The sequence below is a fragment of the Carettochelys insculpta genome, chromosome 2 (assembly GCF_033958435.1).
Source record: "Carettochelys insculpta isolate YL-2023 chromosome 2, ASM3395843v1, whole genome shotgun sequence".
NCBI classification, from domain to species: Eukaryota; Metazoa; Chordata; order Testudines; family Carettochelyidae; genus Carettochelys; species Carettochelys insculpta.
Genome location: NC_134138.1, coordinates 80,078,772 through 80,218,573, shown reverse-complemented (window position 1 = coordinate 80,218,573; position 139,802 = coordinate 80,078,772). Strand labels below are relative to the sequence as shown.

General features: G+C 42.6%; 1 protein-coding gene across 1 annotated transcript; it reads left to right on the top strand.

Annotated features, from left to right (window-relative positions):
* Window positions 1–20,911: 20,911 nt before the first annotated feature.
* LOC142008573 (chloride channel protein C-like) lies at window positions 20,912–136,466 on the top strand. The gene is made up of 16 exons (XM_074985804.1): window positions 20,912–21,156; window positions 22,988–23,117; window positions 25,130–25,210; window positions 26,096–26,271; window positions 30,469–30,561; window positions 33,036–33,279; window positions 39,883–40,077; window positions 49,373–49,470; window positions 51,472–51,575; window positions 52,100–52,271; window positions 54,895–55,066; window positions 88,648–88,814; window positions 108,899–109,078; window positions 127,849–127,945; window positions 128,496–128,591; window positions 134,896–136,466. Exons 1-16 carry the CDS (start codon window positions 20,912–20,914, stop codon window positions 135,124–135,126), a joined length of 2,481 nt encoding a protein of 826 aa, XP_074841905.1. The 3' UTR covers window positions 135,127–136,466.
* The last annotated feature ends 3,336 nt before the right edge of the window (window positions 136,467–139,802 follow it).

Below are 139,802 nucleotides of genomic sequence, written 5' to 3'. Positions count from 1 at the left end.
CTTTCACACTTCAGTTGTAGTTGGTGACATCCATGGTTTATTTCTCCTATAGGTTTCTGTGAGAATGTTGTTTCAGTTACCTTACTGGAAATGAGACACTCTAATCAGTTGTGTGGAAAACGCAAGATTTGTCCGGTTTACTACAAGAATTGTAACATTAGGAAAAGGTGAACAACTTGTCATTTGAAACTTCCATCAACAGGTATTTTAAGAAAGTGAGTTTAATCCTAAAGCCATCAAAAGCTGGGGAACTTTAAAGTTTCTTATCCTTATTGCCTATTCCCAATATGAAGGAAGGATGGTAAGAAAAGCAATAAACTGAACTTTATTTTTAATAGAATGTTTTACGTATTGACTGTTGTTTTGGGAAGGCTGTATTTGAGAGTCCTTAAACACGTGATACACTATAGGAGTTCACCCAGTGAATTGATAGCTTTCAGTTACTGCCTATCCATGCTACATAACACATTGCAATATATCGTAGAAAAAATTGACTGAGGTGATTTACCAGTGTGTATCCCTATTCCTTAATTTCAAGTTAATTTAAATGTTTTGGTTTCCTTATGCTAGTACTGCTAGACTATATGTAATCAATTTAAAATAGAACCTAACTCTTCTGATCTGTTTGAGAAATAAATGTTAATTTTCAGAAATCTCTCTTTAGCTGAAACAACTGGAAGAGATTAAGATGTGTTGTCAAACTGTCACGTGGTTGGTGACAGGATTGACAGACTACTAGTATGAGTATGGAGCCCTTTGAGAAACTATCTCTTCACTGAGTACAGAAGGATATTTGTTTTCTGTTTGCACCACATGTTGTCAGATTTGACTGTGAAATGTCTGTTTCTCCTCATCTTTTCTTTGGTTATGGATCTCTAGGGAAATCTGTTTGCCAGTTAGAGTTTTTGAGATGAAGATCCATTTTGCATATTGCAAACAAGCTGCACTTGATTTTCAAACAGCCACACTGGTTCTGCAAAGAGGTAGTTACAATGATGATGATAAAATCTAAGCTGGGTAATTTTGAAGCAATATCCCCTTTGTCCCCACAGAAAAAAGCAAGAATTGTAGGAATGCATAGTTTATAATAAAACAAACCCTTAAAATGGCCATAGGTTATTGTAGGTAGGTCAGTGGGTGAGACTCTTAAGGATGATTTCCTGCTGTTAAAGGATTCCAAAACATGACTGCTCATCCTGTCATTATGTCACTTTGTGACTTGGTAAGTGTCCATTTTTTGTCTGGTAATTTATTTCCCGTGCTATTTTGGGGTTATTCTTTAAACTTTTAAAATTCATTTTACTACATTATTATTATGATATACTATGATTTGTTAAGTAACAGAGAGGAAGCTGTGCTAGTCTATACACTATCAAAACAAAAAGCAGTCAAGTAGCACTTTAAAGACTAGCAAAGAAGTTTATTGGGTGAGCTTTCGTGGGACAGACCCACTTCTTCAGACCATTGGTTATTGTTATGATTTTTGTTATGATTTGTAAGCGTGGGTTTCCAGTAGTTAGTTTGTAATTTAAAAAAAAAAGTTCTTTGGAATTAACAATGTTTGTGCTTTTTATAAGCACAATATTAGGGTAACTAGAACACCCCAATTTAAACCAAACCATGTGAAGGAGAAAAATCAGAAGCTCCACGTGTGGCATATTTTCAAAGTATGTTGGAGAATTGATACAATAGATGTGATCTCTAACTGGAATTTAAATTTGCGCTGTGGTCTGATACCTAACAAATGTGCTTATTTTACATTTTTTTGGGTAAATGCAGTATATAAAAACAAATGTACATATGTTGTATGAATTTCATGTATTATTGTGACCTACTGTTTAAAATGTAATTATCGTTATTTTTACTACCTGTGCTATTTCTAATAATGTTTTTTTCTTTTACATTTTGCAAGAATGTGCAAATCATCTTCAGATCAATGGTATTTGAGGATGCGTAGCAGCTTGCAGGGTTGGACCAAGAGTAAAAGTCCTTACACCAATGTAAAATAGGGATATGGATGTTCAGTCAGTCCTTTACATATAGTCGTAGTAATAACGAAACTTTAAATTATGATTAATGGAGTGGGTGCCGTGGCCAACCATTACAATGCAAGTAATGTATTTTGCCCTAAATTCAAATTGTAATCTACAATATAATGAATATTTGAAGGAATTGTATACTTTTACATGTGTGGGTATTTGATTTGTTTGTTTGGAAATATATTTCCCCATAGCAGCCTCTGGGAACATTTAATCAGAACGGTACAGCAGATATGTGGGATCTGATTCCCCACTAAAATATTGATGCAAAGGGAGTATAAAACTTGCCACGTAAGAACTCTACCAGTATAGAGACAGTTGAGAAGTGCAGCACTAGCTCTTTGCAGCTCCTGATGGCAAAATATGGCAAATTTCTGTTGCCAAGATACCACAAAGATTGCTTAACGCTAACAGTGGCATTTCTCCTTCAATTGTTTAGGTCCCACGCAAAGTGCATTCCAGCCAGACCCCAAAGAGCCATAACATTTTGATAATGTATTCATGGGAAATGTGGCCCTAAATAATTTGTTTTCAAAATATTCTAGGAATTTATGAATTGCCATATTAAAAAGTGATGATGGTCCATTTTTGTTCCTTCCAGTAGTAATAGATGCTTCAGAGATGTCCCTCAGTAACCTGAGACAGGCTTTTTTTTTTTTTTTTTTTCTCCTGAACTGCTTTGGTGATGTTTAGGCTCTCGAGACATTAGGCTTGATAACTTGTCTTTTGTATCACAAGATACTCCTTAGCACACCTGTAGAAAAATCTGTTGTACCTTTCAGACTTCCCTTTTGTGATGCAGAATCGAAAGGGTTGGGGTTGAAATGACTTAAGGCATATATAATGTCCAAGTGATGAAAATATAGAAGTGACTTGTTCATGCTTCCAAGTTGGGGGAAAATACAGAAAAGAACCACATATAGCCAAAGAAAGACTATTCATTTTACAGTACACTCTTTCATACCTCCAGGATTCTATCATCTGGAACTCTCAAATAACTGGTATTTTATCATAAGTAAATTTTAGTTATGTTTTCCATAATGAAAGTAAATACAAATAAATTCAGTCTAAATTTACAGTCTACAGTGTTACTGTGTGAATGAAGTACTCTGCATACATTTTGTTTTTTTCTTAATATCCAATCTTGTTTTTCTTTAGCGTTATGCATTGCTAGGTATACCTCTCTATTATCCAGAATATTTGAATATCCGGCAGCCTCTTAGTCCCAAGGCTGCCGGATATGAAAGCGTTTACTGTATACGTCAACCATCCCCTGGAAAAGTGTTTTGCATTTCTATTTTTCTTTTTATTTCACTGACATTACTCATCCTGTATGAATGAATATGGTATGTGTTGAGTGGTTAAAATTAGCAACTCTTTTATTTTGGTGGTGAATTTTGATATCACTTTTTTTTAAAACCAAATACAGTATACTTAACATGTCTGTACCTTTCAAATATAATGCTAAATTGTTACAAATGAACATGCAGTTAATTTCATTCTGAGGATTAACAGCTATACTATACCAGCTCTCTAAGTAGCATTCCCCTTTTGCAGAAGTTGCCTTGATCATTTTTAACTTTTGTTAGCATTTTACAAAATGGTGAAATGTAAAACAAGATCATTTTTATTATTTATGCTGTTGTCAAACTCTATAAACAGATAACCTAATGGATGATGGTGAGATAATGCATGATTAACCGTATTTAGGATTTCCTGATGTTAAGTGCTAATGCATTTTTCTATACTAATTTATGATTTTCCATCATTATTTATGGAAACAACCCAACCTCCTGCTTTTAATATATACAGTATGTATAATATATAAACATAGTTTGTGGTGTGTATATATACTGTATATCTCAGATAAAAATGCATGCTGTATATCATATTTACCCCAAAATAATCTTGTGGGGTTATGCAGATACAACCTAGGAATATGTTTTTATCAGCTGTATTCTGTGTGTATTTTTTTCCTCTCTAGAGTGATCCTCTAGTTATGGATTTATAAATAAGTCAATTAATATGTGGGGTGTTTTCATTATGTGAGAGGGTCATTCAGAGGGTATGTGACATTTTTTTAAAAAAATGCAGCAGTGGAATTAAATAAAAGGTAGACTGGTTCCATCTTGATTCAGCTAGATAAAGGTTCTCTAGGAAGTGAGTCTGATGTCTTTAAAGGCAGCAGTTACTACCTGCATAAGAAGATATTGTATTGTCTCTTGAGTAGACCTGGAAAACTCAAGTTCTGGAAGCAAAGATTAAGAATAACTAAATACTATGTACCCTAGGATGAGCAGCTGAAAAAATAGAATTATTGAATGTTGCAGCTTTTGCCCGCGAAAGAACCCGGTGATACATAGTGACACCCCTTTCTTAGAAGTAAGACACTTATAGACCTCTGTAGGTCTTGGATCCCTGGTGGAAGGCAGAAGATTGATGAGGAAGCAAAACTCCAAGATACACTTGCTAAATTGAGTCTAATGTGTGACTTCCTCACAGAAAAGAACAAAATATCCTGAAAATAACAAAATCCAGGAGACTGGACTTCATGACGTCTTGTGGTCCCTTCCAGTTTGTGTTCTGTGATTCCATGAAAATTATCACACAGGGTAATGTGTGGTTTTATCATAATTATACCACTGGCTTTGACAAGATTTTTTTCTGAAATTGAGTCAACTCTGAGATGGATATTTTTGACAGCAGTTCAGTGTTCAGCCATACTTTAAAGGAATATGCTCATATAATCTAACTGCAGAATTTATAAAAAAGACCCTGTATTTTAAAAAGAAAAACTTTTAAAAACACCCAAATGTAAAAAAAAAAAAAAATTATTTTGCTGGGATGTTTTTACACAAAAACAGAATGAAATTGAATGGTCTTATATGTCTAAATAGAGTGGGGAAAAAAGTAAGCAAACTGGTGAAATTAAATTTAGATTTTGAAAATTCAGTTTTAGTAAACTTGGTTACTATTCATCCAAGTAAGAAAAATTTGTATTTAAAAACAATTTTAAAACTTGATAAGGTCCCTTTAAGAGTGGGTTGTGGAGAGGAAACTGTTTTTTAAGATTCTGAGGACATGGGAATATTAACTGGAGCTCAGAAAAGTTAAAATCTTAGAGGAAGCTAGAAAAGTCCTTGGTTAGAGAGAGGAGAGCCCACACCTCAATGTTGCTGCTTTTCACACTGCATATAGACATCAACAGGTTTGAACAATTGTCCACCTTCAACCTTTTTGTTGTTCATCCTTTAAACCGACACTATCAAACTAAAGTTTGGGGCCATAAATGATAAATCAAAATTATCACTTTTCAGTCTCTCTGTATCTGACATCTGAGCTTTGAACAGTCTGATCTAGTTCACTTTTTCATTATTGTGCCCTGACTGCTGTGTTGGTTAATAGCACAACATTTAACACAAGAAAGTGGTAGAAATGCCAAGTATCATTAAGGTTCATAGTGGGGGCATGGAGGTGGAAATATTCAAGTGTTGAAATGAAATAAAATTTTTTGTTCCAAACTTAATTTTGTTGCCTTCCCATACTGGGCCTAAACGATAATTTTAAAAAGGGACAAAAATTACATGAAGATGAGGTGTGTATTCCTTAAATGTTAATGAAGGTTCTTTTCTGCAAGATATGTATTTCTTGACAGGTTTTTTTGTAGTATGTATAGATACTTCAGTTTTTCACATTTCAGGAAGAGACTGACATTGGGGGCTGCAGGTATCTGGAGAGGAAAGCGGTGGTGTTGGGCAGCCTTTAAGGGGAACCTTGTTGCCTGTGATATAGTCTACTTGGGTGTGTTTGGGAAAAAAAAAAAAAAAGTAACTCTCAGTGTTAGATTAAAGGTCTGCTAAATGGGCTATTCTGTGGATTTAAACTGTGATTAAAATGGGTGTTTGAATTCCCTCATCCTGATGCACTAGAACAGTAGTGCATTCTGTTTGTGGCACCTCATTAAAATAACTCTAATAAGTGTTTTCCCCTGGCATTAGGAGGTTAAATACTTAATATATCATGTTTGTTGCAGATAGGCAAAAATGCATATGTTAAATGAGGCGGAGGAAAAAGTTTTCTCATGCTTGTCCTATTTCTAATTTAATAACTTTAGAGTACTTTGTTCAATACTTTCAAAGATCCCAAAGAGAGATTTTAGCAATAATAAGCAATAGCTATTTAGAGCTTTTGGATGCTCTCTGAGACTGATGACAAAATCCTGTTTACTCAGCAAAAATTGCTAGATTGGGTTTAATAATGTGTGAATTTGTCACAGAAAAGAACTAGTCTCCCTTCAGTGGTAGGAACTGCTGTTAAGTGCTCGAGCTTTTTGTGGCACTTCACTTTTACCAGCAGTATCATATCCATTCATCTTGATGCTAGATTCAGCCTTGGCATTAGCGAGGTGCTCTGTGCACTGTTCTCAGCAAAACATTTAAAAAGTAGCTCTTTGAGGCAGTGTTTGTATAGTACCTAGACCAAGATTCTATTATGCTATGACTGTACAACAATAACACAAATTAATAGCAGTGTTTAGGTATGACATGAAGGAGGTAAAGATCTGGATGTCTTTGGTATGCTCCCAGCACTTCAAATAGTGCTGTCTTCAGAGTCTTCCCATGATGGTGGTAGAAGTAAGCTTCTTCCACTCTTACATCTTGGAGCATAGGCCATTCAGTGCTATGTAGATATTGAATGTCATGGTGGAGGATAGTGAGGCTATGCTTACACTAAGCAAACTGCATAGCTAGACTCAACCTATCTGCATGTGGCTTACTTAGCTGTCCCTACTGAACAAGGTAGATGAGAGTTTTCTCTCCCTTACCTCCTTTACTGCTTGCATCCCATGAAGAATACCGGGGTCCACTGTGACCCCTGAGAGGTTGATTTTGCATGTCCCTACCAGAGGCACCCGTGAGAGAAACAAGTGCTTTCTGCCTCCTAGTCTGAAGACTGAGTGAGAAGAACCTCAAATACTGCCAAAAGATTGGATTTTTGCTAGATTCTTGATTATTTTGCTTTAAAAAAAGAGGCCAGGCCTTTAGTGGTTAGTGAGTGATGGTTTCTTTAGCACTGGTAAGACTTGCATGTTTTTATATAGATGCCAAATTTCTGTAGATAGTGGGGGACAAGTTCTCTGCTCTTCTTTTAAAATCCAGGAAAGGCAAGTGTTGCCTGTGGTGCTTCTGATTAAAATGGGTACTTCTGAAACCTTGAGAGAAGCGTTTTTGGTTCTGTGGCTGGTTTGTTCTTCCAGATGACCCTGAAGCCTTCTTAGACGTGAGAAATCTTCTCTGAAATATGATAGAACCTCTTTCTGGATGGAATTGTTCCCAGTTTAAATGGAGTCTAATTTAAAACAATTTACAGTTACTTTAATTTTCTTTTCTAAACATTGTTTCCTTCCCCTTTGCTTTCTGTATATGTAAAATTATCTTCTTAGCATAACTATCCAATCCGATTACTGTCTACTAGACCAAAAAGTTTGATCTGCCCTCAAGAAATACATACTATTTGCAAAATTTAAATTTCACACTCACACCAAAAGTGTTAATTTATACATCTGTTTATATAAAATTCAGCATCATATGACTCCATAGGATGAGAATTTTATACAAATGCAAAGTTTTTTGTTTGATTTTTCTTCCCACAAAAATATGGTTTGCTATTTTAAAAACTGGAAGAACTTGATTGCAGATTTTTCATGGTCTTTTGATCTTTGTAAATGTTTCTAGATAATGAGATGTTTTTGTTACTATTATTGAAGATATTTACATTTTCTAGTAAACTCATTCAGAATGAGGGCATTAACATGGATTTGTTAATTTTAAATCCCATAATAATATTAACCTGATTGCTAATGTACACATTCGATTTTAGTGACATCTTGAACAGATAGAATGTAAAATTCAAGCTTTCTTACTCTGTTTTACTGTGTCTGTCACAGTAATATATGCTTCCAGCACCACTGATTGATAGTGATTAACATAGTTTCCCAGCAGTTCAACTATATTGTTTTTCCAGAAACATAATGTATTCTCCCCTTAATTTTGATTTGAAATTTCCTTGTATACAAATAACAGTTACATATCCCTTTCCAGTGCTCTGTTGTATTTAGAAATTAATTCCACATTACTTTAGTGATTTATGATCTGTCATGTATGGCTATAATGAGGCAATTACTATTATCTCCATTACAATAATATCCAATAAAGACCAGGCACAATTGTGCTAGACATAAAGGCATTATTCCTGCCTTCCAAATTTTTATAAGCTAAGTGATATATGAAGGGTGAGGGAGATGGATACAATTAAGTACATACAGTTTTTATAGATGCCCTACATGTTTCTTAGAAAATATCTTATCTATGCTTGATTTCAACTACGGTACCAAGCATGTGTCTGTACACCTGCCCATATAGAAAGCTGAAATTCCGCAGGAAAGTCACCGAGATAAAATGGCAGTTGGACACTTCAAATCTACAAAGAGAGCTGTTGGTGTGACATCAAAACTATGAGAGTAATCTAAATCAAAAGTTTGAATAATAGCCTAGGAATCAGGGATTGTGATATGTAATCTTTTTTTTTTTCAATGTTTAGAACCAGTTTTAGTTCTTTATTTTCAAAGTGAAGAGGTGAAACAAGCTCTTAGTGGTGTTAAAGATTCCTGATGGTTAAAGTTGCTTAATTCTTATTTGTCACAGTTCATAATATAGTATTAGTAATAACAGAGCGTAAACTTTCATGGGCAAAGACCTGCTTCCTGGAAAGCTTATGCTCTAAAATATCTGTTAGTCTATAAGGTGCCAAGGACTTTTTGTTGTTTTTGAAGGTACAGACTAACACGTCTACCTCTCTGATAGTAGTATTAATAATGGGACTCTTCATTTACATTATATGCTTGTATGATTTGATTGGCTAAAATGGTTTTACACATTGCTGTTGTGCAGGTTAGATCTGCAAAAGGCAATTATTCACGAGTAGTGGATGATTGGTATCAAAGGCAGGGGAAAACTAAGCCCATGCAGTCTTGCTACTGGGGCCTTGACCCAGTGGTACTGGGGGCAACATACCACAATTTTCCATCCTACCAATGCCTGTTTACTTCCAATAGTTTGTGTTCCTGAGTGTTTCTTTGACAGACAAGCAGATGCACCAGTAAGATGGGGAGAAGTTCCTGCGAGTTTTCCAACAGAAACACTGGCATCTGCACATGAAACTAGACTGTTCTACTTTCAGATGGCACAGACTTACAACTTTTCTATAGAGGAAGAGAAGACACAAGTTTAACCTTTTGCAAGGTTGTTAATAGCACCAAAAAGGCTAAGTTCCCTTCTGGACTGAGCCAGAGCTCCAGGACCTCCTGGGGCTCTGGCATGGTGAGGAGGTCCTCAGGGACACCAGAGGGCACTGGAGGAATGCCCCAGCTTTCACCTGCCTCGCCCAGGGCCTGGCTGCCCGTGGCCACTCCTCCCAGACAGCAGAACAAGTGAGGTGTAAGGTGAAGGAGCTGCGGCAGGGGTACATGCAGGCCCAGGACAGTGCCTGCAGATCTGGCTGTGCCCCTGCCAGCTGCCCCTTCTACTGGGAGCTTTGGGACCTCCTGGCTGCGGATGGTGCCTCTCCACCCCGTGCCACTGTGGAGACAGCCACAACTGAGCCCCCTGCCACACTAGAGGAGGTGGAGGAGGGACCCGCCACTGTGGATGTCCCATCTGATGGGGAGTCCACAGACGGATCCCTCATCGTCATGCTGCCCTCCACTGGCAGCAGAGAGGCCCCCTCCAGTTGGGCATCACCCAACATATACAAGGCCACTTCGGGTAAGTGCACAGTGGCAAAGCACAGTGGCAGGAGGGGGACACCTGGGCCGAGGCCCCAAAGCCCTAAAGCCCATCCTCAGTCAGGGCCCAGGGCACACCCATGCCTGCGGGCAGCACCCAAATCCCTCCCCCATGGAGTGCCCTCTGAGCGTGCTGAGGCCCCCCCACAGGCAGCATAACTGCATCTGGAACCCTTCATGGCCAAGCCCTCTGGAGTCTGCAAGCCCATTGTCAGGGTGGGCTACCATGGACAGTGCCCCAGCCCCAACATCATGCCCCAGGGGCTGCAGCAGTGAGTGCACGCAGGCCTTCAAGGCAGCCCCCAGGCACATGCCCGTCCCAGGGGTCCATGGAGGGGCTAACCAGCCAGGGAGACTGGGGCCATGCCACCCAGTCCCAGATGTGGCACTGACTCCCCCCTCTGACCCCACCCTCTTTCTCATAACAGCGGCACTATCTGAGGGCTGGGGCAGCCAGATGAGCCTGGGGCCTGCCAGCCCCCTCCAGGCCAGAGGACCCAGCAGCCCACCAGCTGGGCTCGCACCAGCCCCCGTGGTGCAGCAGCCACAGGTGCGCTGGACCAGATTTGGCCACTGCGAGAATGAGGTCACAGCCTACACTGCAACCCTCCGCCACCAAAACATCCTCACCAAAAGACGGGTGGCCCTCAATGAGGACGAGGTGCAATGGAGGCGGGACACATAGGGGGAGGTGGTGGGAATGTTCCGCACTGTGTTTGGGGCCGACACCCAGCCCCCCCAGCTGCTCCCCCTGCTGCCCCCCCGAAGCCCCCTTTGCTTTCCCCCCTACACCCCCCTCGGCTCGTCAGCTGCTCCTGTCTTCCCAGACCATGACCCTGAGGCTCTGGCCACCCTATTTCCCCTGGGCCTTCCCGATGCTGCTCTGAGGGACCTCACAGCATGGCTTGTGGCCACAGTGGGCCCCGTGGAGGGTTGCTGAAGCTGTGACCTGCCCCCCTCCTGCCCCTCCACTGAGGCTGGGCCAGGTGCTGACCGGCCCTACCTGCCAGTGCTTCTGGTTCCATCAGTGCCCTGCAGGGGACCTTGCACCCAGGGTGGGAGGGGCACCTGCGGGTGCTGGGGCTCATGTCCTTCCACCCCGTCCCTTGATTAGGGCCCCCCACCATTCCTGCCCCAGTTTCTGTCCAAGTTTAAGTGCCCCTGCCCCCTTACCCCCATGTATATAGTTTGTTCCATATGAGGTTTTAGTCGTTATTTTTATGATTCCCTATTTACATTGGTCACTGTTGTGAAAGGTTGAGGGTTAAATACATGTTTACATTTTGCACCCCCAGTGTCCCTGATTACTGTGGGGGGGGGGTTGGGTGTGTGTGGGGTGTGCGCATGCAGGTGTGTGTATGGGGGGCCTATGGGGAAGGGTGCAGGGGTTAGTAGTCCTCTCGGCTGAATGCTTCCTGAAGTGCCTCCCAGATCCAGAGCCTGTCACAGTCGAGCAGCCTACTGGGGGCTGCAGCATGCTGCTCTTAGCGGGGGGCCAGCTCCGCCATCCAACCCTGGGCCAGGGTCCCCTCACATGCCTCAATGAGGTTGTGGAGCACGCAGCAGGCAGCCACAACCTGTGGGACATTCTCCACGCCCACATTGAGGCGTGGTGTGGTACCCCTTGCAGTTGACTTATTGGCTGCCCCTGTGGTTCAGGGCCCTGATGGGGATATGCAGCCTGTCGATCGCCCCAAAGCACCGGGGAAACCAGAGCATGGTGAAGCCCCTGATGACTGTGTCCAGGTCCCAGATGCACACCAGCTACCACACCAGCACGTGGTTGATGGCTCTCATGACCTGCAGGGGAATGGGAACGGGCACACTCATGGGCGTATGCAGAGGGGTCCCTGTCCCCTTCCCCTTCCACCCCCTCCCTCTCCACCAGACCCCCCGCGGCTGGGGGACCTCTCTGGCAGTGGCCATGTGGTATCCCTTCTGGGCTAGGCCTGTCTTCCCCCTCCCCCCCAGCCCTAACCCCCTCCCAATCAGCGCCTGGGGTTCCCCTGAGCCCACTGGCCCCTCTCTCCCACCAGTGGGGTAGGGTTAGGGGCAGGGCTTACCCCGAGGAAGATGGCCCCAAAGGTGTATGTGCTTACCCTGAAGTGCTGCCCGATGGATTGGTAGCTGTCCGGTGTGGCCAGTTTTCATATGGCGATGGCCATACGCTTCTCTGGGGAGAGGGCTGGCCTCATCCAGGTATCCTGGTGTTGTAGCATGGTGGCGAACCAGCTGCAGATCTCCAGGAAGGTCCCTTTCTTCATTCATAGGTTCTGCAGCCAGTAGTCATTGTCCCACTCCCACATGATGACCCTGTCCCACCAGTCCATGCTGGTGGTGTGGGTCCAGGCATGCTGGACCGGTCGGAGAGGGCCCAGAAGGTGCAGTGGGGGTTCAGGACCCATGGGCCTGGGCCTCTGTCTCCACAGGAGGCTGTGGAAGTTGGCGAGGAGGATGGCTAACCTGTGGGTGAGGGCAAACCTGCTGTCCTGCGGCTGCTGGGGGTCCATGCATGCTGGTCAGCGGGTGCTGGACAGGGACCTGGGTCTGGCTTGCTGTGCACAGACGTGGCTGGCCCCAGCAGCATTTGCAGGAAGGGGCTGTTTGGGTGAGACCCTTTAAGAGGCTGTGTGGCTGGCGGCCCTGGAAGGGCTCCCTGGCTATGCAACCCTGTCCACGTTGTTTCCTGCCCTGTTCTTCTGGAAGAGCGCCAGTGCGTGTGTAGACGCACTCTTCCAGAAGAAGGGGCAGCTCTTTTGGGTGCCTGTTTGATGTGTAGATTCACTCTTCCAGAAGATCTTTTTCTGGAAAAAGTGCCATGTGTAGAAATGGCCTCACAGACTACGTACTGCTAAAGAAATCTTAATTAGGGAAAAGGAAATACAGCCATGAACATGGTAAATCATAACAACAGAGCATATGTGCAATCAAAAGTGAAATACTTGCATCCCCCAGACACATCACACACAGACTAACACTGGCTGGTGAGGCTGTTCTGTAGATGCTTAGCAATATCAACTCGCTCATTCACAACATCCCACTCATAGTTTGAATCAGTGAGCAACAGAAGTCCAAGTGACTCTGCATCTCTGTCTCCTGTCTCAAGGGAGGTGCTTTTACCTGGAGGCACTGCCAGCTGAGTCAGGTTAGAAATTCGGCTTTGTTAAAGTGCTGGGCACAGAGGGTCTCACTGGAACCCATTCAGCTGTCTGTCCTAGCTGTTCCCTGTCAAAGGGGAGTTCTCAGTCTGCAGAATCCCTAGGTGAATGGGAGATAAGAGCACTTAAGATCCTGACTTCTTTGAAATGAGCTCCTTCCTTTCTCTGGCAGCAGAGTAACTCCAAAAATTCATGTCCATATACATTTATGGTGATTCTAAATGTCCCTAAAGAAATAACGGAAAAAAAAAACCTTGTGATGCTACACCCCCATATTTTATGGAAATATGCTTTTGAATATTAATGTGCATAACTTGAATATGCGTTATGCAAAACAGGTCAAGTAACCTATAATTCAAGCGTCTGCGTTCCCCTAGTTGTGAATATTCTATTTGTGTGTATGTATCATTCTTGTAAGTGACATTAGAAATATGAAATGTGAACCTGCTTATTAATCTAGATCAGCGGTGTCCAAAAGAAATTTATTGATTGCTCCCCACCCTCCAACTGCTGGTGACTCACTGGAGCTGCTGTGCACAAGCCACCCCATGGCTGAAGCCAAGCCAAGTGAGTCACCCTGCCCCCCCCCGCCCCTACAGCTAGAGCCAAGTGAGCTGCCCCCATAGCTGGAGCCAAGCCCTCTGTGTGAGTCACCTCTATGGCTGGAGCCACTGCCATGAGCCACAGAGGGGCTGCCAGAGCCCCAGGAGAAGCTGCCTCTACCACTGTCAGCAAGTGCTTGTTCCACCAAGTAGTGGGGTGTATGCACAGAGCTGGCGGAGGGCACTCTGTGTGTGGCTCTAATGAGCTGCTTCACGACATTGTGGTGTGCAGTTAGCCACAAGTGGCTAACAGAATGCATATTGGACATAGCAGATCTAGGCTTTCCAAGGAAAGCCACTACTGGTACTTAATGAACTTAATGGCCCAGTGCTCAAGCAATGATCTGTAAATTATTGTCTTTTCTTGTAAGCCTAAACTGTGATTAATTCTACAAAGATGTGATCATGCCACCTAGGGCTGGAATCCCTCCTGAATTTGATATTTTTACAGGTGGGGAGGAAGAATTGAAGGAATGGGAAGCAATCAAGGATCATCGTGAGCAGGCTTTTCAAACTGCTTCCCCACCCTAAAAAGACACACAGGAAGCTGTTAGATCCAGACAGAGAAAAGATCAGCTCTGACTTGATGGATTTTATCTGAAAGGAGGACTAGGAGGATTGTATCATTTGTAATAATCTCTCCTGTTGTATTAGGGTTAGCTGGGCTATTTTGTTTATTTTAGATTAATGACTTTGATTTGTCTGCTTTCACTTGCAATCACTTAAATTCTACTTTTTATACTTAATTATTTTTTTGTTTACTATCAAACCCAGTGTAAATAATTTCTGTGGGGTGACAGGATGAAAGCTGTGTATATCTTTTACTGAAACAGGGTGGGTATGAACTGTATGAATTTTTTCTCTGTAAAACTTTTATACAGACTGGCAGATGCATTTGGGCTTTTGGTCTCTCTTAAGGGCTGTGCTCCTGGATGCTGTCAAGTCCCTGTAACTGAGCACTCCCAGAGCTTTTGTTATTGTCTGTGTTACTCTGCTGGGGACTATTACCTCAATTCTGCTTTTGCTGGGGGAGATCAGAGCATCTGGCTCAGCAGGACAGGATGGTGGGGAGCTCCAGAGGGCAGTAAGTGGGCTCCGTGGTATGATCGGAAGACTGGGTGACAGTCTCAAGGGACCCTCTGTGATCTAACCTGTCACAAGGCAATGCAAATGAAGCCACGGTGTAAATGAAGCCATCTTTTTTTTTTCCTGAGGCTATTGGCCTTAGGGTTACACAAACAAGTCCTCATTCTTGTATTCTCAGTCTGTTCTCTCCTAGGAGGGATTGCAGCATCTAATATTGTGGAATAATTATGGTACAATTCACCAGTGACCATCTTCTAGAATTCATTGGAGGAGTCACCATTGGAAGAAGGCCTAAAACCAAAGAGAGTTCCCAACAGGATTTTGGAGAAGAGAAAATAGGTCACAGAAAGAAGTAGGGCCTTTCTGCCTCATTCATACTATTCAAGGCTGAGGTGCGTAGCCTAAGAGAACCTTCATTCAATAAAAGGGAAAATTCATGCTCGGTTGTGGTAAAAGAAGCAAGGTGGATGGTTTAATTGTCTAATTATGAGGTTTGAAAAATTGTAACTCTTTACCCGTCAAGTTTGAATTCTGAAATGGATGAAAAGGTCCTCATCCTCCCCGTGGAGATCAGTTTCCTGTGTGAAAGGGTTCACAGAATGCAGTTTAGTGAGATGGCTTTGGGGAAAGCATAGGACAACTATTCTTTTGAAAAGTGGGTCCGATTAGCTCTTTCTCTGAGAGGGAATCTAAATTTCTCCAAACAACAAGGAGGCCTCTGACACCTTAAAGACTAATAACTTCATTTGGGCATAAGATTTCGTGGGCCAGCACCCACTTCATCAGATGCATGAACCCCGCCTGCTATGAACCCCATCAATGACATCGGTCCCAGCATGCAAACCTCACCAAGAGCAACACCAACAATCTGCCACATCTCACCCTCAGCAGCAGTTTTGAGGGTTTGATCAGGAGCCTGAGAGATCTCGTTCCAGCTGCCTCACAGTCTGGTCGTGACCCATTCCACCACTGCCTCTGCCCACTTCTCCATCCCGTCACTGGGCTGCCATTGCTTTGGGCAAGTGGGTCCGAGAACTAGTGGCCCAGTGGTATTCCATCCTGTTTACCTCTAGGCCCCCTAACTGTCCCCACACCCTGACCCTCTTCAGGGACCCTTCTCATGAGAATCTACTTGATCAAGAGGCACAGCACCTCCTCCATCTGGGCACTGTCAAGCCGGTCCCAGCAGAGTTTCAGGGCAGGGGGTTCTACTCCACATACTTTCTATCTCAGAAGAGCAATGGAGGGGTGGAGGCCCTCCTCGGCCTCCGGAGGCTCAACAAATACATCCTGTATTGACATTTTAAAACGGTGACTCCAGTGACCGTGATCCTGGCACTGGGCAAAGAAGACTGGCTCTCAGCTCTCGACCTATGGGATGCCTATATTCATATCATGATCCATATGGTGCACAAGCACAGTCTATGTTTCATGGTGGGGTTCTGCCACTACCAATACCAGGTCCTTTTGGGCTCTTAACTGCATCCAGGGTGTTCTCCAAGACTCTGGTGGTCGTGGCAGCCCACCTATGACATCAGTGGATTATCTTCCCATATCTGGAAGATTACCTCATAAAAGGGCCCTCATTTCTGGAGGCACGTCACATAGTGTGGGTCACCACAAACTTCCTGCTCAACCTCGGCTTCCACATAAACTATGAGAAGTCCACACTTCAGCCCACGTGGTCTCTAGAGTTCATTGGGGCTCAAATAAACACTGCCAGAGCCACTCTTCCTGTTCAAAGATTCCAGGCCCAGCGAGGCCTCATCCTGGTAGTATGACTGTCTCCTACCATCGCTGCGCATGAGTGCCTGATGCTTCTGCATCACAAAGTTATCACCACGTATGTGGTCAAGTTGGCTGACTGCACATGCAGTCTCTCCAGTCCTGGCCGGCCACATGCTATACCCTGGTTAGAGACCTGCTGTCAAAATCAGTAGCTGTTCTGCCCATGTTCTTGCCTCCCTCCAGTGGTGGACATGTCTGGACAGCATTCTAAATAGGGTGCTATTCCACCAACCTCCCCTTTCTATTACCTTACTATGGACGCCTCCCTTATGGAATGGGGACCCCATTTGGATTCCGTTATGGTCCAGGGCAAGTGAGCCTTCACTGACCAAGCTCTCAACGTAAATCTACTGGAAATAAGGGCAGACTGTTATACCTGCCAGCATTTCCTTTGGCAACAGAAAGTGGTATGTGTACTGCTCTAGAGCAGGAGTGGGGAAGCACTCCCTCAGGGATGCTTTCTCCATCAAATGGGATGCACCACTTCTCTTCTCATTTCCTTCCCTTTCCTTGCTTCTCAAGCTTCTGGTCAAGGTCAGACTGGATCAGGCTTGCCTCATCTGGATAGCCTTGGCGTGGCTGAGATAAACTTGGTATCTGTACCTTTACTGGCTTTCAGCAGCAACTGCATATCACTTTCCTTCCTGCCACAACTTTCTGTCCCAGGACTTTGGCCACATGCTTCATCCAGATTCATTCAGGCTTCACCTCCATGCATGGCTCCTTCATGGTTCCGGGATGTCAAAATTGCATGCTCTGAGGTGGTAAAAAGGGTTCCTGTTAATAGCAGGTGGGAGTCCACCCGTAAGTCCTAAGTCTACAAGTGGATGCAATTCATAGTGGTTGGGCAGTAATCACCCTATGCCTCCTCACACTGCACGCCTATCTGTCCTCCTTGACTACCTGCTGCACCTGCATGGGTCAAGCCTAGCCCTCGCTATTGTGAGGGTGCCTGCTGTAGCAATGGTGGTGTTTCACTGTGCGGAGGATAGGAATTTCCTTCCTTTTCCATTCCATCACCAAACACTTTTTGATGGGTCTGCAACACACCTTTCTGTCAGTACATCCTCCAGTCCCTATCTGGGACCTTAACCATGTACTCACCTGCCGAATGAAGCCACCATTTGAATCATTGGTGATGTGTTCATGGCTCCATCTGTTGATGGAAGGTCTTGTTTTCAGTCATCATCACGTTGGTTTGCAGGGTCAGGGAGCTTCCCACTCATGGATGAACCTTCTTATATGATACTTACCAAAGATAGAGTCACTCTTCGCCCTCATCCTAAATTCCTCCCTAAGGTTCCAGCTCCACTTCATATCAGTGAACCTATCCACTTACTTGCATTCTTCCAGAAGCTGCACTTTGTGCATGCAGTATGGCACACTCTGGATGTTCGTCAGGTGTTAGCTTTTTACATCAATCACACAAAGCCCTGGTGCAAGTCTCCTTAGCTCTTCCTCTCTTTTTCAGAATGATCCAGGGGCCATCCTGTTTCCTCTCAACAGTTGTCCAAATGGATCTCCACCTGCATACGCACCTGTTATGCTCATCACTAGAAAGAGCTTCCAGGTGCTGTCACCACCCATTCTACCAGGGCCGTGTCTTTCAGCACCACCTTTCTCAAGAGCATACCTCTTATGGACATAAGCATGGCGACAATGTCATCTTTGAGCAACACATTTGCACAGCACTATGCTCTTTCATCTTCGATTGTTTCCTCCATTCAAGTGGGTCATGCAGTAAAACAATAAGATTGTTGACTGTAATCATTACTGGGCTCCAATCCCACGGGGACACACTTCTCAAAGAACCATCTTTATTGCACAAGGTGAGTAACTTCCCCCTCTTCTTTGAGTAGTGTCCCCATGGATGCACCCCTCTGGGTGACTATAAAATAGCAGTCAGACTTTGGAGGTGGGTTTGGAATCCAGTAACGATTACATTAGAGGGACTACATGCATGCTGACACTTGGAAGTTTGACGCTTCAAAGTTGCCGTGGGGGAGAATTAGCCTAATGAAGGGCTGCATATTCACCGCAAGATTTCATTAGTAATCTCCCATCACCCTGATTAACATGCTGTCTTCAAAGTTGGGGGCAAGTGTGTACAAGCCCTGAGTGTTCTTTTTCTCAGTTTGAGGAAATGTCGCGATCAACGTTCCCTCTAATTTTTTCTATCCATCCACAGAATAAATTTTGTTATGTGTACTGAAGCATGTGTGGATGTTCACCACCAGTAGAAACTCATGCTGCTGGCTGTGGCTGCGTGGGCAGCATTTGAATCTCTCCTGGGCAGCCACCTAAGTGCTCAGTTTATAGCAAACACTGGTCGCAATTCTTTCTTATGATCTGTAAAATGCTTCTGAAAGTCTTGAAAGCAAATGACTAATATAACACTCAGATACTGCACCCATGGACAATAAGAATGTAGGTGTAGAGATAATAAAGGTGCAAAATCCTTACCTAATATAAGATGTATCTCTCTGACTTTTGCGCATTTCTTCCAGATAATCAAGTCATACACAGTGATTCTTCTTATCCCAGCCATTCAACACTCATCACTTGTAGCCTGACCTTGAAGCAGTCATGCCAAATCTGAACAAATCTACTGTAACTTTTCCAAATCATTATATTGCAGCGGAGCCACCAGTATGAAGCAGCTGGACTGTAGCAGATCTATCTGCCTCTGTCCTGTTATGAGTTACCAAAAAACTACACCACAGGAGGCAAGCACACACTATTGTTACTTTAATTTCTGTTTATAGTAAATATTTCTGATCTTAAGTAGATGCAGACCTGTCAGCCTCATGTGACAGTAGACATTCAAAAATACCACTATGAAGTGGTTGTGCTGTCTGATTTCTGGTGGTCTTTTCTTCCTTCTATTAAGTTCATCTCAGACTTGTTTGCCAGAGCAGAAATACCTTTTAGGACTTAATGAGAGCCTCAGATAAGTGTCCTTTTTTAAGGCTGTGTCTACACTACAGCGGTCTGTTGACCGAAATTACTGCAAGAAGATATCTTCCAAGAAAACTTCTGTTGGCATATTATGGCCAGACAGCAAAGTAGATCGAAAAAGCAATCCTGTTTGTCAACAGAGGGCAGTCAAGCTGCCCGGCCTCTCTTGACAGAATGGCCAACAGGAAGCACAACTGACAGGGCATCCCAGCACCCCGTCTGTTGATAGAGGTTCCCCCACCCCCAGAGCATCCACAATGGCTTTCTGTTGACAGATTTGGTCAAGAGAGGTGTTCTGCCTCCTGGGGGAATGGCAGAATGCTGTAGATAAAAGTGCTGCTTTCTGTCAACAGAATGCATTTGTAAGGTGGGCACTGTGTGTGAGTTTTGTCGACGAAACAAGTTTGGCAACAAAACTCTGTAGTATAGGTGCAGCCTAATTGAAAAAGAAGAAAACAAAGAATTAAACATAAATAGAAAACCAAGAGATAATTTTGGTTTGATGGAGCATAATCCATCTCCTATTTACTGTGTATTTACAGGAGCAAAGAATCTTATGTATTTGTCATAGAGTTAATTTGCTCAAGAACAAAAATTTTCCACCCTCTTTATTTGCACCATTCAAATAATTTTTAAAGAAATGCTCCTATAATTCTAAAAAGTTAAAAAAGCAGAAGACATTCCAATTAATTTCAATGCCCATTTTAGGGGCCTCAAGGAGTCCCATTTTGCTCTATTCTCAAAATTGCACATGATTTGTGATTAAGTCTGTAGGCAGGTGTTGGTGACAAATTTAAATGAAATGAGAACTACAGTTCAGTAGTTTACAGTTAATTATAGTTGTACTGCTTTATACTGTGAGCAAGGTGGACAACCCCAGTGTTTTGGAATGTTTGTGCCAGAAGCTGAATTCTGTACCATGGACATGTCCATGCTTATATCAGTAGTAATTTTTTATGGACAAAACACACACAGTACTGAGGATTCAGTGTACTGCTTCAAATGCTTCAGCATTCTAGTTTTGTACTACATACTTGTGTGAGTTATCAAGACTTTTGAACAACTTCACATGTTCAGTTTACATTTTTTTAAAAAAAATCTCCCTTTTTAAGGGATTCTTCTTCACTTGCACATACAGTACATTGAAGAAAAGTTAGAATTATTTCTGTATAACTCACAACTATATCCTCCTACTTCAAGTAAGTTCTTTGACAATTCTAGTTCATTCAAGTTCTCTGTGACACAAACAGGCCAGATCTGTGTACTGCCACAACAAGTCAAACCCATAACATAAGTCAGCCAGTCTTTGCTGGGAAGGTAGAGCACGCCACCCTAGTGTATTTTTCCTCTCTACCCTTCATTAGGAAGCAAAGAGACTAGCATGTACCATCTCCAATAATTCTTATTAGCAGTCCAGCAGTTCTGGGGGTTTTGGAAATGTGGTCCCTTCTTTCCTGCCATAGGTGTGTGGAGAATAGTGAAGAGCAAATTCTGCTGACAGAAGAAGGGCCTGATCTAATTCATTCTCTGGATCCTCGGAGGTGTTGTCGCAGCAAGCGAAAGGGCTCAGCAAACTGTAACCACAGAAAGGAGAGGGAATATCAAGTGTGTCATGAGAGTTTGGATTATTTACCATCACACAGCAGAGTTTACAAGAAGTGGCTACAGGAGAAAACATACAGGTAACAATTCCCCAAATATGTGCTGTCATATTTCCCATAGATCACAGGCAACTTGGTTTAACGCTGATCAGCACCAAACTATAGGCAAACAAAGACACTGAAGTATGTAGCTCTTCCCAGAGAGTAAATTTGTTCACCTGTAGAAAATTATGGGGCAAAAAGTCTGTTTACTGATGTGTGCTCTTCTCCATGGTAGTTTCTGAGAGCCCCACAAAGACTGCTGAATTCATCTTATAACACTGCAGAGAAAGAGAAAAGTATTATTCCCATTTTATTCGCTGTTCTTCACAGATAGCGCATAGAGTAAATTCCTTGTGTAAGGTCACAAAAGGAGTTTTAGCTCTCTCTTGCCTCTTGGGAAAGTTCCCCAGGAGGGTAGGATTCAATATGTTAAGTAGACGCTTGAATGAAATGGAAATTTCTTTTATTTGTGGAGTTGGGGCGGCAGAATGGCATTGTGGTCCATACACTGGACTGGACATCAGAAAACCCAGGTGTATTTTTTTTTTTTTTTTTATTTCTAGCAATATAGGTATATATAGCTCAGTGCTTTGAGCACTGGTCTTGTAAACCCAGGACTGTGAGCTCAATCCTGGGGGAGGCCATTTAGGGGTCTGTGGTAAATAGATTAAAAAAGCCTGTTTGGGCGGTGCTTGGTCCTGCTCCCCTTGAGGTCCCTTCCAGCTCTATGAAATATGTATACCCCATTCCCTTGTCTGTCTCTCCTAGAACAATTTCTGATGCCTCTTTTGCTCACCCAGGTTTGGAACCCTGTTTGAAAGGAGTCACCAAGGCTGGTGCTGAAGCCCAAGCCCCACAGTCTGGAGCCTAGGTGGCAGGGCCCAGCCTTGGACTTCCTGCCGCAGGGTGATGAGGGTGAGGCTTCACTAGGCTCAGGGTCCATCTAGTAATTTTTGTTGTCAGAAAAGGATCATGGTGCAATGAAGTTTGAGAATCCCCAGAGGAGATGGTGGGTGGGAGGGTGGGAGTTACATATCTCTCTCACAGGAGTCTGTGAGGTACAATTAACTGATAACAAGTGGTCAAGTAGCACCTTAGAGACTAACACATTTATTAGGTCATGAGCTTTCATGGGTAAGACCCACTTCTTCAGATTGTTAGTCTCAAGATGCTACATGTCTGCTTCTTATTTGTGCAGCTACTGACTAACATGGCTACCCCTCTGAGGTCAATTAACTGATGTTCAAAAAAGTACACTGAACTAATTAGATGGATGGTGTCACTGTGAACTGCAAAGTCCTGGCTGGGATGATTGTTAGGCTTGGTCCTGCTTGGGGTCTTGATGACCTCCTGAGGTCTCGTCCAGCCCTAGAATTCTACGAGTCTATGATTATTTAAAAAACAGTGAATTTTACAGCTTGTGAAAGATGCTTGCAAAAAGAAAGAATAAGGGAGTGAGTGTCCTATTCATTCATTTTCCTATTTAAGACAATGTTTTCACATAATTAGAGCCGAGAATGGAGGCAGCTGGGTAACTAAACATTTTATCCAGTGTCACTTCCTTGGAAATACTTATACCTTTGATCCTGAGCAGTTTCCTGAGCATGCAAATAGTGCAAATAAAACAGTGCTTAAAGTTGTTCTATGTAGCTCCTTAGCCAAATGGAACAGATTCCCAAAGGAAGATGTCTCTTTGTGAGTATTTGTAGGCTGCTGCTTAATATGCCAGGTTTGTGTGGTTTGGTTTGGTTTTTCTTGCAGTCACAGATAATTAAAACAGCACACAAAGAATCATATCTGTTTGCTTGAGTCGTTTTGACAAACCACCTGAAAGTGCTGCAAAGGGCTAATGCTACTTTTCCATCCCTAGAACTGACTGGGATCGATGGCTATTGATGGGGTTAATTGGAGTAGGAGTGGGAACACTGGGATTCCTGACACATCAGATAATTGACTATCTTATCAAACTGAAATGGGAACTGGTGGAAAATTACCTGCAGGTGAGCATAAGAAAAATAAATTGACTTCTCCTTTTACTTTGTTGTGCTTGGTAGTAAAATTCTACGAACATGAAGTTTTTAGCCAGATACTCTACTGGCATCTTCTGTCAATGATTTTTTTTTTTTAATTTGCCGAAGAATTTCTTCCTAAAGGCTTAAATGAAGCATCTGCTACTTACTGGGAAACACAATAGCTGACATTCAGTACATGATAAGCAGTTGGCATAGCAGGATTTCTGCATACACAGGTAGCTATTTGATATATGCCAGGATAACAAACTCTACTGAACTGATCTGCAGATCTGAAAGGAGGAAGAAGCCAGGTCTGATTTTCTGTAAAGCTGTTCCCATCAACCACTGTTTCAAAAGATGTCTATTTTCTATTTAGAAAATAGATTTCCCCACATATTTTGAAAAAGTAACACTGTTTCTGCCAGTGACTATACACCACTCTACCACTCTAGCTCAATTTTTGTGGCGGTGATGTTGCATTACAGTAGTGCCAGAGACCATGCAAATATTAAGTTCTCTTTGTGGTGGTTACAGACAAACAAGTATGGAGAGGGTTCCTGCAATAAGGACCCTATAACCAAATTCATCCTTCAGCTACAGAGCAGCTGCATTCAGGTCTGTGCATCTCATCTTCCTGGTCTGCTGCTCCCTACAGTAACTAGACAAAAGATCTGATATGAGGTGCAGACAGGAAGACTGAGGTGGCTCCACCACTATGATTTCGGAAGCAAAGGGGACAACTTTGACTTCCATACACAGTGACTCAAAGCACCGAAGCTGGGCACTAAAATGCCATGATGGGTTCTGGAGGGAGCATGACTGCAGCTAATCTACACACAAACAAACCCAAAAAACATGGCAGACTGAAATGTGTTAAGTTGAATAAACTGGGTACAAGAGCTGCTGCTTTATTAATAAATAACTGGGAGCTCTCTAGATGAATTTATAGCTAATATTACTGGATATAATAAAGAGAGATTTTCTACTGTTATAGATTCAGGCCCCAATTTAGGAAAGCATCTCCAGTCAGTGTAGCACTTAAGTGCATATTCGGGTTCCACTGACTTCATTGTTTAAGGTCTGTCTTAATTTGAGTTTTTCAGGGAACACTAAAATAATCTTTACTATGTTGTATGGGCCTGGGAAAATTGGTAATGAGAGCCACTGTCTTATTAGGCTCTTGTCTAATACCTAGAGTCACCCCCATATTTTTGGAGTCTGCATACTTGCTTCTCTTTCCCCCCAGTTTTTATTCTTGTATGCTTTTCGTTTCTTTTTTAAGCAGTCATGTAGCACGTTAAAGACTAACAAAATAATTTATTAGGTGATGAGCTCCTGTGGGACTGACCCACTTCTTCAGATCTGGAAAATTCTGAAGAAGTGGGTCAGGCCCATGGAATCTCATCACCTAATAAGTATCGGAGGGGTGGCCGTGTTAGTCTGGATCTGTAGCAGCAACGAAGGGTCCTGTGGCACCTTATAGACTAACAGAAAAGTTTAGAGCATGAGCTTTCGTGAGTTAACTCACGAAAGCTCATGCTCTAAACTTTTCTGTTAGTCTATAAGGTGCCACAGGACCCTTCGTTGCTATCACCTAATAAATTATTCTGTTAGTCTTTAACGTGCTATAGGACTGCTTTTTTGTTTTGTGAAGATACAGACTAATATGGCTACCTCTCTGGGTCTTTTCTTGTATGCTGTAAATTGTAGGACTTGATACAGTGGGTTATGTAAGAAGATGGACAAATTAATAGAAATATGCTGTAAGTTCCTTGATTTTGTCAGAACCTAGGTTGTGAGTGAGGAAAAAAGTGTAGAGACTAACCATACTGTCATTTTTCTGAGGCTTGGGTGGATGATGCAGTCAGCTCAAACAAAAAGTCTGTGCATCCCTCAATATATATAATTATGTACAGTGTTGACAGAGGAATTAGAGGCATTATGCATGCTTGTATTCTATACCATTGCTGATGCTAATAAATTATTTGTAAAACTGGCAGAACGGCAACTTCTACATGACCTGGATTTGCATACTTGGATTGGGATTGGCCATGATTGTTGTGTCTTCAGGGTTAGTGGTGGTAAGTATTTCTCTTACTCAACTACTATACAACTACTGTATAACAACAGAGTTCAGAGAGATGGAGGCTTGATTACAGGAGAGTAGTTTTAAAACAGATACACTGTGTAGTGCCTATTAGGAAACAAGCTGAGGCCCATTATTTGTTGTGGGGGTGCCTTATAAGTACTGTTGTAGTTAGCATTATCAGCATTTCTCTGTGATTTCTGTTTTACTAGCTATTTTGGGAGTCCTGAGATTGATATCCAGTCTGAGATCCAAATTCTGGCCCTGTGAGCACAAACAATTCTTATGGAAGTCTTGGGCTAATTAAATGGTGGTATAATGGCTGTGTAAGTTATGCTTTAGATGTTTGTTGGTCATAAAACTGATACAAGTGGCAAATTAGTCTGCCTTGCACAGAGTTGGGGCCTGTTCCTAATGTAAACATGCAGAAAGACTTCAAATGAGGTTTAAATTTGACCCCTGTCCAAAATTAGTGTAACTTACATTTTCAGCTCGCTGTTGAGGCTCCAGTGCAAACACAGAAAAACTTTCTGTCATTTGCCATTTTACTGGGTTGGGTTCAGTTCAGTCACAAGAAGGCAGCCAGTAGCTTAATGGGAGTTGGGGGAGGGGCGGCGGGAAATAGAGAAAAATAAATATTTCAGTGAGCTTTCCAAAAAGATAAGGCAGAAGTATATGTATGACACACGCATCTATTCACTTAATACAGAAATCTTGAGCTAAGTAGGAGGAAGAACTGAAGGAATGGATGACTTGATAGAATAAGAATTTGTAAGTTCAGAGAGAATTTATAATGGAGCAGTGTAAGCTGCAGTTAGTAGCTGCAGGTGGATCTGAATTTATGTATCTGGAAATTATCTTTTATTTTTTCTCTTTACAGTTCTTTTGCCCAGCAGGTGCACCATATGGGCTTCCAGAAGTCATTGGGTTTCTGAATGGTGCTTCTATTCGACACATTTTTAATATCAAGACTTTTTTGGGGACGTTTGTTTCTTGTGTGTTGGCTGTGGCTTCTGGGCTCTTCTGTGGACCTGAAGGCCCTATGATTCACTTGGGGTAAGGAACACTATGCCAGGGTTTAATCTGTCAGGGTCTGATGATTAATTGCTTTATATCTTGTGCAATCATCTATGCCAGTGCAAAGTGGAATGTAAAACACTCACATCAGAATTGTTCTATCACCCAAGTGGTGGTGTAACCCACACACTTTCTGGGTGTGACTCCATGTCTGTCCCATGTAGTGGCACCTAGACCATGTAACACGGAGAGGGAGGGAGAGGGAGGGAGAGAGAGAATGAGTTTCCTCCACAGCCTTAGATGAGAAGATGGTGGCTTTTAGCTCAAACTGTGGAGGCTCATGCACTAAGCTGTAGAGGTCCCAGGTTCTAGTGTGCCTGTCGGTGGATACAGTGGATTTTACTCCACTTCGCACAGGGGTAAATGACTGTACAAGTTGCAAAAGGATAAAAAATTGGATAATACTTAATGATCTCTAGATTACAGAAGGGAACCTCCTGTGGTCCTCAGTGAGAATAGAACTGGTCAGAATGGCCTCTCTTCGCAATCCCCCCAGGGTATTAGATTGCAAGTCAAAAAGAAGCCGCAAATTATATATATATCACTGTGGTGTCATTTTTGTGGTTGGGGAAAAGAATATTAGAATATACGCTTGTGGAAAGAAATAGGCAATTTATATGTTTTGCCAGTTAAATAAAAAGAAACAAACAGAAATCCTCCCTGTCCTTCATCTGGGTCTCTGGGAGAGGAATCCTCTATTTTTATTTCCTCACTCCAGAGTCTGCCATGCACAATCCTACTATGCAGTCCTGTGTGTGGAGGTGATAAAATCAGGGTCTTTCTGCTTGTGTAGTACATTTTCTTTTTTTGTCTGACTTATTATTTCTGACTCGTTACCATATCTGAACTTTCAAAAAAGAGGACGCCCCTGAGAGAGGGAGCGTATCTGTATCGGTATCTAACAACTCAGGTTGTGTTAATGCACTATGTGTACTATAACACAATAATACAACATGTGTTGGTAGATACCGATACAGATACGCTCCCTCTCAGGGGTGTCTTCTTTCTGAAAGTTCAAATATGCTAACCCTATTTCTGACTCTCTTTACCTGCCCCTCCCCACTTTTTTCTCTGTCAAGTAGTTATCCTTGAGATTTGCTTTCCTCCTCTCCATCAAATCCCTTTCCTCTGTCCTTATCATTTTACTTGTAGGTAGGTGCAGCAGCTCTCAAGAATGACTCAGGTTTTGAGAAAGAAGACAGCAATGTTTAGTCAGAGGAGACCACAAACATTTTGGACAATGATCACCAAGGCTGAAATCTCCTTTTTAGGCTTATTTTGTTTGCTTGATTTTCAGACTTTTGTCTCCAGGTGCTCAGACACTGCAGCTGTGATTTTCCCCCTTCTATCCTGTGTTTCGTTTTGTAAAAGTGATTCATGATCTCTCCCCACCTCACACTCACTGAAAAATAAAAAAGTAATCACACTTCCACACAGTCATCACAGTATTAACTTAGTGCCTTAAAAGAGTGTTAAGAACTAATTTTATTAATTTTTTTTTAAACTCCAATTTTGTGTATACCAACACACCAAATTTTTGTTAAAAAGAGTCTTACAAAACTGTACAAAGAATATAAATGTTTTCAAGATTTTAGAAACATTTCAATAAAAAATACTGTGCTCTTGGATTTAACTGCAGCCCCAAAGCATTGACTCAGTCATGGTATAAATGAAGGAAATCTCCATGTGTCTTCCATTGGGAGTGAGACTGCAATGATCTCAATGGTGACTGAACCTGAAACGGATGATTGAAATAGATTATATTTAAGGCTAAGATTTTTGTCACGAAGATCATGGAAGTCATGGAATCTGCGACTTACAGAGACCTCAGTGACATTTTCAGCTTCAGCCCAAGGTGTTATTTGTCAAGGGCCCCACAGCTCCAGCCATTGCAGCTAGTGGGGAGACGCTGCAGTGCTGAACCAACAAGGGAGGTGGGGAACCCCCGCTAGTTCCAAGGGATTTACGACAGTGTTGTGTGTGTGTCCCAATGATTTGCCAGGTGTCCAAATTTCAATCAAACCCTCCAAGGCATCCTTCAGTGTGCGTAGACTATGGATTGCGCCCTTCGTAACTCTATTTAAGATCATCACTTGAAGCGTTGACTGTGACTGTGGAGGCCCACACGAGAGTGACAGTCCTTGCTACATCTGCTGTAGATGTAGTGGGTGTCTGGCAGGTCCTTGCTGTCCTTTCTACAGGCTCACTTCTCCTCTTCCAGCTGTCTGATCTTCATCTCACCCTTCTGAAGGCCCGTGTGTAGTTCCTGCTTCCACCTGCTGTGGTTATCTGCCAGCTCTTCCCAACTATCTGGGTCGATGTCTACCTCCTTGAGGTCCCTCTTACAGACGTCTTTGTGGCGCAACTGAGGGCTTCCGGGAGGTCTTTTGCCAGATGCTAGCTTGCCGTACAGGATGTCTTTTGAGATCCTTCCATCATTCATCCTGTGGACGTGGCCAAGCCAGAGGAGCTGCTGCTGCCTGAGGAGGGTATGCGTGGTTGGAATTCCAGCTTGCTCGAGGACAGCATGGTTGGGAACTCTGTCCTTCCATGATATCCTAAGAATGCGCCTGAGGCAGTGCAAGTGGAAGACATTCAGCCTCTTTTCCTGGCGGGTGTACAAGGTCCAAGACTCACTGCCGTAGAGGAGGGTGCCTCTGTAGACTTGCATTTTAGTGTGAGTGTACAGCTTGTTGTTGTTCCACACTCTCTTGCTAAGTCTGAACAGAGTTGTGGCTGCTTTTCCAATCCTTCTGTTTAGCTCAGACTCCAGCAACAGGGTGTCGGTGACGGTGGACCTGAGGTAAGTAAACTCGTGGACGACCTCTAGAGTGTAATTGTCAATGATGATTGATGGAGGTTCAGCAACGTCCTGACTAAGTACGTTTGTCTGGTCGAGGCTGATGGTAAGCCCGAAGTCCTTGCATGCTTTGGAGAACTGATCCAGCAGATTTTGAAGCTGGCCTTCTGTGTGTGTCACTACAACAGCGTCGTCTGTGAACAGTATGTCTCTAATGAGCACTTCCCGCACCTTAGACTTATCCTTCAGCCTTGCAAGATTAAACAGTTTCCCATCAGCTCTTGTGTGCAAAAAGATGCCCTCTGTTGAGGATCCAAAGGCATGCTTCAGGAGGAGTGCGAAGAAGATCCCGAACAATGTTGCAGCAAGGACGCATCCTTGTTTGACGCCACTCCTGATGCTCAAGGCATCTGATGATGTGCCGTTATATTGGATGGTTCCTCTCGTGTCTTCGTGGAAAGACTGGATCATCTTGAGTAACCATGGTGGACAGCCTATCTTGTGAAGCAATTTAAACAGTCCATCCCAACTGACCGAGTCGAAAGCCTTGGTCAGGGTGATGAAGGTGACATAGAGTGGATTCCTCTGCTCCCTGCATTTCTCCTGCAGCTGCCTCAGGGAGAAGATTATGTCAATGGTAGATCTCTCGGCACAGAATTCGCACTGGGATTCAGGATACACCCTTTCAGCAAGCTTCTGGAGTCTGCCGAGGATGACACGAGCGAAAAATTTACCAGTGATACTCAGGACAAAAATTTTAGCCTTAACTATAAGCCTTGGGACAAAAATTTTAGCCTTAACTATAAGCTATTGTTTTATGCAGTGTTGTTATAGCCACATCAGTCCCCAGCTAGTAGACAGACAAGACTGATGAGGTAGCATCTTGTAGTGGAACAAATTCTGTAAGTGAAAGATACACACTCTTGAGCCAGATAGAGCTCTTCTTCAGGTCTGAAGTAACACTTACCCTGAAGAGCTCTGTGTGGCCTGCAAGTGTGTCTTTTCCTCTTCCAGAAGTTGGTCCAGTAAGAGAGATTTACCTCACACACCTTCTCTCTCCCTCTAATCTGTCATGTCAGTACTCTTAGGTATATGTTAACATGCAGCTTATCAAAGGAGCCTTTGGAGTCTTTCTTCACTTGTACATGTTGTGAGGCACTCTTTTATTTTCTGAATGATTAATTTGGAAACTTTCAATAGCCTCCTCTCTGGTGTCAACAGGACTTTGCATACTGAAAAGCAAATGAGTTCTGCTGTCCCACGCTATACTTGTTGAACTGAATTTAGCTGTGTTGCTCTCAAGAGGGCCCCTTTAACTTTTTTGATATATGAATAGCATATTAAAAATAACACTAATTATTACATTGTTATTTTAGGGCAATAATAGGGTGCGGCCTGTCCCAGTTCAAGTTAGACACCCTTGGAATTCGGCTGCCCTTCTTCACCCGGCTTTGGAATTCATCTGATAAGTATGTAATTGATACAATGGGATTGTCCAAAAGTCTTCTGAGAAACGGTTATTATAGGTTGACTCTCAAATAAGATGTATCAAGGGTTAATCAAAAAGCTAGGAACTAAAAGAACCTGGCACAGATTAGGGATGAATGAGCTAATAAGATCATGGTCCTTTCTGATATTTGTGATCTTAGAAGGCAACTACACCTCTGAGTTTGGAGATGTGAATGACACTGGGAGACATTCCTGGCCCTCTCCATCAGAAATTAATATCCTCTGCCCTCTAATTTCCACAGCTAAGTTATATAGGGCTCTGGCAAGTGTAGAGTCATAATTAAAACAACTTACGACAAATAGGTATGTTGTAGGCTTATGAAAACATTGTGGTTAATGCTTGGGACCTAATTTTCAATTGTGTTGCATCTTGTGTTGTCATTCACACCTCTACAAAGTGAGTGTGAAACATTAGACTGTTGAATTTAGATTTTTTAAAAATAATATAGAACTAACATATATAGCAAATCCTCGATTCAATGGACTCATGGGGGGAAGGGGTGTCCGTTAATGCCGGAAGTATGTTATATCAGAATGGTTATGCTGTACGATGGTGCACTGACCTTCCCAGCCCATCACTCATTCCTGTCCTGTGCTTCCTGCTTCCCTTCCTGCCTCCTGCCCCATTCTTCCCCTCAGATCTCCCTCACCCAGTTACCAGGAGAGGAGCTGAATGCCGGCCTGGCTCCTTCCACCTCCTACAGCCCTCGGAGCTGCGGCTCCTCCAGCCCCCGGCTCTGAGCCACTCGCATGAAGGTGGACCATGGCCACTCCCAGCCTGCCAATGGGCAGCAGCCTCTGACACCCTCTGACACCATTTCAGGCAGCGGCAGCCAGGTGCCAACATGCTCCATGTACACAGGGCTCGGGGAGGAGAGGTAATCAGAGAACAGTGTAACAGAGGCAGAAAAACTCTTGGGAGAAACATGTCACCTAGAAATCCTGCTTATACAGAAGGGACTAACTGTGATCAGAAGCTCAGCTTCTCCTCCTGGTTGTTGTATTTTGGAAGTGTGATAAAAGACTTTCTCACTCCCTTCCAATGTGTTTTTGGAGCTGCAAATAGATTTGGTGCCCTTTCTGAAACCTTTTCACGTAAACATTATTTACATCACAGATAAACAACACAGTTTAGTAAGTATTCAAGCATCATGTGCCCCTTACTCCACTAGTTGATATGATGAGGGCACATCTAAATGGTAATAAAATACCTGTGGCACTGAATCTCAGAGCCTGCATCAGCTGACTTGGGCTTGCAGGGCTTGGGCTGTGAGGCTGAAAATTGCTGTCTAGATCTTGGAGGAACAGCAAAGATAAGGCCCACAGGCTGGATCTGGCTCACCAAGCCTTTTAATCCTACGTCTGGCCGGCCCCTATGGCTCTGGAGAGGGGACAGCTTCGGGCGCTACCCTGCCCTGAGCAAAATCTCTCAGATTCCATTGTACAGTTGCTCCCATTTAGGGTTGCCAACCATCAGTAAATTTATAGACAGTCCATAAAAAATTAGCCAAAATTGGAGGTGTCTATAAAGTCTGTTTAAAAAAAAAAAATTAGGCATCCATAAATTTTGTAAAAGTGCAATAAAATTTCAAAAAACAGCAATTATTCTATAGCAATTAAATTTCTTCTGTGCTGCTTCAGCCATTTTGCTGTGGAGCAGCTGAAATTGGACTTTTTAGTTGTTTATTTAGCTCAATGGTTGAGGTGACTGAATATGAATCACATGATCCACGTCATCTTATCATCTACATTATCCTGTTGAGTTAGTGCCAACACATTGGCAACAAGACTAACTAAGTGAAGGTGAATTAAATAGCATATTGTTATTGCAACGTATGAATGACAACGATTACTTTTCACTTTTGGCCATTTATGTCGTTTTAATATAGTATAAAAATTATGTCTGTAAAAAAAATTTGTCTGTCTGTAAGTTTTTCCCATTTTGTCCATAAATGAAATTTCTGTTGGTTGGCAGGGCAGTGCATGAAGCCCTCTCCCCACCCCAGTGCAGAGAGTCAGACAGAACAGCCAGTGGGCTGGGGCTGCTGGCAGGCAGGAAAGCCTGCCTAAGAGTGCTGCAGCCAGGAGCTGCTTAGGTACACGCCTCCTAGCCAGAGCCTCCTTTGGCACTGCACCCCAGCTCCTTCCAAGACCTCACACCTGCTCTTATATCCCTGCCTCAGGTCACAATCCTTTCCTGCACCCATCCCCCCTGCTGGACTCTGCACCCCAATACCCTGCATTAGCTCCCAACCCTCCTTCAGTCAAACTCCTTCTCAGAATCCACAGCCTTTAGCTTTTTAAAATTTATTTAACAATAAATAACAAAGGATTTGTTTTTCTTTACTTTTTTGAGTTGTATAAATATAAGTCTCAAAAGTATGCCTTGTGGTCCTCACTGTTTTCTGATGAAGGATTTTTCTCCATGTTGTAGGAGGAATTTCATTACAGCTGGCGCAGGAGCAGGAATAGCCTCGGTATTCCGGGCTCCAGTGGGCGGACTATTGTTCACATTGGAAGAGATGGCTTCTGTCTGGGACATCAGATTGGCCTGGCAAACTTTCTTCTGCTGCTTGATGGCAGCCTTCACGACAGATTTACTTTCTTCATCTCTTTCCGGGTTTGTTTACAGTGGTCACTTTGGGTTTTTCAAAGCAGAGAAACAAATTTTATTTTGGGTATGTACCAAATGGATTATTCTTGAATAAAAATAGAGCTAATGGATTTATAATTTAGGTAACAAGTATCACTGACTCTTTGGGTCCATGATGGAAGCTGGGAAAAGATAATCTGTGACACTAGTCCAGTTTTCACTTTGTTGTGAAGGATCTTGAGAAGCATAAAAGGGAAATTAGTTAATGATAAGTAAAAATAGCTTTTGGACTATTTAAGTTTTTGGGGCTCTAAGAGCAATTGACATTAATAGGGGGATTCTCTCTTCTACCTGCCATACTCTATACCAGCTAATGGCAAAAGGCTCACAAACATACAGCCTTTGGTAACATCACCATTTCTGATGAAACATTAAGTGAAAGCCTCAGGCCTTGTCTTAGTTCAGAGAAGAGAAGTGTTGTTGCCCAGTATTCATTAACAAGTAGTCAGTAACATGAGGTACATCCTAGTGAAGCTGAGGCAGTTTGTAGTTTTAAATGAAATAGTGATTAGAAATAATCTCAAGGTTCCACCTTAATGCTGCTGCTAGCCAGTGAAATCTCCCAAGTCAGAAGAGGTTAACAGAGGAGGAGGGACCAGATTAGTCAGGAGATGCAGTACATTTCAAGCTGCACTCCCCTCTTGTCACCTTATCTGAAGGGTAAATTTCCCTCCCTGTGCAGCTGTACTTTAAGGTAGGAAGTGGAAGGAATTGCATTTTTCAAATTTCCTCAGTATGAATCTGACTTATTCAGTTATACTTTTTCTCAGGAACATTTTCTGTATGCAGGATTTTTTCTTTGGCAACTTCTTAAAGTCTCTTTCAAATTGTCTAACACAGCCGAATTGTGATATCTGCATAGGTGGAAGCTTAGGTACGTTAGACTCTCTACTTATTTTATCTCTTGACAGTTTTTGCTGAGCTGGCATTAGAGTGAAACAATGCCAAGGGCAATCTTGTTGATTTCTGCATGTGGTTTCTGTTTAATAGCTCAGGGTCAGAGTGGGAACTGCACCCCTGGTAATTAACAGAAAATGTTTAGCTCTTAATATAACAGAACAATTATTTCTAAAGCCCCTTTCCTTCCCAATGGGGATCCTAACACTGAGCTAAGGTTATTAGGTGGCTAACAGCTTGCATTGCTTTGTCTGGCATTGTCAAAGGTGCCTGGAGGTTCAGCTGCCCAGTTTCCACTGAACTGAGAATTGGGCATATAGTTCCTTTTATTAGGTGCCTTTGAAAATCCCAGCCCTGCTGTTAGCAGCGAACAGTATGAGGTGCCCTGGGAAATGCAAGAAACATACCAAAGCAATGTAAGATACTGAGGGCAAAGGTGTCTTTTTTGTATAATATAAATATCCATCATCCTCAACCTGCTGTGGCCAAAATCTGTGACACTTTTTTTTTTTTTCAACTGGATGACACTCAAAACACAAGCTACACTGGCAAAACGGCAGTGTTTAGGGAACAATAGGTAGGGAGACTTGGGTGGTGTCACTTAGCTCACCTAGATCTTGAAAATCTTCATGGGAAGCTCTCTCTTGTTGCTGTTTACCAGTATGTTTCATTCTGTGGCCTGTAAATGGGTACAAATACAAAGAAAAATAACAACAAAGAGGAAGCCGTGCTAGTCTATACACTATCAAAACAAAAAGCAGTCAAGTAGCACTTTAAAGACTAGCAAAATGGTTTATTAGGTGAGCTTTCGTGGGACTGACCCACTTCTTCTGCTACTTGACTGCTTTTTGTTTTGAAAGAAAAATAAGTAATACTTGGCAGTTGCAAATATTTATTTACGTACTGAAATATATTGCTGAACATTCCAGATCATGGCACTGCAAAAAATTTGATCAAACTTCCCACCTACACAAATTGTGTTTGATCTCAGGAAGAACATACAACCACTGACATGAAACACTGCATTTCCTCTGTTTATCAAAAGCAGCATGTATAAAATAGCCATAGGACAGCAGCTGTAAATCTTTGCTCAAGCAGAGTTGCGGACTTGGTCTGTATTCTGCAAAGTGCTGAGTGAGTGCCATGGGTTTCCACTGACTTCAAGAGCACTCAAAACACCATAGCACTGCATGATGTAGGCCAGATGTGAAATCCACTGGACAAGCTGCATGGGAAAATTTGCAAAGAATAGTCTTGCTTGTAATATTCCTGCCTCTGACTGGTGCTTAGCAATATAGTCTTCTTCATCATGGTACCAACAATTGTCTCCACCATAGCAGTAGACAAACTTTTGCAGATACTACTGCAAAATTCCTACTTTTTGTTTCTGAAGTGATATAAATTCACTTCAGTGAAGAATAATGCAATAATTTTTCCTATGAAGGAAGTTAATGAATGGCTAATATAATGAAGCCTGAGGGTTTTGATATGCCTTATGAATTTTTATTCTGTTCAGTGGAGCACTGGATATTCTTATTAGTCACATAAATGTCTCACCTTATTTTGAATTCTACTAAGCTTTTTGCTTCAATAATATTTTTGACAGCTACCCGCTTCAAAGTTAATTACAGTAAATTCTTTCATATCGGGCAGCCCCAGGACCAGAAAGTTGCCAGATATTCAAATATTCTGGATAATAGAGAGGTATATCTAGCCACACACAATGCTAAAGAAAAACAAGATTAACTATTAAGACACAAACAAAAATGCATGCAGAGTACTTTATTTACCAACAGCGGCAGTATTGTCCACTGTAAACTTACACTGTATTTGCTATATTTATTTGTATTTACTTTCACTATTCTGTACTTATGGAGAACATAACTAAAATTTACTTATGGTTAAAATGCTAGTTACTTGAGAGTTCTGGGTAATACAATGCTGATAGGAAAGAGTTTACTGTACATATTGCAGTAATACCAAATCAGATGCTTCTTTTTGTACCATACTATGGAAGAAAGCAACTGCAGGCTATCCACGTAAAATCAATAGTAACAGAGGTATTCGTGTTAGTTTGTATCTTAACAAAACAAAAAAGCAGTCATGTAGCACTTTAACAAAATAACGTATTAGGTGACGAGCTTTTGTGGGGCAGACCCACTTCTTCAGATCTGGAGACAGTGATGTACTGGAAATAGACTATGGAAAGGATTATTTCTAGTACAGCACTGTCTCCAGATCTGAAGAAGTGGGTCTGCCCCACAAAAGCTCATCACCTAATAAATTATTTTGCTAGTCTTTAAAGTGCTACATGTCTGCTTTTTTGTTTCATGTAAAATCAGGTATGGGAGCATACAGTAGTGGAAAAAACTAAAAACCATCTCTCTCTCACTCCATTTAGCCACCAGGAAATCTACATCACTTCCCCTGGGTACACTGTTATGTATACATAGTACCTTGTTTGTGTGGGGACTTCTCAGAATTTCATTGTCAGGAGGATGTTCATGATAGTCTGCCCACACTCTCCCTTTCTTGATTTTTCTTTTCCTGCTATTCTACTATCTTCATGTACCACTGTACCTTTCTTGGGTATGTGAGCATTCATAGATTATTAGCTTGTTTTAACCTATGATAATATTACCTAACTGGTATGTAATGCTTTTCATCTATAGTTCATAAAGCACTTTATACTGGAGGTATCATTATTTTTGCATTACAGATGAGGAAATTTAGGCAGAGAGAGATGAAATAGCTTGTCTGAGGTCACACAACAGGGCAGAAATGGGACTGAAACCTAGCTCCCCTGAGTCCCAGTCTCTTAGTGCATTCCTCATAAGTAGACTTCACTGGCTCAGGATAATTTTTCATTGTTCTTCTCTAGTTCACTCCATTTTCATTGTCTTTCTGGTAGTATAATGCCCAGAACTGAAGAGATACTCCTGACTGTAGAGGTAGGATTTTCTACTGGCACATGCTGATTCTGCGTGTTGTGTGCAACCTTGTAGTGGGCATTATAGCTTCCATATGACATTATGTACTCACATCTAACTTCCTTTGCTCAGGTACTTCTTATCCGTGCAGGCTTTTATTAATGTAGCATGCTTGTTTAGTTACCAAACTCCTTTTGCATTTCTGGTGGCATTTTTTTAATTCCTTGAAATTTTATGTCCTGAACTGTAACATTTTTTTACTGTTATGTCCTGTGAATTCAACATCTCGCTCAAGCTAATTGCCATGAACTGCGGTGGAAAATGTCTCATTCTGCCATAAAGTATTAGAAAAGTATATAAATATACACCTCAATTAGAAAAGCAAACTGGAGGTTAGCCAACACAAAGGAGAACACCTCTGTATAACAAAAACATACAAGAGGCCAAAATATGACAATGTCTTCAGCTTTTGGAGTTTGTAGCCCTTAAAAGCTCTTATTAGGATATCTTCAGATGAAGGCAGAGGATTCTCTCTCTTTCTATTTTCTTTTAGTGGCCCCAGAGTTAAAACTGGGTAGAATTACCACCCTTATTAATTCTGTTGGAGTTTCTTAGGTTTTGGCTGTTCAGATAATCAGAAATATTTTCACTTTGGTTAGTTTGGGTCTCCAGGAGAATTTTTGCTTTTTTCATGTTTGTGGCATTAACCAACACACTTTCTAGCAAATACACTAAATTGAAAGCTTATGAGTTATGTTTCACAAGACAAATATTTATTTTCTTCAGTTTCACTCTGCCCAGGGTCATGTTACAAGAGGAATTTATTACATGGCAGCTCCATGTGAGTTTGCAGAGTTCTAGAGTTTTAGGTGGCTTGACTTTATTTATTGTCACTTGGACGTTGGGTTATTTACAAAAGTGAAGCTCATTGGGGCATGTGACAGATCTCTTTTGGGGCCTGCTTTCAGATTACAGCTCAAACTGTCATGGGGACTAAGGTTCACCAACACACCTTGCCATTTGTTATTCCAAATGCAAAACCTATATGTTTGCCTTTGCATTTGCTAATACAAATACACCGCTGCATTTATATATTACATTAAAACAACAGACGTCATGCATTTTCTCACAGGGAAATGGATGAAGAATGAAAGAAAAAGAGAGAGACCCACCAATGACTCATATTAGTCACGTAACTCAATGCAGTTCTGGAAAATACTCAGATATACAGTGCTGAGGGTGGTGTAAGGAACTGAACAGAACAGAATTCTGGATATTTCAGATGTAGCAACTACCCTCTATATTTTCTTTCTAGACTGGTTATTTAAATGGTTATGTGTAGATAGAGCATTGTTCCCAAGAAGATGGTTTTGTTGTAGCAATGAGTGGAAATAATGCCAGGGTTGCACATCGACGTCAGAGAGCATCGTTAAAGCCCTCATAGTACTTTGCGTGCGTTCAAATACCTGCAAAAGGTTTTTGTACCAGTTACAGGGCTAGCTGCACTTTTGTTGGCTCTGTGGTCTTTCTGAGTACATCCTGGCAGATGTCAGACCTCTTGCATTCATCCTTTCCTAGTTGGAATTTCAATCCTCCCATTCTTAGACTTGTTCTTAGGGCTACATCACCCTGTGTACCACCAGTGAGTACATGCCTGTCCCAGCTGGCTTCAACCCTTTCAAGTTTTCACTCCAGTCCCTCAAGTCTGCCTTCCTTACAAGTGTGCCCAGTAATTAATACAGAGACCTGGCAGCTATTTTAAAACTAGGTATTTCTTATTCTTAACTCTAAGAACAAAGCACAAGACAAAAAGGGTTTCCAAATAGCTAAGTCCAGCTCACTTGAGGCTTGTTATCCCCTAGAAGATAAAGGCCTTCAGCCCCCCTTTGCAGCCCTGTGCCCCTCTTCTAGGGAGCCACCCTTTCAGTGTTTTGTGTCCTTTTGGCTGTCCATTCCTAGCCTTGGCAAAACAGCAATGTAATTTTTGGCTGGAGCAAAGGAAGTAGCATCTACGTAACTTAATAGCTTGGTATTGATTCTTAATAACCCCTCCCATGTTTACTAGGAGCTTACTGATCTAGATTGCATTGAGTTGCCTTCCCACTGGTTTGCTAACAGTCCTGCTGTAAATCAACATATGCATGAAGTAAACATTCTGATATAGGTATACTATAACTCTCAAAATAACCGAGTCATATACAGTATTAAAATGGTTGCATATTAGCCTTGCCTCTTTACTTGCAATTTATTCAGTGATTTTGAAACAGATTATCGCAGATTGAATCTTAATACATAATTATGAATGATGTGGTTTAAGGTACAGGGAGTGAAATCCTGGCCCTGCTGAATTCAAGATAAGTATCTGCATTGCACTCGGAAGTTCTGAGCTCTTTCAGTAATAGCAGGTCCACCGCAAAGACGTCTGCTGGATGAACTGCTTCTGCTTGGGGAAAGAGAACCCCAAGATGGAAGTGCAGTACTGAGTCTTCAGGCTAGTTGATTAAGTCCTTTCCGATCTTTTTAAAAATCAAAACAACTGCCTGGTGGACTGTGTGACTGTTTATACTTTCTGATCCTAATCGTGCAAGTTCTGAGGAGAAGGCTCTTGGCTTTTGATGGGAACAGCCCAAAATTTGATAAATTTGCTTCTTAGGCTACAAGGAAAGATCTGTTTCTTATAAGTAAATGTTGTTTATTTGTTGCATTGTTTTACCAGGTTTCACTTAGCAGGGTAGCTGCTGAGTTTCAAATCACTGACAGAATTCTCAGAGAATGCTGTTTTTTGTTCTTTTTCAATTCAGGTTAAGAACTTGCTGGATATGAGTGTCTTGGCGTTTGTTCCAGCCATTTTCCTTGGAATACTGGGAGGCCTTTTCGGAGCTCTCTTTGTTTCCCTAAATATAAAGATTAATAAACTACGTGAGAGTGTCTTTAACTCAATTAAAAACACATTCCTCAGAAAAATGAGCAAACTCTTGGAATCTGTGCTGGTCCTTGTAAGTAAATAATGTGTTTCTCAATTTAAAGGTTGAAGTCATGCTTATAGTGGTTCAGGTAAGATTGAAGGCCAGTCATAAGGTGTCTGGATGAAATAGCAGGCAAGGAAAAGTGATTTGTTAGTGCACACTTTAAGCACAATTGATGTGCAGTGGACAAAGGAACCCCACAATGTGGAGTAGGGATTTTCAGCCTGTGTGCACATAGGTAGGATTGTACAGTGTTTGTTGTTTTTATTCATTATTTTTACAGCATTTGCCACATTACCTTCCATGCTGCCCTCAGCAGCTCCTTCATTCTCAGGGTACTACATTTATTTCACACTATGGAGAACTGTTTTGCTGGGTTGGTGTCTGTCACATTCCAACACATTTGGTGTTTGGATGCTTGCCACCAGCAGGTTCCAGACATTTCCTTTCCCCTCATTCTTCCTCAGCAATGACAAACTACTTTGGCATTTGGGAGAGGCCTGGCTGTCTGCATCCCATCTCCGCACTCGCTATCCTCATCAAGAGGTGACATATTCTCCTCCCTCGCCTATGGTATCTTCAGGTGGCAGTCTGGGAGGCCTGTGTTCCCTCTAATCTATTTGTCATCTTGTGGGATTAGTTTTGGCAGCATATTTACTGGTTTCAAGCTCCCTCCTGAGGAGGCAAAGTTATTATAAGGGCACTGAGCCCACCCAGGCAGATCCTCACATGCCTGCCTGCCCAGATGAGCTTATTATCCAGCCTCTGCTTTGAGACTGAAAATGGATATGTTTGTCAGAGGACAACAGTGATTTGATTCTTCTCTGCCTTTTGAGATACACTGACATTAGGTCTTGCATACAGCACAATTACAAGAGTTTGGAGTATCAGTTTACACCACAGTTGGACCACGTTAGGGTAGGCAGTACCCAGCTCTGTTTTTAACAAGGGGTGTGTGTGTGTGTGTGTGTGTGCGCGTGCGTGCGTGTGTGTGTGTACACACACACACACACACATACATACATACATACATATATATAAGCCATATTGTGGTCCTAGGCAAAGTTCAACAGGTTTAGAACATGCTTGAGTCATAACGCTACTACAACTGAGTGCCCCAAGGGGATGCTAGTAACTCTTACAGTAGTGTAGAAAAGAGTTAATTAAATGATGAAGAATTTCTTGTATTCCAGCAAAAAGCAGTCAAGTAGCACTTTAAAGACTAGCAAAATAGTTTATTAGGTGAGCTTTCGTGGGACAGACGCACTTCTTCAGACCATAGCCAGACCAGAACAGACTCAATATTTAAGACACAGAGAACCAAAAACAGTAAGCAAGGAGGACAAATCAGAAAAAGATAATCAAGGTGAGCAAATCAGAGAGTGCAGGGGATGGGGGGAGGTCAAGAATTATGTTAAGCCAAGTATGCAGACGAACCCCTATAGTGACTCAGAAAGTTCCCATCACGATTTAAACCATGTGTTAATGTGCCGAATTTGAATATAAAAGTCAGCTCGGCTGTTTCCCTTTCCAGAACAGTGCGATAATTCCTTTTCAGTAACACACATACCTTGAGGTCATTGACAGAATGCCCCATTCCATTAAAATGTTGACTAACTGGTTTGTGGATCTGGAGTGTTTTGATGTCTGTTTTGTGCCCGTTGACCCTTTGTCTAAGGGAGTTAGAAGTCTGTCCAATATACAAAGCATCTGGGCATTGTTGGCACATGATGGCATACATGATGTTAGTAGAGGAGCATGAGAAAGTGCCCGTGATTCTGTAAGTAACCTGGTTAGGTCCAGTGATGGTACTTCCAGAGAAGATATGTGGACAAAGCTGGCAGCGGGCTTTGTTGCAGGGAAAGGTTCCAGGAGTGGTGTTCCTGGGGTATAGACTGTGGCTGTTAGTAAGGATCCTCATGAGGTTGGGAGGTTGTCTGTAGGAGAGAACAGGCATGTCACCCAGGGTCTTCTGGAGTGTAGCATCCTGATTAAGAATAGGTTGTAGGTCTTTAATAATTCGTTGCAGTGGTCTGAGTTGGGGGCTGTAGGTGGTGACCAGTGGTGTTCTGTTCTTGGCTTTTTTGGGCCGATCTTGGAGTAGCTGGTCTTATTCCAGCACTTACTTACCTCATTTACAGGAGGCAAAAGTGAGAGGGTGGTTTTGTTCTAAACTCTAATGGCTGGTCTCCACACCACTTGAGGTGATGTAACTTATGTTGTTCAGGGGAGTGAAAATTACATCCCCTTTGAGCATTGTAAGTTACATCAACCTCAGCACTCTCCTTGCTGGCGCTATGTTGCTCTCTCACCAGCATAGTTTCCGCCTCTCACAGAGGCGCAGTAATTGTGCTGGCAGGAGAACACTTCCTCATCAGCATAGTGTGTCTTCACCAGATGCGCTATTACAATGCAGCAGCACTGGTATAGCTGTGTGGATGTGGCACAGTAATGTAGACTTGTCCTCTGTCTTTCAGCAATAAGTGAGTTTTTGATCAAAGCTTGTTTGCTGCTGCTCTTGAAATGGTGCCAGGTGTGCAGGCTCCAAACAGAATTGCAGTGTCACTGAGGCCTAATAACAACCAGGGGCTTTTCTATATCCAGAAAGCTTCATACTTTTTATGGTGTGCATGGTCATGAACTGCAACTCTTCATTTATTGTTAGAAGACTAAATTATGGACAACTCTCCTTCTTTCTTCTAGAACTTGACCTGTTGGTAGGGTGAACATCCATCCCATTTTGGCTGGGACAGCCCTGCATTTTGGGCTCCAGGAAGGTGTCTCTATTTATTTTAATAAAGGGGCTAATTGCCCCATATTTGTATGGGGGGAGGGGCTGCTGCCTGGCTCTAGGCTCCCTGTGGCTCTGGGGAGCTGGGAGCCGGAAGGTGCGGCTGCCCCCTGGCTCCCTGCAGCTCAGGGGAGCCAGGATTCACAGCTGCCCCCTGCAGCCAGGGAGTACCAGCTCCCACAGGGCAGCCACTGCCTGAGTAGGGTAACCATTGGCTGGGATGGTCCCCTGTTTCAGGCGCCAGGAAGGCATCATCCCTCCCACCTCCAGGATGTCCTGTATTTAGCCTAGGGGAATATAGTCACCCTGCCTGTTGGTTGCCTTTTCATAAATACATTACAAACTCTTTCTGTAAATTACTTACATGTGCAAAAGCAGATTTTGTATTACTTTGTCAAGCAGGACCCCGCACGGGGTTTAAATTTAGGATCAGCTATCTGAGATCTGGAGTCAGATATATAAAGAGAAAACAAGATGTCCATAAAAGGTTAATTTTACACCATTAAAGGGCTAATCCTACATGATACTGAGCATCAGCAGAGCTCAGGGAGTGTCATAGTTACCAGATCAGCTCTGCTATAGATCCATCTTTGGCTTGAGTACACCCCTCAGATGGCAGAGTTGCCTTGCCCTGCATCTCACTGTGTGTGGAACTACACAGTACTGCCACTCTTAGACTGGATCTCTGGCTGCAGTCCTTCTCCCCTTGACAAAATACTCCATCAGCTGGGATTAAGATCTTCAAGTGCTTTCACTCTGGTGGCCTGTGACAGCAGCTGATTAAAGAAACTCAAATAGCTTTTTCACAGCAAAGCATTATTTGTTCATCCAAGGGTGTCTAGGATGGCGAGAAGGGATAAAACAATGAATAGAAGTAGGGGCTATATTTACATCTTAATCTTTTTTAGCAGCCATTGCTAAATTCCTGTCAGCCCAGTCACCCACATCTGGCTGCGAGAAGCAGACTGTTGTTGCAGCTCCTCCTTCCTTCTGTGGCTGTCTGGATTTGGAGCTGGAGGTGTGATTCCAAGCATGGGCAGACAGCGAGCCAGTGCACTACAGACAGTATTGTAGTCGTGGTAGTACAGGCAGTGATGACAGTGGTATAGGGATAGCTGCTCTGAGTACAAACCCTCCTGGACCCCATGGGTACATACTTGGGGGTCATAAAAACTGAGTTCCTTTTTACCCGGGGAGTACTCAACTCCCCACCCCCTGGGATAAAGAGGAATTCAACCCCCCACCCCACTCTATGCCTTTTCTCCAGGCCCCTCTTCTTCCTGCCCATCCCATCTCTTCTCTGCCTTTTTGCCCCCTCCCTCAAATGCTCCCCTCTCTTGCACTCCCCCACCTTCCCACTGCTTCCTGCATGCTTGTTCATGGTGAGTGTGGAAAGTGTTGGGAGGTAAAAGGAGGAGCAGATCAGTGCGGTCACCAGCAATTACAAGGTGCTGAGGGAATGAGGAGAGCTTGGCTGCTGGTGGATGTTCAGCAATGGTGATTTTTTTCAATGTTGGTTCCCCAGCCCTGGAGCATCCCTAGAGTTGACATTTACACGTGAGGTGGCTAGCCTGAGCTACTGCAGCTATGCTACTCTGTTTAGTGTGCCCTCTTGAGGAAAGGAGGCCAACGGGTATGACTGCTCCTGTGGGAATTGCACCCCCAGCTTCAATTTTAGGAGTAGCTGGAAGTTCTCTCAGCCTGTGTGTTAGCCCCTAGCTGTGGACAGCCCTTTCTACCCTTCCCTTTCTTCCTTTAGCTGGCCAGTGGCTTTTTTAAACCTCTCTTTTGATATCTTAGCATTGCTGGCAACAATTTTTTTTACAGTTAATTAACCTGTTTTTTGTAGGATGTTTCTTATCTTGGTCATTGCTTTTATCAAAGGTCACTTGCCTTTCCCCTTTGGTCCTTCTGAATCCCCTTTTGATCCCGCCTCCCACAGCAAGTCACCCAGCATAAACACGTGGAAACATGCACAGTATTCCTAAAAATAACATCACATAGGCCACAGTTTGAGTCAAGGGGAATCGAGCATGTTCAGTGTTTTGCTGAAGTCATCAAAATAGCTCAAATGTTTTACCTATGAAAAATAGCTTTGCTTAAAGCTTCATGTTTCTCAGGGTTTAAATATTTCATCTCTTTCTCCTTTGCTTTTTAAAATAAACATTTTATGTAAATTCTTCACCAAAGTTAAAGTAAGCAATGAAGTGAAGTCTTGTTTACATTCTTTCCTCTTCATTGGCTTTAGAAGGTCCTCCTTGGGTCACAATCTTTGTCTTATGTCTTGGTTAAAGCAAAGCAGGGCAGTAGAGATTTGATCTGTCAAGGAACCATATGATGCATTTAATAAAATGCTACACAGTCAGGCAAGTAAAAGAATCTATTCCATTGTGACATTAAACAAAACAATTTTATATAAACAAATCTGCATTTAAACTTGGAAAGAAATCATAGTGGTATCACCCACTCCAAGAAAACCCTCAGCACCTTTGCTCTAATGGGAACTGAATTCCTAAGATCTGGTCCTTGCTCTTATAAAGTGCCTCCCTGACCTATGGCCATATTTGCTTCTCCATAATTAGTCACCTTTCCCTGCAAAAAGGAAACCACAATGTGGAAAGTGTTTGCCACAGTTTAGGAAACTTCTCTCGTTTTCTTTATCTTATGCTGCTGATGATTAATTGTTAAGTTCCAGAAGCTCAGAGTTTTCGTAGTTTGGATGAATAATCCCATGACATATTTTTTAAAATGATCAAAACTGTTAAAAGTTCCTTGAGAGAATGTTTTTTTAGCTTGATCTAGTGGTGAAAACCAGCCACAAGTGGAATCCTCTACAAGTCACCTATTAGCCTCTACGCAATCACCTGTCTCACACCTTGTCAAACAGTGGGAGCTTTGGATAAAGTTTGAGCTGGATTTGAACTATTCCTGATTATGATTTTGCAATAACAAAACCCAGCCTGTGTTTAACAAAGCCCAAACCATTCTCAGTTCAGTCAGTCTTTATTTTAAAAGGGCATTGTCCCTAAGCTTGTTATGGTTGAGATACAGCAAAATGAAGACTTGAAATACAGCTGTATGACAAGCAGCTGTAATTGCACATACAGTTGTGTCTTAGCTCCTTGGTTTTCATGAATGTACTACCTAAAATATATTAATAATTATACATGCATAGGTTTGGAAAGGACTTGAAGGGTCATCTAATCCAACACCCCGCCAAAATGCAGGATTTGTTGTGTCTAAAACAGCCAAGGCAGGTGGCCATCAAGCCCTTTTTCTGAAAACAATGAGAAGTCCTGTGGCACCTTATAGACTAACAGATATAGTGGAAAAACCTTAAAGACTAACAAAATAATTTATTAGTCTTTAAAGTGTTTTGTGAAGGTTCAGACTAACACAGCTGCCTCCCTGTGACAGATATATTGGAGCACATGCTGTCGTGGGCAAAGACCCGCTTCATCAGATGTATCTGATGAAGTGGGTCTTTGCCCATGAAAGCTTATGCTCCAATATATCTATTAGTCTATACGGTGCCACAGGACATCTCATTGTTTTTGCAGATACAGACTAACATGGCTACCCCTCTGATGTTTGAAAACAGGAGCTTCCACACTCTCCTGAGTAGTTTCTTCCATTGTCCTACTGTTTTTACAGTTAGCAAGTTTTTCTGAGATTTAATTTAACTCTGCTATGCTGGAGTTTTGAAGTGATACAATTGCCTCTTGGCCTATCCGCTTTTACAAGAAAGTATACTTTTTCTCAATCTTTTTATGTCAGCCTTTTAAGTAAACAAGATGGCTATCATATTCCTTTTTAACTTCCATTTTTCCAAACTAAACATACCCCGTTCATTTAGCCAGTGCCATTATAGCTTGCATTTAATCCCTTTGATTATCCTTGTTGCTCACTTCTGGATCATGTTCAGTTTCTTCACATCCTTCCTATATAGTGTTGACCAAAATTTGACATAGTATTCCAGCTGAGGACTAGCTAGCACCAAGCAGAACAGTATTATCACCTCCTGTGACTTGTGTGCTATACCCCTGTTAATGCAACCTAAAATTGTAATTTTTTTCCCCAACAGCATGACATTGCTGACTGAGGTTGCGGTTGTGATCCACCACAACTCTCAGATCCTTCTCAGCAGTGCTGCTGCCAAACCAGTAATTCTCCATTCTGTATTTGTGCCTTTGGTTTTTCTTCTCTTATGGAATAGAATCATAGACTCATAGGGCTGGAAGGGACCTCAGGAGGTCATCTACTTCAAGCAGGATCAACCCCCACTAAGTCATCCCAGCCAGGACATTGTCAAGCTGGGACTTAGAAGCCTTGAGGGATGGAGAATCCACCACCTCTCTAGCAATGCATTCCAATGCTTTACCATCCTCCTGCTGAAGTAGTTTTTCCTAATATCCACCCTATACCTCTCCCTCTTCAACTTCAGACCATTACTCCTTGTTCTGCCATCTGACACCACTGAGAACAGTTTCTCACCCTCCTCTTTAGAGCTCCCCTTTCAGGAAGTTGAAGGCTGCTATTAAATCACCCCTAAGTCTTCTCTTCTGCAAACTAAACAAGCCCAAATCCCTTAGCCTATCCTCATAGGTCTTTTGCTCCAGCCCCTTAATCATTTTTGTTGCCCTCTGCCGAACCTGCTCCAGCAAATCCACATTCTTTTTATACTGGGGGCCCAAAACTGGACACAATATTCCTTAATGTAGCTCTTTACCCTTAATGTAGCACTGTACAATTTTGTGCCTTGATGTTTCACTCATGCCTAAAAAAGGATACTTTTATAATGGCCAGTGTATTTCAGAAGTTTCCTCAGACACCTGCCTAAGTTTAGGACAGATCTATTAAAATTTTTCTCCCTTTCCTTAAAATAATTTTGCCTTCATTTGGCTAAAACTATAGATGGACGTACACTGTAGTTCAAGGTCCAACCAGCTTTGAGGTTTGGGGCTGTTGAGATTGACATCTCTGCATTGTGGCATGATCCTGACTGTAGTTGGAATAATCAGACATTTACGTATGGTGGATGCTTTTAAATAAGAACAAAACAATCGGGAAAACCTCAGTTTTATTGTTTAAATCCTCTTCCAAGTGGTACGATAGAAATAGCACAAGGAACACTGATGCTGAGGCCTCTCCTTTATGAAGGATTACAGTGTTTGGCTAAACTTAATTTCTACTTGTCTCCATACCTCATTTTATCTCAGACATTTGTACGGTGTCCAGTATGACTAAGCTTTCTGCCACTGAGCAGCAGAACAATATTTCTTTCAAATCTTCAGAATTGTACTGTGAGTGGATTGGTTGAGAAATAAGGCTATAAGGCGGAAATAAATATCCATGTAGTATGATGATGAGCACCATGTTCATGTCTATAAATAAATAATGGTCAAATAGAAATAGCTAGACATCACAGTGTTTTAGTGGGGTGGGGCTGGGCTTTTTTAGAGCACAGATGCCCCAAAGTGTGCTAGGTTCTGCCCCAAAGGTACATAGAACACAGTTTACACCATTTCAGGTTTTGGTCTAAGACCTCTATCCTGCAATGAGATCCAGCTGGGCGGCGTAACACACTAGGTGTGTGAATTTTGTAAGTTCCCCCGGTGTCAATCCACAGAGGATACAGGTTGTTACAGCTACAAACCCTTGGTCTTTAACTCAAACTGTAGCAGCTTAGCACATGCTTTTAGCTCTCGTGATCTCCAATTCAATCCTTATCTGTTGGCTAAGATGATGGCTGTCACTGGTTGACTCCCATTGATGTCACTGGAGACTGGCGTGGACACAGCAGTCTGTTGCTGTGTGGGATGTTTCAGGATTGTGGTTTAAGTGATTATAGTCCTTGGAATATCATGGAAGGACAGAGTGACCAACACCGCCGTCCTCGAGCAAGCTGGAATCCCAGCCACGCACACCCTCCTCAGGCGGCGTCGACTCCGCTGGCTTGGCCACGTCCACAGGATGAATGATGGAAGGATTCCAAAAGACATTCTGTATGGTGAGCTAGCCTCTGGCAAAAGACCCCCCGGACGCCCCCACTTGCGCTACAAAGATGTCTGCAAGAGAGACCTCAGAGAGGTAGACATCGAGCTGGACAACTGGGAAGAACTAGCAGACAACCGCAGAAGATGGAGGCAGGGGTTACACAAGGGCCTTCAGAAGGGCGAGATGAGGGTCAGACAGCTAGCAGAGGAGAAGCGAGCGCACAGACAGCACACTAAGGACTTGTCAGACACCCACCACATCTGCAAGAGATGCAGCAAGGACTGTCACTCTCATGTGGGTCTTCACAGTCACAGTAGATGCTGTAAATGAAGTCCTCAATTGAAACTATAAAGGGCGCAATCCATAGTCTATGCAGACTGAAGGATGCCTACTACTAGTCTCAAGATATGTTGGTCACATCTCACAGAGCTATTTTCTTGTGATAGCTGCTGGTGTTGCTGATTCTAGATCGATCATGTTTTCTTCTTCTGTGTTTCTGCCTCAGATGCTAATGTTTTTGACTTTTTACACCTGCAGGTGTGTACTGTCACTGTTACAGTCTATTTGCCATATTTCTTCCCTTGCACTTCCGTTGTGAGTCTGAGAACTTCGCAGCTGAAAAACAGTTCAGAAATGTAAGTGGTGAGCCTCGAACAAGCATCTTTGTGTGAATGCTAACTAGTTTGACACATTTTCTGTTAGTCTCTCCAACCATCCAGGGATAAAAATTCATAAAGATGCACTATAATTGGATGTTCAAAATGGAGACTTGTATCTATGCATGTGAACTTTTTCCAACAGGTAGTACTTCGGCATGCAAGAATCAGTGCCCACTTAAAGCCAAATGCAAAAATGAATGAGAAGGCCTGGGGTATGACTATATATTTGAGCCTCTAAGTGCCTTTTCAACTTAGGGTCATAATTTCGCTTTAAAGTTTATAGATGATAAGTGTCTTTGTCAGAGGAACTCAGATTTAGAAAAAAACAAAACGAAACAAAACACCTCTTTTGCTCTCAGCTTCTAACAAATCCATTTACCAAGGGGCATGGTTGATTCTGAATTTATATAATAGTTTTTGTTGACTTTTGAACTTCCCTTGCATTGCTTTGTCACAAATTTTAAAAACCAACCATAAAAGCCCACCATTCATTATGACAAAATACATAACACAAAGAGAACAAATAAATTAGTGAGAAACAAGAAACCATATACATCAAATTATTACCATGGTAACAGATACCTAGCAGCCCTGACTGTGCAATAAATGCTTGGGGAGCAACTCAGTGCTAGGTACAGGGCTCTGCAGAAGACTTACTTTGAGAGCTCTGCTGGAGTTTATAGGGGTAGAGGGTACTTCACTGATCCCCTGGAATGGGGTGTTTGTAGTCAACCACGTCTGACCCACTGAGAGAGAAAAAGTAATTGGATCAATAGGAGTATGGTGGTAGCAGTCCCAACGAGGCCCCCACTGTAATCTGTGTAGTACAAAAGTAGAGGAGCACATGGGTCCTCATGTAATTTATGCTTTAGGGCCTGATTCAAATTACATGGAAGGAGCCCGCAGACCACGGTAGGTTTTGGATTTGGCTGTGGTGAACTGAACCTTCAGCTTGTTTCATGAAAGCAGACTCTGTACATACAGATGACTTCAACAGGCCTTTGCCTGGTATATGGGTACACCAGCAAGAAACAAGTTGCAGGGAGGGGCCTAAGATGACAAGTGTCCTGGGGAAGGTGTGTCAGAGTGATACAATCAAATAGATGTAAATTGTATAGGTCTGCTGCATAGAGGATGAGCCTAAGATTTGATTGTTAATCTTTCTAGCTAGAAGTTACGAAGAATATAGGGGATTTAAACAAGAAAACCCCCACCATCCTGTTCAGATTTTAAGTTAAATTACAGTTTGAGCTCTGAATTTTCATGATTTTTTACCAGTTTATAAGAGTGAATATGGTACAGTTATGCTGTAGAAAAGGATGGCAGCACATTATAATATATTGCATTAATTTTATATGAGGAATTATTTGCCACTTATGACAATGGAGTGTCCTAAAAAAGTCAAAGAAAAATGCAGCCATATATTATGTCCCTAGCTCTAGAATATCATTTGATCTATGTTATATAAATAAGTACCTTAATTATAGTAAAGATTTTATTTTCTTTTGAAAAAACAATTGAAACTTGTCACCTCCTTAATATCATGATTTGGCAAATCTATCACAGCTCTTTGGATGTTTAGGGGAATGCCTTTTCCTTCTCTCAACATCCATTTTTATATATATTTTAAGGGCTAACTGCTTGCAGAATATTATTTTTCAAAATAAAGGTGTTTTTGCTCTAAAGTTGTATAGGAAAGGCATCTGAAATCACAGGTATTTTATGTCTTTTTGCCTGTCATTGAATGAAAAATTGTCCAGCTGATCCACATTAGAGGCTGTTAGTCTTTGCACCAACTTTTAGCCTGATGCTCCTTAAATAGGCCCAGTCATTACAACTGCATCCCAGAGAGCCTGGATAAATACAGAAGGGAGTTGTTTCCGGTTGCTATCAGAGGCGTCAAATGAACAGATTCTGTACTGATGCTGTGCATTATACTCATCCTTTTAATATCACCCTTTCACTTTCCTTTTTAAGAATAAGCCCATTTGAGAGAGAAATTTCAGAATATAGTTGTCCACCTGGCACATCGTGGATAGGGACAGATGGAGTCAAATATTCCAACCAAAGCTTTAATGAAGGTAAGGAGAAATCTGTTGACTGGTGGCTAAGAATAAGTTAATTTACATAATTTGATATTGGCTTTAGCTGCAATATAGGCTTTCTGTAAAGTGGATTTCATTTTTCCTCTCCAGAAACATGTCAGAAGAACTGAATTTCCCATTAAAAAGTGTGAGTTGAGAAGTTGGTGAATTATAGCACTTCTGTGGTTTATACAGGAGGAGGAAAAGAGACTGGGAGACTAATTAAGGAAGACTAATAAAGGGAGAAGCCAAGAAGTTCCTTTTGTTTTGGCTAAATGGCTAGTGTTTCTTGCCATTTTGGACATCTAAAACAATAATATCACAGGGTGCAGATTGTAAACAGAAATGGTTCTCATTTTTCTGAAGTCTTCTGTATCTAATCTAGCACTGTAGGCTCAATCTATTGACTATGAACCTTATTTAATCATAATCAAGGTTGAAAAAATATAAGAATTGTCAGCATTTTAAAGTATCTATTTAACTTTCTATATCCTTTCTTTTTTTCTTTCTTGCCCTTGAAGCAGCTGCACTCTTGGCTGAGAATGGTAAGCGAGGAATCATGTACTTGTTCAAACGTGGGACTCATGAAGAGTTTGGATACCCCTCTCTCTTTACAGCTCTGGCAGTTTATTTCCTTCTTTCCTGCTGGACTGCAGGTTCTGCTGTTGCTAGTGGCCTGGTTATACCCATGCTGTAAGTATTGTGTATGTAAATTCATTGCATATATATGTAATACAGTTCTGTGTTGGTGAGGCAGTAATCTGGTTGGAAACTGAACAATACTGTCATTATTTTCAGTGAGTCACCTTGCTAGAATAGGGAATGGAAACAATGGAGAAAACTTTTCTATGGGTCATAACCAAAAGTCTAAACTTGAGAATCTTTTACATTTGGAGTAACTCAGGGATTTAGAACAAGCATTCAAGCTGGTTTAATCTCTCTTACATTAGTTTGGATTCACACTTTGCATTTGGACCCTATGTCCATAATAGACTGAATTTAAACCCTGGAACTGAATGCAAAGTTTGAGATAGTTTGGTAATATGAAATCCTCTGGCTTTTCTTTGTCCAACTTTTTTTCCCTGAGCGTTGATATGTAAGTAATTTTATGAGAAAGTGGTTGCTAAAAGCTTGACATATCTTTGCTTAAGCAGATACTGGGCAGGTTGTATGTCTAACAGCCAATTCCCATGTTTTATGAACCAGTAACCTGACATCTACAGCCTAGACGCCAAACGTCAATTAAATGTATCAGTTACACAAGTAAATGAAAAAAATTGAGTAATAGTGAGATACAATATTCTCCAAATCCTTCGAACTTCAGGCAATACAATACCTTTTCTGACAGAGAAATAGTTGTACAAACTGAAGATGTTATTCTAGACTTAATTTCATCTCTTTGTAAATTAAGTTCCTTTTACAAGAAATGAAAAGCTATGATTTAATCCAACAATTTCACTGTTATGGCAAGATTGTCTCTACTGAGAATTCTTGTGCTGAAATGTAGTCCTTTGTTGAATGCAGGGGACTGGGACTCAGGATTCCTGGGCCTATTCCTGCCTTCATCATTGATTCACTGTGTGACCCTGGGCAAGTGGCCTTTCTTCAGTTTAGTTTATTCATGCATAAATGAATAACAGTCCATGAACAGTCCATTCATGCATAAATGAACAGTCCATGCCTATTTCAAAGGGTTTTTTTGAGATATAGTTAATGTTTTAAAAAACATTTGGAGAGTCTAGGCTGGAGCTATAGAAATGCAGATTGTTTTATTAGGATTGGCCTGATCAGTATATCTCTGATCCCTGACATTTTAGGTCTCATCTACATTTGAAATGCTGCAGTGGTTCAGCTGCACAGTTGTAGCACTTCAGTGATGATGTTATATACACAACTGGGAAGGGTTCTTCCATCTGTGTAGGTACTCCAGTACCCTGAGAGCTGGTAGCTGGTAAACAGAAGAATTTTCCCCTCAGCCTATTAGTAATCCCAGGCATTAGATTGGTTTAACTGCATTGCTCAGGGCTGTGGATTTTTCACGTGATGTAGTTAATATTGACCTAATTTCCTAAGGCTGACCAGGCCTTATTGTATGCCCCTAAACGCCACTATCACTGACAACTGGAAGACATTGTATATTCCATCCCTTCTTTTTGAAAAGCTATTGAAATATTAGTGTCTTCATACAAAGCAAAGGAAACTTGGTAAATAAGTTAGTCCTGTGCTAGAGCCTATAGTGATAGGCATTAAATCAGTGGCATAATAAAGCCTCAGAATACCATGGAACAAGAGTAGATTGGTGTCCCATTCCCAATTCCACCCCCTTCAGCGCCCCAATCCATCCACCTCAACCTCTAGTTCTGCCTTTATCTTCTCTAGTCCTCTACCCCAGTCCAGCCCTTCTGACCCCAAGCTTCTGCCTAGAAACCCCTGGCTCCTGCCTAGCTCTCCCGTTCCCTCAGACTAGTCCTCCCATGCCCTAGCTCCTGCCTAGCTTCTCTCCAACCCCTTTGTGACTCCCCTACAAATCTTCAGCTTGCTCTATAGGCCTCCTTTGCTCCCCTCCAATTCTGATCCTGTCCTCCATAGCTGCATCTTCCTCAACCCTGCTCCAGCCTCCTCCTGGCCAGTCCTCAGCTCCCACAGCCCAAGTCCAATTACCCTCCTGGTCATGTTTAGCTCCCCTTGCTTTCTTTGAGTTGGCCTCGCACTGCTCCCCATCTTAGTCCCATCTAGTTCTATTCCAACTCACCTCTACTCTTCCTCCTAACTCTGGTTCATATGCCTCAGTCTCTGCTCCAGTCCCCTTCCTTCATCCTCAACAGCTCTGAACTAGTCACCCACTTCTCCAACCTCCTTCTCCTCTACCTAGCTCTCAACTAGACTCCCTCAGCTCTCCCTGCCCCCAACCATTGTTTGTTTCTTCCCCACCCACAATTCGCTGCCCCATGCAAAGTGGTCTGTGCTTTTACCTCATGCTCTGTGTCTGGTAGTTTGCTATATTTCCCTTCTCAAGCCCTTTTGCCAGCATGTAACCTATCACTGTGATTCCCCCATGCCTTCTGCACACATTATTGACTGCTTGCGCCTGGGGTCACCCCAGCTGAAGGGCTCCACATCCCCAAGAAGGGCCTGCTCTCCTTGACTGTCTGACTGGCCCCCATAATTTCAAACACCCTCTTGCTACTGCAACAGTGCTGTGTTACAAAAGTAGAGCTGACAGTACGAAATGCTGGGTTAGCAGTGAAGAAAAAAATCTTGGAAAACAGTGTGTTTGGCAAAAGTAGTGTTACCATTTTCTTCTCCTCTTATGTAGGTACACAGGAGCTTTATATGGCAGAATAGTTGGTCTGATTCTTGTGTCGATTTTTGGTGTTCATACCAATGAACAAGGGGCATGGATTGATCCGGGACTCTTTGCTGCAGTTGGAGCGGCTTCTTTTTTCAGCGGTGTTTCAAGACTAACCATCTCCCTCACAGTTATCATGGTAAATGTGTTGAGTTCTCAGATATTTGATTAACTTACAGTTTAGGCTGGAGTGGCCTAAATCTTCTGCTGCTACAACTGAATGAATCCCACACTAGTGTCCCACAGACACAGGGCCATAAGTAAGGGGCTTGTTAGGTTAGTGAGTTAGTTTTATTTTTGGTTTGTGAGTTTTGTCCAAGGATTTTCATTAGTAAAATATGTTTGAAATTGGCACCCTAATTCAAAGAAAAGAGAATCCATTTCTTGTCACAACAGTAACAGAGATGTCAATAACTTATGAGCAAGGGAAGCAGAATCCAGGACCTCTCTTTTGATTAATTTAGAAAACGTAGATTATCACCTTTAAATATGTGACACCTAAACTGAGTGGTGACTTTTGCACAGAGGAAGGTATTACACAGAGTGCTTTGTACAGTATATGTCGCTCTGAAATTCCCTCCCGATGGGGGTGCCACACTTCTTTTATATGCATCTCTCATTTGAACATAACTTTTTTGTTTAGACCAGATTGGGACTGTTTACAGTGGGGCAAAGTTCAATGCTAAATGGAAAAGTATTACAATTAGAGGGGTCATAGCCTATCATGATTTCAAGACCCGTACCTAAGGATCGAGCAATTAGTTGTGCTGAGAATGGGAAAGACAGAGGAGAATGAGTTGCCTGAAATTCATGATGTGGATGCCACAGATTCAGGAAAGAGGGAAAGATTTAAAATTTCATACTTCCAAGGTACATCACTTATGTTTTATGGATATTGGTGAGGGTGTGTGTATGCATGACTGTGAGCGCAAGAACAATGAACAGTCACAAGGGACCTTAAACCATGATCCTCTCTGCCCTGCCTGATTCGTCTTAAAGATCTCATGATTTTATGTATTGTTAAAGGGTAATTATAGAAGCTGGATGAAACATAATAGTGGAAAGTGTCAGTCACGTATTTAGGGACTAAGAACAAGAATTTTTGCTATTTTTGGAACCACTATGGATTGTTCTCTGAAAACATCCACTCAATGTGGAGTGGCAGTCAAAAAAGCAAACAATGTTGAGTCTCATTAGGAGAATGTCTTATTGCCTCTATGTACACCCACATCTGGAATACTATGTGCTGATGTAGTTGCCTCATATAAAAATAGACGTATTGGAAAAGGTACAGAAATGGGCAACAAAAACAGAGTAGGGGTATGTAACAGCTTCCATATGAGGAGAGGTGGAAAATACAGGCACTTTTCCAGCTTTGAAAAGAGACAACTAAGGGGTATATGATAGAAGTCTATAAAATCAGGACGGCTGTGTAAAAAATCAGTCCTGAGGAATTCTGCAATTTTACTGTTGCTCTAAATGCCACCATTATAAAGTTCCCCTAGCACTAGAAAATAAATAAGGAAGGACTATTTACTCCTCCTCATAATCTAGGAACCAAGGGTGTCACCAAAACAAATTAAGAGGCAGCAGTTTAAAACAAAAAGAAATATTTCTCTCCACACAACACAGTCAACCTGTGGAACTCTTTGCCAAGAGGGTGTTGTGAAGACTGAGACTATAACAGGGTTCAAAAATGAGCTAGATAATTTAATGGAGGACAGGTCCCTCAACAGCTATTAGCCAGGAAGGGCAGGAGTAGTGTCCATAGCCTCCGTTTTCCAAAAGCTGGGAATGGGTGACAGGGGATGTATCACTTGATCCCTGTTCTGTTCATTCTCTCTGAAGCACTTGGCATTTGCCGCTGCCGGAAGACAGTATTTTAAGCTAGAGGGACCTTTCATTTGATCCAATATGGCCATTCTTATATTCTTATGATGTGTCAATTGGAAGAGACAGAGGAGGAGAAAGACCTGGCTATGATGGTTGACCACAGAATGACTACAAGCCACCAATGTGATGTGGCTGTGAAAAACGCTAACAGTGCTAGGATGCATCAGGTGAGGGCCTAGTCCCCAAAGCAGGGCCTGGGCCTAGTGACTCTATCCTGAACTGTTGCTTGTTTGTTGCCCCTACCCAGAACCAGGGCCTGGGCCCAGTGACACTAACTGGAACTCTATAGTTTGTTTGTTGCCCCACCCTGCACCAGGGCATAGACCTAGTGAGGCCCAAACACTGTCTGGGGGCTCAGCAATAAGCCTTGCTGGCTGACAGCCGAAGCACTGTCCTGGAAGACAGTTGCTCCATGTATGTGGTTCCCAGCTGCTCCATGGCTTGGGGCTGTGGGAACCGGGTTGCCACACTGTGTAGGAGTTCCCTGGCTCCCCCGCACCGCTAGGTGCTGGCAATGGGGCTCCCACCCTTCCAGAGGGACAGGGGCTCTGTGGCTATGAAGGGCGGCTGTCCTGTGCATGAGGATCCTGGCTGCCCCATGCCTCAGGCTCTGAGAACAGAGCTCCCTGGCTGTTCCAAGCTGTGGAACCTGGTAATGGGGCTGCTGCCCTGTGGGTATGGTGCCTTGGTTGCCCCATCCCTCAGGGCACCGGCAACAGGTCTATCGCCCTGCCAGGGGGCACTCCCCAGCTGCTGAGGACACCTGCCCAATGGGGGATGAGGGGGTTCCCTAGCTGTGGGGGCAGCTGGGTCCCTCTCCTGCCACTGCCTGTATACCTGCCAGTCAGTATGTCTTGCATGTGCTGTCTGGCCTGCACCTGGTTGATTTTACCTGCCACTATGCAGCTGCGCTGACTTGGGGGAAGGGCGGATCAGTGGGGTGTGAATATGGGACAATTAGTCCCTTTGTTTAAAAAAGTAAGGATGCCTTCCTGACAGCTAAAATACGGGGCTCTCCCAGGGAAAGCGGGACAGATGGTCACCTTTAATGAAGAGACTGCCTGCAATGACATGTAGCTGAAATGGGACTGCTACAGGTTGGACTTCACTGATCCAGCACTCTTGGGACCTAACCAGTCCCAAGCAAAGATGTTTTCCACACCAGGTGAGGTCTCCTGCCACCAGCCCCAATTTGGGCCCTGGCCAGTCCCCTCACTACCACTGGCTGTGGCCCTGCTGCTAGATGCTGCCTCAGCTTGGTTGCTGCAGGCTTTGGCCTTGGCCCTGCCATCTCTGGCCCTAGTTGGGCTGCTGAACACTTGGCCCTGTTGGCCTGGCTCCAGCTCAGGCTTTCTGGTCCAGGAATGCCACAGATGTTGCCACAGCAATCATGGATTTCAGAGGTAAAACCTGTAGCCACAAATATCATCAGTGGTTAGTGGCGGCATACTATATGGGGAGGACTCTGAGATACTACAGCGAATTCTTTCACTGGTATTTGGCTGGTGGGTCAGGGTTCAAGTGATTGCTATATTTGTTGTTGGCAGATTTTCCTCTGGGTCAGCTTGGCTGATATATATATATATTTTTTTGCTTTCCTTTGCACCATGGGGAATGGATCTCTTACTGGTTTAAACTAGTCTTTACATCATGATTATAGGACTTTGGTGACTCAACCAGAGGCTAGGAGTCTATTACAAGAGCGGGTAGGTGAAATTCTGTGGTCTGCAGCGTGCAGGAAGTCAGACTAGCTCAAGGATGGACAATAAGCCAGTGACTGCGATGGTTTAAACCCTGACGAGCCACAGGCACTTTATTTACTTGCACGTCTTGAGGTATCACCACTTGCAGCTCCTGTTGGTCACAGATTGCTGTTCCCAGTCAGCGGGACCTGTGGGAAGCATCATGGACTGAGACACCATTTCCCACAGCTTCCACAGGCTGGGAATGGTGATCTGCAGTCAACAGGGGCTACAATCAGCTGTATCTGCAGATGTACAGGTAAATAAAGTACCAGTGGCTTGCCAGGGGCCAAGCATGGTAAACTGCATCAAGCTCATTGAGTGCTTATTGCCCACCCTGGACCAGATGATCATGGTAGTCCCTTCTGGCCTTAAAGTCGAGGAGGGGTTTCCCTGACGACCAAGTTGAGATTTTTCCTAGTAGCACACTATTATGCAGTAGTCTGTGAGCTGCCTCGTTGTTGCTAGAACCAGGCATAGGATGGGAGTTCCTTTTACCTATCTGTCTCAAGGTGCTGTAAGGGACCTTCAAAGGCCAGAGAATCATAGAATTCTAGGGCTGGAAGGCACCTCAGGAGGCCATCTAGTCCAGCACCCTGTCTCAAGCAGGATCAACTCCAACTAAATCATCCTAGCCATGACTATGTCAAGTCAGAACTTAAAACCTTGAGGGATGGAGATTCTACCACCTCTCTCGGTTAGGCATTCCAGTGCTTCACTACCCTCCTGGTGAAATAGTTTTTCCTAATATCCAACCTACACCTCTTCCTCTGTAACTTCAGACCATTTCTCCTTGTTCTGCCATCTGTCATCACTGAGAACAGTCTCTCTCCATCCTTTTTAGAGCCCCTTTCAGGAAGTTGAAGGCTGCTATCAAATTGCCCCTCAGACTTCTCTTCTGCAATCTAAATAAGCCCAAATCTCTCAGCCTCTCCTCATAGGTCATGTGCTCCGGTCCCCTAATCATTTTCATTGCCCTCTGGTGAACCATCTCCAATGTGTCCACAATACTACAGATGTGGCCTCACCAGTGCTGCATAGAGGGGAATAATAACTTCTCTAGATCTGCAGGAAATGCTTTTCCTACTGCATCCCAATATGCTGTTAACCTTCTTGGCTAAAAGGGCACACTGTTGACTCACATACAGTCTCATCCACTGTAATTCCAAGGTTGTTTTCTGCTGCACGGCTACCTAGCCAGCCAGTCCCCAGCCTGTCACAGTGCTTGGGATGCTTCTGTCCGAAGTGCAGGACCCTGCACTTCTTTTTGTTGAATTTCTTTTGGTTCAATCCTCCAATTTATCTAGATCACTCTGGACCCTATCCCTACCCTCCAATGTATCTACCTGACACCGCCCAAGCTTAGTATCATCTGCAAATTTGCTGAGGGTGCAATCCAGTCCCTCAACCAGGTCATTAATAAAGAATTTGAACAGTACTGGCCCTAGAACTGATCCTTGTGGCACTCCACTTGACACCGACTGCCAACCAGACACTGAGCCGTTGACCACTACTCATTGGGCCTGTCTGTCAAGCCAGTTTTCTGTCCATCTAACAGTCCACGTATCCAATCCATACTTCCTTAACTTATGGATAAGAATGTTGTGGGAGACTGTACAAAAAACATTGCTAAAATCAAGGTATATAACATCCATTGACTTCTCCATGTCCATAGAGCCAGTTACCTCATCCTAGAGGCTAATCAGATTGGTCAGGCAGGGCTTGCCCCTGGTGAATCCATGTTGACTACTCTTGATCACTTTTCCCTCTTCCAAGTGCTCCACAATGGATTCCTTGAGGATCCCCTCCATGATTTTTCCAGGAACTGAGGGAAGGCTGACTGGTCTATAGTTCTCTGGATTGTCCTTTTTTTCTGTTTTTAAAACATGGGCACTATGTGTGCCTTTTTCCAATCATCTGGGACCTTTTCCAATCTCCCTGAGTTTTCAAACATAATAGCCAAAGAATCTGCAATGACATCTGCCAATTCCCTCAGTAGTCTTAGATGCATTAAATCTGGACCCATGGATCTGTGTGTGTTTAGCTTTTAAAAATAGCTCTTAACCCCTTCTTCCCCTCTCAAAGGTTGCCCACCTCCTTCCCATACTGCATTGCCTAGTGCCATAGTCTGGGATCTGACCTTGTCTGGGAAGACTGAGGCAAAAAAAGCATTGAGTACTTGAGGTCATCAGGTCTAGTCCCCGGCCCTCAGAGCAGAACCCATCACCATCCTGGATGGATTGTTTTTTCACTTTATTTGCCCCAGATTCCTAAATGGCTCCCTCAAAGATTGAACTCACAACTGTGGGTTTAGCAAGCCAATGCTCAAAACAGTGAGCTATTTAGTGAAAGATTTTGAGATTTCAAAATTTGGCTTCATTCCGAGTGGTAATGAATATCTAAAATTGAAATTCTGCATGAAGGACAAATTTAAAAAATTACATCAGGTCAAGCAAAATGTTTGGTTTTGACAAAACTGGTTTTTTTTATTTTTTTGGACATTTGGTTATTTTATATTCTATAACATGAAACATACTTGGTTTAAAAAAGTTGAAATAGGACATCCTTTCCCACAATTTTTTTTTGGAAATATTTTTTTGGAAATCCAGAGTTTAAGCATTGTGTTTTTGATGGAACTGAGTATTCTGAAAGTTTATGGTGCAGCTGAAATTTCTCCAAGCAGATATATTTATCACCATTAACCTAGAGGTGGCTACATGTCGGTAATGCTTTATGTATATGGCTTGTAAAGCATGTTTGAATCCTTCAGGATGAGATGTGTTATGTATACATAAAGTATTCTTATTTTATTATAAAATGATGAACAGATGCTATTGTTTACTGAAGTTCTGTGTATAGCATACCCACTTCCTTCCCCTTTAAGTGTATATGTGCTAAAATTCTCTCCTGCTCATTGTTCAGATGATAGATGTTACATATTTTTTGAAGGTGGGGTACTGAAAATTCAGGATTGATTGTGCCCAGCTGTGAAATCTGGATTAACTGGAGCCCTACACAGCTGCTTTAAGTTTTCTGAAAGTTACAAGATGGCACCAACCTAATGCCTTTGCCAGGGGCGCCTGGATTTACATGCACTGACTCTATGAAAATCCAATTTAAATATAATTTGTATCCTGTCACTTGGGGATCTTGTTGCCAGTCTGGAGCCTCAGTGGGAAGGCAGTTGACTGACACCTTCCTTAGCTTGGTGCCTGAAAGGCTGTGGTTCACAGCAGGGAAGTTCAAAATTATTTCTTGCCAGAACACTTACCAGTCTTGCATGATGAAACCAGAACTGTGCTTAGCGGAATTCTAATAAAGAGGCAGACACTGTGAATTTTGTTCTTTACAGCCCTCCTTCCTTGACTTCTGCTTTTCCGTGAGCACACAAAATTAGCATTGAACAGCACAAAAACGAGTTGAAAAGGCAGCAGAAAAATTATTATGGCTGCAGTGCAATGTGCTCTGAAATCCCCTAGGTGTCATGTTCTAACTCCTCTGTGTCTTGTTGTTTTGCAAAGGGAGATTGTGCTTCAATTCAAGTGTGTCCAAAATAAATAGCTGTATTGCTTTAGGAAATATTAATTTTTGAGAGGGGATAAAAAGGACTTGGACATGACAATGCAAAAATATATCTAAAAGGTTGTGTCCCCAAACCATAAAATGCACATATTTTCCTATATAGTCTGATAGGTTCAAAAAAAATTGGGAATGTTTGCTTTGGCCTTCCACATAGCCTTCCATTTGGAAACAGTTATGAATGCGCGTCTTGTAGTGAACAGGTTTGCAAAATGCTTTCTTTTCTTTTTGTGGCAGACCCCACAGGCGTCTGGCCACCTCTTTTTTTTCTGTTGGCTGCCTCTTTCTGCGCCCCAACCCCCATGTTGACACTTGACCCTCATCATCTGTCCTTTGCAGCAAATGGTAGATGTGGTGAGATTTCCTTTAGGGAGCACAAGAAGTGCAAGACCTCTGTCCCTACAGACTCTCGTTTCTTGAAGCTGCATAACTGTCCTGAGTTCGTTGGCAAGAGGCTGTTAGGGGCAGGAGCGCAGTGTGTCGAAATAGATGTTGTCTCAATAACTTTTGGTTTGTGACCAAACTTTGTCCCAGCTAGATTCTTGGAAAGCTGTATCTGACTTGTGTGGCTTCCTGGGTGTTAAATACGGAGGGTGGAGCTATCTGTCCAGGTATGAGATTAGAGTTCAAATCCTATACTCAGGGCTTGCCAAAGGGCAAAAAAGGATCTCTCTTTAACTGTATTGGCATTAAATTTCTACAGCCCCTGCTAATGTGGATTGTTATACTGAGCTAGCTTTTTCCCTCAGAAAAGGGGAAAAGGTTATACTAATATGAGGCACCATTATGCTGATATCTAAAAGACAGGCTGCATTAATTTAGCTATTTTGATAGAAAATCACACCCCTGCCTGAAATAATTGAACCAGTCCAAAACTGTATGTAAGTACAACATACTCAAGAGGTGTGCACATTTCATGTATACCATATATTGTGCCAGTAAAGACACCTATTTCAAGTGGATATGGGTAACAGAGCTGATGGCCTTTGACTGGAGCTATACTCAATGCTCCCTTGCTGAAGGGAAGGTCTGTTTGACACTAGGTCTTTGTGGGAAGGGTGATAGAAAGCAGAAAATGTGTAAGAGCTCTGGGGCTCAGAAGATTTTCCTGTGTAGGGAAAGAAGGGCAAGCATGGTTTTACATGAAAAATAGCCTCACTCCAGTAATAGGAGATGGAGCATTTGACCCTGAAGCACTGGTCTGAATCTAATGGTATCTCTTTAACTATATTGGTATCACTAAGGTTCTAGAACCTCTGCTATTGTGAGTGGTTGTACTGACACAACTTTTTCCCAATGAAAAGGGGAAAAAGTTATACTGGTATGATGCACCAGTATGCCGATGAGTCCATAAGGAGAAATAGTCATTTAATTTTTTTCTGTAGTTCAGAAAGAACAACTGCCAAACCTCAGGTTTAGAATTTGAGTAACTCTGTTTTGCACCTTTTCACCCTCTTCCTCCAAACCTGACAACAGAGGGTGGGGCTGCATAAGTGTGTTACTTTGGAGAGGTAGAGAAAACCTGGTAAGAAAATAAAATTGCTAACCCTCTGCTGGCTGTTGAGTAGACTGTAATAGAGTTGTCTCAATCCATTTCCTAATGGACTGTGATCATATTGCAGAAACTACAAATGACACCAATTGTCACTTGATGCTAGTTCAGCAGAGAATCCAAAGATGGATGGGGAATGCAGATTTACCTACCTCCTCAGCTCCACAAGTGCCCAGATCAAACCTGAGGCACACCAGAGGCAGGGGATGGGGTAAGATGGGGAGGAAGGGGAAGGAGATGGGAAAGGGAAGGCAGCATTGCTTGTAGTCAGCCACAGAATACCGTGAATGAACCTCTTGTCCTATACATTGGGACTAGGTGTATTTAATCTACCTTTCAGCTCATGTCTCACTACAGCTGTGTCTACACGTACACGCTACTTCGAAGTAGCGGCACCAACTTTGAAATAGCGCCCGTCGCGGCTACACGCGTCGGGCGCTATTTCGAAGTTAACTTCGACGTTAGGCGGCGAGACGTCGAAGTCGCTAACCTCATGGGGGGATCGGAATAGCGCCCTACTTCGACGTTCAACGTCGAAGTAGGGACCGTGTAGACGATCCGCGTCCCGCAACGTCGAAATTGCTGGGTCCTCCATGGCGGCCATCAGCTGGGGGGTTGAGAGATGCTCTCTCTCCAGCCCCTGCGGGGCTCTATGGTCACCGTGGGCAGCAGCCCTTAGCCCAGGGCTTCTGGCTGCTTCTGCGGCAGCTGGGGATCTATGCTGCAGGCACAGGGTCTGCAACCAGTTGTCAGCTCTGTGTATCTTGTGTTGTTTAGTGCGACTGTGTCTGGGAGGGGCCCTTTAAGGGAGCGGCTTGCTGTTGAGTCCGCCCTGTGACCCTGTCTGCAGCTGTGCCTGGCACCCTTATTTCGATGTGTGCTACTTTGGCATGTAGACGTTCCCTTGCAGCGCCTATTTTGATGTGGTGCCGCTCAACGTCGAAGTTGAACATCGACGTTGCCAGCCCTGGAGGACGTGTAGACGTTATTCATCGAAATAGCCTATTTCGATGTTGCTACATCAAAATAAGCTATTTCGATGTTGGCTTCACGTGTAGACGTAGCCTACGTGTTCATGTCTGGGCACCTAAATATAGAGCTGGCCAGAACTCCAGCTCACAGGAAATTCATCTTATCAAAATTTTCCATGAAGAGGAAATCCTTAGTATTTTTCTTTCTGGAAGATTTCCAGCTAGCCATACCCACATGTGGAAAGGGTACCCAAAATGTACTCGTAGAATACTTTTTTATCTTTAAAAGTAAAGAGTATCAGCTTCTTCTGTTCCTGTATTCCTTCTAGCACGGTGCTTTTACTAAAGCCTAACTTTTAGTTTATAGGATATTTTAATATTACACATGACAAATCCTAGCACTTCCAGTTCAGTTTTGGTCAGATATTACAACCCAACAGTGAAATCTTAGGTGAGGGTCAATATGCAGAGTCAATCCGTTGCCTCCTTACTCTCCTCATGTAAGGGAACTCTTGCAAAATGTGGGTCACATAGGCAATACTTTGTGAAAGGACAGATTTCACAGATAAGAGTGCATATTATATGGAATTCTTCATGGCAGTGTTGCAGGGCACTAGAAAGTTCAAGTGACTGTACTGAGAAATGTTTGCAACTTTACATATTCACAGGAGATTCTTGTGATGCACCAAATGCTTGCACCAATGGTATGTGCTGTAGTGCCGGGCATCTTTGAAATGCCAGAATAGACACGGGATTATAACACAGATAAAACAAATGGTCCACAGTTCAGATCCCACACAACAGACTGGACACAGAAGATGGGCCACTGCTGTTCACATTTGAAAATATAAGGAATTTAAATCATTGTGAGTTTTGACAGGAAGCCAGTGGAAAGATTTTAAAATAGGAGGCATGTGCTCAGACAATCAAATGTTTATTAGGGTGCAAGCTGCTGGATTTTGGATGAGCTGCCTCTTACGGTAAACATGATAAGAGCTCAAGCGCCTGTAAACAGGAAGGACTTGCAATAATCTGGCTTTGAAAACACTAAAACCACTGACCAGAAATTCTAAATCCTCCTTAGCTAAGTGTAGCTCCCAGTCTGGCTATACGTTACAGACAGTGACAGGAAGCAGTCTGATGAAAATAGAATCTAATAGTCAATGGTAGGGACTTTGGTTGCCCAGGCCGCCTATAAAGACACTATCTTGGGGGAGAGAAGCATTGTCGTCATTGAGGGCAAATCCTGATATGAACCAGCTTGACAAAATGGACCCCAGTTTGCCTGTTTCACAGGTGAAAATTTAGCAAGTGAAAATGGCTGGTTTGTACAATAACATCATAGAACTTAGTGCACTCAGATGGAGCTTGGACTGTAAACACCAGAGTGTACTTTCTAGCTTACTGGGATTCAAGAAAAATGCCACAATAGATGTGCCTTGTATCAGGCTCTGAGTGGCTGGATTGTGTATTCTCCACTTCAGCCTCCTCCTCTGGGATATGTAAGTGCCACAAATCAGGTTGCCAGCAGCTGTGGTTTGTTCTCGAGTGCCCCAGTTTTACCTTGTGGCATTTCTGGGAATTTTCTCTGCGAGGTTGCACGTCACTAACTGTGTGCTCTTTCTGAAGGATTTTCTTCCATATCATTCATTTCAACCAGTGCTGCATTGATTTTGTTTCACATTCCTGAAAAATGCCCAATTGTCCATCTCAAGTGTTTAAGGCTTTATCTAGAATGGCAAGAACTGTTGGCTAAGATATGCAAATCTTTGCCTATTTGCATATCTTTTGCCAACAGTTCTGTTGGGAGAGGCTTTTCCAACATCTGGCCCATCCACCCGGGGCCAAATGCCAGAAAAATCTACCTCTGTTGAGACATCCCTTCTTCCTCGTGGAATGAGGTGTGCAACGATGCCGACAGAACGCTCCTGACCGGCAGATCTCTTGCAACAGGTCTGCAGTCTGGACGTGGGCTGTGTGGACAGAAGCCTTCATTCTAGACATAGCCTAAAACTCATATATATTCTGCAGGAGAGGTGTTCCTGAGAAGTTCAATGTCTCTGTCAGAACTCAAACGGTTGCTCCATAATGTTCGTTGCACCAGCTGTTACACTCTGTCTACTGTATTATGTTTTACACTGTGCTAATAATCATGGTATCTGCCTTATAAATATGCTCTTTCACTTCCCTGCTTTGAGACACTAATTTATAGGCGGCCTCTGTTTGGAGGAGGGTGGAGAAAATACACACTAACAGTACAGTAGCCTAGAGTATCTATATACTCAGTCTGATAGCTTTCTGCCTAGGTGTTCCCCCATATTTCTCACTTATGGAGGGGTGGGATCTATAAAGGTGGTTGGGAGTTACTGGAGAGGGGTTCTCCTGGCAACCTGAGTTGAAGGAGTTGGGGGTGAAGAATGTGGGGGAGTGTGAGGTCTGCCTATGTGGGGTACAGACTCATTCCTCTACCCCTCCCTCCAAACTACCAGTTCCCTGGCTCCAGCAATTAACTGTAGGGGAGGAGGAATAATTAATCCTACTTTCCCCATAGTCTCCTTTTTAATAAACTTATCTCTTGACTCTAAATCGTCCACTAATTCCTCAAGGAAGGTGTTTCTCCTTGGTGCCATAGTTTTCTCTATTTTGCATTACTGTTCGTAAAATATGTTCTCAAGTGCCCCAAAACTAAATTAGTCCAGAGTTCATGTTGCCCAGGGGTACCTCATGCCCTTCCAGAGAATGGAAAGTGGCTCACCTTGAGCATTTGAGGATCAGGCAGTCAGAGGTATACTCCTCAGAAGTAGAGTTGATGAGGTATAGACCTTGGAAGAGCAGGAGATATGGGCCTGGCTTCTTGCCCACCCCCACAGCATGGTCTTAACTTTGTTTCCTGGAGCTGCCAATAGCCAGTGGGAATGGTTTAGTGAGGATGCTGCAAAGGTTAACAAGCAATCAAGGGGTGGACAGGGGGTGTGTACAGATGCTCCGTCTCCAAGTTATTAGATTCAGTACTGAGTTGTTGCAGAGAAGGTCAGACTAGATCAGCGGAGACCAAGAGTAAAGCAAGGATCACCACAGTTGTGGTTGTCATCCTTGCACATTTGCCACAACCCCCCACTCTAAATAAATGCCCCCTCCCCTTCCCTCAGAGCTAGGCTCCCCCAGCCCACCCTCTCCACTCTAAATAAATGCCCTCTCCCCTCCCTCGGAACCAGGCACCCCACCCCGCCACCAACCTATATTCCACCCAACTCAGTGGAGTCACTACTGCTGGATTCAGGGTCTCTGGTGTTGCATGCACCACGCCAGGCCCTGAAGCTGCGCTGGGCTGCAGGCTCTGGGCCAGCAGGAGCTGCACTGGGGCTGAAGAAGGCATGTGGCTCCCAGCTGGTGCTGCAGGTGTTGCACTGGAGAAACCATGGCTGGGGGCATCTCCACTGCTGCCACCACGCACTTGTGCTACCATGTGGTGGGACTCATGAGTGGAGTGGCTGGAGAAGTGCTCCACTTGTGTGGCTCTTCTGAGCCACTGAGCCACAGTTTGCCGCACTCCACTGCCCTGTTCACCACATGTGAACATGGACACTGTGGGGCCAAGTGATCTAATGGTCCTCTGATGCCTTAAAACCTATAAATGTTGTTTTCAGAACTCTCCCAAAATGAGAAGTGATGGCCTACTCATGAGACAGGAGGGGATTCCCTTAAAAAGGTTGTCGTTCCTTTAAAAAGCAATGTGGCTCATGTCTAACAGGTGTCACCTGATTACAGACACCTCCTTCAGGAGCAGGGTCTGCTGCTTCTGGTGCACCAGCAGTCCTTGCTGGCCCACTGAGCAAGAGCTGAGACTGAGAATTAAGCTAGGTGTGTGTGGGGGAGTCTCCTGAATGGTGACAGCAGCATGACAAGCATACACTGTTTTAAAAGGAAGGAGTTTTGCATTTATGATAGTCCTGAAAAGGCTTGCAGTTATATACAGCAAATACCGGTAATTTCCTTGGTGTATGCTTCCACACTGAAAAAAGACTGAAGAAAATGGCATGGCAGAATTCCATGTTTATAAAGTCAAACTGATAGGGTGGGTTGAACATTTTTTTTTATCAACACTGTTTTCTGACAGAAGATTGGATTTTTGACTAAAGTTACTTTGCAGGAAGTTTCTGCTTTCCACAGGAGAAACCAAAGACTCTGACGTTTGATTTGGTAATACTGCCTCAGTGCCTCATTGGAGTTATGGCTTAGTCGTCTCATTTTGCTTTATTGACTGGATTTCCCAGACATCTGATGCTTCCCATGATACACCATGACCAGAGAGCTCTGTGACATTGCACAGAGGAATAGAGAGGGAGAAGACTGGTGGGGCATTTTGGGACATGTTCTTGCCAGGCAGCTCAAGCCAGAGCAGTAAATGGGGGCGTGGGAGGTTCTGAAATGACCATTCCCATGAAGGACTGCAACAGCATTTCCAAATCAAAATTTTCTATTTTTGATTTTATGACAAAAAATAAATATAAATTTTCTGTTGAAAATGGCTGATTTGTTGACTATGTCTAATGGTGGCTCCAAAAACAATTGTACTATTTAAATAGGTGAGGTTTCCCCCTATCTTCTGGCCCTGAAAACTCAGCCTGTGATACAAAAGTCAAAATAGGTTCTTGCTGGCCTATGCATAATCACCACTAAAGAAATGTCTCCACAGTTAGAGTAGAATTTAGTTACAGATTGTGTAGATACTGCAAACTGGAAGAATATCTAGGTTTGTGTCTTGGATAGTGGTATGCGCTTGGCTACCCTGAAATAGAATTCAGTAACTTTTCTTCATGTCAGTTAAATAGGCAGATGTGATTCTGACTTAGAAATAGACCAAAATAAAAAGTCAACATTCAAAAATCTTTGTATTATGGGAAAGTTGAAACGTGGATATAAATTTTGCCATTCAGATTCATCTCTGCTTTAGGCATGCATTGAAAACACAACTGTAGTGTAGGAAAATATATTTAAAGGTTACTTATAAAGTGATCTAATCTATTACACTGTATAATTATACATTTGGGACATGTAGTACAGTAAACCCTTGCTTTATGCGAATTTGACATACATGTTAATCGTATTAACGTTTATGTTGAAATCCTGGGCTCCAGCCGCGGACTTCCTCCAGCTGGGGGAAGTAGGCAGCTGCAGCCTTGGGGGGAAACCAGCTGGGATGCTGAGGGGGGAACCACAGGGCTGCTCCTTTCAGCGTTCAGCCGTGAGCTCTAGTGGCAGGAGGGAGGGGGCAAGAAGGAGGCAGGGAGGGGAAGCCACAAGCAGTGGGGAGCTGGGAAATTGACCAGACACTGCTGTGCCTGCCTCCCAGCTCCCTGCAGTTGAGCAGAAGCCTGGAAAGTGACCAGGTGCTGCTGCGCCTGTATCCAGGCTCCCGGGGTGTGGAGGAGGAGAGAGGGGTTCCTTCCCAATTTATGCAAAATTTGTGTTATGCAGGGATTGCAAGGAATGCAACTCGCATGTAACTTGGGTTTTACTGTATAAATAAAAGTGAAAGTTCTTGAAAATTTAATGTGCAGAAGTTATTTTTAATTCGTAATAATCTCTATTTTTATTTTTTTTCAAATTACAAAAAATACTTGGCTTCTGCTACAAACCAAATTCTTGCCCAATATACTTTGTTGCCAAATTAAATGCAGTTTGAAGCTTACATGGTCATAAAAAGTGTCTGAAACCATGAAGCTGTATCTTATTTTTAATTTATATTACTCTAGAATTCAGCCAAAATTTTTCCAAACATTGAGAAAATTAATTATTTCTGGGGCAAAGTATGTTACAGCAATTTTCTTTCAGTATGGAGTCTTTATACTCTCAGACTTAAAAAGATCCCTGAAAGCAGAGGTTTATCATGCATATACTGGCACACTCCAAACAGTACTGCAAATGACCAGGGTTCAATATACTGCACTTGAGCTAATCAAAATGTTTTCAACTGCAAGTATTTTATTAAAAATGTGGGTTTGTCAAAAATGAAGGCATTTTTTGTTTTCTGCATGATTATTTGTATCTTCACTGTTTTTATTTCAATTACTTAAAAGAATTTTTTTGGTCTCAAACTTAATATTTTTGACAAAAAGGAAAAAAATGTTTGATTTTCATCTAAAAATTTTCGTGAGGGAGGGCAGGGAACCCCAATATTGTGACCACTTCTACCAAGATTTTCTCCTTGGCCTTCCTTCTCCTGCAAGCTGAGTAATTTAGCAGATGCCCAGAGGGCTCTTGTGAATTAGGAATTGAGTTCCTTGTTAACAAAACCAGAGGAGTGGCCAGATTGCGAAGTGTGTTCTTTCTGTCAACAGTAATTCAACAGAAGAGAGATGTTTTTTCGACAGCCGTACCCCACTCACCACAAGGAAGAACACTGGTGTCGAGAGACCTGTCAACAAACGGCAGGTTTGCACATTCCAAGGGGGGGTGTCTTCTGTCGACAGAAAAGGGGCTGTGTTGCCCTGGTGAACACCCTGTCCACTGTAATCAGTACTCTCTGGTTCCTGCTTCCAGCCCTTCTTAAAGCTGCAGGGAGCCTGGGGAACCTCATAGCAGGAAGCTGAGAGTGTGGGAGCATCCATGCAGCAGACAGCTCTCCCCCATGCCTTCATGGCCGCACCTTCTTGTGACTGGCAGAATGCCAGGTACCCCAAGACACAACCCCAGGCCCTTGAGGAAGCAGGTTCAGGGGTCCCAGGATCCACTCCAGGGCTCCAAGATGCATGCCCCCTCCTGGAACACGGCCATGATCCAGGCTCTGCTGGACTTGTGGGCAGAGGAGAAAATACACCACAAAGCCAGAGCCAGACACAGGAACACTGACATATATAGCCAGATGGAAGAGGCCCTGGCCCCTGCTGCACCCTTAAATAGGTGCACACCAAAGTAAAGGAGCTGCGGCAGGGGTATGTGCAGGCCCAGAACACTGTGTATTTGGAGCTGCCCTGCATCCTGTGTGTGTGTGGGGCGAGCACATCACCCCTCAGCCTTGGGGCTCAAAGCCCCCTTTGTGGAGCAGGAGACTGAGGAGGAGGACCAGCCCACCAGAGGGGCAACACCAGGATTTGGATTCCGAGACCATCAGCCTGGTCATCATGCTGGACCCAGTCCCCAGCAGTCAGGATGCCTCCCAGGCTTAGTCCGAGCTGGGCAAGGTTCCTCTGGTGAGTTCCCTGTTTGTCAAACACCTCAGGGCATGGAAGACGGGTGCAGATAGGGTGGGCTGTGAGTGTTGCTCAGCAGGCTCAGGCAGGACCCATACTGTGGTCCCAGCACATGCAACCACATGCAGTGGTAGTGTGCATCACCCAGACCCAGCAGACAGCTCCAGGGCATAGGCAGCATTTCTCTGCCAGGCTCACGGGAGGCCAGACAAGGGTTATGCCCTCAGGGAGATGGCTCTCCCAGCACTTGCCATGGCTAGAATTGGGCTAGCCACAAGGAAACTGGCTTGAATTCAGACAAACTGAGGAATGTGGCGCATAGCACAGGGGCGAAGCAGAACTTACTCCTGCGGGCAGTGCTGTGAGCCACAGGTGTGTGAGTGGGCCCCAGGGAGGGCCAGGTTGCTCCTGGCTCACCCACCACCCATGAGGGGACCCTCTGTGGCCAGAGATCTCTCTTGGTTTAGTCTATTGCGGCAGGGCTTACTGTGCAGGTTGCACTTGGCTTTGCTCCCAGGACATCCCTGTCCCTTGTCCCTGGGCCATGTTAGTCACTGCTCACAGTTGGGGGCAGGGCCTCAGGGCCTGTGTTGCATGAATGACTTGGTCTCTCCCTCTTTCTCTTCCATATAGCTGGACCTGCACTGACTGAGGGCCAGGCCACCCCATCTACACCACCAGACCACCCCTGGGAGCTGCAGGAGGCAATGGAGGATGCATGAGGATATCATGCATCCTCAAGGACATTCAACACACCCTGACATACCATGTCTGGGAAGATGTTGAGAGGAGGTTGCGGGTGTTGGATCAGTTGATGTCCCACCATGATTCTGTCACCAGCATCTGGCAGGACATGCTGGCCCAGCTACCCCCACCACTCTATACCCACCTGCCCTCTCATAAGGTGCCCTGGACCCCTGCCTGCTCCCCTGAGCAATTGGCTTTATCTCCTCTCAACCCAGACCCCACCCCAGCCCCTCCTCATCCATATCTACCCCTGGTCTCAGGCCAGCTACAGTGGGCCCCGAACACCTAGCAGGAGGTCCTGCTCCTATTCCAGTTTGCGACTTCCCCTTCCCCCATATTCTGAGGCCCCCCAACCCCTGTCCCAAGGCCTACCCCATGTCCAAGTTGAAAGGCCCCCCACCACCCCACAGTCCCAGCCACTGTTCCCCCTGACTTTGTACATAGCTTTCACATTAAACCCAGTTATTGTTCACTACACGAGCATCTGCCTTATTGTGAAGGGGTCAGGGAGGGGTGAAGGGAGGGGATGGGCCAGGGCCGTGCATCTGAGGCCCCCACTTGGGAGGCCCTGGGGAAGGTTACTGGGGTACTTGGGAGAAGCTCTCCCTCAGGGCCTCCTGGATCTGCACAACATCCCAATGGGCTTGGCAGATGGCAGCTGTGCTTGGCTGTTCATAGGCTCGCCCCTCGTGGCTGGCATCTGCCCTCAACTCTGGGAGGAAGGCCTCCCCGCTTCCCTCCACAACGTTGTGCAGGATACAACAAACTCCTACGAGCTCAAGGATGTTGTGCTCCCCCACGTCAAGGTGGGTCAGCAGGCACCTGAACCATATCTTGAGGTGGCCAAGGGCACACTCAGTCTGCAACCTGGCATGGTTCAGGCACTTGTTGAATGTTCTCTGCTGAGGTCCGGCTGTCTGGTATATGGCTTTATCAGCCATGCCATGAGGGGGTACATTGCATCCCCCACAATGCAGACTGGCATATGCATATCCCCAACTGCCAGCTCATGGTGGGGGTATGAATGTGCACACCTCCAGCTCTGGCACAGGCTGGAATTGCAGAACACATGGGCTTCATGCACCCTGCTTGACCACCCAATGTAAATGTCTGTGAACTGTCCATGGTGGTTGACCAGGGCCTGCAGCACCATGGAGTAGTAGCTCTTCCTGTTGATGAACTTGGCTGTGCGATGCTCCAGGGTGGAGATCAGGATGTGGGTCCCATTGGTGGCCCCGACACAGTTCAGGAACCCCAGGGAAGTGAATCTGGCCACAACATAGTTAAGGTGTCCCAGACAGATGAACCCTCTACATCGAGTTGATGGTCTTCATGACCTGCAGAGGGAGGTGACTGAACACACGTGTCAGGGACTGAGGTCAGGCATCCCTGGACCTTTGAGGGGGTCCCCAGCCCCCTTACTTCTGCTCCCCCATGATCCCCTGGGAGCCTACCGGTGAGGCCGCCCCCACCCAACAGCACAGCTGTGTGAGAGTGGGATGGCACAGTCCCCCAGGGCTTCACCCCCATCCCCACAAACCCGCTTCCTGATGGTCTCCCTTTAACAGGATGCTTCCCCCGCAGGTGGGGACCACAGCCCGAGGGTGTTATATCTGCTTGAACAGGGCCCCAACAGTGAACTTCCCCATGCCAAACTGGTTGCCCACCGACTGGTATCTGTTGAGGGTGGTGAGCTTCCAGAAGGAGATTGTGACCCACTTCTCTGTGGGGATGGCAGGCTGCAGCTGGGTGTTGCATCTGAGGAGTGCAGGGGTGAGCCAGGCACAGAGCTCCAAGAAGGTGGCCTTCCACAAGCAGACGTTTTGGAGCCACTACTGGTCGTCCCAGTGCTCCACGACCAGGTAGTGCCACCAGTCTGAAATGGTGTGGTGCCTCCAGAGCCACCTGTGTAGCTGGGGGTGGGGGATGGGCAGGTGCAGGTGCGTAGCTCCTACAGCCAAGACAACCATCGTGAACGTGATCTTGGGGTCAACCTCACCGAGGAACAGGAGGGCAGCTGCCAGAAAGTTCAGCACCAGCCACAGCATGTCTTCGTGGAGCCACTGCAATCCCAGGGGCAGCTCTGGCAGCATGGCCCCTAGGGGCCAGCTGTGTTGCCCACGAATGCAGGGGAAGCACAGTGGGCACTGCGAGAGCTTGCCTGTCCCCTGTAGGGGTAGGTAAGCCCACGCCGGGGCAGGGAACAGCTCTTGGAAGGAACTGGTGACCAGTAACCCTGGCTTATGTGGTTGTGGGTGGCCATTTTGCTGAAAGATCAGCAAGGTTATCTGGCCACTCTATGTTGGAATTATAGATTGCTCTTTCAATGTGCCTTAGTGTCTGGATGTGGTCTGTTGGCAGAAGTTTTGTGGCAAGAGTTCTTCCAACACAAGCTTCTGCCACTAAAATCTTGCAGGCTAGACATAGCCTGTGTGAGTGATGTGTGCAAGTAAGACTTGCTCGGGGTTCCATTATGTGGTCATGAGGAACCTATGTCCTTGCCTTCATGAGCATTTCCAGTGGCAGTCATGAGACTGTACGAAGTGTCCCTAAACAGAGGTGCCAGTGTAGGCACAATCCAAGAAGTGGTTAATCCAAGTCAGGACATACCAGTGAAGAAGCTTGTGCTGCTGTGATCAGTGTTGCAACCATGGGAGCCTTTTTTCTTCCTTTCTGTCTATTAGTTACCTTCTACTACATTATCTTTTACTAATGCTTGGGAGGAAGTGTGGCATTGGATAGTGATTTGGGAGACTCTGGCTGAATTCCTAACTGCCACATTGACCTGCCCAAGATCACACAAATCTATCCAGTGCTAACAAGGGGAGAGAATCACACTTTCTCATCTCATAAGAGTGCTGGGAGGTTAAATTCCAGTAGTGAGTGAGAGGTGTTCAGCTATTATGGTGGTCAGGCTAGATAAGTAACTAGGTATATTTTTTTAAAAAGGGATGGGTGGGAAAAGAGCCACTACCACATGTATTGGAGGGGAGGGATAGCTCAGTGATTTGAGCATTGACCCACTAAGCTGAGAGTTATGAGCTCAATCTGTGAGGAGGCCATTTAGGGTCTGGGGCAAATAGATTAAAAAAAAATCAGCCAGGGATGGAGATTGGTCCTGCTAAGAGGGCAGCAGACTGAACTTGATGACCTCTCAAGATCCCTTCTGGCTCTATGAGATGTGTATATCTCCATACACTTTTATTTATTTTTTTTATTTTATACCTGATAGGAAAACATTCTAAATGAGTGTTAGAAGATGATGTCGAGAAGAATGTCTTTTAAAACATTGATTTGGATGGCAGGCTTGTTGAAAGACATATATTGCTTTTCTGTCCTCCTAGCCCAGTTTTAACACCACAACAGCCTCCTTAAAATTGTTGTCTATTAAACTGTCAGGCAATTCAATTTAAACATCTTCTAGATGCAGTTCTTGCTACCCAATGCAACTCTAAGCCCTAATACAAAAGGGCAAGAGGTGAATGCACTTACTTACAAGGCTCAACTGTCCCTTCCTTCTCCTTGCCCAAACATGATACACGCGGTTCTGAGGAGAACCCAGAAAGGGCTGTAAAAGGCTTTCCTCACCAACCTCATGGCAACACAGATATGGTGGGGTGGTCATGTGCATGCACGCGTGTGTGTGTGTATGTGTGTGTGAGAGAGAGAGAGAGAACACAACCACCACAATATCAGATACCTCTCTCTGACTTTGCCAAGACAATAAAGGATTTGAAAGGAAAATCAAACAGGTGGGACAAGTGTATCTCACTGAAGAAACTTGCAACAGCAATCTTGAGAGAGAGCAGTAGGAAAGGAGCTCCTGCCATTAAGAAAGAATTGGTATAAATAAATATTATATGACCTGGAAAACAGGTCATGTAGAAATAATACGAGGCTGCTGCAACTACCTGAGGGCTTAGACACAGGCACCATAGAGGATTTTCTGTAGGATTTGCTAGTTAAATCTCTGAAGCATGAAGCATTTCCTGCACCACTAGTCATTGATAAAGCACATACTACAAGGACCTCACCCAGAGCCTGCTTTTTGGCTAGCAAGAGGAGACATGCCTCCACTCCTAAGACAAGATCAAATTCTGCTCTCAGCTGCGCCCATGTAAATGTAGAGATGCTTTTTTTTAAATGGCGTTATTCCATGTTTACAGTAGAGTAACTCAAAGCCAAATTTGGTGTATAATCACAGTTCTACAAGCAGATAGGTATTTTGGCAAAATCACTCACTAAGGCCCTGCCCTGTTGTTTCCCTCCTACTTTCGGTGTGAAGGTTTTAAAAAAGTGTAAGTCTTTTTGCAGAAGCAAGAGCAAGTTGAGTGCAAAATCTTAACACCAACATATTCTTCCTTCAAAACTGAGAGCAGATTTTTGAAGGGAAGCACCTTCTTTTTGCTGAGCTAGAGGAAGGTTTAATTAATTGGAAACTCACCAAGCAAGTTCTTCTCAGGGCTAGAATGTCTAATTAACCAGCCAGTCTCACCAAAATACTTTAGGGCTCAACTGACACTTTACCCCAAAACCTAAGAGGCTGCACAAAAGTTGTGTTGATAGCACCTGGTTTCCTGTCACTCAGTTGTCTGATTTTTAAACTATGGGAATTTAAAACCATTCTAAACTGTTTAGACTTATTCTCGAAAATTGTCCTGGCTTTCAGACATCCATGGCAGGGTAGGTATTTCATTCTGTTTTCTCTGGGTTGTCAGGAAAAGCTACTGTGTTTCATCTTATGCCATGAAGTAATACCAGAGCCTCTGATATTATGAAGTATATTAACTTATATACAGAAAGGGTGATGTATGCGAATGTTTAAGCCCCGAATTTATGCTCTAGAATCACTTGAGGGAAGTACTAAAGCCTGTATTATACAGCAGGCCAGCCAAGATGATCAGTGCTTCCTTCTGGCTTTGGAATCTCTAAATCTGTAAACTGAACTGCCTAGTTTTATTCAAATTATCCCCACTTCACATCTGCAATTACTAATCATTGTACTGTAGGATAATCAGATAACCTCAAATATATTAATTACTTACAGAACTGGGTTGTTGTCCCTTTTCTACCCAAGAAGACAGTTAAAATTTAGGGGCCTGGGGATGTTCCAAGTGGGAGTGAAAATTGTTGATAGTCACAGGTATTTTTATACATTTTTTTTTAAACCAAGAATGTGCAATGTCCTGTTTCTCTGACCTCATAAAAAATCAAATAGTAGGAAATAGCTTCATTTGGTCACAGCACCATAAACACTTGTCAGCCAGCACCAGACCCAAAGGCACACCTTCTAGCTCCGGGGTCAGCAATCTTTCCAAGGCAGAGTGCTGAAATGTGACCTTTTGACCTCTACATACAGTCCGAGTGCTGGCGATACTTTTTAAAGTTACTAATAGTCCTACTTACAACAGCTTCATGAATAAATAAATGAAGATGCAGAGCATTACTGTTTAGGTGGTGGTTGGTAGCATTAGCTGGTCTTTTGTTAATCCACAGATGGACCGCCCTGATATCCTGCTGCCTTAGACAACCAATGTACATCCTTCACAAAAATCTCTTCCTCATTACAAAGCCTGGCACTTTTGGAATAGCCCCCAAATGGTTGCCTGGTGTTTGGTGCTAGAAGTGAGTGAAAGGTCAGGAAGGCATCAAGGTCAAGAGCAAAGAGTTCCTAAAATCTGACCAACTGTCCCTGTCACTGACTCCTTGCATCCACTGGCCAGTCATTGGGGAGTACTGGGGGCAGAGGTTCAAAGAAGACTTGGGAGTTAGGGCCCCCATCTTCAAAGATATTTAGGCAAATAATGTCTTTTGAAACTTAATGGGAGCTGGACATAGAACTCCTATAGGCGCTTTTGAGAGCCTCAGACTTGGCCTATTTATGCCTCGGTTTCCCTATCACTAGAAGAGAGTAATTGGTTCTCTCATATTCCTTGCTAGGGAGCTCTGACAAATGGATTACCAGTCAGGACCCAATTCAGCAAATCACTTAAACACGTTGCTGAACTTCCAATCGATATCCCTGAAGTCAAGAGCACATGATCAGGTGGTAGAAGTTGAGCACGTGGTTGAAGCATTCTGTGGAATTGAGCTTTTGTTCTGAGACTGGGGCAGGGGGGAAATATTTTAATAGTAAGTAATCGTTACGTATCACTAAGGGTTGCGGGTGAATTCACTGACACAAAGGAAAAGAGGCCACCTTCCTATGGGTGCATCTGCCCTGAGTGTGAAAGCAGCTGTAAATAGGATGGGCTTGAGTGCACAGAGCAGGAGGGCAGTTGGCTGGAGGCACCTGCTGCTTTCCATAAAGTGAATGGGGGTCAGTCCGGGGTCTCTTCCTCTGCTCGCCTCTCTCCATGAGTGCCAGGTCAGCAGAGTGCCCAGTGCCCCGCACCGAGCCTAGGGAACTTACTGCCTGATAGGTGTGGAGCAGCCTGGGCACTGGCTGGGGCAAACTTCCCTCCTCTACCCAGGATTAAGGCCGGCCAGCTGGCAGCACCCACGTCTGGAACCACTGTAAGTGCTCTCCTGTCTGCGGCAGCTGCTTGCTGGGACCCTTTAACCACCCTCAAACTCATGCAGTGGTAATAGCTCCCTGAAACTTCTGCCAGGCTGCCCTGGCATACTGCACAACGTGCATTGGCAGCATGGTTTTGAGCAAGCTCCACCCTGCATGGGGGAGGAGGGGAAGGGATGAGCTCCCGCCTTGTGTGCCAATAAAAATCGGCTTGCTCACCACTGTCGGCATTCAAGTAGGGGGTTGCTGACCCCTCCTCTAGATCTCTCACAAGTATAAACTGTAGGAGACAATATTGCAGAAGATCTAAAATACACCTTTGTCAGTTGGCTCAGTTTGGCTCCTCCTTCTTTTAGAGAAATGAGGTATGTCAGTCCCCTGGTTTTAGATATTTGGGCAACATGTTTGTAGTTCCTGGAGATTTCTTGTCTCTAGAATGCTAGAGACTTCTCCACAGCCCAGGAATTGTGGAGGCCCTGTGAGTTCTGAATAGAAGAATTGTGAAGTTCTCATGGCATTTGTAATTTAGCATGAAGTTCTTACAGAGCGTAAATCTACTCCAGGCATGCTGCCTTTAGGAGTCTGATGCACAATTCCCACATGTGAGATGCTTTAAGAAGTAACATATTTCAGGAGCATGAGAACCTGGAAATCATAACTTTTCAGGCCCAATGTGACCATAGAGTTTTTTGATGGGATTTATTACTCTAATGTACTATCTTCCTGCACCCCATTTCTACAGCTATATCCAGCAGAGATGAACTATACAGGAAGTGATTGACTTTACAGGTCCTAATTAAACAGTTTTTAGTCTGTTAGAAAGTCAGTTTATGCTTATTGAACCACATAGTGATTTGTAAACTGGCATTTTAAATAATGAATATAGAGGTCTGGGTGGGAGAGACTGGTCATTTACAGACTAGTACGAAACTGAATGGTATCATATTGGAGATTCCTGTTAACGGACATGGTCCAAGACAGAGTAGTTTTATTTAAAGATGAACTTAAAAGGGAAATACACAGAGGATGTTCCTACCCTGAAAAGGACTTCTCTATGGCTTGATCCCAGATTAAAATGAGGGTGAGTTTGATAGTTCAGTCAATAGTCAGAAATTTCATAGGTATATTATTAAGTGGGAAAGAAGATGGCTCAAGTGCTTTGCACAGTATCATGAAGGACCAACTGATTACATTCTATATATAGATTAAAAGTTTGTTTATTGGGAACTTTTCATGCAAGTCTCTGTATCCCTTGAGTGCATATACTGGCAAATAACTTTAGATTAAAACAAAAAGCAGTCAAGTAGCACTTTAAAGACTAGCAAAATAATTTATTAGGTGAGCTTTCGTGGGACAGACCCACTGTCCCACGAAAGCTCACCTAATAAATTATTTTGCTAGTCTTTGAAGTGCTACTTGGCTGCTCTTTGTTTTGATAGTGTATAGACTATCACGGCTCCCTTTCTGTTACTATTCAACTTTAGATTAGGGTGGCATAGATACAACAATCACTGCCGTAAAATCCTTATGAAAGCTGCAGGGTGGGTTGCCCCACTGCGATTTCTGGAGAGTATGTGTGTTTTTTTTCTTACTTTAAGTGGTCATGTCACAGTTTTGTTGGCATCTCCTCCAGAGAAACAAGAGAAATGATCAAAAGGTTTCTGTTGTCAACAGAGAACTGAAACAGCTGCTGAAGCTGTAAGTGTTTTTTTGGCTCCATTCAGCTCATGGCAGCATAACCTTAAAATGGAACAGCTCTGCTTCCACTTGTCAGAAAAGTGATGCTTTCCTTGGAAAGTGCTTTTGTTCTATAAAATTTTGTAGAGTGAAGGTCTCTAAAGGCCCGCCAAGTGCCAGACTTGTGTGCCCAGGGCCAGACTTTACCTGGAAACCATGGAATTTAAAGACATGTCAGGATTAGAATGACCACTGCTTACTTCTCCCCTTATGTTTGTAAGATGCTATTTGTTCAGTGTCTTTCTGAATTTCCCCACAGGTGTATATCATACTTGTAAAGAATACTGATGAATTCTTACAAAGGATTCCTGTCTGCCATGGTCAACATTCTGTGAATCTAGGGAGGGAGGGAATAGATTCTGTCCCTTCCTTGATGCCTGCTTGGTGAGGAAGGCAGCTTGTATGTTTGAAAACACAGTCATATGTATTGCAGTCACTTGCAGCTTTCTTATTCATTTATGTAATTGTGAACTATTCCCTTTCTGCATTTGTGAAGAGACTGTAAATAAGATTTCTTGCCAAATAACTATTAACTAGAGGGAAGTGATTCATTCCTTGCAACTGGGTGAGTATTCCTTTTTCATGAATGGCAATAAAAATATTTGGGAATGTGCTCTTTATCTCAACAGCCTGCAGTGTAATGAAGTTCTGTTGTGACCATATTCACAAAGCTAAACATGAAAGATGCTAAGCATAGGCTGCTTGAAAATGGTATGTGGTTTTTGAACAGTCTGGTTTAAGTAAACTGCATCTGCCCTTCTTGCTTTGATGTGTCATGCCTGGCGATGCACTTAATAAAATACATAATTATGTGTTATGTAATAAAACAGAACTAATATCAATGTGCCTAATGAATTATAATGATGTGGAGGCTTGGGAAACCCAGAGCTGTGAAGCCTGGTGAAAAGTGACATGTGTAACAAAAGAAGATATTGTTTTGAAACATTTTGCTAATAAATTACTTAGCAAAAGCAAGATTAAACTTAATAGCTTGCTGAGATTATGAAGTACCAGCTCAGAGTGCTTCCATACTGTATCAGCACTCTAGCTGTTGGGCAAATAATATTTTGGCATAGCTTGTTGCACCCATGAGATCAAAAGGAGAAAAGGTTGGCTGCCTATTAAAAATTTGTGTGCCCACTTTGAATATATATGGGTATAAAACTAAATTACCCCTTAGGGAACTGCTCCTAAAGTGCCGGTTAGAAAGAAGATGTAAACATTTTTGTTGCTCTTCTCTTTCCATTCTTGCCCATAAGTTAAGGAAGTATGGATTGGATACATGGACTATAAGATGGATAGAAAGCAGGATTGACGGTCAGGCTCAACGGGTAGTGGTCAGTTCCTCAATATCTGGATGGTGATCGGTTTCAAGCAGAGTGCAGCAAAGCTCAGTTCTGGGGCCAGTGTTGTTCAACATCTTTATTAATAACCTGGATGAAGGACTGGATTGAACCCTCAGCAAGTTTGCTGATGACACCAAGCTAGGGGGAGAGGTAGATATGTTGGAAGATAGAGATAGGATCCAGGGTGACCTGGATAAATTGGAGGATTGGGCCAAAAGAAATCTGATGCGGCTCTACAAGGAGAAGTGTGGAGTTCTGCACTTGGGATGGAAGAATCCCAAGCATTGTTATCGGCTGGGAACTGACTGGCTACGCAGCAGTACAGCAGAAAGAGACCTGGGGTTATGGTGGATAAAAGGCTGGATATGTGTAAACAGACAGTGTGCCCTTGTAGCCAAGAGGGCTAACAGCATATTGGGGTACATTAGGAGAAGAATTGTGAGCAGAGCTAGAGAAGTTGTTGTTCCCCTCTACTTGGCACTGGTGAGGCCACATCTGGATTAATGCATCCAGTTTTGGGCCCACCAGTATAGAGAGGATGTGGATGTGCTGGAACAGGTTCAGCAGAGGGTGATTGAAATGACTAAGGGGCTGGAGCACATGATAAGGAGAAGCTGAGGGATATGGGCTTGTTTAGTTTGCAGAAGAGAAGACTGATGGAGTGATTTAATAGCAGCCTTCAACTTCCTGAAGGAGAGCTCTAAAGAGGGTGGAGAGAAACTGTTCTTAATGGTGACAGATGGTAGAACAAGGAGCAATGGTCTGAAGTTACAGAAGGAGAGGAGCAGGTTGGATATTTGGAAAAATTGCTTTACCAGGAGGGTGGTGGAGCCTCGAATGCATTGCCTAGAGAGGTGGTGGAATGTCCATCCTGAGAGGTTTGTAAGTCCCAGCTTGACAAAGTCTTGGTTGGGATGACTTATTTTGGGGCTGATCCTGCTTGAAGCAGGGGGCTGGACTTGATGACCTCCTGAGGTCCCTTCCAGCCCTAAGATTCTTTGATTCTATAATTTTCTTCCATGTCTTTATCCTGTTCATCTCCCACTTGCTTTTTTGTCTTTCCCCACGCTCCATATCTGCTCTTTTCCGCCCGCCCCCATGCTTCACATCTCCTTCTATACTGTGATCAGACTGAAGAGTCTTCTGTCAGGGTCTGGGAAGACCTAATAATCCTTCAGGCTTGGCCATTGATCCCTTTGGTGTAGGGCCAGGGTGGGTAGAGTGGCTGGTGTTGTTCTATACTTTGAGCCTGTAAGCAGGAGGGAACGGATGGCACTTCAATGAACTCAGGATGCTGATAAAGCATGGTTGGGGTGCTATTTGTTCAACGCTGGATCCCTTCAATCCATCAGAGTTTTTACAAATTGAGTTCTATGCTTCTTGAATCTGTCTGAGGGTAGGTCCACACAGCAAAGTAATTTCGAAATAACAGCTGTTATTTCAAGAGAACTTTGCTAGCATCTACACAACACAACCGCTATTTCAAAATAATTTGGAAATAGTGGTTGGCTTATTTTGGAACAGGTAAACCTCATTCCATGAGGAATAATGCCTATTTCTAAATGAGCCATAGTGCAGCCAATGGCTCTATTTGGAAATAGCCTCTATTTGTGTAGATGCTCTATTCTGAAATAGCTGAGCGCAATTTCGAAATATCTTTTGTGTGTAGCAGCATTATTTTGAAAAAAACTATTCTGGAAAATCTCTTCTGAAATAGCTTATTTTGAAATAACATTGCTGTGTAGACATAGCCTCATGAGAGATTCAGAAAGAGCACTTTGTTTCTGCATCAGCACTAGAACCTTGTCCTTCACCTGTCTCTTTTTGAATGGCTTTTGCTGTTGCATTCCTTGCAGTTGGTGCTAAGACCAGAATGCTATTACACAACAGTTGCTTATATTGTACTCAGGGCACTCTTCCAGTTGTGCTGGACACGTTTGTGTATGTGGTGATTCTTTCCCTCTGTATTGCAATCAAATCTGAGCTCTCCTTATATTCCATAAGTCTTTGTGTGCATTTTTGAAAAGAAGCACTTCATGACTTTCGTTGCTTGCTAGCAGTATCATTTAGAAAGCTCTGTCTTCTTTAGCCCTACTAAGTCAAGATCATTTTTCATGCAAACCATACTTTAAACTGGTGATTCACTGTCCGTATAGCCAAAACTAATTTGTTCTTTAATTAGTCTATATGTTAACTTTCAGAATTATAGGACTAGCAGATCTTTAAGTTAAGGATCAGTAGTCTTACTTGTAATCTGTTTTTAATGAAGAATAGGTGTCTATATCAAGTGATGTTCTTGGACTGATCAAAGCTTTATTGACATTTATGAATTATTTTGTTTAGTGGTTTGCTCTCCCCTTCATATTCTCACTTTGAATGTATTGTTGATGCCAAGGCCTCTGATAAATATCAGAGGGGTAACTGTGTTAGTCTGTATCAGCAAAAGCGAGGTGTCCTGTGGCACCTTATAGGCTAACAGAATTTTTGGAGCATAAGCTTTTGTGGGCAAAGACCAACTTCGTCAGATGCAAGTAAGGCCTCTGATGTTTTTGCCCTCCTCATTTTAACTTCAATTCTGCTTGCTTCCAGGAAAATTTCAAAACCTTGTTATCATCTCCTTTATTTTCCATATCAAGTGAAAGTTCAGGGGAGCTTAATTTGCTCTAATTTTGCCAGATATTTAGTTTACTTTTGCTTCCATGTAATTAAGATGTGACCGGTAAGAGTTCTGGTTACTGACATGTATTAACTGGTTCCAGCTGTCTGACATTGGCCTGTAAATTAATGTCTTTGTTGCACTTTTGCTCATTTCAGTGCATATGTTATTTACTGAATGCTGAACAGTCGGTAGTCCACAACTCAAAGAAGAGAGGAAACCCATAGGTTGATGTAGAACTGAAGATGGGATTAAAAGCTAGTGAACATAGAAACTTTAGTATTAATTACATAGCAGAACTGTTAAGATCTAGGTAGTTTAATGAGATCTCAACATACTCTGAAGAAGATAATAGATGATGGAATCCCTTGGTGATGTTCAATCATAGAATCATAGACTTCTAGGGCTGGAAGGGACCTCAGGAGGTCATCTAGTCCAGCCCTCTGCCTAAAGCAGGATCAACCCCAACTAAATCATCCTAGCCATGACTATGCCAAGCCAGAACTTAAAAATCTCTAGGGATGGAGATTCCACCATCTGTCTCGGTAACGCATTCCAGTGCTTCACCACCCTCCTGGTGAAATAGTTTTTCCTAATATCTACCCTACACGTCTTCCCCTGTAACTTCAGTCCGTTGCTCCTGTTCTGCCATTTGTCACCCCTGTGAACAGTCTCTGTCCATTCTCTTTAGAGCCCCCTTTCAGGAAGTTGAAGGTTGCTATCAAATTGACCCTCAGACTTCTCTTCTGCAAACTGAGTAAGCCCAGATCTCTCAGCTTCTTTGACAAGATTCAGCAAAAACTCTAGGAAAATACGTGAGTTTAGAGCAGTGAGAGAACCACAAACATGCTTATATGTGGGACAGACAACAGAGTCCATGACCAGTGCAAGCTAATATTTTGTAAAGATTATGAATGTGTAACTGAAGCACTTAGCAAAATTCATCATCTGTCCTTAATGAGAAGTCTTTTAGAATTTAGTGGTGATAATGATTTTTCTGTACAACTGTATACCAATGTAGAGAATGCTCTGTTAAATGCTATATGGTGACTTAAAAATCTCTAGGAACAATACCATTTTTATTGCCTTTTAAAGTAGTTTCTGTAGAATCCTATTAGTTTCATGTCTGTTAATTCTATAAAAACTTTTCCATAAGGGAGAATAGCAAGATGCTTTTAAATAGCCTTAAAAGGAATCCACAGTGGAGTCTCCTTCCAAATGAGTGAGCTGTAGCACATATGATGAAGCAATTTTAAAAATCCCACAGTTGCTGTTTTTCTTTTAAATGACATTTTACTGGTGTTGTTAAAATAAAGCAGTCAGATTTAAGGTTTATGAAGCTATTCAAAGAATGCTGCAAAGATATTAGATGTCATATTAACTATGTCCAAACAGAAAGGACAGTTACATGACCCTGTCATACAAGGTCATGCTTCTCACCCAAACCCTTTTTGTGGTCTTTAAATCACTCTTAATGTTATGATTTGGAACACAGAAATGAGCGCAGGATATGGGGTGAAAGTGCAATCATTGGGTAAATGTGCTAAGGCTACCAGCTTATCAGGCAGGCTTACTCATGGTTTTAAACTTAGATTTTTGGGTTCTTTTTATTATTTTTTCTAGCTGATATCGCAATATACCATATATTATTATGTTGTAATATAATGTATCCAAAATTGTGTGTGTGTGTGTGTGTGTGTGTGTGTGTGTGTGTGTCAGCACACTGAGAAAGAAGTTTGAATGGAAAAGAAATGAAAATCAAACCTTTAGGATGTAAGTGTATGGGAAATAAATAATGGGCAGCTGGAGAATATAGATTGGATAAAATTTTCTGTTACAAAACAAATGTTTTAAAAAGACAATTTGCAGTGGAATGATGCTGTAGAAATATGTTAACCAACATAAATATTTCATCGCAGCTCATGTTTTCTTCCACGTCACTTTTTTAGGACACTGCAGTGATGTTCTGTAACCAAGGGTGCAATTTTGTACAGTGAAATAGAGTTTAGAAAGAAAGGGAGAGCAATTAACTTCAGTTTCATCTTACTAGACTATTTTCTGATAACACGATATACACCTACATTGCACATCTAGTATGTGGTCTGCAGTTGTCAGCCCTGGGCTGTGGAGAACAAACGACAGAATATTTTTGCCATGTGCAGCATAAGGAAAGAACAGCCAGACCAAGCATGCCTAATCGTGGGGAACCCATGTCAATATTTGCAGCAGTAATAGAGTCACACTGCTAGTTTTCCTCCTCTTCCTTGTGTATCTTGACCTGAGCTTCTTCTGGGGGCTGCTTGTGTTCATCTCCAGCATCCTCTAGGATGATGTTTACCTGAGGCAGCCTGTACAAGGAGTAACAGCAACGAAGGGTCCTGTGGCACCTTATAGACTAACAGAAGAGTTTTGAGCATGAGCTTTCGTGAGCACAGACTCACTTCATCAGATGCTGGTCTTGGAAATCTGCAGGGCCAGGTATAAATAAGCCAGAGCAAGGGTGGGGATAACAAGGTTAGCTCAGTCAGCAAGGGTGAGGCTTACTATCAGCAGTTGATCTGGAGGTGTGAACACCAAGGGAGGGGAAACTGCTTTTGTATTTAGCCAGCCATTCACAGTCTTTGTTTAAGCCTGAGCTGAGGGCGTCGAATTTGCAGATGAATTGTAGCTCAGCAATTTGTCTTTGGAGTCTGGTCCTGAAATTTCTTTGCTGTAGGATAGCTACTTTTAAGTCTGCTACTGTGTGGCCTGGGAGATTGAAGTGCTCTCCTATGAGTTTTTGTATATTACCATTTCTAATATCTGATTTGTGTGCGTTTATTCTTTTACGTAGAGACTGTCCAGTTTGTCCGATGTATATAGCAGAGGGGCATTGCTGGCACATGATGGCATAAATTGTATTGGTAGATGTGCAGCTGAATGAACCCACGATGGTGTGGCTGATCTGGTTAGGTCCTGTAATGGTGTTGCTGGTGTAGATATGTGGGCAGAGCTGGCAACGAGGTTTGTTGCATGGATGGGTCCCTGAGTTAGAGTGACTGTGGTGCGGTGTGTAGTTGCTGGTTAGGATTTGCTTCAGGTTGGCAGGTTGTCTGTGGGCAAGGACTGGTCTGCCTCTCAAGGCCTGTGCAAGTGGGGGATCATTGTCCAGGATGGGTTGTAAATCCCTGATGATGCGCTGTAGAGGTTTTATCTGAGGACTGTAGGTGATGGCTAGTGGTGTTCTGTTGGTTTCTCTCTTGGACTTGTCCTGTAGTAAGAGGTAAGTAGTCTATAAGGTGCCACAGGACCCTTCGTTGCTGTTACAGATCCAGACTAACACAACTACCCCTCCGATACTTGTACAAGGAGTGTGCTTTGTCAGGAAGCCGGAAGAAGAATTGTGGAGAAACTGTGTAATCTATTGGATCCAGCAAGGAGGCAAAATCAGTAATTTGATTTGTTTTTAATTTGGAAATATTTGTCACAGTGGCAGGGCATTAAAATTTGATTGCTCCATCTCTCCTTACTCAGGCCCAATAGAAGAGATGATTATGAGCCACCTGAAATCTAGGAATCCAATATATTTTAAATAAAAGTGTAGTTGTAAAAGGATGAGGAGTTCATTTCTGCTTTCAGTAGGGAACAGGTCACCTTTCTGATTCCATTTATTTTAACCCTTGTATCTTGTCAAGGAGTCAATATTCTTGTTCCAGTTCCCAATGAATATGCAATGCAGCCATTGCTATCCCTGTTTTCTCCAAATATGTCAGTTCAGTAATGGGAAATTCCTCATTCTCTTTTTCAGGTGGAGATCACAAATGATGTGCAGTCCTTGCTACTTGTGATGCTGGCTGTCGTGGTGGCCAAGATGATTGGAGACTGGTTTAACATGTCCCTGTATAGCTCCTTACTGAAGCTGAAATGCATTCCTTACTTAGATTCTGAGCCTTTTGCAAGCCACAGGAAAAAACGGTATGTTTACTAATTTTAATGGTGTTTAATGGAGTGCCTAATTATATCTTCATATACATGTGTGGTCTTTGTTAATTGAGGACCAAATGCTCTGGGGTATTGAATAAAGGACCAAAGGCAGGGCTTGTGGCATGCAAATTGAATTAGTGTATTCAACACTCAGATATCTCTAGCAATTCCTAAGCCAGGCAATATTTAAAAGAAAGGTGTGAATGCTCTAACAGAAATTCTGTGAGACTTGTGAGGGAATCATAGTAATTTTTCTGATTTGATTATTGGCAAATGTTTCCAGCTTGCTTGTTGACTAATGCGATTCTTTTCCTGAAGCATAGGAATTGCTATGCCAGATCAAACTAATATTTGGTCTAATGCGTTAGTTTGTCTTGGTAGCAGCCACTGCCAAAAGCTTCATCACTGTAGTGGACACTTATGTAATGTCTGACCTGTAGAGAGAATTTATTTCCTAAATCAGGAAGTTACAGTTTGGCCGGTGCTGCAGAGCATGAAGTTTTATAGCCATTGTATTTTTATGTTCTCTAAAGTTAGTGTGTGGCTGCCTTTTGGAAGGGGCATGTAAATGCAAGCAGATTGAAAATGCTAATGAGGCACTGATATGACTATTCAGTGCCTCATTTGCAAAATGGCAGCCACTTGCCATGTTCAAAGTGCTACTTTTGAAATGCAAAATACCTGTGTAGATGGTGTTTCTTAAAAAGGAAGCCCTGCTTTCAAAAGCACCCTTCTTCCTGAAAATAATTAGCAAGAAGGGCGCTTTTGAAAGCGGGCTTACTTTTGAAGGAACCCCTCATCTACACGGCTATTTTGCATTTCAAAAGTGGCACTTTCGATGTGGCGAGTGGCTGCCATTGTCCAAATGAGGTGCTGAATAGTGTAGTAAGCAACAGTGCAGTAAGCAACAGTTCAACTATAGGCTGAACAAGTGCAGAATGGTGGTAGAATGTGCTTTTGGCCATGTAAAAGCCAGGTTAAGGAGCCTCCTGACTTGGTTAGACCTCAGTGAAAGCAATATTCCCTTCATGGTGGCAGCCTGCTGTGTGCTCCATACTTCACGTGAGATAAGGGGGAAATTTTCATTGCAGGCTGGAGGGCTGAATTAGATAACCTGGCCAATAATTATGAGCATCCAGACACTAGAGCAACACAGAGAGCACAGCAAGGGGCACTGCTACTCAGGGAGGCTTTGAAAAACAGCTTTATGAATGACCAGACAGTGACATGACAGTCACGTCTGGTGCTTTTAAGGAGGTGCCCCCTGTATGATGTGTGTTGGTCTGTAAATCCTGGAACCTCTCCCTCATCCACACGCAAAACAAGCAATAAAGACACTGTTTTTTTTGAGCTTTATTGTTTTTATTCAGACAACAGTAAAGGAATTCATGGCAGGTGCTTTGTGGGGCAGGTGAGCAAGGGCAAGAGGCATTTTGCCGTTACAGATGGGGGAATGTCAGTCTTCTGTTCTGAGAAGAATCCCAGGGAGTGGAATGCAAGGTTGCCCTCGACCCCTCCCCATTCTGGGGCACCAAAGAGGGGAGGTTAGGAAACATGGCAAAGAGACCATGTGGTTTATCATGGTCTGCAATGGGGCTCTGTGCTCTTGTACCAGGCACCTCAGGAGCGTTCTTTGCTGCCTCATCAGCTGCAACTTCTCCTCTTTGGTTTGGACTTCATGCTGTCTGAGCATTCTCCTGTCCTCCTGATCCACCTGCCTCCCCTCCAGCGTGTTTCCTCCCGGCATTCAGCAGTACTCTGTCTGTGCAGGCAACTTGCATATGCTCTGGGAATATATCTTCGTGCATGCAATTTCTTCTTTGGATCTCTGCCAGTCTAAGAGCTGGAGGGAGGGTGGGGTGGAGCATTGGTCAACCAGCCCACTGTTGAGCACACTGCAACAAAACATAAGTGAAGGCCAGACATTAAGGAGAACATTTACTATAAATGAGGTAAGTTGTACAACACACAAAGGAATTTCATGAAAGAGCCTGTATGGCATACAATGGGCATGTATTATGTGCAAAGACAAATTCTGGCTTTTAAGCATCTTCTGAGCAGCAGGTGCTGCATGGAGACGTTAAGGGACCGGCTTGTCTAGGGACCTTCTTGACTTGGTTTGCTTTCAGGCATGGTAATGCACAGATTGGGGCATACTTTTAAGCCTGTGAGTCCAAAAGCAGTTTCTGCACTGTGCATGTTACAGTGATGGTGGTGTATGGCTCGTGGTGTTGTGGCGGTGTGGCTGTCACAGTTGCGGCATGCTCTCCCCACCCTTGTCTGGGACACTGAAAGTTTTCCTTCTCTCAGGAGTGCAGGGAAAGGAGGGGAGAGGAATGGCCCAGGCATGATGGACCAGCTTTTGCTATTCTGATAACATAATGCTCCTTTTCCTGCCTCATCTAGGTTGCCAAGAGAGATACTATCCTCCTTAGAATAACAAACATTGATAAGGAACAGATGCTGACTGAATGTGGGCAGAAGGGTGGTTGATATGCTGCACTGCTCTGTTGTGACGTGACTCCAGATTACTTACTGGTGGTTCAGTGAGGAAAGGTGTCCTACCAAAAGGTTGAAATTAGGAAGACCGCCCCTGCCCCCCCCCCCCCAAAAAAAAAAAAAACCCTTGTGAGAAGAATTAAAGAGTCCCTGTCTGAGAGTTTTATGGAGCTGTTCAGGGAGGATTGGCTCTCCATTCCCAGAAATGTTAACGAGTTGTTCCAGGGGTCCTGGACTGTGTAGGTACAGCACTCACCACAGATCACACCCAATTACCATAACCCACTCTTATCATGAATAAAAATGAGAACTCACCAGAGATGCCCTCCCCACCATCAGGGTCTGGCTGTGTAAAGAACAGGGGTGGGAGGGGTGGGACAACATCCAAAGTTTCAAAAAGTTCCTGGCTGTCAGTGAGATCAGCTGCATTGTTCATCTGTTGATCATTGTCATCCTCTTTCTCCTCCTCCATGTCCTCCTTGCTGTTGCCAGAGGCTGCTTGATCAATCTCTTGGGTGTTATCCATGGACTGTTTGGGGACAGTGGGTTGGGATCCCCTAGAATCCCTTGCAGTTGCTCATAGAAACAAAATGTTTGCAGTGGTATGTGTGCTTGAGCTCCTTTATTTTCATACGGCACTGGTGGTTGTCCCAGGTGTATCCTTTTTCCACCATTCCCTGTGAAATCTTGGCATAGATGTCTGCATTCCTTTTTCTGCTTCATATTTCTGTCAGCACAGATTCATCCCCCCCACAGAGCAATGAAGTCCTGGATCTTCATGCTGGAGCTCATCTGCTACCCTGGGAATTCCTGGCCAGATGTGCTGCTGAGGTGTGCTGCCTGTTCCACTTACCACACTGGCTAAATAGGAAATAAAATTCAAACTTTCATGGGCCATTTCCTGTACACCTGGAGAGCAGTGGAGCTGAAAGTAGTGGCCCACGTGGTCACATTGGGACAGTGTGGGACACCTCTAGGAGGCCAAGACGTTGAATTTCACAATGTTCCACCTACACTATCCTAAAGTCAGCTGTGCATGGTTGATTTTGAATGTTACTCCTTGTTAAAAGCAGGAATACAAAAGTTGACCTGAGGAGCCCTTAAAGTCAAAGGAATCGACCCTCTAGTGTGGACTGTTTGCTTAGAAAATTGATCTAAGTCATCTAAATTCTAACTAACCTTCTAGTGTAGACTAGGCCTAAAAAATAGAAATGTTTCTGCAGCTGTGCTAGCAGTGACAGGGGTTAGGCATCCCAAATATTTACCTACTGTCTCCAAAAGGATGCACCTGGAATGGGTAGTGCCTCCTGTCTCTGCAGTACACTTCTATTTTTAGCGCAAAAGCTTGATCAGCACTAATGTAGGTATGTCTAGTGAAGCTGAAAATTGTACCCCTATGTTCAAGTGTAGACACCCACAGTTTCTGTCTGCTTATCAGACTCATTTGATTAACATTTAGCCAGGTCCAATAGCTAGTCATAGATGGCTACTGCTGTATTACCTACTTCCTCCGGTATTATAGTCCATTGGATAGTCTTGTATCCTCAAAGGAAACTTTGGGACAAATCAGAAGGCTCAGGGATTCTTGCTGTCCATGCTTTGTCACTTTTGGCTTTCATTACATTTGACAGAGTCTCTATCAGGCACAAGGGATACTAACTGCATTTGATGCAAGAGAACTAGCAGTGCGGTAGGCAGAAATAAAAACAATCTGCAAAATTATGGATGTCCTATGGATGTAACATGGCAGATAAAATAGAACAGGAAGGGAGATAAAGTCTCCCTTGGTATTCTAGTCAGATGACATGGCCATGGAAAGAATTACATCTAGTTTCCCTGGTTCAGAGTGAGGTCTCATAAGTTTGAAGGCACAGAGAAAGAAAAATATATCATTTCAGTCATCTCACTCCCACTCTCTTCCCTTGTATCCCGTCAAGTCCCTTTCCAGGAGCATTTTTTTTCTAAGAGCTGTTTGAAATAGTGCTGTTGCTCTGCATGTTAATGTTCTTTTAAATAAGACAGAAAAGATCTCAAGGTCAGCAATACAGAAACTGACAATGAACTTACCCTTGAGAACAATTCATAATTTGCATAGCTGAGACACACACACACAGTGTATGTGGAATTTCTTTTTCAAAATCCATAACAAATTCCACCGGGCTCCTTCAAATAAAAACAGAAAAAACTTGAACTATTTTCATGCTCATCTGGTCAACCCATCTCAAAAAAGATATATTAGAAATGGAAAAGGTACAGAGAAGGGTAACAGAAATGGTTAGGGGTGTGGAACAGCTTCTGTATGAAGAGAGATTTTCATCTTGGAAAAGATGACTAAGAGGGGATATGCTAGAGAGCTATAAAATCTTGACTGGTGTGAAGGAAGTATATAAAGAAGTGTTATTTATCCCTTCACAGAACACACAAACTAGAGCTCACCCAATGGAATTACAGGTTGAACCTTTCTAGTTCAGCACCCTCTCATTTGGCAACATCCGTAATCTGGCATGGTTTTAGTTAGCCAGATGACCACTTATCATGAGTGTGGTGAAGATTCCTGTGTTCCCATCAAGTTTGTTTACAGTCACCAGACCTGGATCTCAGTGTTTTGTGCTGTTATTTAGCTGTAATTTCCCCCAAATGTCTTCTAAGATCCCAGTAAGCAGCTGAAGTGTTGGTAATATGCTACACAATATTGACTTCCTATGGTCCCTCAAATTCTCTCATTTGGCACTGCTCAGGTCCCCAGGGTGCTGGATGAGGGCAGTTTAACGTGTCATAAGCAGCAGGTTTTAAAAGAAACAAAAGGAAGCATTTCTTCACAAAAACACACTGTCAACCTGGAACTCATTCTAGGGGATGTTGTGAAGGCCAGAATACAACAGGCTTGAAAAAAGAATTAGATAAATTCATAGAGGACAGATCCCTTAATGCCTGCTAGCCAGAGTAGGTTGGGTCCAATACACTGCTCTGAGGTTCCCTAGGCACTGTTTGCCAGGTGCTAAGAGTAGACAATAGGGGATGATTGCTGGGATTGGCTCGTGGGCCATTGGTTTGACCCAGTATGGTCTTTCCTATGTTCCACTAGTGTATTAATTGGTAATGGAATAGAAAGGAGGTCCCAAATTTTATTCTTCAGTGTCCATAGCAAAAGATGCCTAGCTTGGGTCTCCCCTTTGCCAGTACTTATTAGCTCATCTAGTCCTTTCAGAACATAAGAATGGCCATACTCAGTCAGACCAAAGATCTGTTGAGCTCAGGGTCCTGTTTTCCAACAGTAGCTGGTGCCAGGTGCCTCAGGGGAGCAAAAGAAACAGTGCAGAGTATCGAGTGATCCACCCCCTCTCATCTAATCCCACTTTCCTCCCAAGTCTGGATGTAATCAATCCCCATCTAGAAGATATGTCAGATATTAAATGGAGGCCAGAGGACTATCCATTGACAAACAGGTGAATGGTTCAGCTCAGCTCTTTTGCCTTTCTTGCTGTGGATCAGAGAAACTCACTTTGTTCTTCAAGTACTTACATTTCTGAACCTCATTGATCTTACAGCCTGTTGCATTTTGTGCTCTGGATGACAGGGTTCCCAATACAGCTGTATCTAATTCATGGCTGGTACAGAACACCGTCACTTCCAGCACACTGCACACCACTATAAACACCCTCTTTATAAAATCTAGTTCATTGGAGCACTCAAAGTTGCTAGCTGCCAGGGAATGCTCTTTAATGAGGGTAAAGAGTACTTGAACACATCCATTACTTGGCAACTCTTCCTGCTTTTTATAAGCTACTATACACTTCAGAGAGAATGTATCTTAGAGGCTACTTTTTAATGGGACAAGTTTACTTAAGAGCCGAGTGGATATGGTGCCAGTAGTTCTGTTTTGTTCTAGCGTAATATTAGCCATGTCAAAGTTCTTATATAGTCTCCTGAGTGTTTCTGTATTACATACCATATAAAGATGTTTTTGGGAGCCAAGAATTCTGGCTGCAGAATATGTTATAGTGGTCTCATTTTAGGTTCCTTTTTAAAAAATGTATCAAAAGTGTTCTTATATTAAAGATCATGGAATAGGGATGACATTTTCCTTCCCTGTCTACTTTTCCCTGAGCTCATGCTGCAGTCGTCAGATCCAGATATCAAACTAACCAAAGTTTGAGGATTGGTTTGGATCTAATGTGTTGGTTTGGCTCATTATAAAGATGGGGGCAATTAGTGAATTTCAGATGTGGTTTGGGATTTTGAAAATCCCAAGGCTTTAGGGATGATCAGCCTTGAGGTTTTGGTAACAACCGAACTAAAAGATTCCTCACTCATTTAGCTGACGCAACTGTTAATTCAAAGACAGCTTTCCAAAACCTACACGGCGCATCTTGTTAAACCTCTGTTCAAAGCAAAGGCATTTTATGCATGGTCAGTGCTTACATCATGATGGGCATTATGTCAAAACAAAAGAGAGCTGGGGAGAGAGAGAGTTGCACATCAGTGGCCACATCTGTTATAGAGAATTCAGGGAAGATCCTGGCCCCTGTGTTGGCAGCACAGGGAGGAGAGCTTCCTTAAAGGAACAGCTGAGAATTTCCTGGTGTGAGGAGAACCCTGGCTGGCATGCAAATGGGCTACGAGGCTGGCTAGGTGATGGGTCAGTCTGTTCTAAGTTACTCTGGGGTCACAAATGGCCCCCGTCTAAGGGGAGTGTAAAGGTGGCAGAGTGTGACCACTCCCTTCCCCTTTCAACTCTGCTGCTCAGGATAACATAGGATTTCAGTAACATTCATTACCTGGGAAGCTATTGTATTTAGCCATATAGAATATCTACAGTGTCATAATAAAGATACTACAGTACAGTCAGCTCTATTAATTGAGAGGGGGTTTGGTCAGCCCACTTACCTCTGAACAATCCTCCAGGTTATGTGTGATTCTGATCTCTCAAGAGACATTTAAAAAAAAATCAAGACTTTGTAGGTGTGGGTACTGGATTGGGCTGATGTCTCAATCCTGGCCAGATTCAGAGGGAGGCCCACAGTCTTCTCTACAAACAGGCAGAGCAGGTTAATAGTCTGATCCAGGCCCTGCTTCAGGGTGGGACAACAACCACAGCAGGGTCTCAAGCCTGAGCTCAGGCCTAGCATGCAGGGAATGTGCCCAGGGCAGGGCAGAAAGTATTCCTGGTGCTCAGGCCTCCACTCAGAATGAACAAGCAATCTGAAGTCCCAGGCCCAGCTGCAGGGTGGGGAATGAGTGGTCCAGGTGCTCAGGCCTCTACTCAATCTAAGCAACCATCTCTATGCCCAAGCGCTTTTCAGGACAGGGCAGAAAACAGTTCAGGGACTCATTGGGTCTCCAAGTTCAGGTGGTGAGCCGACAAGTGCAGGTGTTCCCCGCAGAAACAGGGGGATTGCCACCTACAGACTGGGCTGGCAGCAGGGATGCTGGTCCATCCGCTGCACTGCATCCCAGCCCAGGACCTTAACTGTGACAATCTAGCTACTGCTGGGTCAGTGGGGATCCTGACTGCAGCATGCTGACTCAGCTCTCTTCCATTTCCTCAGCAGGAACAAGGTTGGCTGTCCTAGGGCTCCTTCCCCAGTGGGCATATGGGGCTTGGGACCAGCTCCTCTGGGCCTGCAGAGAAAGGAGTCTCCAGCAGGTCTTTCAGTGGCTCAGGTGTTCTGATCAGCAGTGCTACTGGAGGTTCTGGTGGTGTGGGCCAGCCTCCTACGTCAGGGAAGGCATATGGTGTCTCAGTGGCTGGGCCCCAATTGACCTCAGCTCCATTCTTTGTACTTCTGGCCCTGCCTCTCTACTTTCTGGGGACAGGGCAGGATTGCTCTGGTTTGGCCCATCAGCCTAGCTTTGGAGAGTTCTTCCCCTTCCAGTTCAGAGGGAGACCACCCAGCTTCACTACAGTGTGTGACTGCGTGAGAAATGTTTTGTGTGAACATGAACGAGATGCTCAAATTCTTGCCGATGCAGTCTTACTACTGTGCATTCACCTGAATTCCCAATATTTTGTGAGCTTTTTGAACTGTCAGATAACCACAGTCGTCAAGGCTATTTCACGTTTTTCTTTGTAAGAAATCTGATCTAATATGTCTGTCTGTTCCGCTGTCATTCTCTCTCCACTAACTGTTCTAGATCTCTACTAAGGCTGATTCTAAAAGGCAGACTTTTTTATTATGTCACCAACAAATTTGTACACACACATACACCGAGTTTACTTTTGTCCTAATAGAAAAAGTCTGTCTTTCTAAAAATCAAGTCTTGCTAGTGATCTGGAATGGTGGTCATACTAATATATATTATTGCAAATGGAGAATCTCTCTCTCTGATAGTTTCAGGTCATTTAAAAATATTAAACTTGTTCCTAGATAATGTTAATGGATTTCTTAGTATATTGATATTATATTATTCATAACTCAAGTTGTCTTCTGATCCATTGACAAGATGATTTCCGTTTGTCATGTGAATGTAACTTTAAGATCTTGTCAAAACCAACTTAAATACTGGACATGGCTGCACAAAATATAGGCACTTCATGTGATATTGTGATTCATACTTCAGACTCCATCATGAATAGTATTCTCTGTGTTACTAGCTTCTGTTGCCATACAGTGGACACGCTTGGAACCAGTCAGTGCAGTGCATGTGAAGCCCTGGATGCGTAAGGCCATCACAGCTATAGCTAGTAAGCCTTAATTTGTAGGCTGAATTCCACTTGTGCCTCGTCAAAGTTGGATGCTGAATGCTGCGTGTTTCCATGATCACTTAGGTATGCCAGTGTCCTAACACATCCAGAGCTTAAACCAGCAAAGCACCTATTTGTGCCATACCTTATAAATGGGTCAGGGGACAACTATATTGCAAATAAATCCCTTGATTGGTTGTGATGGTGCTGTAAGTGGGTCTGAAATGATGGGTGCTGAGCAAACATAGGATATCCCTTCTTAACCTAAATCCTGTATGGCGAGGCATTGTTTTGATAAGCTAGATGTGGTTGAGAGAGGAGACTGCATGCCCGGAGTGTTTCTTTCCTTCCAGTAAATCTTCAGTGTTTCTGACATCAATCTGTCCTTATCAGAGTTTACATCTTTGAATCTATCTGTGCTATTTCTTCTTGACATACTTGCTTCATACCTTGTCTTTTGTATCTTACTGTATAATTCACTGGCTGTGTAATTTGTCTGATTATGGTGACCTCCTGGTTGTAAAATGCATATTTTAGGCCCTCTTGTCTGTAGAGGACCAGGTCAGCTACTCTTTTATCAAGACAGAATTTTCATGAGCAACAATTTACACAATACAAAACTAAACCACAAGTTTAGATACACAAAGTCAAATTTAAATTCTGCTGTAAATCCAGAGAAGATTTAATTGAGACTAGAATTTGGCTTTGTGTAGATAAGCATAAATCATCAGACTGTGTCTTGGTGAAATATGTGGGCACTTGATCCAGTCTGGAGTGGAGATCTTATGACGAGCAATTTACAAAACAGAAGGGAGTATAATGAAGTTTTAATTAAGCAGAGTCACTCAGGAGTAATACTGATATAAGCACAGAATTTAGCCCACAATATGTATCTGACTGGGCATTTGACTTTGTAGAGTGACTGTCTTTCACTTAAAAAATCCAGTCTTGCACTACTGAAGTCAGTGGGTGTTTCAACATTGACTTGAGAGCCAGTAGAATCAGACACTGATATAGGTCAGAAGTAACATAATTTAAACAGTAGCACTATACCAATGTATAGGCAGAATAGACTCTACCTTGCTAGCATTACACATCTCATCAAAGAAGCTTTTAGGATTTTGCAGAATTCTTTTTTTAAAACCATGGTAGTTACAAGTGTAACTCATTTTATGTTCAGGTGGGAGACTGAAACTGACTATTGATATGTTTTCTGTTTCTGAGAAATTCCAGAAAACCAAAGGAGTGATTTCTGTACACTTTCCACAGAATGAAATGCTCTTCAGCAGTACATGGAATGAATAACATATTTTCCAGTGGTAGTGCATGAGCCATTCTAGCCTCCATTCTAGCCATTATGTAAAAGATGCATTGGGTCACTTCCAGCAGTGGGAAGCTGGGTACAGTTTTTCCTGGCTCAGCTAGACTGAGACTTCTGTTTGGCTCACCTTGGGCAACTTGCTGCCTGTGGATCAGGAGGGCCCTAGTTCAGCTTTCACATGTGGTAACATGCAGGTAGAACACACAGCAAGTTCAGAAACAGGATGGGATATTCCACTAATTGGTTCAGCCTGTTGTAATGTCTTGCCACCAGTTAGCAGACAAAACAAATTACCACCATTTTCCACTTTACAACAGCCAGTGCCACCAGAAAGTCAGTTATGCCTGCATAGCAGCGAGCCAGCCAAGACCATTTTCCTGAAGATATTGTTACAAGTTATTTGAATTCAAACAGTTGTTCAGTAGAATAACTACTTTGAACCAAAGCCCACTGAAGTCATTTAGGAGTCTTTATATTGTCTTCAGGGGACTCTGGATCAGTGGTGTAGGTGAGTACTAAGGGAAAATGTGTGTGTATATTATTAGTTATTAGAATAAATATCTTCATATATATGTTTTAATAGTATTGAGGTACAAAGATGTCTTTATTATCCTACTTGCAAACCTTTCCAAATTTACCTCAAGATGAAGTTGTTATATTTTTTCAGATTATATTCAGACCTATAATTCTTTCTGTACTACAGCCCTTCCCACTTTTTATGTTCATCATCATCATCATCATCATCTTACCAATTGTGGCTGTAATGGCAGAAATTATCCTTTATCTACAATAAAAGTGGAAGCAGATATACAGTATTTTAATTAATATTGAATTGTTTGTTACTGGACCTAATCAGAAATTCTTTTCAATATAAATTATTTAAAACATTTTATGATATTTTACAAATAGTTATTGGAAAAACACATACTTCCATACACTGAAAATATGTAGACTCCAATTAGGAAAAATACATGGAGGAGTCTTGACTTAGAAGATAATCATGATTTTTTGGGCATGGGTGGGAGAAGGCTGAAAGAAGAAAATCTTGAGATTAAATTTTGTCATGGCTGTGACAAGCATAGAGCCTGGATTATTACAGATGTGTCCAAGCTATGAAGTTCTGATCTGGATTCAAAAATCTACAATGTAGGGGATGGTGTTTATAGAGCTAGATTTTTACTTAAGAGAGTATCTCTCTCTAATAATGATGATGATTGGTGATTTGTACCATATCTTCCTTATGAAAATCTCTGTGCTTGTATCAATAATAGTAAATGAAACTTGACAACATCTTTGACAGGTAGGATTTAGTATCATCCTCATTTTATACACTGGAATGCTGAACCTTGAGGGGTGAAGGAACTTTCCTAAAATTACACAGCATATTTGTAGCACAGCTGAGAAAGGAGCATAATTGTGAAATCCTAAGCCCACTGAAGACAAAGGCAAAATTCCTGCTGAATTTCCTAGTGCCAGAAGTTCACCCCCCATCTTTTGACTCCCACTGCTGTGCTTAAGTCAAAAGACCATCCTTCTCCAACATAAAGGGCTGGATCCAAGAATCAGGCCAACCTCCATCAAATCCATGTCTTTGTATTCCCTCTTCTCGATGGCTACTATCTCCAATTTATGATCTCCCTAAGTCCCAGACCTCCAAACTTCAGTTTATCTGAAAGGCAATCTGATAAACTTGACCTGAACTTTAAAACACATTGTCATAATTCTTCCCTGCCCCAAATACAGAGTTAGTCAGCATTTCTAATATTAGTCTCTGCTTTTGTGCATCAGCCAGAATGGAAATGTTCAGATGGCCGGCACAGTATATCATGGTGGAGGCCTGCCTGAAGCTTTCATAAGACTGGTCCCATGGGAGCCCTCCTCATGTCTTCCCAGTTTTGGAAGATTTTTACTGGTGCTGGGCTGCACAAAACTCATCAGATTAATGCATCTGAACAAAAGCCAATTTAGTATTGTTCAAATTTCCCATGGAGGTACTCTGAAATGATCTATCCAGAAAATGTTTATTTCCTCACTTGCTAGATTATGAGGTATTTATTTTAGCACACAATAGTACAGGTTTTGCTGCTAGTACCCGTGGAAGTGTGTTTGGAACATTTGTTTGAATTTTGATAACTTGCATTTTGGGAAATAACCAGAGTCAGAGAAAGTTATACTGCTAGAGCAGCTGGACTGTGGACAGGCCTAGCTTTTTAAGTGAACATTTTTGCAGACTCTTGTAATGGTCTGGAGAATGCAGGAATAGCTGAAGTATTACTATATAACTCTGTGAAATAAGACAGGGCATGTCTACTGTGTGATAAAAGCCCCACAGCATTAAATCTCAGAGTTTTGGAGTCTCTGTTTTAGGCTTGTTGGGCATGAGCCGAAGGATTATAAAACTTCAGTGTAGATGGGCTTGGGCTGGGCTCTAAGACCCTGCAAGGAGTGGAGAATACTGGGGGGCAGAGGGAAGAAGTCTCAGAACCCGGGATTTGCTAACCTCACAGCATGAGAACCATGAGCCTGAGTCAGCTGACCCAAGCCAGCCTCACCTATGCTATTGGTCTTTTATCACAGTGACCAATAATCTGATAAATTCTAAATTGGCTCTTGTTCAGATGCAATAATCTGTTGAGTTTCATGCAGTCCAGCACCCGTAAAACTATTCTAAAACTGGAAGGAGGTGAGGAGGGCTCCTGTGGGACCATATTTATGAGAACTTCAGGCAGGCCTCCACCGTCCTATTCTCTGCCAGCTGCCTGAATATTTCGTTTCTGGCCAATGAATGAAAGCACAGACTAAATGTAGAAATGCTGACTAACCCTGTATTTCCGGCAGGCCAGAACGATGACAATATATGTTTTAAAGGTCAAGCAGAATTTATCGGATTATTGGTCTTCCTTTTATCATGGACATGCCATAAGTCTACCATGGTTAACCCATCTAAGTTGGTTGCAACATATATACAACTGTATATGTATATTTATTGCTTTGTTAACACACTACTGACATGCAATATATATTTCTATCCATTGCACCGACACGATGGATTTCAGTTCAGCACACATTCGTGTGTATTGTCTTCCTGTTTACAGCCTGATGTTTGGAAGTGCTAGGTGTGAAGTCAGTGGACATTATGGGTGCCCAGAGCTTCTCAGAGTCAGGTCCTTGGACTGTAAGCATGTAGGCAATGTCTCCTACTTTTCATACAACTCTATGTATGCTGTAAGTTTTCACTGACTAATAAACTACAATAGGGCAAATACTTCATTGGTGCAATTCAACTGCAACAAATGTGCTACAAGTCCATTTTTATAGCAGGTTTGTATCAAGTAGCTTTTCCTGTTTTGAATTATGCCAGTAAGAGTGATGAGCTCCAGCTCTGGAGTATGGTTTCCTGGGCCATGCAATCAAAAGTGTGGGATCAGAGGAGAATGGACTAGCTTGAGTTCATCTCTTCTTCACATGTATTATTATTACTGAGTCAGCTGACCCAAGCCATCCACTAGCTGATTAGAAAGGAAAAGAGAATTGTGAATGTGGTTATATTTCAATATTGAGGAGCCTTTTATTTGATTATTTGTATTTTGTCAGTGATTACAATGTTCTAGGCACTCTTCTTGCAGGTAAGACCCGATTCCTGCACTGAAGTGTTTCCAATCTAAGAAAAGAAGCATCAGAACTAGCGAAAAGAGAAGGCATACAACAAACAGTGATCCTTTAGTCTCTTTATTTTGTTCAGTATTTGATATCTTTATTTTGGCTAATTTCCCAAGGGCATAGCAGTGGAAGATGGTCTTGTGACAGGATCTGAAGCCAGAGAAGATAATTCACTTTGTGAACTACATCAGAGAGGGCTTTCCATACATCAGCGGCAGCATGGAAGAGAACACAAAGGTTGTTGGGGAAGCCGATGAATAGGACGTCTCTGGCTGATATTACTGGTGGATTAGCAAGGGCAAAGGGAGTCACAGTTCCTGAGACTATTCCCAGAGTTGCATCGTGCTCTATGAAAATGAGCTGCATTCTTTATATTTTGTACCCAGATCATAACATGCTCCAATTTGAGCCTGTTGAGGCACCTGTAGGTTAAGCAGCCACATAGATACCTCCAACACACGGTCCTGCTAACAAATGTCTCATACTATATTTTATCTACCTGGGTGGGTTGAATCATGTGTAATCTAATCAATTTTGAATGTATCAGTCAATAAGCCTGGGTTTCTCTTGGTCTGTTCTTAGTGACATAATTTACACCTGCTGAGAATGGGTATAAAGTGCTACTGTTCTGAATAGCTAATATTGCATATTCACTCTGCACTGGTGCAAAAGATTTCACAAGGGGAACAGTCACAAAGCAGCAGGAGTTATGTGATTTTTAAAAAAAACGTTTGTGTTATTGTCGTCAAGCCCCCTATCATGCAGAATGTCTCCTTTCCAGAAGTTGCAAGTAAGGCTAAGATTTTGTTGCAATTATTTTTAGCACAAGTCATAGACTGGTTGAGGTCAATAACCAAAAATTCACAGAAGCCCATGACCTGTACTTAAATTTTACTGGAAAAACTATGGCAAATTGGGAAATGAGGAGGGTTCAGTACCCACTGCTGCTAATGCTTGGGGGTCTTCTCTACTATTTCTGTTGGCTAAGAGTGCAGGATCTCCCCTGCCACTGCCAGCTGGGAGCTATGGGGTTACGTCCCACTGCTGCCTGTGGTGGCTAGAAAATGCATGTCCTCTCCTCCCAACTCTCCTGCCCACGGCCAGTAGGGGCCGGTGAACTGCAGAGGGACTCCTTGCAACTTGCATAGGTTCAGTGCTGCAGGATCTCCCTGCTACCTGTGGCCACTGGGAGATGCGGGGGTCTCCTGTTGCCTCGCAGCTTAGAGCTGCTGGGCCCCAGCCATCCTGCCCTGGGGCTGAAGCAGAAAATGTCATGGAGGTTTCTGGAAGTCACAGTTTCCATGACCTTCACAACAAAATCTCAGCATTCGCATCCATTCCCTTTTTCCCATGGTGCTCTGCATGTTCTCACTTTGTAGAGACAGACATCTCAGACCACATGGAAATCCATTTATCATCAACATACAGTAGTTGCTAAATAGAAGTTTTAAATCCTCTCTGGGAAACAAGTGACAGAGACATTTGGCTAACCTAAACAACACATTTCAAGCTAAGTACTCTACTAGCTACATGTCGTTGAGCTGAACAGACAGATCTCCTCTCACTTGAACAGCTTGAGAAAGCTGGGCCCAGAGATGCTGGGAAGCCTGCCTTTTTGAGATCAAAATACTTGAAGCTGTATTGGACTAAGGGTGAAGTCTCTGTCCAACCTTTGCCTCCTGATTTAACTAGAAGGTGCGCTCACTTGGGACTCAGCAACCCAGTTGGAGACATACTTCGGTCATATCTGTATTAGAAAGTTGTCTAAAACTGGTTTTAAATAGATCTCATTCAAAAACACTTCAATATGTTTAAAGCTTGCTTTTATTGGTTTAGTTTTATTTAGTAATTTTTAATAAATTTAAATAACTGTATCTTAGGTGTTTTCATGGCTTTAAGTAGATTTAAACCTTTTAAAACACTGTGATTTTCTAGCCTGTACAAGGCCTTATACTACTCTTGATTTGCATACATTGACATCAGTGGGCATTCCACATGCCTATTTAAAAACTTAATTCTCCCTGTGAAATCAATGCCAAATTTCCATTGCCTTTACTGGTACAGGATGGGTTTGAAGAGCAGTATATATTATGTAGGAATTACTATCCTGACTCCAGAATAGGACTAGCTCAACTTTGCAATACAAGTTTCATAATTAGGATACTATCATTGCTGAACATTTAATAATGACAGTGTCTGAGCTAAGAATTTGTGTGAAAGAAGAGGTGTTAATACATAGCTAATGTGCATTGAAACCTTTTTATTAAGTTAAAAAAGAAAGAAAAGAAAATGGATTTACAGTGCTGTGAACCCAAGTGGATTTCTGTATGGTTGCTTGAGAGCCAGAAAGTGAAGGTTAATGAAGTAGAGCCCAGGGGCCCCAGTAATAAGAAGAATGGGTGCTTAATTTTTAAAGCATAACAGGAGAATATTAATTAGATGTAAACAACTGAACAGCTTTGATGATCAATAGTATTAGTAACACAAGGAAGGTTTTTTTTTTTTAAACACTTTCCATCCAATGTCCTTTAAATTAATCACTGTGAACTCTCAGATATTAGGACTTGGAGTTTTTTTGTGTAAATGCTCTTGGCAACCATCACAAACACAAAGCAAACCCAACAACAAACTCTTGAGAACTATTTATATAAGAGCCAATAATCAGGCAGGATAATAAAACAATGGTTTACAAGAAGCCCACATAAAATCCAGTGCCCTTCTGAGCAGGATGGCCTGTAGCTAGTCAACAGGTAAACATTCTCCCCACATAAAGTGAGGTATTGGAGAGAGTGCTAAAAAGAGGAAGGCAAATAAATAAGAACAAGGTGAACAGCCTGTGTTCTCATGCAACTCAGTCCTTTGAAAATGGTCTGATTTGGGTTTTCCAAAATAATTAAATCCTTTTGTCATTTGATAGTTGCTCAGAATTAAGAGAAAACTATATTTCAGAGGCAGAATACTGTTCTCTTTAATTAAGTAAGCTGTTGGCTGAGACCTCCATATTTTGATTATGTCCATTTGCAATTTACTTCAATGGGACATTTCCATTGATTTAGAGACTAGCAGGACTAGAACTTATATTTGTATTAATGATTTCAAGGTAACCGACCTCTTGGGATATTAATTTCTTACCAGATAAATGCATCTTGCTGAGTTTCTGTTGATTACGGGACAGATTTGTTTTGCATTGCTTCTGGAATCGTGCTTGCAATTATTATTTCCATTCATGGGAGCTATGCAAGATGTGTGTACTCTGATGGCAGAAGAATCTGAAACCCTGGTGTAATTTGAAATACCCTGGTGCTATGGTACAGCAGGTTATCCTTAGTGATCCAATTGGGAACAAATGTTCTCATGTTTCTCAGTAAATGAAGACCTGTGTCATCTCTATTACAGTGATATAACAGTGTTTAGGTAATGCCACTCTCAAATCCAGTATTGCATCCCTCCTTTACTAACTGCTCGTATGAGAAAGGTCTACAGGATCTAGATATTTAAACATCTGTCTTTTCAAGTCTAAACTATTTAAAGGGATGTTGAAGAGAGACTAAATGCAACTTAGAATTCAGCCTGGTCGGTGAGACCAAGGGGCGCATGTTGCATAATACATACAATTCCACTTTGGCTTAATGTCATTTGAAACAGCACCAAATCAGAAAGGTCTGAATTTGGTCACTAAGGTTTAAATATCCCTTTGCCATGTAATTCTGTTTTATAAACAATGCTGTTGCGTGCTTGTCCTTAAATCAGTGCTCTCGCTTAGAATCATGGACAAGTAAAAAAAAAAAAAATTACTACTGATATTGAACAGAAAGTCAGCACCAAGGGATGACATTTTTCCCCTTTAGTGAGTTGTTTCACATCTGTGAAAGCTAACATGATGATTCAGGCTCTGCAGCTACAATAGCTGTAATAGACTCTTTGTGATCCCAGGCACAGCCAAGAACAGTTAACCATATAACAAGCCAGCTGTTCCTCCTACACTAATGACTTTTTGAGGGAGCTTAAGGATGTACAATAATTTGAAACATCCATCCTGCATGCTAAATAGCAGTGTTGTGGGGTAAGGGGAGAGCAAAGCCCAGATACTCTCTGGTGGTAAAGAAACAATTTTTCACCAGTAAAAATAATTTGTAGAAGCTGCTGCTGTTCCATTGAAATCAGGTAACAGTGCTTTCTACATTTATTTTATTTTCAAATTATATGCATTTTTAATTTGCATTTTGTAATACAGCAAATAGTTAATCATACGTCTACATTCCAATTAGTATACTATGTGCTGTGCATTTTGAAGCATTATAACTAATTGTCTATGCAGATGTTGCTTACGATGGAAATATATAGTTTTTCAATATATTTTATGTATTTTAGTTAAGAGTAAAAGAAACAGGAATATTTTTAAAAACAGTTACCCAAATACAGTGATTTCGCCCACAACAATTCAGCCAGCCATCACATGGAGAGCAGCACCTTTACTTTGTGATTTTTTCCATTGGTTATGATTGGAAGAATTGATGTTATTCAATGAGAATGAGGATAGCAGAAGGTTCTACCAGCCTTATTTGCACTGAATGGCATTAAATTCTGCATGTAGTCCCACTGCCTTGCAATGTAAATATAACAGAACATGATCACACAATTTTTATTTGACCATAAGAACAGAGGATGGTGTGTTATGTCTGTTAGTTCCTAATGCTTGTGTGGCATCAGTAGGAACAGAGTACTGTGTGGGACAATGGGATATGCAAATGGAACACAGGAATTTTGCACTCATATATGACTATTTCAAAAATCCAGTGCGGACCAGCAGGGTTGGAAGCTCATGGTTCTTTCATGGCTTCTTAATGCCACATGGGAAGTTAGTTTGTTGTCTCAGTTCAGTTCCTCCTAGACAGGTGGCATCACACACAACTGCCACAACAGCTGGCATTAGTTAGTACCCTTGTTGTGACTCTCAAGAGGGAGGACCACAACAGAAAGCTTATAGCTAATGTGTTGTTCTTGCATGCCTTGTGGTGTTTTCAGGAAAGGTACATTGGTAAGTCAGGAAAAAAAATTTTGAGGAGTAAGGGGGTGAGCTGCGGCTAGACGCATGCTGGTACTTCGAAGTTTAAAACTTCGGAGTTGCCGTGAGGGGGAGGGGGGCGGGGCGGAGAATTTGCTTAACGAAGTGATGCCTATGCACAGCAGCCCTTCATTAGTAAACTCCCAACACCCTAATTACCAACCTTTCTTCGAAGGAAGATGGTATTGTAGACAGCCTATATGTCTTTAGAGGCTATTTTAGATGTTTGCACAAAATATCATTATTGTACATTGCTTTCTTTCATACAAAACAAATCACCTGCCCTTCAAATTCCTCCCACGGGGTGTCTATATCACTTGTAATTAGTGGGCAGCAGAGATACAATCCACGACAATCTTTCCCAGAACCTTAAAGATACTATAAGTGACTTTAAAAATTCCTTTCATTTGGTTTGTCAGTAATCTTCAAAGGCTCGTGCCCAGTCTCCACCTCTGAAAAGTACAGTAAAATTGAGTGGAAGCTTGAAGTTTACCAAATTACTTTAATTCATACTGTTTAATCTGGGATAGGTTTCTGGAGGATTTTAGTTCAGATTAAGATTTTTTTAAAGTGAGAAAAGGCATGGAAGTTGATGAATAACTTTTACAACATCCTGCCATGCATATGGTTGAATTCATCATATATCTTAACACAGAGAGAGGCAAAACTTGATAAGCAATTTTATTGGGTAATTACTTTTTTATATTTGCAAATAAAACAGATTGATTTCCATCTTGAAGCAATTTACTAACACATTATAAACTCGTCAGATGCTAACATGGTACAGTGAGCCTCATTTCCTGTTTACTAAATAATTCTTTGGATGTCTGTTTTGTGTCTTTCAGGTTAAACTTGGAATTGTTTTTTGCCAGTGATATCATGGAGCCTTATGTTAGAGTCCTCCACTTAAAGGAAAACATTGCCTCGCTGGCTCAACTTCTTGCTAGCACCAGCCATGGTGGATTCCCAGTGGTTTACAAAACCAATCCAGACCAAGAAGAAGTGTTCCTAGGAACTATTACAAGGTAAAACATTATAAAGCTATTTCTTGAAGTTGTGCGGCCTTTCCGGCCATCTTTCAGATTATCAAAGAAAAGTTTCACACACTGTCTTTATTAAAGTTATATGGTGTAAATACAGGGCTTGAGCTGGCTTTCTTTGAAGCTGACAGCAAAACTCCATTTGATTTAAGCAGATTTGGGACAGTCATGTAAGTCATATCAGATATTGTTTGGAGAGCTCCAAAGAGGTTCCCCTGTGTGGTATGTGTGGGTCCAATGGAAGCGGGAAATACCCTTCCTTGAAGGCTTACAAGAATTATAATACAGAAGAAATTGGGAGATCATACTAACCATAAAAATAAGCCAAGTCAGAAGAAAAGTAAGCCATTGAGTAATCACAATCATCTTCCTTTTATAGTGTATTCTTTTACTGGAATTAAGATAAAACACATCATAGTTAAAATAAAGCAATAAAGACGAAAGTGCAAACAACAGATTGCCATAAACAGGAATTAGTTTAAGCAAACTCTGTCACAGTGAGGACTATCAAAGAGAAAAGAAAATCTCCTGATAAAGAAAATATTGCTGGAACTCCATTGCATAATACCATAGGTTTGACTCCATCCCTGCGTGAATGGACCTTAAGATTTGTCTCTATTCTTGGGAAGTGGCAGTTCAGGAGTGGAAGAAATTGCAGCTTAATCAGAACCTTACATATTATGGGGCAGAGTGAGGGGAGAAGGAAAATAATTCACAAAAATGCTGGTAAGCATATTAAAAGCAATAAAATATTAATCCATATAATCACCATAGCATAAACATGCAGCTGCTCCATTTCATAATATTATAAAATCTTCAGTATCTACATAGTGTCTTTCATTGCACAAGTTCCTAAAATGCTTGAATCTTCACTAACTTTCCTTACAAACAAGTCCTTTCATCTGCTGTTGTAATTCTAGCACCACTGGGGTGGAAGTCAGGAGCTATTTAATAACAGCACAAGGATACAAATACTGTATCTAATTGAACTGATAGAATGAAGACAGAGGCTCTTCAGCTGAAATTTGGCTAGGATGTGTTCTTAGAAGTAATACTCAAAGATCTTTGTGAACTACCAGGTGACATCAATGAGATAGCGTTTATCTACTGGTAGAATGAATCCCTGGAACAAGAGTAAGGTCTTGTCTTCATCTACAGTGCTACATTGGCACCTCTGCACTGGTGGGCAATGGTGCTGTAGTGCAGCAGTGGATGCCACTGTGACCACAAGAGATGTTCTCCCTTTGGCTTAGATAATCCACTTGGCTCAGAGTTGGTAGCTTTGCCAGTGGGAAAAACTCTCCCATTGATGTAGGGCTACATACCCAGGGGTAGGTTAGTAGAACTGTGTCACTCAGGCTGTAGCTTTTTCACACCCTTGAGTGATGACATTATACCGATCACAGTTATGGATCCATAGTGTTGATCTGGTGTCTGGGAGTTACAACTAAAATCCTCTTCAAACTGACATATGAGAAACCTAGAAGGGTCACTTCAGAGATGTGTACAATAATCTCTTCATTCTGTTGGAAGGGTATTGCCAAGAAACATTGCCTCAGTTCCTCATAGGCCATGCTAATGACTGCTATAGATTGTTGCACAAAACCTGCTAGCCAAATTACTGTCCTAAAATGACGCTCAGCTTCAGGCACATTATTAACTCTTTTTTTTTTAAAAAAACAAACAAAAAACCCTCACATTACCACCTCCAGCTCTACCCTAATGAATTAGCATCAAGAAATGCGTATGAGTTCATGGGGGTGGGGTGGGGAAAGCCTGGTAACATTTAAATAACATCTTTTTCTGTGATTGCCCAGAAACCATCCTTCCCACACCCTAATCATTTGTGTGTTTTTCCTGAGGCCAATTGGAAGTAACTCTGCATGTACATAAGGTCCTCTTTAACATTTTAGTGCTAGCAACTTGAGATTAATGAGCTTTCAACAGGATCAGGCTGACCACGTATTTTGAGTGTTTCAGTTATTAAAGACTCACTCCCTACAAAGAAGAACACTTGATTTTAAACCTTGTATTTAGTATTTGTCTGCATGAATGCAGAACCTGAATGCCCTCAATCAGAGCCCTGTTTTGCTAGGTACGACACAAACACTTAACTCAAAGATAGTCCCTGTCCCACAGAGCTTACCATTTTGTTCTTAGAGGTCCATTTTCAAGTAAATAAACATAGTGATGCTTAAGTTTGTCCATTTGGTCATTTTTTGGGCTTACCTGATGGCTTTCTGGTTCCATAAAGTTTAGGTGAACCATTAAAGGGGAAGGGGGGAGGTATTGGAGAACATTTGCTTCAATAAAAATTCACTATGCTTCTCTGAGGGGGAGACACTGTATGGGATTCCCACAGAGAGACAAATAACTCCTTACGGGATTTTCTTGTACTGCTGGGCATTGCTTGGTGTCAAGTGCTTCAAACAGAATGTAGGCACTGATGAAGTGAAATGTCACATAAGCATCACCGATTTGCTTGTTCTCTCATGCGATTGCTCCCATGAATGTTGTTAATAGAGGATGAACCACTGAAACACATCTAATAGTTGACAAACTGCAGTCTGTGCTGGGTTGAAGATGTTGCATAACATAAACTAACATTCATTTATTTCCCAGCTGTCCACTGCAATAAAATGAGAACTCACGCTAACAACTGATCCAGCCAAATGTTCATTTACTGTCTCATTGTTTCCTTTAATTCATCATATTACCTTGCAGTGAAAGTTGTAGGCTGTCAGTGAATATTCTACTTTTGCATGCATAGCTTTATTCTCTGCACCATGGTTGGAATAACCAGCACATCTTAAAGAGAGACCCAATTTTATAGAACATTTCAAGCTAACAATCCTGGTAGAATAGTAGCTTGCTAAAAAATTTTCTGTTATTAATTTCTTTCAAAAGAAGAGTCATAGCAATTAGTACCGGATTTTATAGATGGATGAATGGAAATGATTTTCTAGAGAATTTGTGGTATTTTAATGTATTACAGTAAAACCACAAGTTATGTGGGAGTTGTGTTCCTGCAACCCCCGCGTAACTCAAATTTTTGTGCAAGACAGTGTGGGGAGCTGGGAACCAGGCTCTTGCTTGGTTCCCATCTTCTCACCTCTTGCGGGACCATCAGCCCACCAGGGCTGGTCACTTTCCTGGCTGCTTCTCCCTGTCTTCTCCCAGCCACACTGCTGTCAGGGAGAAAGGAATCTTAGCCTGCCTACCTCCCCACAGCTGCAGGCAGCTAGGCAGGCTGACATCTGCAGGGAAGCTTCAAGTTGTGCTTAACTCATGTTAAAGTGAGTTTTGTGCCACATGAAGCCGTGTATTTCAGGGGTTTACTGTATTGTGTCAGTCACAGCCAAAGGTTTGCTGGCCAGCTCATAATGCCTTGGTGAAATGCAAGTTGCGGGCAACTTCATTGTTCTGCTATGACTTCCCTCCGCCTTCATGAGTGGAATTCTGTGTAGTCATTGTCTGAATCTATCCAATGAATTTGTGAGGAGCCATGGGATCACAAATGACCACAGATAGTTAGGACTTGGTTTTATGACTTACTTCCTGCAACACAGGGTATGTCTACACTGCAATTAGACAGCCATGCCTGGCATATGACAGCTGACTCAGACTCATGGAGCTCAGGCTAAGGATCTGATTAATTGGGGTGTTCACTTCTGGGCTTGGTCTGCAGTCCAAGCTCTGGGATGCTCCCTCTTTGCAGGGCCTTAGATCCTGGGCTCCAGACCAAGCCTGTGTGTCTGCACCACAATTAAATAGCCCCATAGCCTGAACTTAAGACAGCTGGCATGGGCCAGACATGAGTTTTTAATTACAGTGTAGATAGACCTACAGTGTCTTGTAAGATCATGATGAGAAATATTTTAGAAGAGAGAAATATTTTAGAATATTTAATGCAGAGAGAAGAGTGCTATTTACTGAATCTAAAACCCATTCACTGTAGCTCCTTTGGTTGCATTTAGAGGTTTCTCATCCAACTACTGAAGCTGCCTGACTTTGCTGATGCTATGAGATCTGACAAGACCACAAACCAGGATGGTATGACTACAGGCAAAAATAATTTTTCTGAAATTTTTCATTAAAAAAAATGCACAGGTCACCAAGGTTTTCATATGGGCCTGTGTTGATGTTGCTGTTATCAAATATGTTTCCTCCATCACAAAAATGTATGGTAACGAGTAAAAATAAATCGGAAAGAGGAACAAAGAGGGGGAGAGAAATGGTTCAGCCATAAACTGTGGCCTAAACTAGCTGCCTTCATGCATCAGGCCTTGGCGCACACAATCTTAAAACTTCTTCTCATTTCAATATTCTCAGCCATTGGTGTTTCTTTACTATTTCTCCTCGTGAAATAGCTAGGGTTGCCCCTCAGTGAATATAAAACCATATACCAAACTTTTCCACACTTTGAGATGCTGGAGATAAAAGGTGCTGTATGTGGACAAAATATTATTTATTAGAAGTGTGAATTAATCTGCCTTTTTAACAAGAAAAGGCTGGTGAACTTTAGTTCTCATGAAAGCAAAGGAGAGAGCCAGAGAGTGTTGGCAGGCACTTTGGAAGCTTTCTCACACAGGTCTACAAATGCACCTCCGTGCTGACTTGTAACAAACACCCCTGCTAGTCCAACCCTGTTCAGACTCCCGGCCCTGTTTAGTGGAGCCAAATTTTATGTTAGCTTTTGTGATATGGACAAATATCCACTTGGGATTAGGATGAGATCACCACACTTATTTTTGCTCGGGTGACCTAAGCCTGAAGTCTTTGTCTTCCCTGATTGAGAAAGTTCTACATGAAACTAATAACAATTTTAGTCTTTTGCAAATATGTGTGAGAGAAAGGAGCTATAACTGAGCACAGGCTTCCAAAAGCAAAGGACTCCTTAGAGTAAGGATCTTGATGTTTTGCCACATGCAGTACACAGTGCAGTCCAGGCAAACCCACACAGAATTCAGATTGAGGAATGTGTGACTGGCAAACTGGATGCAAGGAATTAATAAGAATGGGGGGTTTATGCTTCTGAATATAGCGTATTCAGAGTCTGGCTTTAAAAAAAGCTCTAGGAGATTCCAGCCAAAATGGAACAAGCTGTGTTCTATCAGGGCAGGTGAAACAGGATGCTTAGCAAACACAGCAAATGAAAAGCATCATATAAGTGGGTTACCCCTGGGGATGGGGATGTTCAGAGGGCTGCAAATTGCATTGCCCTGGTTCCATGGAAGTAATTGCATTCAAGATGGGATTTACACTTGAGGGAGGCGAGAAGTAGTGCTGCTACCCTCCCATGGCAGTTTTTCAGGGGAGACCAGGGGCATCTTTAAACTCTTGCTGGGGGTCAGTAGGAGCATTTTCAGCAGAAGTTGCTTGGGAACTGTTCTAGTGCTCTCAGTTACTATAGATGCACCAGTGTCCTCCTGGGGGGACGGAGGGGTTCCTGGGGCTCTCAGTTCACTTTTGTGAGAACAAATGTAAATTAAAACTGTTTTTCCAAACACCTGTGGGATGTAGGTGATGTGCTTTTGTTGTAAGCATGATGTAATGGTATCACTGAGAGGTTGATACTAGAAGGATTACTCTTTGCATGTATTGTGTCACATATTCTAGGACAAAAAGCCAACCATGTAATATGAACCATAGTAAAAGTGAAATACTCTGGAGATGAATGAGTGTGAGAGAAGGATGTGGCTATGGGCAAAGCTGGCATATGGTGGGGAGCTGATAGTAGCTTCCTGACTCAAGTAGAGAAAACCCCCCTTTGCAGGTCTTCCTCTCCTACTGCCCCCTACTGTCCTTCCTGTGGCACCTATCATCTCATGCTTATTTGTCTCCTTCATGCTTGCTTCCCTCAGAAACCTTCTGCCACCATGACACATGCCTACTTCTTTCTTAGAAGTTCCTTCCACACACACTGCTCTGTGAGACACAAGCACCACGCAGACATGGTCTCCTCCGTCCCAGACACCTGACAACCCTCATGTGGGCACCATCCTCCATGATACCTAGCCCATCCACAATTTGTTTCGCCCAAGACACTGGCATTCTCCACTCCCATGCAAATAGTCCTCTCCAGTTTGCTCTCCTTTCCTCTTTGAGATGTGAGGGAATAGCTGGTCTCCTCCACAACCAGGGATAGCCTCTCAAGACTTAATGCCCCTTTCTTCATATTGTCTCAACATTCACCAAAGAAAAGCAGATGGATGGATGGCTTCTCCTGGCACAAATTGGTTCTTCTGCTTCCATTTGATGAGAGGAACCTGAGGTCTGAGGAACAGAGTTTTCATAGACTGAGTGCTTCCGATACTATCTTAATTGCTGTGGCTTTAAACTCTGCTCAGGGCGCTGAGTGTCCGATTCTACAGCTGTGTCATGGAGAATGGATACAGAGTGGCCTTGGAACAGCCTATCTGGATGTTGATAACATAAAACAGGCTAATTTCTTTCTGCCAAAACCTGCAGGGTTTGTGTCTTATACCATTTATCTGCTGGAAGGAGCAGAGGCACGTTTCCCTTTTCGCCTTTGCATCTTCACCTGCACAGCTGTTATCCATTATTTCCAATTCTAACTGAAGGATGTTTTTTAGGTTGATGTAGTTTGATTAGGAGAAGGTAATTACACAGAAACCACAACATCACGGAGTGTAAGCAGGACTGTACAAAATTTGTTGTAGCTAATGAGAAGCTGGCAAGATCTTGGTTTATTGCCAGTTATGCACTGAGTGGGAGATTTCTGGCATCATGCCCATGCTGTTTGTAAGTACTTTTTTCACCTTGGAAACCCTGTCTCCTGCCACCCCGATGTTCCCTGAGATGTCAGTGTTTGTGGTTGATGGAGATTATTATGTTTCAGACAAAAAATGAGAAAAGTACAGTGCTAAAATTTTTACTTCTGAAATGAAATTGTCACAAAGCCAAAAAACATACCAGTTTCACTTTGGCTACAGCTATTTTAGCACAGCTTTGGATATGCTACACAGCACAAGGAATCGTGTTGGGTTCTGGGTAATAGCCTCCACCTTATCAAACAACCTTAGCTTAAAAACTTTCAGGTAAACATATGAGTGATGTAGGTACCTAAGTCACTTTGGCACCTTACTGCCATTTTACACTTCCTCAAATTGAAAAGGAGGGCAGAAAGGTCAAGATTTCAAAAGAAGCGAATGATTCTAAATGTTTCTAATAATGGGTGCCAATCTTGAGACATCTTAAAGGTATCTGTATTTTTTTTCCCAGAGCCAGTGCTTGGCGTTGCGTGAAAATCAGGCTTCTTTAAAGTAGTTCATTAGTAGCTTCTGAAAATATTGGCCTAAAAGCTGAATTAGGACTCGATCTATCATATTGGTACCCAAATCATTTGACTAGTCTGAAAGTTCTCATGTGACTCCACTAAAACTCTTCTATTACTTGTAAGAATAAATCTCCTTTTGTGACTAAAGGTTGAAAGTTTGGACTCCTGGAGAACAGGAATACTGGTAGTTACCACTCACACAAACTGAGCTGCTTTGACACTCTCATGAAGAGCTCCTATACAGCACCAGATGTTAGTACAGGTTGTCTGGAACACTCGGGACTTGGCCGATGCCAGCCAAGAGAATCTGCAGGACCACGGCAGGTCAATATTATCTAGCATCTTACCAACATTTCCACTGCTCACTGGGCTCTTAGAAGACATTTAGGGGTAAATTACAGCTAAATAACAGCACAGAACACTAAGAAGCAGGACGGGTGGCTGGAAACAAACTTTATGGGATCATGAGAAATTTGGCCACATTCATGATAAGTGGTCATCTGGCTCAGTAAAATCATGCTGGATTATGGATATTACTGGATGAGAGAGTTTCAGATTAGAGAGGTTCAGCCTGTAGGCAGTTAGACCAGGATACAAGACTTAACCTCTGATATTTACAGGGAGTGCACTGAACTACTTAACCTTCAGTTATGCAGCCACTAGAAATGTCTGTTTGGCTTCCCATTTAGAGGACACCTTTGATGTCCACTGATGCACTTCACAGAGGAGTCCAAGCTTTAGTCTGGAGCTTGAACTTCTGATAACCTTCTGTCGTAGAGGCAAAGGTGCTACGAACAGAGGGAACCAAACTGCAGTTGTATTTGCAACACAGTTTTTTGTTGTTGCTGCTTTCTTTGTGTTGGGAGAAAACCAGGTACAGAACATGTCATAATCATAAACCTTCTGTTGGGGGGCCTTGTTTTGTATTCTCTACTCGTGAAATAGTAAGGAAAGGGGATGCTTTGTTTTCCTCAGTTTAAAGAGATGATAGAGCAGCTGTTCCAAGTAACAATAACGACACTATTGCTGAGACAAACATTTTCATCATGATGCATGGGAACACTAAATCCAAACCACATTGTTTAGCTATTGCATGCTTTCACTCCAGTAAAGGGGAATGTCACACAACTGAAAGTAAATCGAAGAGATCGTAGTTTAGAAAATATGACAAAGTTGAAAGCTTAAAGCTGTATTACACAGTAACATCCTTTAACAGGGAAATAATTGATCCAAAGAAGTGTATATATGTATATTTCATGGCAAGTTTATTAGGTCTGATTTGTCTCTGGTCAGTGAAGTGAACAGGAACCATTGTGAGTTCAGAGTTTTTGTGGCAAACACTTCAACAGAACAGGGTACAGAATGCTGACATGTACTGCTTGGAAAGGGATATGGCACTGTCAAGTTACGGATGTGTTCAAGTCACAGAAGCATAGCCATGCTTCTGTGACCTGCATGCATACGTAAGTGGGAACTCTTTTGTCTGCCCAGAATACTTAATATATAAAATTATTCTTTAGTGTGTCTGTGGGAAGATTTACCTTAATATCAGCAAATTCTCTCTGCTGGCACCCTCTGAAATAATTCCTCATTTTGTGAGTTGGAGTGCTTTTTCCTTCTGGCACTTTATTGAGAGGATACTAAGCTTAGATCCCAGGAATGCAAAATTACTCAATCTGATGCACAAGGCTGTGAAGTTTGTGCGATACACAGGGAGATAAATGTTTTGCAAAAAGAAGATTTTATTTTCTTCTGGAAGAACACGCATGGTTTTCACATCACCTTCTCTTCATAAAGACGATCCTTCTAGCACCAAGCAGTAGCAGAAATGAGGCAAATCACGGGCACTATACTTGAAAATGAAGAATTTAAGTCAAGCCAGCAAAAAAAGCATAGTTCATGTAAACTTTGTATGCATGTCTGCATATGGAGTAGTTGACGGCATATAAAGGTGCTTTTACAGCTATTTCAGTAGGAGTAAGGGGGCCTGAGAGCACATCATTTGCTTGTATGATGACATAGATTCCTAAGTTTGAAAAGCTGGCACTGTTAATTTCAATGAGAGATTAAAAAAAGATATAGTATATAGAAACCTAACATTTAAATTGGAACAACTCACTGAAAACAATCCATTGCTTATTTAGGTTGCCTGTTTAATTAAATCTAGTATGTTCAAGATATCTCTTTGACGATACATGTCTCCCCATCCTAGGATAGTGCAGCTCATGAATAATAAACAGAAGAGCTGGGGGAGGTTTTAAAGTTTGTGGCACAGATTTTTATTCCATATCTTAAGTGTGACACTTCTTACAAAGAATAATATTATTTGATACTTTCAAAATTCATTGGCCTATTTCATTATACAAATAATTGTTCAGGTGTTGCAGGATTCTGCCACACAGCCTTTTGGAGTAAGACCCAGAGTGCTGCAGAGCGTATTTGTGTAATTCAAAAAAACAAATTAAAAACGTATGCAGTCACATTGCAGTATGTGGGTGGCTTTTAGGTAAGTGCAGGCTGTTGTTAAATGTCGAAATCAAATATAGGCATGGGGAAAACTGGTGTGTGTATGGAAAGACTGATCACATATTTTGTCCCAGAGTTTAAATATGTGGTAAGTGCTTCTGAAATTGAAAATCTAGATGTTAGCAAAGCAGACTGAGGGGGAAACAAATAGGAATTCATTTCTGGGCTTTTACCTATTTTTAGAATCAAACCAAATGGGAACTTTTGAAGATACAGAAATATTAAGTTTGCATTTCCCCTTTGCTTTCCAATTCTATGTGATCTCTGCAGTTTCACATTGGGGCTAGGACTATTTGTCTAGTTATTCATTCACTCGCTTAAAGCAGAGATGGGGTCCTAATAAATATGTATCTGAGAACTTCACAACCTTGAAATATTTGACTTCATAACCTGTCATTGAGGTAGGGAAAATTAGCATCATTTCACAGAGTCACAAACTGAGGTATAGAGATTAAATTTCTTGCCCAAGGTCACACGGGAAGCCTGTGGCATAGGCAGTTTTTGATCCCACAGTTTGAGGAGCTCAGTCCAGTGCATCAACCACAAGACCATCCCTTTGGAAGTCAGAGTGGCCAAGTCTAATCAAAGACTGTTCTTACACAGTTTCCAACCCAAATTTGTTGGCTCAAGTGGTTTGGATAGACGCTGGCAACTTTGGCTGCATAACCTGAACTGACCCTCTAACCATTTTGAGACTTTTCCTGTCATAAATGAAAAATCTGAGCTCTCTAGTTTTGCCCTGTACCCAAGGATCTAGTCATCATCCCCTCACTAATCCTCCCCAAACCGAGTACATCACACTTCCATTTTTCAAAAAGTCAGTTTTTTCACAATTTAAAGAAGCACACTTGAAATCCCTCTTTCCGAATTTAACAGCAGCTATGGTAATACAAAGCGTACAAATAACTCAGAGAAGTAGGCCTGTTTTCTTCAAACCATTATCCTTCTTATAGTTTTGTCCATACATTCTTTCCTGTTGTATTATCTTGTGAAGGCCATCCTTCCGTGAGTGTTAGAACAAATGGTGAACATCCAGTCTTGCTGAGACCTCCATGCAGGGCTCTGAAGACCCATAATTCTTATTGACTTCTGTAACAAAATCAGTGGAGCTTTGACAACTTACCCCAGCTAAGGAAAGGTTTGCCAGTTTTGGTTGGAAGGTTCCATTACATAACATAATCTTTAATTAAAGGTTAACAGTCCTGGAAAATTGGCAACCGTAGCTAAAGATCTGCTTGCCAGTGCATTGGATGAGGCAATCAGTTGCACCCTGCACAATCAGGATCATTAGAGACCACAGACAGGCTTCTGTACCATTTCGTCGTCATGTTTTGAAATATATCTCTTTTACAAAGCATAGCTAGGATAAGGAGCCTGGTCTGAAGTCCATTGGAACGAAGACATGTCACTGGACCTTTGGATCATGCCTTAATAAAAAATGCAACAAAGAAATGGCCCTTTTTGTACATGGAGGGATAACTATAATTAAGTTCCTTCATTATGCTGTGCTTCATACATGATATATGTTAATCCACAGTTCTGCTCAAGCCACACATAGGTGATAAAATTCAGATGCAAAATGCACTTATAAGAAGCAGTGGAGGTATCTTTGGCGTACTAAGGCTGACAAATGGGGTTTAAATGTCTGTGAACAACCTGAAACAAATATTCCAGGTTCTCTAATTTTCTTAATAAAACCCATGGCAATCATTTGCATCCATAGCCAAATGATTTTGCCTGTGATAGGGTTATTTAATCTACTGTCTTTGTATTCATAAATATTTTTGAGCTTGTGTTCCTCTTAGGTCACTCCCCCTGTGCACAGAAATTGCAGTTTTCTCTGATAAATGGGTTTTTTGACAAATAAAGAGAGAGACACTAAATTGTCAGATACTTTTAATTCCTGAGTATCATGCTGAATATGACACATGGGTGTTGTGATGATAATGTGTTATCTTAATTATGTGTGTCCTCATCATGCATGTTTTGTAATAGATAGATTATATAAAACTGCAACAGCGCTTTGCCAGGGTATCTTTGAAATGAGATTCATTATTTACGAGTTTTCTTGCTTCTCAAATAAACAAAGAGTAAACGAACAATTGTTGAATCCAAGTTTGAATCCCAGCACTTCCTATTAAGTCCAAACAACAGTGTTAGGAACATGTTTGGTCTGCTCTTTCTAAGGCTTGATGATGTGATGGGAAGGATATTGTATGCAACTTCAAAGAGTGAGGTTGTTATACCTCAAAAGCATGACTTCTGGAGGCCCCAGTGAAAAAAAGTACACTCATTTTTCTCTTCAATATGCAGGATTTAATAGGGTTGGATTCTTATCAGAAATGTTCCAACAATTTCCTTCATTGTATTTGTGTGCCTTTTTTGAGTAGCCAAAATTCTCTTCCCAAGACCTGCTAAGTGACTCCCCACTGAGTTTAGTTAAGAACCAGTGTTGAGCAAATTGTGAGCTGCCAAAACCAGCCAATAAACCACTGGTGATGAGCAAATGTTTCTGCTCTTTAAGCTCATGGTAAATGTTTCCTGTTTTTTCCTTCAGTGGAAAGCAAAAGGGTTTGTATCATAGACAGACACAGACCATAACCTGGATCTGAACACACATGGAGTTGGGAAAAATAGCAATATAGACCAGAAGTTTATATGTGGGGACTATACTAGTTTGTATAACAATGTATTGCTGAATGCCACAAATACCATTCTGGCCCAGAGATAAGCCATACAGGTTTGCTTCCTGAAGGCTGCTATATTTCAGTGTCAGAGGGACAGCCGTGTTAATCTGTATCTGCAAAAACAACAAGAAGTCCTGTGGCACCTTATAGACTAACAGCTTTTTTGGAGCATAAGCTTTCGTTGGCAAAGACCCACTTTGTCAGATGCATTGGAAAGGAGGTTCCAAGGCAGGTCTAATTATACAGGCTCATAAAAAGAAGGGAGTACTAAATCAAGAGGCAGGCCAGAGTTGACGAAGTCAGTTCAGTCAGGGATGATGTGGACCACTTCCAGCAGCTGATGTGGAGGTGTGAACACCAAGAGAGGACAAACTGCTTTTGTAGTTGGCCAGCCATTCCCTGTCTTTGTTGAATCCTTGAGTGATGGTGTCAAATTTGCAAATGAATTAATATATTTCAGTGATAAATGAAATGATCCCACAGGAGTTGCCAGCTAAATACCGGGAGGCAGATCTTGGCTCAACTGTGCATAGTTCACAGTTACTTAATACAATTAGGAGGCTTGTGGAAAATGTTGCATAATGCAAACCAATACATATAACTGTGAGCAGGTGATCCGTGCAAGCCAAGGGCAAAATACAGTAAAGAGGACACATGCTACTTTACTGGAGTTTCTTCTTGGCCGTATCCTCTGTTGTAGTAAACACCACAGCTGCATCTACACTAGTGAGCACTTTTGAAATTTCAGACCCTCTTTCAAAAGAGAGCGCAGAGGATCTACACACACAGCATGTTCTTTTGAAAAGAAAATCAAAGGAATGTGCCCCAGCTTTTGCTCTTCCTAACTGGAAATAGGAAAAGCCCTGCCCCTTTTGAAAGGCTGTTTTGAAAGAAAACGTAGAGATGCTCCGCCACCTGCTCTTTCGAAACAGCAGGTCTTCCATGGCATCAGCCAGCTAGGACATGGAGACGTGCTGCTCGGTGCCTGTGGGGCTCTATGGTCTGTGCATGCAGCAGCCCAGACGGACCCAGAAACCCCATTGCAGGAAGCTAAGAGCGTGCAGGCAGCAGCCATTGCATGTGCTGTCCCTGCATGCCCCAGAGAGACCCGCAGCACTTCCTGGAACACCATGGCCAGCAGCCAAGCATGTGAGGAGCCCCAGGGCCCTCCTCTGAGCATGCCCAGGACTCAGAGTTCCAGCCAGCCAGGGAAAAAACAAGCTCCCTCCTGGACTGAGCATGAACTCAGGGACCTCCTGGGCTTCTGGCAGGAGAAGGAGGTGGTCCTACGGGAAATGGGCACAAAGCAGTGGAATGCAGGAACTTTTCCCTGGCTGGCCACCTGGGGAATATGAGGGGGTGGGACCCATGGCCAGCCCCACCACACTGGCCCCAGAGCCAGCTCCAGAGTGGGCCAGTGAGGAGGGTGAGCTGGTCATCAACCTCCCTTCCTGCTCCTCCAGCCGTGCCTCTGCCAGTTGGACATCCCCTGACCTTGGTGGTGGACCCTCTGGTAAGTATATGACAGGGTGCACACCCCTGGATCAAAGGTCAGGGGCGCTATACATGCCACAGGGACTCACCACCCCCTGCAGACTCTGGCCAGCCTCAGCCCAGCTGGGCTGTGGCCCTTGGGATGGAATCATGGCTGCCAGTGGCCTTCAGCACCCACTCTCATAGACAGAGTTGCAGCCCATTCCCGGGGGAGTGGGGGAGGGAGTGGGCAGGGCCAGACCTAGCAAGGCAGTCACCCTCCCGAGGCCAGGGACCTCTTTCCCACCCTTGATCCCTCAAGGCCACCCTGCTGTTGGATGAGGGATTGGGACCTGCTACCCATGGGGAGGATGAGAGGTGTGGCCCACAGGGCAGGTTTTCAGAACTCATGGCCTGTCCGTCTCTGCTTTTACATTCCTGCAGCTGCACCATGAAAGTCCAGGAGAACCTTGCAGCCTTCATGGTTCCAGACACCCCACCAGAGGCAAGAGACAGAAACCAGCCAGCCTGATCACTGGCAGCAGGGTGTCCCCACTCCAGGAGGGGCAAGAGGCGGCACACAGAGGACTTCCACCTTACTGCCTCCATCCGGTGCTAGGTTGAGGTCCCGGAATGGTGGCTTCACCTGGAGGAGGCCAAGGTGGCCTGTCGGTGGGCAGCCTGGGAGGAGCTGATGGGGACTCTCAGGGACATGTTGGGCACCTTCCAGGAGCTCCTAGCCCGGCTGCCCCCTCCTGCTGCCCTTCCATCTGCAGTCCCCTGGAAGGGCAGCAGGAGGGGCAGTGGGAGGGGGTTGTAAAGTGGCCCCCGTCGAGCCTGATCCCCCAGCTGAGGCGGACCCCTGGCCCTACCTCCCCAGCCTCTCCACCCCGCCAGGGACTCCAAACCAGGAGAAGCCGTGGATCCTGGGGATAGCATGGCTTGACAACATGGTCCCCCACATGCTCCCCTTCCTTGCAAAAAGGCCCCCGATGAGGTGCACCCATGTCCCCTGCCCTAATTAAAATAGTTTGCCCCCCTTCCCCGTGTATATATAGTTATATGGTTCTGTTTTATGTTGATGTTAATAACTGCACAGATTTGTTAAACATAATACACTTTATTTTCCCCACAACCCCTGTGTGTTGTGTGCTTGGGGGGTGGTGACAGGGAGTGTGAATGGGGGAAGGGGAGCATGTGGGGGACCTACTGGGAGTAGCCAGGGCAGTGATCAGTGGGGCCCCTGAGCAAAGTGCTCACAGAGGGTCTCCTGTATGCGGACCTTGTCCCGGTGGATCTGGTGGCTAGGGGAGGCAGCTGGCTGTTGGTAGCCTGGCCTGTACTCAGCCACCCACCACTGCATGAACGCCTCCTCCTTATTCTCCACAATAATATGGAGAATGCAGCAGGGCCTGGAGCATCACAGAGTGGTACCCCTTCCTGTTTATATGTTGGCCCCTTGCTGTATTCTGGGGCATGGATCAGAATGTGGGTCCAGTCCGGGGAGCTGAAATAGTTCATGAACCTGAGCGCTGTGAAGCCAGTGATGGCTGCATCCAGATTCCCCCCCATGGATCACCTTTTGCAGGAGCATGGCGTTCAATGCCTGAACCACCTGCATGAGATGGAGGACATATGCACCTACGAGGGCATGGGGAGAGTTCCAGGCCCCCTAATCCCCTAGGGCCCTGCTGGCTCCCAGTCCCCAACAGTCCCCCTTTCCCGAGATCCCCCTCTCCAGTGGGGGTGTGGCCTGAGTTTGCCTTACTTCCAGGACGACTGCCCCTACCGTGGCCTTGCCCACACCAAACTGGTGGCCCATGGAGCAGTAGCTGTCTGGAGTGGCCAGTTTCCAGACAGCTATTGCAACCTTCTTCTTGACCGGGAGGGCGCACCACATACGGTTCTCCTGATGCCACAACATAGCGGCTAGCCACTGGCAGAGCTCCATGGTAGTCTGCCGCCACATCAGAAAATTCCGGTGCCACGTGTTGTCGTTCCATTCACCCATGACCAGGTGCTCCCACCACTCGGAGCTGGTGGGGTAGCTCCAGAGTCAGTGGAGAACCTGGGGCGGGGTGCACCAGAGGAGTCACGGGTCCAGGGATTCTATGGCCGTGCTGGGGGGAAGGTAGCCCCCCAGCAGGAGATGGAGGGTGGCCACGGCACCGGTGACGGCCAGAAGTAGCTCAAGCTACTGTTGCTGATCCATGTTGCCTTGTGTGCACTGGTGCCTGCTGGATTTGTGGCAGCTTGGCAGGCCTTGTGCTGTGCAGGGTGAGGTTGTTGGGGAGGGGCCCTTTAAAGGGGCGACTGGCTGCAGCCCCGGACGGGCTTGTCCCCCATGCAACCCCATCCGTAACATGTCCTGGCCTCCTCTTTCAAAAGGGCACTTGGGACAGTGTAGATGCTCTCTTTTGAAAGAGCAGGTCACTGTTTTGAAAGGGCAGATCAGAAGCGCCAGTCTCTGATCGTGTGTGGATGCTGTGTTTTGAAAGGCGATCTTTCAGTTCGTCATTTTCAAAAAGGCGCCTTTTGAAATCGTGCTCTAGTGTAGATGAGGCTCTTAGGATTGGTACCTGCTTTGGGAAAGAGCTGCCCTTCAGAAACAACTCTCTATCAAGCATTATAACCACCCTATTTAGATCTGGGTAAATGGCTGCTTTGGAGCTTTGTTCTCATTAATAAGGTGAAAGTGATTTTTAAAAATGTTAATGCCAAAAATTTGGGGTGTGTGTGGAATGAATAACTTTGTTGTAGCAGTGATTATGAACTATGCTTACTTATTCATTTTTCTTGTGAGGGAAAAAGTATGTTTAATGGTCAAAGCAGCTGACTGGGACTTAGGGCTCCTGGGATCTCTTATTGCTCTGCCACAGATTTCCTATGTGGCCTTGGGCAAATAATTTAATCTCTTTGTACCTTGTCTCTGAAAAGAGTCTCTATATCCTCAAGTTACAGGGATGTTTATTAATTCTAAAGGTCTTTGAGAGCCATAGATGAAAGGCAAAATAACTTTGTTTTAAATTACAGAAAGGTTTGATTAAAAGTGTTTTACAAAATCTTGAACAAATAGAAGAGTAGAAATAAATTATATTGTAGCTGATTGAGAAAGAGATTCTAATGCATTGTATGTTGATGCACATATTCTTTTGGATTTGAATGAAATAAGATTTTTTTCTTTCGCAATAGTTTAAGTTGTTGCTCTCTCCCTGCCATGACACAAGACGGAAGTACACCCTCTCCTGGAGATTATTATCTTGAGCGCATCCCAAACAGATTGTATCACTGTTAAACAGGACCAAAAAATCTATAGCTGACTATATTCATCAACAACATAATCCCTCTTTAACTTACTGCCAAGTAACTAAAACTAATGACTTGGTCACTTCCCAAACTAAGTGGCCAACATGCATTTCCTCCCCAATTTTATAAGAAAGCCTGCTCATCAGAGGGGAAGAAAAGTTATATTGTTTGTATTTTTCATTTTCAATTCATTAAATATTTTGGGGTATTTTCACAATAGTTCTCCTTTACTTAAATTTCTCTTACCTTCTACAAATTGAGCTATGTTCTGATATGTACCTTGGACGCTTTGTTCTCATTTCTTCCCATAGGTGGGTTTCCCTCCATTATTTTCTCGCAGTTACTCCAAAAATATGCTTCTGCTTCTGGCTGGGGGAGCAATGGATGTTCCTCCCACTGGCGTCTATTATAGCCTCCCTTATGTCAGCCAGGGGGCTTAGCTGGGACCTTCGAAGGACCCATGCCATTGCAATCATCTTCTGGTATAGGAAAGGTGAATGGTTCTATCTCTGGGAGCCTGTCAGTCCTTCATCTTGAGTCACCCAGAAGGCTCACTAGAGAGCAGTGATAGTATTTCTACTGTTCTCTGTCTGGAAGCAAGGGGTCTAAAGTTGGGTCTCCATCTAGAACCCTGTGTGTGGAAGCATATTATACTCCCTTTAGACTCTGCTCTCTAAGAACCCTGAAAAGAGATTATAAGGACTTGTGAACAGGGGGTTTGGACCCTAATTCTTAATTCCCCATCTAGAAAAGATACCTTGTATCTCAGTCTCTTCCCCACAGAACTCCTAATTAAAGGTTATGTGATTGCTGTTCCCTGCATTCCAGTTGTATCTCTCTGGCCACAGATTTCACATAAATAGATAAAGATGGCCATTTGTACTTGAACCAGATCACAAAGGTGGGTGTTCCACACAGATCCTGGGTATGATCCTGATCCTCTGAAGTAATAGGGTGCCAAGATTTCACCCTTTATTCAAACCACAATGAGTCTGAAAGAATTTTTACAAACACGGGTTTCCTGCTTTAATGTGGACATTACTTAAAAGTGGAATTTAAAAAAGAAAATCTGTACAAAGAAAGATGACAACTCCCATCCCCTTTGTAACTCCAATGTGAGTTGATTGGAACAAACTAGTCAGACTACACAAATAGTTCTTGCCAATCAGTAATTCAGACCAAAAATGAAAATATAGAGGAGATAGATCAATATTCAAAAAAAATGTAGGTTTTGAGGAATTCTGTTCAAACCAAAACCTGAAGACACACACACAGGTTTTGTCTGAAATCTATGAAATCAAAGCTTGCTTTGTATAAATAATGTTATTGCCCACTAATGTTACTCTCATCATATCTATGTGTTTTCAGCGTTGTCAGGCACTGGTTTCTTGAGATCATAATCCAGTATTTTGGACTATTTTTTAAAATTTGGCTTTGATGAATGTATTCATTGTAAAAACTAGGTTAGAGCTATGCATGCTGCTGGAACATGAGTCCATCTTTGAATCTGAGACTAGTCGTGATTCCCTTTCCTGTTGTCCTCTTCTCCTCTACCAGAAGGTAATCACTTTTCTTTATTTCTCCCTTTGGTTAACTGATGCATATTTGATATGTCCAGGGACTGCTGCACTAGGATTAAAGTTATAGTTATTAATATGTTGTTAAATAAGTAGCACATTTGTAAATGAAATAAAAGGGCAGGCCATAAATAATCAGATAAAACTGCAATGAAGTTACAGGAGCTCCTGGATCAGCCTAGACTCTGGAGGCACACAGGAGTGGAAGCTAGGAATATTTGTGCTTTAATCCTGGCTCTGACTCTGTCCTTAAATCAGCTTCTCCAATTCAATCTCTCTCCATTTTTTGTTGGGAAGAAGGGGGAAGATAATACTTAATTTTCTGTGAATGAAACATAACAAAGGTGCCTAAGCTCAAGAAGAGCGAAATAGTATTAATTTATCAAAACAAAGATGGGATTTAAAAACTCAAATATAAATAAGATTGGTAAAAATAAGTTAGCATGTGCACATACAGATGAACGTCCATCCTGTGATTTAAAGTCAAAGTAGGAATCTTTGGAAGGAGAAATAGAATCTCTTGCCTGTTCTAGATAACAGTGGAGAAGTTGCCTGATCCACCGCAGATGACCATGCTGCTGAATCGCTACAGTACAGATCCTCGGTATCAGCAACTCTTCATCAATCTGGTAAGAGTGAAGCCAACTCTAAAAACAAACATTTCCTCCATGAACAATGTGTTTGTTATACTTTCTCATTTGTTTATGATGGCTGTGTCAGCCGCACTGATTTACATAAACACTGCCAATCCTGGGACGTTACACTCTCAACAAAAGTAGCTGAGTACAAAGAGCATTCCAAAGTTTTAATTCATATTGTATAAACATAACAGATGTTGATAAAATGAGCCAACAAGAAAATACAACAAAGGAGACCATTTTAAGGGGGCTTTTGATTAAAATACATTCCAGATTGACCAAAAGATACAACGTTAATGGAATAGATCATCTAACTGTCATTATTTGGCTCCTATAGCACTATAAAGCAAACATAAAGCAATGCTCTGGAGCTTTCACTCTCAGTAACTTTGCAGTGCCTGTATATTAATGTATAAATAAAACTAAATTTCTTCTTCCCCACCTCCTTTTTCCTGCTGTGACATTTCCATGTTTATTTCCTAAACACTGCACCGGGACACTGGGCCCAAGCACATTACTGTTTTTAGTGCACTGTTCAAGGCTTAAGAAAAATAAACAAGTAAAGAAAGCCAGTCTTTGCCTCAATGAGTTTACAATGCACAGAGTAGATACAGGTAAAATAGGGCACCTGAAAAATTCAGAGTTGGGACCGAGGGGTTGTTTTTTTTCTAAAGAGCATTTTGAGTTCACCATAGTGATCCTACTGAACACAGGAATCGCCATACTGGATCCGACCCAAGGTCCATCTCGGTTGGTATTCTATCTTTGACATTGGCCAGACACAGGTGTGTCAGAGGAAAGTGTAAGAACCTTGCTTCCCTTCTGAGATAATCTGTCACCTACTGGATCTCATCCTGATCTGTAATCATTAGAGACAGGTTTAAAACCAGATGCATGAGGTTTAATATCCCTTCTAAATGTTTGCTATTAATTGTGATAACTTTGGACAGTTTTGGTGTCGGTATATTCAATTCCTAAGTTCTTGACCTCGACGTCTGTGACAATGAGTTCCAGACATTGGGTACAAACATATTTCCTTTTGTTTTCAATTTCCTTTCTTTCAGTTTAATTAAATATTTCCTTGTTCTTGTATTGTAAGATTGGGAGAACACAAGTTCCTGATCTACCTTCTTGATATCATTTATTATGTTATTATAGCCTCTCTTTTTTTCCTTTCTAGAGTAAATATGTGACTTTAGAGCCCCTCAGTGCCAAGTAATAGAGGGGTCACTGTCATTTGACAGGCCTGACAAACTTCCTATGCCAAACATACTGCTGTTGTAATACTTATCTATAAAAACAAAAAGCAGTCAAGTAGCACTTTAAAGGCTAGCAAAATAGTTTATTAGGTGAGCTTTCGTGGGACAGACCCACTTCTTCTGACCATAGCCAGACCAGAACAGACTCAATATTTAAGGCACAGAGAACCAAAAACAGTAAACAAGGAGAACAAATCAGAAAAAGATAATCAAGGTGAGCAAATCAGAGAGTGCAGGGGATGGGGGGAGGTCAAGAATTATGTTAAGCCAAGTATGCAGACGAACCCCTATAGTGACTCAGAAAGTTCCTGTCCTGGTTTATACCACGTGTTAATGTGCCAAATTTGAATATAAAAGCAGCTTGGCTGTTTCTCTTTGAAGAACGGTGCGAAAATTCTTTTTCAGTAACACACATACCTTTATGTCATTAATAGAATGCCCCCATTCCATTAAAATGTTGACTGACTGGTTTGTGGATCTGGAGTGTTTTGATGTCTGTTTTGTGCCCCTTAACCCTTTGTCTAAGGGAGTTTGAAGTCTGTCCAATATACAAAGGATCTGGGCATTGTTGGCACATGATGGCATATATGATGTTAGTAGAGGAGCATGACAAAGTGCCCGTGATTCTGTGAGTAACCTGGTTAGGTCCAGTGATGGTATTTCCAGAGAAGATATGTGGACAAAGCTGGCAGTGGGCTTTGTTGCAAGGAAAGGTTCCAGGACTGGTATTCCTGGGGTATAGACTGTGGCTGTTAGTGAGGATCCTCATGAGGTTGGGAGGTTGTCTGTAGGAGAGAACAGGCATGTCACCCAAGGCCTTCTGGAGTGTGGCATCCTGATTAAGGATAGGTTGTAGGTCTTTAATAATTCATTGCAGTGGTCTGAGCTGGCTTTTATATTCAAATTCGGCAAATTAACACGTGGTTTAAACCAGGATGGGAACTCTGAGTCACTACAGGGGCTCGTCTGCATACTTAGCTTAATATAATTCTTGACCTCCCCCCCGCCACCCCTGCACTCTCTGATTTGCTCACCTTGATTATCTTTTTCTGATGTGCCCTCCTTGCTTACTGTTTTTGGTTCTCTGTGCCTTAAATATTGAGTCTCTTCTGGTCTGGCTATGGTCTGAAGAAGTGGGTCTGTCCCATGAAAGCTCACCGAACAAACTATTTTGGTATTCTTTAAAGTGCTACTTGACTGCTTTTTGTTTTGATAGTGTATAGACTAGCACGGCTTCCTCTCTGGTACTTATCTATAAAGAGTGTCTTGTAAGGTATCAGATGAGAGCTGGTAACACAAAGTTCATTAATATAATTGTGAAATGTATTAACACTATATGAAGAATGTAGATATTCACTAATATTATGCTTTAAAGTCTGTAACCAAACAAAAGGAGAAACATGTTTGCTTGAATCTGAACCCGAGTAGTTCACCCTGCATCTGGGAATAAATTCCTTATGAATTTGGGGAAATATAAGGAAAAGCAAAATGACATTGTTCTCCATTTACTGGTAAGAAGTTGGGGAAATCAGGAAAATCCAGATGCAGGTTTGACTGAAAACCAGCAAATTCTATAGAAAAACTCCAAAGATTAAAAAACAGCTTTAGCCAATAACTGTGTCTTGCTAACGTTATGTTTACTCTCTTAGAAGTGTGTTATGCTTTTTGTTTAATTCGTAAATAATTCTATTTCCATTATCTTCGTTCTAGATCAGTTAAATCTCTGTCTTTGCTAATAAACTTTTTGTTTTATGAGTGGCTCTCTGTGCTGTAACATTAAGCAAAATGTGAATTAGTTGAATCAAACAAACTGTTGTGTGTGCTGTTTTTGGAGATATCAGGAACTTTCTTTGGGAAGTTCAACAGCCTGTGTTATGCAGGAGATCAGACTAGATGATTGCAACGGTCTCTTGCGGGCTTAGAATCTATGAAGTTGGTAAGTTTTGGTGGTGTGCAGTGAAGGGGGCTGGATACTCTAGAGGAAGGCTCTTCCAGGGGCCTAGGACCTGATGTATATCAAGTAGTACCTGGAAAGCAAATTAAGGGCCATCAGAGTCCTGAGAAATCTCTAGACCGGGCTAGCAGGAAGCCTCACCCAGTTGATCACCAGCAAATCTCTCATAGAGGCAGGGGCATGGCAACCTATAATTTTGAGCATCTTGAGAAAGTGTCACTGAACAGTCTGTCCTTTTAATTCCTTTTCATTTGTGAGTTTTTCTGGGTCCTCGATTATTCTCACTGATCATCTTTGATCGTGCCCCAAGCTCCTTAATTCTGCAGGATTCTTTTTGAGATGGGTTGACCAGCATTACACACAGTATTCCAGATAAGGCCATATCACTAATTAATATAAAATCATTATGCTATTCTTTGTATTATTCCATGCCCCATTCCTTATGCATCCTAACATTCAAATACCAACCAATATTGTTCCTATTTAGTTTGAGAGATTTGATCAGATTACAGCTTGGGTGGTATGACGGAAGACCAGACAAAGGAATATTAAGGAGTATATTATTATTATTCAACCACAGTATAATTATTTTCCAAATAAACTAAATGGAGCATGGGAAAAAATTTGATATGAAGTATATCTCAAGATTTGACTTGGCAAAAAGGCTTCTGTTTTCCAACAAATTTGCTATTCTTTTTTCTTGAACTGATAGATGAATTGGAATTTTCATTACAGAAGTTGGTAATTCTAAAAAAATTCCTTCAAGGGAAAGCATGCTTATTTGTTTGACTTAATGAAGTTACTTTGTCTATGAGAACCATGAGGGCTGCACATAGCAATGGGAAAATATTTTTGACTAAAACCCTTCTTTTGCAAAATTGCAGATTCAGTGGTATGAAAATATTTCATCATTTTGTTTGTTTCATTGAACTCTTAATTAAAAAACAAAGAAAGCCCAAACTCCAAAATACTGAACAAGTTGAAGCAACTTATTTTTACATTTTTGAAATGAAATATTTCTATTTTATTATTTAAAATAATGTTTTCAAAATTTCCTTGGAGGGGGAAAAAATTAAAAATTCCAAAATGTTAAAAATTGAAACTGAAACAAAATGTTTTGATTGTTACTGAAATTAACGTTATATTTGACATGAAACATTATTTTTTCAGCTTTTGAAAATTCCCAAAAAACTACAAAATACATTATTTGCTGGGCTTAAATCTCAACCACTACCAAACATTTTCTGATCTCCCTATTAGGTTAATCACTGAGATGTAATTTAACCCTAAATTTCTAAGAGCCTGAATGTGTCTGAATTTTTTATGCCATACCTTGACTGTTTCACACTGTTTTAATCAGTTCTGCACGAAGAAATGTCAAAAGTTTGACAGTGGAAACACAGAAATCTGCTTCACAAAACCAAAAACACTTCTCTGGCAAATAGCCACAATAGGAATCAGGGCTAATGGGAGAGAAATTCCTGAAGGAAGAGCTTGAAAACATAGATGTAGGTTTTCCTTTTGGGCCTTATTAGGCAAAATACAACCTTAATTGAGATGTAAACCAATGCACAGAATCTCTGGTGGTGGAAACTCTAGCATGGAGGAGTTTGTGGAGGGCAAAGCAGCTGTAACCTCTCTTTGCCAGGTGACCTACAGGTCAGAAATAGCTGGAGTGAGAGTAATGGCCAGGGCAGTTGAGAGATACTCTGATTCAATGTAGCAGCCTCTTGGTGGCCTTTGCAGGCTCCAATAGAAACCACATTGTCAGAAACCACATTGACCTAAGGAGGTAAATCCTGCTGAGAGTCTGTCTATTGCAAAGAAATCCATTTCACACCTCCTAGTTCTTTCTTACTCTCATTATTCCTTTTTAAAATGCATTTATTTAAAAATATGAATGGTCTCCTCTGGATCCAATATACCCAGTGTCCAGAAAATTTCCTGGAGAGACTACAAGACACACCATCCTCAGGTGGGTCTGGGCAGCTTCCATTGATTTTCCAGGCACTTCAGTGGGAAGATCTGTATGCACTTGAGGATAGACTTTGGCCCAATCTGTGAGTAGAATGCTTTATGTCTGGATAAGATAAGGCAATATGGTGAACACCTACTTAAAATACAGGTTGAACCTCTCTCCTTTGGCACCCTGAGGACCTGACCAGTGCTGAACAAGAGAATTTGCCTGATCACAGGAGGTCAATATTGTCTAGCAGCATTACCAACACTTCCACTGGATGCTGGGCTCTTAGAAATTTAGGGTTAAATTACAGCTAAATAACTGCACAGAACACTGACATCAGGGCTGGTGGCTGTAAACAAACTTTATGGGATCATGGGAAACTTGGCTTCACACATGACAAGTGGCTGTCCCTGGCTAACTGAAATCATGCTGGATTATGGATGTTGCTGGACGAGAGAGTGCTGGATAAATGTGGTGCAATCTGTACCAGGTTCAGCCTGCAAAACCCTCCAAACTGGCTGCAGCTGTGATCGTATCTAGAAACATTTATGTCTACGATGGGATTCAGCAATCAGCATTCAGCTCCCGGCAGACCTCCTAGTATTTTTTTCTTTTTGTCCTCTCTCATGAAGTATATATTTTTGATTTGCTGATTTTTTTTTTAAAACTAGTATTAACTGAAGAATATTACAGGATGTCAGAAATGGGTTGTGTAATGAGAGAGCAGTTATTAAACATCACTTAGACTTAATAAATACTGGGTCATTTACTATTTCTAAACAGGAATTCAGACAATATCAATGTAGCTCAGCTTAGCTGTTCCAGCCTGTGAGATTTGGGTATATGCCAGTCATAACAGCTTAATGTGAACCTGATCTTTTAGAGGAAAAGAAAGAGCTCATTACAATGTACTTTATACTGATTTGGGTACAGCTGGAAAAAAAAAAGTGTACTATTCTCCTCCCCCTGCCCAGCAGCCAGAAAGCCTGCTGTAACAGGAATACATTTGTCAGTAACAAAACAAAACAAAACAAAAAAAAAAACCCATACCCTTTACTTATTTACTTAGATACTGACTTATTTTCTCCAACCCCCACCTTCTCTTTCTTTGTCTTGTAGGAGCCGTACATAAACAAATCAGCAGTGTCAGTTCAGGCTCATTTCTCTCTGAAACGCACATATGTCATCTTTCGGACCTTGGGTCTTCGCCACCTGACAGTTGTTGACCTACAGAACCGAGTGGTTGGGATAATAACCAGGAAAGATCTGATGTCTTTCCAACTGGAGGAGAGGCTGGAGCGCCAGCTGGAGTCACGAAAACATGACTCAGATGAGCAGACTCTAGATTAGGGAAAGAGAACAGAACCAGGAATGGTTTGTTTCTTATGCTTTGTCACTTTGATTTTTTTTTTATAAGCCTGCATTCTTCTTAGGTGAAGGAAAAATGGATATGAGTATGCTGTGATTCCTTTAGGGCAGGGAAATTCAAAAGACTTCTTACGTAGGCCCTAATATGTATCCCGGCTGTCTTGAACCATAGAATGATGGCAAAGTTTATTGACTGCAGATTTGAGAGGGTACAGACTGAGACAGACTATTGGTCTGACCCAGTGTAGTTGTTCTTACATATATTCTTATATTTTTAAGGCTTGTGAACTAAATCAGGAGTTTTCTATTCACCTGTCATGGAAGGCAGAAGTACAAGCAGACATGAAGGTTGAGGGCAAAAATGTCCACATGTGATCCAGTTATTTACCAGCCTAAGTCCTGCTGATTTTCCTTGAGACTTAGGATTTGTCAGCACTTAAAAGTTGGCTGGCATAAAACTACGCTGGCATAGCTAGATGCAAACAGGCCTCAGTGCAGATGATGTTATATTGGTATAAAAGTGCTTATACTGGTTTAACTTATTCTGGTTTCGTGAAGCAAAATGACCTATATCTGTATGACTATCTATTAAGGCTTTTATTGAAACATTTATGTCAGTTAAAAAAAATCACACCCTTTACTCCTTTACTTGTATACTTACAACTAAGTGCAGACTAGAACTCAGGCTCAGAAGCATTAATTCACTTTTAAAAACATAGGGGCTATGCTCAGAAGTGACTTAGAAGCTTTCAAAGACTTTACGGCTTGCATCTTTCATTTTGATTGTGGCAGATGTTTAAATGCTGCTTATGGAAATTAGACACACAATTAAAATAAATGGGAATTGGACAACCTGCTTGCCCAAAATATCTTTTAAAATCTTAGTTTCAATGAGTTTGCTAGGCAGACACACTCCTGAGAACCAGGGCAAACTGTTAATGTGGCCTGCTGTGGTGCAAGGTTTGAATATGTCTGCTCTCGATTACATTTCCTTTCATGTTTGCAGCTATTAGAATAGTCTTTCTTTCTGTACACACACCTGGAGCAATTTAATATGCAGTGAATGTCACGCATAAATGAGATCACAATTGTTTCTTCTGGTTTGGATGTAGTTATATTATAGAATATTTGGAAACCAGGCACCCAGAACATATGAGGCCCCATTCCTTGTGATTTTTCGTTTTAAACACTGTATGCTTCCATGGATATTTCATTAAACATTGATAAATGGGTATGCCAAATCATTTGGATAACAGACTGGTGGATTTCCTCTGCAACACTATTATTAATTGTTATTTTTGCCCTGCTAAATAATAAAGTATTTTCCATAGCTGGTGCTGTGAATCTGGCTTTAAATCCCACTCCCTTTGCTAACTAATAACTTATTCTATATCTACAACATTCTTGTTGTAAACTGCTGCTTAGGGGTGCCATATGTCAGGGGCCCTCCTCAGCCATCCTCCACCCAGTGAAAGTGAGTGAGTGAGTGGGTAGGTGAAAACAAGTGACAGAGGAAGGGGGATGGACTGTGGAGGCCAGGCTTTGGAAAAGCAGCTAGGCAAGGGTGTTTGGTTTTGTTCAGTCAGAAAATTGGCAGCCCTACTAAGTTTTTGGTTCAAGGCTCAGTACTCTAATTTGGTAAATGAGCTCCTTGATTCCTTCCATATACAAACAATGCTATTTTAGAAGTACAGGTCATTATGTGCCCATACTTGCAGTGTAAGTCTCCTTCACCTGTCCATTAATTACATCTCAGGCTAATTACTTGAGAACAATCGTATCAACTCTGTTCTGTAGTTGTGGTCTACTGAAATAAACATAAGGCTTAGAGAGCAAGATTCCTCGAGTCACATCCCAGTACTGCTGCTGTCTCATCACATGACCTTGAGCAAATCACTTAATTTCCTGTGCCTCAGTTGCACCATTTGAAAACCTGCTACAATAATGGTGATTCACCTTTGTAAAGGGCTTTGTGAAATGCATGTGAAAAGTGCTATATCAATATGAAGTATTAATACTAAATTAATGTTATCTTATACCAATGATAAAGTGATGGTAGTTTTGTCATCATGACATTCATCCAATTTATCACTTACCACTAAATGTCCTGCTTTCATGTATCTTAGGTGTTGCATTCTCCCTCATGTTATGTCCAATATCACCAACAGATGAGGCCTAAAACAGCAAAATCATACAGGATACAAAAGTAAAATATACATGTACACACAACAAATAGAATTCCTTTCAACAGTTCCCAAACAATGCAAACTTATGACTTAAAGGAAGAGATGTGTTGTGGGTCCCACAGCCAGAGAAGTCCTACTTAGAGATTCTGACAACACTCATGACACACTGTGTACAAAATGATGAAAAGAAATGGCATTCAGTAGTCGACTGATACTTTATCAACTCATTTGCTGTCACAATCTCCACATCCAACAGATTTCTAAAGAACACCAACGGCAAACTGACCAGCAAAGTGTATTTTTGTAAGAGATTAGGCTAATTACTTTTTCTCTGGTTTGGAATGTCATTATGTTAAAAAGTGACTGTTTGTTAGGCCTAATGAGGTGAGAAACTGAGATTGTGGTTTTATGTGTGTTTCATATATGTATTCAGATGACAGGATTTTCACAATTTGCCAACACAAATCCCTGTGAAGAAGGAAAGATACTCCAGGTAATGCCCATTTCTAGTTCTTCACCATTATTTTGGCCTTTGTATAGAGCCATGCATCTTCCCACTGACTCCACCTTTATGGTTGTTGTTTCCCACCCCTTATCTGCATCCCAAAGTGAAGTCCATTTGGTAAATGACCTAGTCCTTGTTTTGTCTGGATTTGGAAAAGGAAGATCCAAATAAGTTTTATTGAGGCAAGGGGCCTGCCTTTGAGTTCAAAGGCATTCTTTTGAGCAACATTGCATCTGACACAGTAGTAATTACAAATCCTTATACATGAGCATAAAACCTAAGAAGGGCCATTCCTGAGGTAAATCATTTTCTGCCATGTGTCTCCTTGGAGAATGTTATACCACTTTATTGCATACCTTGTATGATCATATGATCCACATGGTCTTAAATATTTATTCCAATATTCACTGAGTGCTTCTATCACATCACACTTATCTACTATGTACCTTGAAATTAGCTATTTAGTGCTTAAAGAGTAACTCATCATAAAGCTAGACCTTTTTTAATTTCCATGGTTTCGAAATGAGTTATTGAGCTCATTATATTAGTATAGTGCTATTATAATATCTAAAAGGCAACAGTGGATAAGCCAACAAAGAGCTCTATTTATTACAGCTGTTACAAAGTATAGACTAACCCCACCCTTCATCTTTATTTACAGTGCCTAAACTTCTCCCAGTCCTGAGTGGGTGGTCTGCTTATAGCTATGTTAAATCATTTACATTACCTTCCATGAAGTAACACAAAATCCACCCACATGATGAAAAATGAATTTTGGGGCTTTTTTGTACTAAGAAACCATTCTACAAAGTCGAACTACTTGTCAGGTATTCCAGTGGAACTTCCTTTTTCCTAACTAAATCAGTTTTCACATTGGCTCTCCTAGCAATGCCCAATAGAGCCGTAGAATCATAGAACACTAGAAGTGGAACGGACCTTGAGAGGTGATCGAGTCCAGTCCCTTGTCCTCATGGCAGGGCCAAACACCATCTACAATCTCTAGACCATATTTTGAGGATCTCCTACTTATTTAATAATGCATCCCACTAATTTAATAATGTGATGCACAAGTAATAGGTGTTCATTTGGAACTCTGCAAAATGTTCATTCCTAAAAATGTTATTTTACGGCAATTATCCTACACCAATTATTCTCAACGGGGGGGCGCTGGTTGGCCCAGTCACAGACAGCTGTTTGGTCACATGGTGCCTTCTCCTCTGCCTTGTTGCTAGCTGCTAAGCTGTATTAAAAGAAGCTTGAAATCCAATAAATGTGTTCTGAATGTTCTCCATGTGAGCAATTGCTGTAATCCACATTGAGAGTCTCCATTTTAGATATGGAGCTTGCCAAGCTAATGAGCGGCAAACTCATCAGCAAAATGCAAAGCCCTAAGACCACCTTCAAATCCAGTGAGAGGGCAGTTGTCAGTGCTGTAAGACTTGCTGGTCTTGTCTTTGGCCACAACTGCATGTGGAAGTCTCTCATTAGTCCCAGGCATGAAAGCTGGCTGCACACTGCCCCTGCCCCCTTCAAAACTGGTGGTGTGATGAATCTGGGTACGTTTGCGGGCAGGTTGCTTAGAAGAAAAGAGTTTCTGACAGGAGCTGCAGGCTGCTCTTCCATCATGTCAAGGTTATAGAGAAATCTGGGCAGGGCTAGCAGCCACACAAAGGATACCTTGGATAACAAGCTTGCTCCTGAGTGGCTGTAAAGGTCTGTGTATTATGGTAGAACTTGGGTTTCCCTGAGTCGTCTTTGCCATTCTGGCTGTAGCCTCCTCACAAGGGATGTGTGAAAGGGTGAAGTTGCTTAACATAGGAAGCCATGGTATTGGTGTGCATCAAATTGTCCCAATTACAAGGCACATGGTTACATGTAATTGACAAGACATGTGGCTAGCCCTCTGTTCATCACTGTAGTTCATCTCTGAGGGATTTTCAGCAGCCAAACACATCACTATTGCCACA

What these genes read in the sequence shown, in the direction of transcription:
- LOC142008573 (XM_074985804.1), top strand. Translation starts at nt 20,912, where the DNA reads ATGTGGTCCCTTCTTTCCTGCCATAGGTGTGTGGAGAATAGTGAAGAG. An exon ending in GGCCCTATGATTCACTTGGG is followed by an intron (nt 26,272 to 30,468) that starts GTAAGGAACACT and finishes TTGTTATTTTAG; the next exon opens with GGCAATAATAGGGTGCGGCC. An exon ending in AGCAACTCTTCATCAATCTG is followed by an intron (nt 128,592 to 134,895) that starts GTAAGAGTGAAG and finishes TTTGTCTTGTAG; the next exon opens with GAGCCGTACATAAACAAATC.